At 35.8% G+C, this 104,086-nt stretch overlaps 2 protein-coding genes and 1 non-coding gene across 6 annotated transcripts; 1 reads left to right on the forward strand and 2 right to left on the reverse strand.

Moving 5' to 3' along the window:
* Positions 1-27,328: 27,328 nt before the first annotated feature.
* On the reverse strand, positions 27,329-44,902 carry LOC114362394 (neurobeachin-like). The gene is made up of 5 exons (XM_028317783.1): positions 44,870-44,902; positions 43,915-44,036; positions 41,586-41,711; positions 40,097-40,217; positions 27,329-27,556 (listed from the first exon to the last, which is right to left on the reverse strand). Exons 1-5 carry the CDS (start codon positions 44,900-44,902, stop codon positions 27,329-27,331), a joined length of 630 nt encoding a protein of 209 aa, XP_028173584.1.
* A 3,725-nt stretch (positions 44,903-48,627) lies between these two features.
* Positions 48,628-48,746, reverse strand: LOC114362398 (5S ribosomal RNA). The gene has a single exon (XR_003656670.1). It is a non-coding gene; the product is annotated as a 5S ribosomal RNA (ribosomal RNA).
* A 2,959-nt stretch (positions 48,747-51,705) lies between these two features.
* On the forward strand, positions 51,706-90,093 carry SLO2 (slowpoke 2). Of its 4 annotated transcripts, none has more exons than XM_028317785.1 (24): positions 51,706-51,833; positions 52,349-52,508; positions 60,659-60,738; positions 64,742-64,841; positions 67,625-67,823; positions 67,899-67,973; positions 68,278-68,361; positions 68,746-68,840; positions 70,166-70,349; positions 70,609-70,836; positions 73,214-73,371; positions 74,661-74,858; positions 76,643-76,792; positions 76,863-77,275; positions 79,642-79,791; positions 80,040-80,199; positions 81,885-82,235; positions 82,364-82,498; positions 82,766-82,877; positions 82,956-83,159; positions 83,358-83,567; positions 84,620-84,718; positions 88,639-88,844; positions 88,914-90,093. In XM_028317785.1, exons 2-24 carry the CDS (start codon positions 52,438-52,440, stop codon positions 89,530-89,532), a joined length of 4,281 nt encoding a protein of 1,426 aa, XP_028173586.1. In that variant the 5' UTR covers positions 51,706-51,833; positions 52,349-52,437; the 3' UTR covers positions 89,533-90,093. The 4 variants fall into 4 exon arrangements, with proteins under 4 accessions (XP_028173586.1, XP_028173587.1, XP_028173589.1 ...); XM_028317786.1 differs by having other exon boundaries at positions 51,707-51,833; positions 82,974-83,159; XM_028317788.1 differs by lacking the exon at positions 84,620-84,718 and having other exon boundaries at positions 51,708-51,833; positions 82,974-83,159; positions 83,358-83,492.
* The last annotated feature ends 13,993 nt before the right edge of the window (positions 90,094-104,086 follow it).

Consider the following 104,086-nt stretch of genomic DNA (forward strand, 5'->3'; position numbering starts at 1 on the left):
GGACAGCACTTGGTCCAACTTCCATACATGGGATTATATTGGCACTGTCCTTAAAAGCATTTAGAAAAAAATTAAAGAAATCCAAACAAGAAAGGCATATAATTGTTGGTGCTTTTCTTAATATGAAAAACAATTAAGACATAAAGAAATTAAGTATTCTTTACGCAGTGGGACCTATATGATGAATGACACCGCACATAACGTCGTAGATAGAAAGTTGGGATTCACAATTAATAAGAAGATAAGCAATTAATTTGTTAAAACCATTTAGTTGATAGAGAAAAATAGGCTTTAAATTAAAAGAAAGACGACGAGAATTAGTGAAGCGGAATGATCTCATATGTGGCGGACAGCCGCTCGGGCGTGCGGAAATAAGAAAAACCTTCGGTTAAAATGAAGATGTATTCCTGCAAGTAAATGCCCACAACGGCTATCAAAAAAAAACATAAACTTCAAGACACTAAACAAAAGGTATCAAAAGTAATAAAAAAAGTATAAAAAACATAGACAATATAAAAAAGAGGTTGGTCCACCAATCGGTTCCCAACATCATATTCAATTATCAACCACAGCTGATCCACGGAGACATTTCGGTGGTTGGCAGATTCTTTCTAGAATATTTGCATGTGATTATCTTCCTACGCAGTATAGCTTTTGTACCTACCATCAATTGAAATGTGAAATTTTTATACAAATCATGTTTATGTTATGTGTATTACTTTTGTTTTAAACAGTTGACAATTTAACGCGCAACAGACTGTGATTTTACAGTTTTCCTTACATCGATAATAGATTACAATCTACCGAAAAATAGTGCGTTAATATGTAAACGCTTCATAAAAGTGATGGAACTACTAAAACAATTCTCCCTCGAGAATCCTGGGCCCACGTAAAAAAATAGCTAGCACCCCGTTTGGATGTAATACGTCACAGGCGAACAAAAAATTCTGGAAATTTTCACGTCCTGTTGTACATGGATCATCAAATCAAATTCCAATTATTTATTGAACTTTTTACATGAAAAACATTAGAACAAAACAAAACGTTAGTACATGACATATCAATTTTGAATCAGTTTTTTAATCTCGATAATAAACCAAAGCCAAAAATTTAGGAGCTAAATAAACTTAGATCAGCCAACCATTGAAAGTTGAAACAAGACATGGAAGGAAAGGACGAGCTGTCTTGGGTCGATTATTTTAATTATTGATTCGCCCCTTGACCGACGCCGACCGCCGCTGGACGAGACCAACGTTAATGACTTGTCTGCGTTCATGATCGATTTATATTACAAGCAATATAAATCGATCATGAATATCATGTAGTTAATTTATATCTTGAATAAAATATAAATGCATCACAGCGGACCAAGGAACGCAAATCTTGTGGAAAGACTGCTAAATAGCCAAAAATCTACAGAGACTTCTACGTTATTGTACAATTATAAAGAAACCAAAATTATTGAGACGTCACGAAAGAAGGTCAAACTTGATGGATATGAGAAAATCCTCCTCTAGATCAATTATTCTAGATATATTTAGAGGAAAACTAACAAAGATGAATTAGAATACAATATAACGGCCCTTTGCCGTTTTCTGCGGTAAATGATACTGTCTCAGACCTACTTAGTCGGTACCTAAAAATATATTGTTTTTCCTACATTAGAGAACATTTTGCTCGGTTTATTAGGTAGTCATGAATGGGTAATGGTAAGTTATTTACCACCCAAAAAACTACCCTATTCCCTATTTTTTTATAAATGATCAAAAATATGAAAATAAGTGACCCACGATTACTGAAAATCCAATGAACTTTGTTAAAAATTCATACCTACCAGCTCGCATTTGTTTAAGAGTAGGCGCACACCGCTGATTTTTCGTCGGCCGATAGTTTAGTCGGTAATAGTTGATCAGTATGGGCATATATGGGAGTGCGCACACTACGCCGATTCGATTTGGCCGATTCTTCATGCAAATTAAAATCGGGCACAACTATTGGCCAACTAAAAATCAACGGTGTGCGCCTACTCTAAGGGTTAAGCTTTGCCAATAAACTGAAAATTCAATGTTTTAATATAGTACGCTCAGAGCTGCTTTTAAAATAGAATCCCAAACAAGTGAATACGCTCGTATGAACTAGACGAGGAAGAAACCAAATCTACTCCTGTCTCACTATCAAGGAAGGAAGCTACATTCCAAAGCATATCGTCTTGCTATTGAGAAGGAAAGGTGTCGGACAAGGATATTATATTCAATGATACAACGACCATCAGACACAACGAACCGTCTACGAATATATACATTTATGGCACATAAAGCAAATCAAATACTAAGTAGGTAGGTACATAGGCGTACATTCTATGGACCAAAGAAAATCACGGGCATGCCTTACACAATAACAACGCAGAAAATAACCAATCAATGGACATAATTAAACAAAGTACAAAATATCACTAGTTTCCAACGACCTAAATTAAGGAGTATTGATGTTTTTAAACATTTTCTTACATAATGTGAGCTGTCACTGATTGACAAGTATTCAGTCAGATTTCTTTGACAACTAGTAAAAAAGTATAAAACTGTTTTTGAGTAACCAAAAAGGTTTTATTGATGCGACCAGTATCTTCGAGCCTTATTTAAAAATAGCTTCACCGGCTTTTTAGTTTTGGCTAAATTTTAATCCCATTCAGTGAAATCTAATGTTTTGCCGTTTCTTTAAGCTTTAAAAGCTTCTAATGTTTTGCCGTTTCTTTAAGCTATAAAATAATCCATCAAGAAATGGAATTCAAAAATAACTTCACCGGCAATGAAATCCTGTCAAAAAATTTTTAAGAAATAAAAATGCCTAATTTAATAAAATTACAAACAAAAGATATAATTATCAACATCAAACATTTTTTTCATAGAGAAAATCTTCTAAGCGCCCCTTTAAGTCCATTAGAAAAAGTCAATGAGCGAGTTGCCACCGCCACAGGTCAGTGATAACATCAATCAAATTATTTTCCCTAAAAAATGTGAATAATCCAAAATTTGTAGGCATAAATGCACGTACCATATCAAGAATTTTAAAAGAGAAAAATTCACAACAAAAGAACAAAACGAGAAGTGATAAAATAGTACGACAGCTACGATATCGGTGTTTTAAGGAGAAAACTCATTGACAGGGAGGGGCCACCATCGTTGAACTATACAATGTGTCCGGGCTTGTAGTGATCAAACAGTAAAGGCGAAATCTAGGGACAATTTTATCGATGAAAATACTTCAAATTTGGGGCTTAACCCATTTATCGCAAAATTACAAGGATTTAAGTTTATAATTTTTAGTTTTCACCTCTTCCTTCAAAAACAAGCGAAAGTTCTACTACTACTAGTACATAATTTTATTGGCTATCGCATGATATAAAATATTTGCTTATTAGTGTTAAGTTACCCACGCTTTCACTTGTTTTTGAAGGAAGAGGTGAAAACTAAAAATTGAAAAGTTAAATCCTTGTAATTTTGGGATAAATGGGTCAAGACCCAAAATTGAAGTATTTTCAGTCCAGGATGTTCGCCTACCGATTTGAAGATGATAGTTAATTGATTTAATTTATATTATTATTACAAATTCATTTCTATTTTAGAAAATAAACTGTTAAACTGTACTTCCCGCCTTCACTCTTTATTATTTTGTTATCTTTACTGTGTACAGTTTAGGAAATTTAGGAAATTTTCCTCACTGACCCTGTAGGGTCAGTGAGGAAAATTTCCTTTAATATACTGTTCATATTCATATTATATGGGGTCTATACCACACATACTCGTACATATGTATTATGTATGTGCCCTTTGTGTCCATCCGATAGCCCATCTACACTTGCTATTACACGTACTTTTACAAAAATACCTTTGCACCTTTCACAGTTTCACTGTTTATTTATGTATTCGATTCTTGGAGCATCGTCTGTCACACGATGCCCTTTAACGTTTTATTCAGTAAAGATGAAGAACTGTTAAAACAACAGACGAAGGATAATTCGTAGTAAAATTATTTAATTTTTAAATTTTACTACCTTTTTTATTGCGAAATAAGCAAACATTAGACCAAATAATTGTTTTATCTAAATTCTCAATTAATCATTATCTGTGCTCTGAACAAAGTGGACTTTATGGTCAATTGGACATTAAAATTTATCACTAGTCTATCAGAGTAATCGTCTAAATTGCGTTCAATTCTCTAATGTATTCATTATCATATTTGAATTTGTTTGACATACTTTTTATACCTAAGTAACTCACTTTATAAATCAATAGCTGTCCGAGGGTATGCCGAGTTAGGCAAAGAACAAAACGCCAGTTCCAGAGTTTCGTTTCGTTTCAGCCAAATGACGTCCACTGCTGGACAAAGGCCTCCCCCAAGGTTTTCCACAATGAACGGGCTGGAAGACGTAGCGTGGGCAGGCCTCCTACCAGGTGGACCGACGATCTGGTAAAGTTCCAGAGTATAGACAATTTATTAAAAAATCAGACTGAAGTACTTATAAGCCGGAAAAAATATTTTGATATCGCGATCTAAGTAAGAACAATGCCATCTAGTATCTAAAAACGAGGTTAACATTTAACACTAAAAGCATATTCAAGACGGTACCTCGAACATACCGCCCACTAACCGACTTATTAGTCCTTAAATAAATAATAACTCATAAAGTAACTTATGCTGAATAATAACATAAAATAACATTAATATACTAAAGACGGTGGTCGAAAGAATATCTAACAAATTGTTGAGAACTAAGGAAAGAAATAAATCTTTTAATGATGACCAATCAGAATAATTACCATTAAAAACTGGTATAGATATTTTAGGCAGCTTGACATTGTTGTCTCTCATTTTGGAATTAAAAAGGAATCCTGGGACATTATCATTATATGTATTGTCAGTTTGTAGTTGGACACTGAAAGTAGAAAGCAATGGGAATTGCACGTGGGTGGTGGACAGAGATCTTGTTCATGTTCCCAACGCAGTCAATCTCTACAACGCAATGCAAAGAAGGAAAGCCGAAGAAATAGCTCCTGCGTTGAGAGCATTCGCCGATGTGGTTCTGATAGCTGGAGCAAGGAATGCACAGAGAGCCTTCTTTCCTCTTTGCTTCCTCATCTACTCAAANAAAATACTCACTGGCTTCTGTAGATGAACTCAAGAAGTGTGGGCTGACAAGGTTCTCTTCTCCCATAGAACCATACGAAATTGATTTTTCAGGAAAAGGAATGTGGAGGGTGTATGCATGCTGTTCATCAGTGGGGTGGAATATAGAGACTGTTATGGATGACATTTCCGCTTTTCAGGTTCTAAATTTGGGACCCAGAATGAAGACCTTGGAATTTTGCAGTGCATAACTGATATGAAGACACCCTGGAGGCTAAGATCAGAAATAGCTGACAAGTTTAGGAGTGTTGGCAAAACTATCAAAGAAATAAGACTCCCCAAGCAAAGGCTATACTCCAAGCTTGCTCAGGCAAACATGACTGGGATGCTCACTGAGTAAGCCTTCCAGGTAAGGTGCAAGCAAGTTTTTGCTGGGAAGAGGACAGTGAACTACATTGAGGCTTTTTATAAACACATGACTGCTGAGGCGCCACAGTCAATACAAGGAGTTCTGACTCTCCACGCACTCGCAGAATTTTATCGAAGCCTGACGGTGGAACTCATGACAAAGAAAGATGATCATCCCGTGCATGGGACTGTTGAGTGGAGACAAATATCAGGGCTGACCAACACATCCCATGGACCTCTGAGCACTGAGAGTGGTAGGTACTTCTGTGGAAGGTCTTAAGCAACCAATTCTTTTCCGTTTTTGAAAAAGGTGTTTCTAGGACCTGTCTACACAAAGGAACGTACATCGGAATAATCATTTTATTTTCATACCTTTTTTGCCTTTTTTAAAAAATGATCCGGCTCGAAGGTCCCTGTCCGAGGGTATGCCGAGTTAGGCAAAGAACTAGCATTTAAAAACGAGGTTAACATTTATCACTAAAAGCATATTCAAGACGCTAACTCGAACAATAGCTTTTTCACTACATATTAATTCAAAGCCACGTCCTTACGGTTACATAGCTATTCAGATGAGAGTGTACTTGCGTTATCTGGTAATACATCCAAAATCTACTTAATTCCATTAAATAAATTGCTACATGTAAACCAAATAGGATTTGGAAATACCTACCTATTTATTAAGTATTAACGTCACTGAAAATAAAAATGCTGTTTTTCGTCTCATGAGTACGAGAACATTTAATTAAAAAAAATAACACTGTACATAAAAGCCTTTTAAAACGTACGTCACAACTCTGGTAAACGATAATGATCTTTAGCATAGTGCAGGCTCAAATGGGATTATCGATTGCAAAAATTGCATATGCGAGACTCCGTTGGGAGACCGGTATCATGCATAATGTAATTTGACGGTCGCCTGGCCTGGTGGTTCCCGTGCCGGACTACGCGATCTGCGGTTTCCAGTTTCAATCCCACAGGAAGCTTCCCACACGAAAATATTAATGATGTACCTATAAGAACATTATTATTAATAAGTCGTGGATGTAAATAATGGGCATCTTATTTTTCCTTTTATTTTCTTTTTTTTATTTAGTTTATTAAGTTTTTATGTTTATAGCTAGCTTTACGCCCGCGGCTTCGCCCGCGTGGAATTTTGTTTCTGTCACAGAAAAACATAATGGCGCGCGTCCCTGTTTCAAAAACTGGGATAAAAACTATCCTATGTCCTTTCCCTGGACTCAAACTATCTCTATGCCAAATTTCATCAAAATCGGTTCAGTGATTTAGGCGTGAAAGCAAGACAGACAGACAGACAGACGGACAGACAGAGTTACTTTCGCATTTATTTATGTTATTGATAAAACCTCTCGAGTACTCAGAATTGTTTCAGTTCACAGGTTTTACGACAGATGGCAGTAACAAGTGTCAAAATAATTTTGCCGGATTGGTCAAGTGCTTTTTTACAATATTGGCAATTGGCATTGTGGTGAATGTTATTTCGACTGTTTGATGAGTTGTAACGACGACTTATTACAAAATTACAAATAGCATATTATTATTTTAATCTGTTCAATTATGCGATTAAAAAAGTCTATTATTGGACAGTGTCCGATAATAGAGTTCCAGTTCCGGAGATTTAAGTTTCTACGATTTTTGAACTTTAGTTGTAGGTAGGTAAGTATTTAAAGTTAAAAAGGACAGTGCCAATCCATGTATGGAAGTTGGACCAAGTGCTGCCCAGAATGAAACTATAGTGCATTATGTTCCTCAGGCCAATACTAATTTGAAAACCGGAGCGCACTGAAATCTATCCCTGGAGTTAAGAGAAAAAAAGAGTTATGTTTGGAATTATTTACATACAAAATATCATCGATGTATACCTACTACGCATAAGATTTCACGATTGTGGCATTAAATAACACTCGTTATGTTGAAATTAACCATACTGCATCCGTACACCTTACTCTAGTACGACTTCGACATTATTTATAAGCGATCAAGCGCTGTTGCAGTAGTTTGGTTAGTTGACCGAAATTAATTATTTCCAAAATAGAGCAAGAAGTTTTAGCTTACAATAACTTCAATAATCGATTGTAATACACCAATAAATTGTTTTTTCGCAAGGATAGAGAACTAAAGCTTCTTGATTCATTTTGGAAATCATGATTTCTGTCAAGTAACCAAACTATTGCAACAGCGCTAGATCGCTTATAAAGAATGTCTAAGTCGCACTAAAGTAAGGTGTACGGATGCAGTATGGTTAAGTTCAACATAGCGAGTGTTATTTAATGCCAAAATCGCGAAATCTTATGCGTAGTACGTATACATCGATGATATTTTGTATGTAAATATTTCAAAACAAAAATCTTTTTTTCTCTTAACTCCAGGGATAAATTGCAGTGCGCTTCGGTTTACACATTAGTATTGGTCTGAGGAACAAAATGCACTATGGGTTGATTCTGGGCAGCACTTGGTCCAGACCCTGGCACTATCCTTTGTTATCCTACTTTCAATCTCAGACATCACGGACCACTCTGTCAGAGTCTAACCAGTCACTTCTTTTTTAATGTCAGTGATAAATTTGACAGACCCCTAAAAGTTTATGTTCGATGACAAAGTAATAATCCTATTCACTTTCAATAAGACGTCACCAATCGGCACTTCAGATACATATTTTTAAATAAAAAATTGAAAAAAAAAACTTTATTTTTAAATTTCTAGTATTTTATAACATGTATCCTAATTATGTAGATCAAAACATTTTCAATTCGCTCGTCCTTTTTCGTAACAAATAACCCACTGTGTTTTCCTTTTCCAAAGCTAAATCTCAAAAGCAGGAATAACTGCCAAATGATAGGCGCTATAAAATCAAAGTACCAATGATGTTTGATTTACAAATGTACACTCGAGTAGTATTGGCAGGCGTCACTCGGCAGGAGAGCGTTCAGGATGCGGGAGGGCGGGCGGGGGCAGAAGAGCCGAGGGCGGCCGGCTGGCGGAGGGCAGTATCTCGTGGCGACGCCGCTCAAATCACATTTAGTCTTACAGCCGGTTTTGGCGCACGCCGGATACGCTACGCACGCCGACGCCGCGTGCTCGCGCCCTCGCGCCGCGTAAACACACGCTTAAGTGACTACCATTTAAATCTGTGCAAACACAAACAAATACGAATCAAAAATCACACGTGATCTAGATCTCTTCAACCTAATTACCTACTTCCCTTTCAAAAATCATTATTAATAATTCATTCGATCATTTAATTCAAGTCAAACTTGTTGGATGGCGAGTAGCTGTTATGGAATTAGGAGACGATATCTTTTTCATATATGGACGCAGCGGGTTTGTATTTGCCATGTAAATAAATACGTATCAAATATAAAAATTATACACTTACTTGTAATTGAATTAACTCAACCATCAAATGGGTACTAAAAGCTTGACTTGTACAAATGTTTACTTTAAATCAAATAAAATGAAAACAATTCATATAAGCTTCTTTTTTTCCTTGTTATAAACGTAATTTTTTAATCTCTCTTATAATTTGAGAAGAAAAAGTTTAGAAAGCTATTAGATGAACAAATACACAATGAAACAAGGTGTGTTTCTTTTAATATCATATAGTTTGTAAGCAACAAAGTTATATTTTTAAAATTTTCCTGAACATACATTCAAATGTTGGATTATTTTATCGCTACTCTCTCAATCAGTTTTTCAGTAGGTATTTTACTAGATTTATGTTTTTATGTGAAATGGACAAACTTTATTTTAGGTATGTATTACTTTTCAAACACCTTTTTAAAAGATACAACGTAACCTTGAGGGTTGAGTTGATTTGGTTGTTCGCAAGTGTATTATTTGGTGGTAGTATTTTTTGCACTGTACCGCATCATGCAATCATTGAATTTAGTTTTAATTAGTTTTTATAAAAACTTTTATTAAGTCGCCTAAAACTTATGGGGGTGGCCTGGAGATTTTTTAATTGTTGTATAAATACAATCCCTTTTAAGCATGCTAATGCCAGTGCTCGCCGTAATTTATGTCCTAGCATGCATGTGATACGATTTAATATCGTTTGTCTTTTGAGGTCAAGTAGAATAAGACACAATTCACCGACGCCGGTGAAAATAAACTATTGTGCAGCGACACACTTCTCGAGGCACTCGCACTCGTCTGTTCTTCGTCCCTTCACTTCGCTTACTAAAAATGTCTTCATTTTGTGCAAATTAACGTAAACAAAGACTATTTTAATGAACTTCCAAGTTCAATCCCAGAAACGGATTATAGAGAAATGTTTCTTCATTTATTTTCATAAACATATTGATGGAAATTATGAAATAAGTCAAATCCGAACGAACTAAACAAATAGCTAATTTACCAAATGTATTAATACACACTTGATTTGTTATGTACGACCTTTTATTGTTTTACCGGTTAAAAGTAATAAAAAATTCACCGAAGTAAGCTCGGAATGGGATTAAATTGGGAAAGGCTGGCTGTATCCATTCATACAAAGTCAAAGGCATGTATAGGCATAGGCAGGTAACCAGCCGTTACCTTTTCCTTTGTCGAAGCAATGCTATTCGTTTTCACATTTTGATACGGAAACACGATAACAGATTTCAAACAGGACCAAATCTGACATTAGACTAATGAGTTAATTAACTTACAAATCGAAAAGCGGAATTCAAATGTACGAGTAAATAAACCTAAAATTCCAGATTTATATTTTAAGGAAGTAACCTAATATAGAAAAAAAAAACATTTTGTATTCTTCGAATAAAGGATCTGATTACTAAGATTATTTTAAAACAAAATAGTCCCCAAACTAATACGAGGGCTGCACTAAAAGTATCGGGAATGGAATATTTCCACTGTTCCAGTCATATTAAAATCTATTTAATTGCAAACTCCAGGGTTTTAAAAATCGTATACCATTTATTTATCTAAAAAAAGATTCTCGGTCGTATCACAAGGTCTTGTCAAACTTGTTTAGTCGTTGAGAAAATGGAATTGACTCGAGAAAATTCAAGAGCGATGATTTATTATGACNGACACTTTACCTGGGATTCTACACCTTCAGAAGCAGCACAAATTGTTGCACTATTGCAAGAAGGGCTCAGCCAGCGGGCTGTCGCACGTCAGCTCCACATAAGCCAGTCCTGGGTTTCGAAAGTTTTAAGACGCTTTTGGGAGACTGGTGGCTTTATCCCGAGACCAAGTTCTGAACAGCGCCGGTACATATCGCAGAGGGATGACCGTTTTTTCATGTCAACCTCTCTATGAATTCATCATTTGAGTGGTATCGACGTCCAGCAAGAGCTCAGAAATGTTCGTTGGATAGCTGTTAGCGTGTGGACAGATCGTCTAAGATATAAACAATAGAATTTGACTCCAAAAAGGCCTGCCACAGGCTCGAAACTGACGGCAGGTCACCGACAAGCACGCTTTCAATTAACTCGCACTTATTTTGATGGGAAGGCGAGTAATGGAGGTGAGTTTTGTTCTCCGATGAATGCAGACTGTGTTTGCAGTGTAGCAGTCGAAGAGGTCGGGTCTATAGGCGGCCTGGGGAGCGATTTGTGCAGTGCTGGTTCGCTGAAACAGTGGCTTATGGGGGTGGCTTGCTCGACTTCCCATCGAGATGTGTACGAGCAAATTGAAAGCGTGCTTATCGGTGACCTGCCGTCAGTTTCGAGCCTGTGGCAGGCCTTTTTGGAGTCAAATTCTATTGCTTATATCTTAGAGAAACTGTTCACACGCTAACAGCTATCTTACGAACATTTCTGAGCTCTTGCTGGACGTCGATACCAATCAAATGACGATTTCATAGAGAGGTTGACATGAAATAACGGTCATCCTTCTGCGATGTGCACTGGCGCTGTTCAGAACTTGGTCTCGGGATAAAGCCACTAGTCTCCCGAAAGCGTCTTAAAACTTTCGAAACCCAGGACTGGCTTATGTGGAGCTGACATGCGACAGCCCGCTGGCTGAGCCCTGCTTGCAATAGTGCAAGGATTTTTGCTGCTTCTGAAGGTGTAGAATTCCAGGTAAAGTGTCAAAAGAAGCTGAGATGTGTATGGATCAACGTGTGAAAGCAAAAATTCGAAAACACGTGCTTTTCTAGGGGCTAAATGGGCCGCAACTCGCGACGTATCAAACAGTTGATACATGTCTTTTTCCGTACTTCTTCACATCAGCCGCGATATCTTTTTAAATACTGGTGTGATTTAAATGAATTTAGTATCAATTTAAAGGTAAAAGTTTAATCTTTAAAATGGTGCCACTTTTTTGTTACTAACAAATTCGTTAGTACACAAGATCGCGTGGAAACAACTTCATGTAAGTGATTCCATAGTTTTGCTCGCGAGTGTAGTACGGACGAAAAATTACTGAAGCAAAACCCACACAGTCGAATTAGGCCGCAGTGAGAAGTCCAGACAAAGTTAAAATTAAGCGCGTCTTGTGTTCTTTTAATAAAATAAGCCTTGATCACCTAGGTGATTTTATTCTTGGGTGATCAAAGAGGACACCTAAGTGTCGCCTGGAGTTCACTTTGACGACCTGGGTGATCAAATCCAGGTGATCAAAGGTACTTGTGCCGTAAAATACTTGTTACTAACAATTACCTATATGGAGATACGGAATAAGCCACTGCAGTAGACATGGACGGGATAAAAGTACAACTTTGTACAAACTCAAACTTGTTATTTACGAGTATGACCCCATACATATGTTGATCATTACCTACTTATGCACCCCCTACCATGACACCATTGTTATACCCACGGATTAGAGGAAAAGAAAGGATTGGTACGGGTTTACGACTGATCTCCAAATCTCTTCACTTCTACACTGCCATATATCATTGAGGAGCTATATGACCGACGAGCTTTTAAATAAGGAAAAATAACTAAGGTTTTGCAGTTATTTTCCGAAAGAATTCGTACTAACAAACATACCAAACCAACCAAACAAAGCTGGCAATGTGCACTCGTCCAAAGAACTTACTCATAAAGAACCAACTACTTGGAATAAAATAAGAGTTCCAGACGACCACAAAAAGTTGCAGATCAAAGTTAGTAGTAAACACTTACATATGCACCACATTACCTAGGACTCCTTTTGAAAGAAAAGATACAAAGCGTACTTTTGTATATCTTTCTAGGTTTACGCCACGTGTAATGCGATTTGTCACAAACTCTTTATCGCTCGCTATATAAAAGCTGTAGCCCTTTCAGAGCTTAAATCTTAGAAAATCCTTTCTTAGTGCTCACCTGCTTTAGAAAAGGAAATTGAGTGCAAAATTTTAAGTTTCTAAACCCAGTCCAATCCATTAGTTTGGTTTTCGAGATATGATGGGTCACTGTATATCCTTTTATAAGTTTCGATTGCTGTTTTAAAGTAATAATAAAATGACGATTGATCTTTCATTTAATTCAAAGTGATTTCTAAAAGGCAAAATGTTAGCCTAGAAAGTAAATACACACTAGCTATTAAAGCAATAATGCGATTAATAAGGATAACTTAAAAAACGCAATGCGTTACAGTTTTTATAGGCGTTGCGTGCAATATGAAATTCAATACGTAATATTTGCTTTGTGTAACGCTGCGTTAATAAAGTTAAAACAATCAGATGTTTGCTCTCAGGAGCTTTACTGTTTCCCCATCCGTCCGGTTCGGCGTTTTCATTTGTCCATCTTTTGACTGTGTTGGATTGGAGCAAAAAAAACGACAGTACCTGTGTAAAAAACACAATCCACCTAGAAACACTAGTCAACTATAGCATTTTTAATAAAAGTGCAACAAAATGAAACAATACGAATATCATCAATGTTAGCAGCCGCTTTTAATGGAACTGCACATTGAAGCTATGTTTACAGATCGAAAATACTTACGAAGACATTATTCGACACTTATAAAATAAATAGCTGCAATAGTGTTTCGACCATTGAACTGCCAAAAAGAATTCGATTTGTGTTTAGTACGAAAACTTCTGCAAGTAAATAGGATTTGTAACAACCCGTTGCCCAACTAAGGGGAGGATTTTCACGAAGTCGTCTCCACTAATGACGTCATCAATAAGATTAATGACCGCATTATTAGTAGAATTTGTAGACTTCCATCACGTTGACATAGTCACGGCCTACCTGAACTGTTCACTAGACACGGAACTAGTATGTATAAAATAATAATATTAGAGGTTTTAAATACAAATTCACATCTGGAGAATAGATAGGTACAAGTTGGAATGCCAAAAGGCCAAAAATTCCCGAAAGTGCTTGAACGAATGAATTTCATAGTCATTTTCGAACATGCTAATCTGCTTTTTTGATTGACTGCAAAATTTTCTACGTACTTACTACTTACTAGTTATACTGAAGAATGATATTATCAATAACACTCTTAAGTCGATTGCGAACTAACGTTAGGAGCAGATGTGCCGCAAGGCCGAGAAAGTTGTAGACAACAAACTGACGCTTCTATAGTTTAAAATAATTTTACTGAGAAAAATTGACAAGAAAATTAATTGTTAGTGTCATTTGGTGCTTCTATGAGCAATTGGTAGAGCTAGAAAAAGGTAGCATTGAAACAAGAAAATTGATGTCACGTAATGTTGTTTTGTAAACATATCTATGCTTAAGAAAAACTGGATAATTAACTGCTAATTTCTAAACTGTGTTTGCTTCCTATTGAAACGATAAAATGTTGGAACAACTTTTTGTTTACGTTATTTTAAGTAACCAGCTCACGCTCGCGCTGTGACACAATTTTTATTCTGTACAGCTCGTAGCGGTTGGGCTTTGAGTGTGAAACAATACTGAATAATTATTAGAAACGAACTAAGCTTAAACAGATATAAGTCACTACTTTATTTATCGAGATACGACGAACATGATGTGGTTGATTTGAAATACTTATAACCAGACTAAAGGGTTTGACTGTGTAAGTAGAAGCATCAGGGATGTATGGGTAATTTAGGAATGATGGATGTATGTTACAGCGCGCAGATTGCTGACGAATCCGAGGGGAGGTGTTAAGGAATACTAAAGTGATGTGAGCGGAGCTAGCTGTACATAGCTATACCTACATACAGATACTTCTACCTTTGTGCTGAACTAACTATGAGAAAGTTCATCGCAAGCTGTTTTCGGTGCATCTGCGGATTTGTATTCAAACATCAGAATACCTACGTTGAGGTTCTGTTATAAACTAACCCTACGACTTTTACACACAACAAGCACCTTGAAAAAAACTAAATTCACTTCGTAAAAGTCAAAGACTTTCACATTAAATACGTTTTTATTTATGTAATTGCCGAATACAGCTACTCAGGAGAAACGAAAGTTTCACTAACAATATCAGGAGGGCGAACTTACACACGCGAATAAGACGTAAATTGAAGTAGAAGCGTAAAGGTACGGAACTTATATGTGTACCTATATCCAATAGGTTCAGAGCACTCACCTCACGCTCTAGTAAAGTAATTTATGCAGGTTGGTACAAGTAAATCTTTCACAGTATCTAGTCAAAGGTCACCCTTTGCGTAGACAGTTAACATGTTCAGAAGCACAGTAAAGTTACAAGAATATTACAAAAGTACGGTTCGTACTTTTAACTTTTGCAACTTTTCAGGACAATATTCATTTTTTATTCAACATCGTGAATAATGCACAAGTAGGTATTTGGAAGTTTGTCTTTATGACGGAACTTTTGTACTTTTAACTAAGCGCAATTTAGTTTGTACCTATTTTAAAATATCGCAATTTCGTATCTTACGTTTTAAATTATAATTTAATGAAACGTTACTGAACAATGGATAGCTATTTGGATAATAATGATTCAATCACAAATAAAACACGTTTCATCAAACCACCACCAAACGTGGATTAAAATAATTTTGCGAAGTAGAGAACATAGCAACAAAATAAACCTTTGTATCAAAAAATCCCCTCTGGTAATTGATATCACGGTATCGCTTTCAATGTCGAAAGCTATTGCCATTTATATTGCCCGTCCTTGTCCTTTAAAATTAGAAAGAACTTGAACCTCTTTTACGTGCTCGAGCGAGACTGGCTGGATACTTCAATATAAATTGATGGGAGAACGTCAGAAAGTACACTAGAAGTACAAATGAAGTAACCAATAATCTTGATCTTGAAAAAATTAAATAGGGATACCTGCAATAAGAGCGATAAAAATAACAAATGCAGTCTAGAAGAAAAACAAAACGTAATAAAAAGAACAGCGATTTAGAATGGCACAGAATTAACCCAGTTTTGAATGCTTGGCCATTGATTTATTAAGAAAAGGCCTTACCCCTACCTCGTATACCAACAAACGTTGCCTCTTTACAAAAGGCATCATAATCAATAATAGGATCCTATAGTTACTTACTCGTAGATAGATAGTTCCTAGGATGTTTCTGTGGACATTTTAATGTGTGGGTAAAGGAAGATGCAGATGTTCGCAGGAGGCAGGATTATGCTTTATGCAAATACTTAAATTATTTATTTTTGTCCCACTATTGAACATCTAATACTATGGAGTGATTGTTGCGGAGGACAAAAGAAAACATGAAGAATGGAAGAAGATAAAATTTTCAAAAAAGGCACTTGGCAAAGGTATTAAGTATTAGGTAAAGGATTAGACATTAAATGCAGAGCATTACGTACCCTTTTGGTTCGACTGGGAGCTTACTCACTCACTTTACATAACAATGATTAGTCATTAATAGTGAAGACGAAGGCAGTGATGATTTTACCTCGGATGATGATGAAAATGATTATTTAAGATCATTATAGTTTAATGCGCATTACATAATACTTAATAATACAGATAATATCTGTAGCATCATTAAAGTGTATAAATAAAGAAATATACACTTTGGAAAACACGATATGTTTCGACTTAAAGTAGGTGCGGACAGCATCACATCAAGCTAAACTGGCGTAGTAGTGGTGATAGGGGCTATTTTGCAATGTAATCTGAAGTCTGATAGTTACATGCGGAATTATTCGGTGGCCTGATTTTTGTGGCTACCGGTGGTTCTACTGTCTCCCAGGTAACAACGAAAGTAACCCCCTTAGTCGTTTCCGTGTTGCTATCGCTGTCACTCATGCAGACATCTTCTCTAAATGTAAGAGAGACAAATACAGAAAATACTAAAACAACACGATTCAGGAATGAAATAACGTTTCCTTGAACAAAAAAAGCAGAAATTCAATTACATTTCAGGGACTACAAGCATATGGCCTTTTGTTTGATGAATTTTACTTAATAAAGGTCATTACCTTTATTAATTATAACTAAATATCAAGGATGATCCCAGTCATAAGTCCTTTTAGATTACAATGTGGCTCATAGAGAGATATTTAAGTACGATGTGCCTTTAGTATAGCATTAGTCAGTAATCCCGAAAATCATTGGTATAAATAGTAAATAGCAGAATTAATAGATCAACATACATAGCATTTGGATTTAACACGTATTTAGGTGTTTTACATAAAACAAGTCTGTTTGTTCGTTGTCAAATTATTATTAACCACTATTACCTAAATAAGAATTAAACACAAGATATGTAGATATCTAGAACAAAACTAAAATAGTCGAGGATGCAAAACATGGCTCCGTACTTGTCGCTAATGAGAAATAGGGCTGAGAGGCGAACTCTTCCGTGAAAGAGGTGGACAACAACACAGAGAATGGGAAAAAGCAAGTATTTTCATGTCACTGTAATGTAATATTTTTCTAATCTAGTTAATTACATCCTACCCTCCATCCAACCAGATTGACCTTTGTTAATTACGACAGAATAGCTAAATTACTTGACGCTAGATACTAAGATGCATCTTAAAATGTGCTCTGGCACTAGCAGATATTGTCATATTTATTTATTGTTAATTATTTTTATGTGATACTAGCTGACCCGGCGAACTTTGTTCCGCCTTAATGTCAATAAATAAGCAGACTTTTTTTATTTCGAACGGGATAAAAAGTATCCTATGTCCTTCTCCTGGCTCTAAACTACCTCCCTGACAATTTTCAGCTAAATCGGTTCAGCCGTTCTTGAGTTATAAGCGAAGTAACTAACACGACTTTCTTTTATATACAGTGTGAGTCACGTTAAAGTGTACATATGAAAATAGATGAAATTAGACCTATTTTTATCGACAAAAAAGAGGTCAAAAAATTTTTGAGATTTTTTTTTAATTTTTTATAGAATTCTTTTTCTTCAAATTACTTATTGTAAAGAAAACGTAATAACTTTTAAACTAAGCGGTATATCCTGATAAAATAAAAACAGTAATAATGCTAAATAACAGGCGATACTAAAAAAATACATAAAATACACAAAAAATGCCAACAAATAATAAAAAATGATACTTTTTGAAAAAAATCTGCTTAAAAATTCGTGTTTTTTTGGTTATTTTATAAATTTCTCCAAAAAATGCCCCTATAACCGGTGGTTTTTATTACTTTGTATTATTTTCTATCGTATTATCTTTGTAAAACCAAAAATCGCATGTCTCTATCCCTATCACAACATTTGCTATGATCGTTTGAACAAAGGCCTGCCACAACATTATTCTCCGCTACAGGTAGAGACAATTTTAATTTTAACTAAAATGCTTATTTTACTTCGAAATCTTTTGTTTTTATTTGAAATCTAACTTGTCTTTATCAAAATTACAAATCTAGAGCCATTTTCAGTTTTGTTGTTAACGAAGCGTTGAATGGCGCGCCCGGAGAGGCTTAGTTCAAACGATCATTGCAAACGTTGTGATAGGGATAGAGACATGCGATTTTTCGTTTTACGAAGGTAATATGACAGAGAATAATACAAAGTAATAAAAACTACAGGTTATAGGGGCATTTTTTGGAGAAATTTATCAAATAACCAAAAAAACACGAATTTTTAAGCGGATTTTTTTCAAAAAGTAAAATTTTTTATTATTTGTTGGCCTTTTTTGTGTATTTTATGTATTTTTTTAGTATTGCCTGTTATTTAGCATTGTTACTGTTTTTATTGTATCAAGATATATCGCTTAGTTTAAAAGTTATTATGTTTTCTTTACAATAAGTAATTGGAAGAAAAAAAATCCTATAAAAATTTTTAAAAAAATCTCAAAAAATTTTTGACCTCTTTTTTGTCGATGAAAATAGGTCTAGTTTCATCTATTTTGATATGTACACTTTAACGTGACTCACACTGTATATAGATGATGGTTATGTGATAATATGTTATGATTAACAACAACAAATGCATTGAAATTCTAAATTAACAAAATTTTATTTAGCGCCACCGAAAGTTAAGGTGCAATGTGATCGTGGTTTTAGACGGGCATAATAGACTCTTAAACCGATGGACAATTTTAACAAAATTTTACACAATTGGTAGAATAAATAATTATGTATAATGTATAAATTAACACAGACGGCTAAATACATGAACAAATTACCGCTTTCAAATATTTATGTAGGTCATGAATGAATATTTCGTTTTTTATGTCCAGATAACAAAAGTTAAAAGACATTAAAATGCATTTATTCGTTAGTTTTTATGTGATTTTCATATTTATATCCAGTTTTAATAGACTTCTATGGATCAAAGTATTGGAATTTCATCTATCCTGCACAGGCTATATTCAACTAAATCTCTGTAATCCTAACGACCGTGGTGCAACTAAGTGAAATGTTAGACTGATGAATCAAGTGAAACAATCAGCGTTGGGCGTTACAATTCTGTTTCAAGCCGGGAAATAGACAGTCAAAGTGTCTCCAAACGGAATATAATGTCGATGTTCTTCTTCCGATTTCACAATCTGCAACGTGCTGAAGAGAAGCGGAAAAAGTGCCACAGAAACACGAAAAACAGACGGAACATGAGTTCTGACACGCTCACGGCGCCGTCGCGCCTGCTCGAGCGGCCGCTCAGCGCGCCCGTCGACAGCCTGGACGAAATCGCTCTGCAAATACCCAGGTTCATTAAAATTGTTATCATTACGCTTTAGCTTTGTGCCTGAGCATCTGAGCCTTTCTCTCTGTGTCCACTCTCCCGGTTTATTTAAATAGCATTATAATTTATGCTATTAATCCCAAATTATTATACTGCGGTTCGTTTCTTTTCTGCAGTCATCATTGTTTATAGTCAACGTTTGCGTTTTGCTGTCGTAAAGAACATCATATACTAGTCAATACAAGTGTGGGTACTTGACTGTTCCCTTTAATTCTAAGTTAAGAATAAATTTCACCAAACTCAGTATTAAAAGGAAAATTAAACTGGGAGCTCTCTTCAACTATCCTCACTTATATTGTTTTAATTTCCTGAATCATTCTTAGATGCATGTTTGAGTTGTAATAGATCTTAATATTTCAGTTAGATGACTGTTGTGAATATTTTATGTCTATTAATGTTTAACATGTCATAGTTTTACACATAAAAAATGGGTAGATTATTACATAAATTATAAATGTTGTTTTATACCAATAATCCACGTATTTCAATAAACATTTTAATGAGTTCACAAATTTATAAAAGCCCTGTGTAATAAGTACAAATACCTACCCACCACTTAAAGAGGGATTTCTCGTTAAAGTCATTTAGATAATGACGCTTCTGGCCTCTAAAACAAAATACTTAATGAAATAAGGTTCAACACAGAACCCTTAGATAATATTCATTTCGTTTATAAACTTATATTGAACTGTTACCTTGATATTTACCTTTTAATTTATTGAATTACCGAAATTTTCCTCCATTATTATTTTGTTTGAATGTCAACGACTATTTAAAAGTGCTAATCCACGGTAACGAACGTTACATAATTTCCAGCTGAACATTTCTTGGCAAAATATTGAATAGGTACCCAAAGCATGATTAATTGGCATGATTATTCCCAAAGGGAAAAATGTCTATTGTATTCTACTTTACATAAAACGGTAATTTCAAAATAATTCTCAAAGATTAGTTAACCCATTTTACGTCAAGTTACATGTTAGCAAACTTATTAGTTATTAGCATAATGCTTCAGTGTTTGTAAGGGCTTCATTTCGTTGTAGAGCAGAACAAAAGTACTTTCATGGGAGCTTGTAAAGAAAGCGTTGCGTTGGTTTTCGCTGCTTTATGGAGTGTATTATACATTCTGCGGGGAGCGCGATATTACCTAAAGGGACCGGCGCTTCGTGCCCGGAAAGGAGATAAGTCGCTCGCTTACGTCGATTTAATCTCATTCTAGAGATACACAATAGCTACAATACAATACGTTTTCAGATTTGTTTCATACAGTGTCTCGTAGGCACATATCCTTCTTAAATAGGCCAGTTCATTAATTTCATTGCGCCGTCCATTCTTCAATGTCACCATAAAATAGCCGTTAAGTCCCTAAATGAAAGCAAATATACGCATTCAGCAGTGTCAATTTATCAACATGTAAAGGGCTTGTTTAAGGTTGATTCGCAAATGTAACGGATCAACATTCATTGTCTATTAGGATTTCTAGAGTAAAAAACTAAGTTTTCAGTGCCTGTAAAATTTGGCGCTAGCAAAAGCTTAATTAACAATGGATTATTAATGAAGATAAACTAATATTAGTTTACCTTCATGTTGAACACAATAAATAATTTTATATTTTTATGTTAACTTTAATAGTTACTTGTATTACATTAAAAACAATTCACTCGAAGTATTATTTAACATTTTAGGACGCGACGCGTTTTTCTTAACAAAAAGAATTTCACCAGGAACAAAGGTAATCTTGTTTTCTTATTTCCGCCAACGAACTAATTCAACGAAATTATATTGTTACCATACCGCTCCGACAAGTACTAACATAAAAAATTAACTCTTGTAACCAAAAGTTTATAATTTTATGTTGGTGTATTATCTGTGTTGTTTTGTATACAAATTATAATTAATTATACCTACATAATGCAGGGCTGCATTTTTAACATGTTATTTAATACATGACATTACTGACTTGTTACCGTATCGTTATGGTAATTGGGTCAACGAGAAAATGCCTACTACAAACCTACTACTAACAATTTCTGTTAACTCCGAATTGGGGCCGTGAGCCACGTTTACCGCGAAATAATTTAATGGGATTTATTTATAGCCCACATTTTTTGTGAAATTATTTTTAGATTACGAATCACCCGAGTTACGAGTAGCTACGAGAATACTTTTATAACAGGGCCATTAAACAAAATGTCCTAGTGTAGTGGCGCTCGCAACCAATTCTATCTATGGCCTATTTATAAAAATGCTTTCATAAGAAAGTATAACGATACTGTAAGAAGTATCGAAGAAGGTCAACATGAATATTTGTATAAACTTATTTTGAATTTCAACTGTGAAAATTTTCTTTGCCTTTGAAAAAAAACACTGTTAATTAATACAAGTATTTGAACATTGGTAGAGTAGGTAGGTTGATGGACTTACCCACCCTAAGTTTTGATTGTTTGTGTGTGTGTGTGTATTTTCAAGTTTTCCACTCATTAGGCTTAAATTTTGCATTTACGTCAAAAAGGTTGAAAATCTTCATAATTATGAATCATTTTGGTTTTTCATCAAGCATAACCACGGTTTTATTACCACAAGTACCTACTTTTAAGAAAACATTAGATCTGGATAGTGTAGAAATGTAAACTAGCTTAGCGATAAGAAGTGGTGTAAAAATACGCCAAAAAGCTTCTAGAAAGGGTATTAAGGCAGTTTACTTTCCACTCGACATAGCGGTGCACTGCCATGTTCCCAGATAAACATACATTACATTGTCACTTACCCTGATCCGCTAAATAGCTTTTTATTAAAACAAAGAGTTCAAATCCTTAAGTGGAAAGAAAAGGTGTCATGACGTGACTAGCGTGAAGCACTTTCAGCTGAACTAGTTAATGTGACACTATTAATTTAAGGTGTTCCGAGCGAAGTAGGTTGACCTAAAACCGAGGGTAATAGGGTTCACTTCATTTGCCATTGCATCAAATTGAGCAAAGTACCTACAGAGTACCTACAAAATTATGGTTCAGTTCGGGCGTTGGGGTTAGTGGTTTGTCTATGCCGAGGTCGCGAGTTCGATTCCCGCACAGTACAAACATTTGTGTGCATGAACATTATTTGTGTTTATATTGGCCCGAGTGTTTTCTATATAGATTTACAAAAAGTTCTTAAGTACATTTATAACCGTTGTACTGGACCCATAGTACAAGCTTTGCTTAGTTTGGGACTAGAGGCGCAGTGTAAAATGGCCAAGGATAATAAAATTTATTATAATTCTTTTATTTAGTTAGTTTTTGTTGCACAGAACTGAAATTTATCGAGCATTACATCAATTTCAGGAGTGTAATTTGCTATCAAATCCATCATTAATGTGTGCCACATTTTCATTATGACGTAATGGAGATCGAGCTGATTCCTGAGTTCATGTTTAATTTATTTGTCACTATTGAAATCAGATGTCGATAAGTACGATAATAGTTTCATGAATAATATGGTAAATTCATATCAATAATATGAATTTACCATTAAATTGTATTAATCACTACAATTTTTAACGTTTTATTTATGACAAAACTATAGATGCTGAGTGTTCAGTCAAAACTGAATTTATTAAAATTAAACATTATTTTCAGGACATCTACTAAATAACAAGACATCTATTAAAGAAAAAGTAAAAAAAAATGCGTAGCAGGAACATCCAATTAAATTGGAATCATTACGAAATAAGTAGGATGTTTTGGTTCTTTCTACATTGCATTAAAATAAATCAACAACCGAATTAATTTTTAAAAGGGCGCAGTTCACATCACAAGTATCAGGATAACGAAGGTCCTTCAGTCTGTAGTCTTCTTAATGTATTCCGTGTGATCTTGCCGAGGCTTGTTTGTAAGTACATAAATATTTGTATATTTGTTTTTAGCTTAATTAAAGAATTTATTTCTTATACGTATCTACTACTAAATTAGTATTTAACAGTTTTTATTTAACGATTAGTATTTAAGTTTGTTAAAGTAAAAGAGATAGAAATATTAGACTTGGGTTTTATTGAGAGGTAGAGACTAAGAAACAAGTTAAGCGGCATTAGTGAAGTTTTAGCCAGGTTTTGTTACCGTGATTACTAGTTGATTTAAGTAATTTTAACCATTATTTTGAGTTCTGAAATACCTCAGACACCGTGTCTACTAATTGCTAAATAAATACTGATTTGTTATTCTGACTCCTTCACATCTGGATTACTACGCCAAAGGCAACTATGAGAATCCTTTCAAACTTCACAACATCACGAATTTGTACAAAGAAATACTCCGGTTGTATTAACACATTTTACACAGTGAACAACGTTTTGAGCATTTTATCAATTTGCACAACAACAACTGCACAACTGGTTTATACGAATGCTTCAATGTTTTAAACAAACTCCATTAACTCTAACGAAAACTACATTGATACAATACATTTAAGGTTTTCTCCTTCATGTTTCTTCATCTCTCTAGTCTCCTACATCGTTTTCACATTTGGAGTCCAAAAAGATATGGCTTAATCAAAATAATTTTGTCGAATTCAAAAACAAACTTAACAGTGTAGTTGAAATAAACGTTCTTCCTTATAATCTTACTGATGTATGTCGTTTGTAATAAAAAAAAGTATGACATTTTCTTAGTATTTACTGTTAATTTCACCTCTTCATTCGTGCTTTAAGAAAAGGGTTTTGTGAAATCCCATTTTCTTATAAGCTACACAACCTTATTACTCATATTAAAATGTTAGCACATCTTCCGTAAAAATCCTCAATAGGGATTTGAAAATGTGAAACTCAAAGCAGACAACCAACTTAAAAATTTACGATGAGCTTGTAGCCTAACGGAATTGGTAACGCTCTAGACCAGTAAGCCTTTGTTAAAACTTAAGAGTAGGTTTTAACAGCAACATTCTGAATTTTGTTTTCAAATTACTGCTTGCTGCTTGTCGGAGAAATGTTTTCTACAGAAATAAGAATGCAGAACTAAATTTTATAAAATTTAACGAATAAACCGCTTCGACGAGTGACTTGTTTATCTTATTTATTCCTCATTTCTAGTTATTTCCCAGCCTATTCCAAATGCCTGCACATCCAATGGGCCAACTCCTGAAGCTTGTATGCATATTTCGCAATAGTCTAGGAAATGAGGTTGAAATTGGTCTCTAAACGAGTTTTGCAATGATAAAGTTTTGCGACAGTTCTCCAACGTCAACGAAACTAGAAGCTACAGTAAGGCTACTTAAATAATGTATTTGTCTTTGAATGGTGATTTTAAAATATTATATAAGTTATTTCAAACTTAGTGCCTTGATGAGGATTGATAATAAACATTATTTTTATTTCTTCAATGATTTATCATTTCCTTTGATGAAATTATTCCAAATAGTACACAGTCATAAGAAAGCGGCAGACTTGTTCCACCTTGAACAAATAAAAAAGTTTACCAACGTTAAAATTTTGATGACCTATTTTGCTCCGAAGCTCATTAGATTGTTATAAAAAAAGAAGTCGTTTTGTATGATGTTGGTAGTAATAAGGTAACAAAAAAAAGTACTAGCATTAACTAGTAGCTATCTAAGTACTTTAGAAGTGATTATTATTATGTATGTAACATACTGTTGTAGTTTCAAGCTGAGGTGAGCTAAGACATTCGCAGAGCCTAAGGCGAAACTCGAACCATTAATAATACAAAGGGATTATTAATGTTTCATAGAAATGGAACGGTGGGGCGGAGCAAGGTGGAATGAACAGGACCAGTTAAAAGTAAACAGATTTATTGATTTAGGTCAATTACGCAAATGGCTCTACCTAACATACATTTATATTATATGGAATTAAAATGTTTGAACGATAGCTTATAAAGTTACCTTCAGACCTCAGGGAAATGTAAATATCTGAAATTTCAACGTAAAAACATTTTGCTCCCACACGACCAAAGAGTTGATGTGGAACTTGCTACAAACGCGTAGTGGCCTGTTTGACTTTCAAAATTGTGTACTGTTTATGAATTGTATTTATGTGTCTACTGTGTACATATCACACATTTGCTTGCTTGTTCTAATGTGGGCTAAAGCTGCAGGAAACTTTTGTAAAAAAAATAGCTTTTTGTACTGTGCTGTGGTGAATGCGAATGCAATAATGGTAGAGAAGCAGCCCGACTGTATAGAGAAAGATATCCTGATCGACGACACCCTGATCATCATCGGGTGTTTATTAGAGTGCATCAGGCATACCTTGAGGGGAGGATACCAGGTACAGACGTCAGAGGCGCAAGGGAAGGACGCCCAAATTTTAGAATTGGTACATGAAGACCCTACCACTTCAGTTCGTGCCATAGCAAGGAGGACCGGCATTTCTACCAGGACGGTGCATCTGGTGTTAAAAAGGCATGAACTATACCCGTATCATTATCAAAGAGTACAAAGTTTACTGCCCCGTGATCAGCCACTCCGGGTTGGGTTTTGCCAAGAAATGTTACTCATGCGAGACGACTCTACTCTCTACAATAAAATATTATGGACAGACGAATCATCGTGTAAAAAAGACGGATACTTTAACATGCATAATTTACACAGTTGGCAACTCGAAAACCCCAACCTCATAAGACAAGACAGATCTCAGTATCGATTTAAGATCAATTTATGGACTGGGTGAGGAAATAATTATCCCATTTGAGTTACCTGAAACTCTAAATGGTGAAAGATGCTTTAACTTTTTAAGTAACGAACTTCCCGAACTACTCTGAAGCATGGACCCGGAAGTAAGATCAGCAATGTGGCTGCAAAATGACAGATGTCCAGCCCATTACGCTGTCATCGTTGGAGAATTTTTAAATACAAATTATCCTCAACGATGGATTGGCCGACTAGGGCCTATAACATGGCCACCTCGGTCCCCTGACTTAAACCCCTTTGACTTCTTTTACTGGGAATGTCTTAAAGAAAAGGTGTATCATGAAGAAATAACATCAATCAACCAACTAAGAGAGAGAATCAGAAGAGCAGCCGAAGAAATAAATGCTAGCGGGTATGCACGCAGAATAAAACGATCTTTTATTAGACGGTGCAGAGTGTGCATAACGGTGGTCATTTTGAACATTTACTATAGGGCCTAAACTAAATGTTCACAATGACAACCTTTTGCTGAAACTTTAGGCAAATAAGTTAATTTTGTTCGATTAAGGGCTGATTTTTCAATCGTCAGATAACTTTTAACTAAAGAACAAACTTGTCATTTTGACATATTTCCCATATTGAAACTGTCAATGTGCCAAATTATTCTTCAGTTAAAAGTTATCCGACGATTGAAAAATCAGCTCTTAGTTTATGATTTGAGTTATGACTTTTGTTTTTTAATAAAGATAATTTCAGTAGATTGTTTTTCTGTCATAAGAAAGAACTAAATGACTGATATAAAAATTACAACACTTGTAATGTACCTGAATTGAAAAATTATTTTTGTTATGGATAGTCCATTTATCGGAGCACCACCACCCATGGTTCTTCCTGCCTCACGGCGTACGAACCGAATCTCGGGAGAGCGCGCGGGTACTTGCTCTGGGCTCTTTTCCCCGGGCGCTTTGCTTGACTCCCTACAAATTTATCTGATCCATGTCCCTTCTCATAGTTAATTATCCCCCTTCTGGGGCTTGACACCACAAATACGGTACTTCGCGCCGGGCTGCTATCGTTGATAAATGTTATCACTTCTTCTCATAACTTCGCCTGATTGTGTGCCAGGAGTGCGCGAACTCGCGCAGCGCGATCCAGTTACTGCGACTACTCGTGAGGTCCTGGTGATAAACAGGTCCTTGCTCGGCTCTCCGTATCGCATCCAGCATCTTCTCGCTCGCAGCATTTATCGGAGCAGACGAGTTCCCTGTACTCACACGCCAAGATCTGTATTGATTGCGCTTGGGACTTATCAAGTAAAACTTGCGCGTAGCTACTTATGCCGAACATATCCGTAATGGTGTATATCACATAGAAGTAGCAAGAGACGGAGTTCTAGATAATGTTGTAGATTTTGGCATAGAACCTCAACATACTATAAAAATTATAAAATTCATTTATTTTTGCAAATAGGCTTTAAAAAAGCGCTTTTATGTTGCTGCGCGCAAAGATCCAATCCAGGAACGCTTAAGATTGTATTACACCTTATAATGATTCATAGCCGAGAAACAATTTCCAACTATTATTGTTCATATTTATCTGGCATGCGAACTGTGGGTTGCCGTGCTCATGTAATGGTAATTGTATGGTACTTTGGATGGGCGAGACACCAACCCACATTTAGGCTTCTAGCTGCAAATCTAGACAAATTATTGTTAATGTACATAAATAATGGTATTTTTTAACCAAACCCATACATTGTTGGTTATTGTTTTTTCTTTTTACAATAAATAACCGGAAAATTGTAGGTCTATTCTAAGGTAAAAAAGTGTCGACAAATCGTCGCTATTATAAACCAAGTTGTAGCTGTGACACATGCAGCTGGGCATAAATATGAAATGAACTTACGTGCGTCAGTTGACGAGTGAAATATCATATTACTTAAGAGACGATTCGAGCACGTAGGTACCTACTTCCGTTCTCATGCAAAGTAATTCATACCTTATGAGGTATAAAATCGGTGCTCTTTATGAAGTGCACCGATTTTACACGAGTGAGAATGAATTCTCAAAAGTAATTATGTATTTTAACATTTTGTTTTCTTCGAACGTTTACTTAACACATTTAGTTCAAATCCCGTTAAGAAGCTCTGAACTAAACCCAATTGAAAAATTATGGGCTCTAACTCCACGCGAGTCAGATCGGTAACCAATTTAAGGGCCCAAGTACAAGAGAAGGTTTAAAAATAGCGACACCTGCTCAAATACATATAATAGCATCAACGCGTGAATGGTTCAAAAATTTTATTGATGCCAAAGGTACTACACCCACCAGATTCTAAATGTATTGAAATCACGAGAATTTAGATACTTTTGTTCAAAAAAATATTGTACATCATTTTATCACATACTCGTACAATGGCACTCACAATTTTTTTTCTCGGCTGTACCTTGACAATGGAAGCCCTTACCGGTGTACCAAATACTTTTTAAGACGATCCTGTCTTTCATCCATAATTAATAATTTCAAAATGTGTGGCTAAGCTTTGCCAAATATGAACTTTTTATTCTTCGAAATTGCGTGAATTCATCAGAATTCAATCAATCAATATGCGGCTAATATTAAATTATTTATCATAATATCGTCACTTCGCCTTCTCGGCTCCCCGAACCAATGAACCATATTCGGATTTCATTGATGAACTAATGAATGAATTTTATAAAAGAACATTCTGAACTATCTAATATCTGATTATGGGATGATATCATTATAGTACATTGCAATTGCAATATTTTGACTAGGATTAAGAATTATGAGAAGTCCAGAATTTGCCACTTTATCACCTTTTTATCGGTTCTCTGTTCTCATAGTTAGAACCTTTAAAAAGAAATTAAATACTTGTTGCTGTCATACATTTTATAAAGTAGCTACTTTTGTGTAACGGTACTTTTCAACGGTTTGATTTTATTTGACGCCTTTGTCGCGCCCAAGTAACAGGATTTTATTACAGTTCCAGCCGTCAGCGGACAATGGCGTACCGTTTATACGTTTCATCGAGATAGGTCACTGAAATCTTACGGTAACAAGCTTTTTTTCGGCCTTGGAGTCTACGTTCACTTTTTATTGATCGAAAAACTCACGTGCTACCTACTTAGATGTAGGCAGACGTTGTTAGTTGTCACCTCGAGTGGTTAGTGATCCTCATCGTCACATTGTTTCGTATACCGTTTCTGATGAGTTTGTCATTCACTTTTGGATTGATCAGGATTCAGTTTAGTTGGGCGTATTTATCATAGGTATTTAATCTAAATCACATGTCAAAATATTCTTTAGATTCACGATCTAGGTTTACTTAAACCTGTCCAATTTTCCCAAAGTCTACTGCAAACATTGAACTTTGCATATTATGATATAGTCCGCGTCAATATTAGACTTAGATACTAGCAATTTTGCAAACAAAATGTCGACTAACATTGACATAGAATTGTATAAGCCCCTTGTGGCATGCATAAATTATATCTTTATTACTTTGTAAAGTGCAATAATAATACGATCTCTGAGATAATTCAGTATTTTATTCAATCTTTTTTTATTATTGTGTTAGGATACTTCGTACACATACAAAATTGCTCATTTTGCTGAAACTATTGGAGTGGAATATGTATACACCTGGACCTTGCCCAAACAACAACTTTGTGACCTACAAAATGGGTAAGCCAAAGAAAAATGGAGTGTACCTTACGCGGGATGTCCCTGTGGATTCGGAATTTCGGGTCCCTAATAAGGAGATACGCAAGCGAAAAAAGATCTCGACGCGGTTGGCCTCGACCAAAAAAATGTCGATGGGCTCACGAATCCCGCAAGTGTCGATCGGTAGAGAACAAAAACTGTATGATTATCAAGAACATAACCCAACAAAACTAAAAAAAACCGTCAAGTGCGAGTCGGACTCGCGCACCGAGGGTTCCTGTAGGTACATTATAACTTTTATTTTGTTACAGCTTAAAGGTATTATAGACTTGAGTATTTAATATGAAATTCAATTTAATACCTTTAGGCGTTCATGAGGAAAGAGTAGTAAGTTTAAAATTATTAAAAATACAGTGTGAGTCACGTTAAAGTGTACATATGAAAATAGATGAAACTAGAACTATTTTTATCGACAAAAAAGAGGTCAAAAAATATTTGAGATTTTTTTTCAATTTTTTATACATTTTTTTTCTTCCAATTACTTATTGTAAAGAAAACGTAATAACTTTTAAACTAAGCGGTATATCCTGATAAAATAAAAACAGTAACAATGCTAAATAATAGGCAATACTAAAAAAATACATAAAATACACAAAAAAGGCCAACAAATAATAAAAAATGATACTTTTTGAAAAAAATCTGCTTTAAAATTCGTGTTTTTTTGGTTATTTGATAAATTTCTCCAAAAAATGCCCCTATAACAGGTGGTTTTTATTACTTTGTATTATTCTCTATCGTATTATCTTTGTAAAACCAAAAATCGCATGTCTCTATCCCTATTACAACATTTGCTATGATCGTTTGAACATAGGCCTGCCACAACATTTTTCTCCGCTACAGTTAGATACAATTTTAATTTTAACTAAAATGCTTATTTTACTATATTTTTTTGAAATCTTTTGTTTTTATTTGAAATCTAACTTGTCTTTATCAAAATAACAAATCTAGAGCCATTTTCAGTTTCGTTGTTAACGAAGCGTTGAATGGCGCGCCCGGAGAGGCTTAGTTCAAACGATCATTGCAAACGTTGTGATAGGGATAGAGNGACAACTGGTGACATATTGTATCTGGATAACAACGATAGGAGGACTTCATGGTCAACTGTGTTAAAGGCATTGGAGAAATCAATGAGTACAAGCAATGTAAGTTGGCCATGTTCCATTCCCATTCTGATGTCTTCCGTCACCTTGAGCAGTGCAGTGCTGGTGCTGTGGCCAGGACGGAAACCGGATTGGAAAGGACTGAGGAGGTTGTTTGTGAATATGAGTTTGGACAGTTGGGAGTGAACAACCGCCTCTAGGGTTTTTGAGAGGAATGGTAATATGGATATGGGCCTAAAATTATTTAAGGTGGANTTCTCCGCTACAGTTAGATACAATTTTAATTTTAACTAAAATGCTTATTTTACTATATTTTTTTGAAATCTTTTGTTTTTATTTGAAATCTAACTTGTCTTTATCAAAATAACAAATCTAGAGCCATTTTCAGTTTCGTTGTTAACGAAGCGTTGAATGGCGCGCCCGGAGAGGCTTAGTTCAAACGATCATTGCAAACGTTGTGATAGGGATAGAGGCATGCGATTTTTGGTTTTACGAAGGTAATACGATAGAGAATAATACAAAGTAATAAAAACTGCCGGTTATAGGGGCATTTTTTGGAGAAATTTATCAAATAACCAAAAAAACACGAATTTTAAAGCATTTTTTTTCAAAAAGTATCATTTTTTATTATTTGTTGGCCTTTTTTGTGTATTTTATGTATTTTTTTAGTATTGCCTGTTATTTAGAATTGTTACTGTTTTTATTTTATTAGGATATACCGCTTAGTTTAAAAGTTATTACGTTTTCTTTACAATAAGTAATTGGAAGAAAAAAAATTCTATAAAAAATTTAAAAAAAATCTCATAAATTTTTTGATCTCTTTTTTGTCGATAAAAATAGGTCTAGTTTCATCTATTTTCATATGTACACTTTAACGTGACTCACACTGTATATTTATTATATGATATAGCTAAAAATTACGGTTTTCGCAATTTTTCCTTAATCTGTGCTATAAGACGCTGTTTTCTGCCAAATTTCAATATTCTGAGTTCACGGGAAGTACCCTGTAGGTTTTGATTCCCTTACGAGTGTCGAAAATGGCGAAAATTTGCGGCATAACGGCTGCATCTTTTGATTGCGTTGGCTTAGAAGTTTGATTTTTTCACATCTCCAAGGGACAGTAGATAGACCTGAGTATTTGGTACAAATTTTAACTTGATACCTCCACGCGTTCTTGATAAAAAGGATGGTGACAGAGGGACGGACGGACGAACAACAAAGTGATCCTATAAGGGTTCCGTTTTTTTCTTTTGAGGTACGGAACCCTAAATAACAGTTTACGAGACAGATGATATTTTATTAAAATGTTTGTTAAGATTCCAAAATGTATTTGAATACTCTGTAGGTGGGGTAGAAGGAAGATACACACATACCAAGACAACTGCCTAAGTAAATAGTAACTTTAACAAACATTTCCAATATATTGTTTCAAATATTGAACAAGCATAGCGCCCATTCACATTTCAGAACACTAAAACAATTTGAAGGCTCACTTTTGTGGTCAAAACCAAAATATATTTATTTTGTACAACATTTTGTAACAATGTGGCGCTGTGTGACGCATGACTGAATATTGAACTACATTGTGCAACAAAACCATTGTTAAATATTTTAACACCGTTGTTCTGTTGTTGCAAAAACATTTTAATCCTTGTCATTTTCGATACTCCTGATAATCCTGTTATTCGTACATGCATTGCAGAGAAACACCGGTAATCCATATTTCCCATAATTAATTTAACAATATCACAGATTGATAAATTGATAAATTACTTTTTGTGCGGAACAAATACGAGTATTAATGTTATGAATAACTAAGCTGGTATTAATATTGTTCAATGATATGCATATGCTTTTAATTTATTAGATACACTGTGTTGACTTTGCACAGTGTTTTTTTTACCCGAAAAAGTGACATTCTGTTTTTATCACTAAGTAATATCCAAAGTTTAACTTATTATTAATGTTAGACTAAACACCTAGGTGACCAATAGCTATAGATTATTATTTTTTAAATATTTTACAGAATTTATTTTGTACTGGGTCAAACTACAATTTTATTATTATTTAAAGAAACGTACACACTAGCTTATCTTTGCATTGCAGGTAGGTAGGTTGGTGTATGGCGAATATTCGTTCGTTTGTTCGTTTCAGCCGAAAGCGAATATTATTGCACCTATAATTATTTAATAGTAGTTATAGGAACGACAGTATGATTATTTTTTAAATTTAAGAAATTATTATTTTTCTCTTTTTCTACGCCGAAGTAGAATCTCTGCTTAGGTCAGATAAATTTCTTAAAATAAGCTCTATCACCTAAAATTTTTCTATATTCTAAGTCGGCCGCAATTTCGAGAAAAAATATTTTTTCCAAAATGTTAGGACTGTCACAAAAAATGACTTTACGTAGTTCCACTTTCTTTAGGGTTCCGTGGCCAAAGGATGCTAATCGGTCCTAATTATGTGTTTAATTTGTCTTAGGTAGGTTATCAGTTAAATTACTATCAGTGCTCAAGAATACTGGTTCTTCATCATCTTTTAAGATTTATGAAGACTCTTGATCATCAGGAGTGGTATTTATATTTGCATAATATTAATTATGTCCCGTTAGCACCCTTTGGCCTAGTTCTTTACTACTTTAGCACGTTTGATATAGTTTAAGTAGAGCCAACAAAGAAGACGATATCTAAACACTTAAGAGTGGTTTCAGTTCAATGAAGCTAATTTGCATCAAAGTGAAATGAAAACCATGCGAGCGAGAAAGAGTTAACTAAGTGAGGTCTCCCAAGATAGTAGGTGTGACACATGGGGATGGGTTGTAACAGGACAAAATAGATATGTTGTGTTCTATCTGTTACTGTTATCTAAAAATAACATATCCTTATACCTGTTATTTCACTATTTAAATATACACAATAAAAATGTATTGCGGTAAGAAAATCGATTGAAGGAGGCAGTACGACGAAGCTCACTTGTCAGCTAGTTATATTATAAATATAATATAAATATAAAATATAAAATGGTATTTATTTTTCACCACAAATAAGTGGTACAAAGTTACTTACTTGCTATCAAAAACTTCCCTTCATGCTTAAAACAGGCTTAGGACTGCAAGACCTTTGTAAAAACAATTCTTAATATCCCTCCCTATTCAAGAGGTTTCGCAAATTGGCGCATTTAAAAGTTTTGATTGTACCTACATATGTACATACATAATGTTGGATATTTACAAGTAGTTTTTTTTACAATTTGTGGACACCAAGCCGCATTCTCCTCTCGTTTAAATGGATAACGAATTCCGCCATTTTATGATCTAGCTAGGTCGATGTAACTGAATTTTGGCGTGTCGTCGGTTAAAGATTAGGCAAGTGCTTAATCAGTGATGCATCGCACTGATTGATTACTGGCCGTTATTAAATGGATAAACGATATGCTGTTATCGAATACCGCCATTTTATGATCTAGGCCGGTGTGAATTTCCGATGTCACATGTATTTCCAGCTGCGGCATTATTTTTTACTATTTGAAAGATATGTATTTTGAATGCTTGTCTTGAAAAGTTAGTAGTGTCACAGAATATTTACTAGGTAGTAATAATTAGAGATGAAACGGATAGTTGTTAGGCCGGATAGCCGGATATCCGGCGGCCGGATAGTTGGCTCATTGTCTCGTTGCATGTCGTGACGAATTTAGCGCCGCGCCGCACAGATGCTTCAAACGCGATCAGTGATAAAAGGGTCCCAGAAATGTATGGCCAAAGGGCTTAATTGAAGAGGTGTGTCCGGGCAAAGATGGGCGAGTCAGGGTGGTCAAGATAAGGACGGCATCTGGGCTGCTTGTACGCGTTCTGCTACATGCGTCGCTTGAATTCCTCTGAGCAGAGAGTGCTGCAAGCTGCACTGGGGTGGGGTGTGTTAGCGACGCGATTAGCAAATAACCTTTATTGGTGTTGGCAACGCGACTAACGAAAACCTTTTTGTGACTCCTGGATATGGCCATTTTATGAAATAATTAAAAAAAAACATTCATTGTCTTTGAGCTTTCATAATTTTATTGAACTCATTCCTTGTTTTTTTCACATAAAATCGCTGTTGTAAATTCAGTTTAAAGATACAGTCCATTTTAAGAAAACAACTTCACTGTTGTCACCTTTTTCTAACACTATTATTTATTTATTATTAAGTTTTCTTTTATATGATTTGACACATCACATTCTATTCATAAATACTCCCTGCCTGCTGACAACTGATTAATGCGAGAAAAAGTTGCTGAGCACTTTGTTATTTAGCTTTACATAATCTTTATACGTCCCGTTGGCGACAGACCTTTGTTTTAGATTAATTTCTTTTCATTATTTTTTACTTTTCTATTATTTTTGGAATTTTAGATTTTTCTATTGTTTTGTTTTTATATTGTTTCTTTGAAATATATTATTTTTTTAAGTTTTATTTGTGCAATACAAAAGTTGCGTGTGAAGTGATGTGAGTTTCATTGCAATAGTAGCCCTGCCCTGCTTCCTGATAGTCCACATCCATCGTTTTCACGTACCATATAAAAATATGATCACAACCAACATTAGTCAGCCGTGCAGTTTTAAATTATAACAGATTGGTCACCATTCGCTAAACGGCCTAGTCTATTAATTAAAAGTCTAATTCAGATAGTTGTCTGCAGCAAATATATGGCTGTGGACTTCAGAACGGCATAATCAATTGATTCATAAGTGACTTATCTAACTATTTGATCAGTGCAATAGGTACGCTAATGGTTTATATTTAAACCAATTGAATTGTACAAGAAAAAGGATTCGTAACATCAGTCATTCGAACTCATTAAATTAGGTACTTGATGGATATAGGTAGACATGATAATTATGATGATGATGATAATGAAAGAAAAGTAATTAAGGCACCGCAGTATAATTTTAAAAGAAATACCCGTCTATTTTTACTTACTCAATGTTTACAGGAAAACTATGGCAAAACTTGTTTACCTACAGGAAAATACTACGAAATTTATCGATAGCTACAAAGCCTTTTTTCTTTCAAAATGTTACTTTCAGTGGCATCGGCGGCATGGCGGCCTTTATTTATTTAAAATCTTTATTGCACTCACTTAATATAATTATAGCGTTACAACATGCGAGCTTACTGCCATGTGGCATTCTCTTCCAGCTAACCAAAAAGTTAGGCAAAACAGAGAATTAGAGTAGGTAATGCAAAATAGTACAAATACATAAAATATATACTTATAAGTATAATACATAAAATATAATAGTATAAGTATATGAATAAATAAAAAATATATATATATATATTTTTAAAAGATTATTAGCAATTCGTATTGCTCAAATTACTAATAGTCCCATTCGCCTCTCGTGTTAAGCTAAATAAGCTTGTGTTACGAGTGGTCTCACCACAATAGGATCAAGACGACGGGATACTTTCAAGGAAATGCTTGCGCACAGAGTATTTGAAATTTGCCTGCCTAATGTTCTCGGAAAGAGCGTTCCAAAGGCGAATAGAATATTAAGGAATGAGTTAGAGAGGAAACCAGTGCGGTGGGATGGAGTAGCAAGAAGAAGTTTGTTGGAGGAACGAAGTTGCCGTACGTGAGTTGAAGTTGAGTATACTGAGATTTCAGATAGGAAGGAGCATTAGGGTCGTTTAAGATAGTAAAAAGTGTAGTGAGAATTCTGGCATTACGCCTTAAAGGAACAAGTAGCCATTTGAGCTTAGACCGGTAGGAGGAGTTGAAGGAGGAGAACTTGGTTAAGGTCCGGATAACACACCTCAGCATAATATATGAGCAGGAAAATTAGGGCGTGGACAAGTAAAACCTTAGTTTTGTCAGGAAGGAAATATTTTAATCTGCAAAGAGAACGCAATGTAGCAGTGACCCTACGACTAATCTCCGAGACCTGATTCGTCCAGCCAAGAGTAGAGTCAAGGTATAGGTCAAGAAGTTGAAGATCGTCAACAAACAGATGGTGAGATGAGTCAATACCGAAGGTGATGGAATTGATGAAATTAGAGAAAAGGAGAGGGGAAAGTATACCACCCTGCGGAACACCAGTAACGAGGTCACGCCAGTGGGAAATATTTTCATCTATGCGTACGGCCTGTTGGCGACCGCAGAGGTAGGAAGCGAACCAATCCATGACAACTGGTGACATTATTGTATCTGGATAACAACGATAGGAGGACTTCATGGTCAACTGTGTTAAAAGCATTGGAGAAATCAATGAGTGAGTACATACAAGCAATGTTAGTTGGCCATGTTCATTCCCATTTTGATGTCTTGCTAATATTCAATTAAGAAATCCAGAGTGAATTATATTCGGAAATTGAGTGATGCAATGAAAGAAATGTACGGATGTACGGTTATTTTATGATAGGCTAAGTATCGAAGTACATAAGCATGTAAACTATTGTTATGAGATCTTGGCATCGAGAAACGTGGCCAAGGTTATCGATCTAATTAGCTTCAATCTTCAGACAAGTAGAGAACATCAAAATCAAAGCACTTTCGCTCTACATGGATTCGCTTTATCTGAACAATCCTGTGCCGCCGCCTAGTAGATGACGAACCATTAATTACTACAACCTAAAAATCCATTGAGCCAGAACGTAGTGTAAATTTAAATCAATCGGATATTGATGCAAATCACTTTACACCACAAATATACAAAATTGATAGAGATTCTTCTAAATAGCAGACCTGCTTAAGCACAATTTTACCTCTCTAACTTAAAGTATGAATGCTTCTCGTAACTCGAGATGGTTGTTCTTAAAGTAGACAATAATTACGTGAAACCGGTTTCTGGGCATTTTACTTTAATTTTCATCTTTTATGTTTAAGTGTTTTTTAATATTGTTATAAAAAGCTATAGAAAACATTAAATTTTTTTTAAAATTGGTATCTGTAAAAATATTGTTATTTTTGTAACGAAAACGGACGACCTTTAGGACGAGCTGTCTTTGAAGATTAAATTCTAATTGAATAAGTAAAAACTAATTAAACATTTCATACGTAAAAGTAAGTCCTTGAAATCAAATTTCAAATAAAAAAGAATGATGAACAACACAGCTGTTATATGAATGAAAGTATATGCTATTGAATATTGAACAAAAAACTCTAAGGATAAAAAAGATAATAATATGATTGTTAAAAAATAAATAAACTAAGTATCTTAAAGTTGGTGTATTTAAATCAGTTTCAGCTAGGAATGACAACTTCTCAAAATGACAACCGGGGCGCAAAATGTCCACTTCTCGTAATGACAACTTCTTAAAATGTCAACTTCGCTAAAAGACAACTTCTCATAATGTCTATTTCTCACAATGACAAATTCGCATTTGGTCTACTTTGCATAATGTCAACTACTTGTTGATATTTTATTTTCATTATTTCTAGAGTTCTAGTTCTTCTAGAGTTGTCATTATGTGAAGTTGACCAAATGCGAATTTGTCATTGTGAGAAATAGACATTATGAGAAGTTGTCTTTTAGCGAAGTTGACATTTTAAGAAGTTGTCATTTCGAGAAGTGGACATTTTGCGCCTCGGTTGTCATTTTGAGAAGTTGTCATTCCGAGCTGAAACGTTTAAATCTAACTCAAACATCTAATCTCTTTATTCAACATCAGTAATTTTGTAACGTATGTACCATTTCCCCGGTGAATTATCAGTATAAAAAATTCAACAAATTACTCTATCATGCGTCGATCACACTCCACGGGGTGATATATCGACGGTCACTACGTATATAAACGTATCTGAAAACAGTCAATTTTACAGGAGAGCGGTTTGAAGGTTTAAACATGTGTAGCTCGCGTTCTATTTATCATACATTGATGAAATTTGGTATGATAGTTTTATATGAGGTATATTTTATAAAACATGAAGAATTATCAAAAAATAATCACAATAAGTGTATTATTTGTCATTTACTCACTTATACAACGGAAAGTTTCTAATTAAAAATTACGTAAGTGGTACTTACTAACTTTTACGTCGGAGTAATATATTTGTTTAAATTATTAACTGCCACATAAGTAGTTGTACACGGAAACAAAGTTCAGCTACTATTGACAGTAACTCTCTGTACGAGTCAACTCGCACATTTTTATTGCTAATTAATTTATTATTAACTTGCATTTTATATATGCACTTTGGCCAGCTATGCCTGACCTACATTTGGGACTTTGGTAGTTCTAACATTTTTATAATCAGTGCAATAAAGCATTCGGCAGCTAATACACGTCTTTCAATAAATCCCATCAGCGGTTGATACGGTGTAGTTGTCTCACATCTTGACATCAGTCTTACTTTGACACCACATCTTACACTCTCACTCTAGGCCCATAGTCCTGCTTGACGAGGCATAACAACGTCCCGCCTCGTTTCCAAGATAGTTGCATTTTGGAGGCACTCCAAGATAATTCTTCCTNTTTGTCTAAACAGTCTACAATAAGTTCCAAAATAGCTTGACCACTTACGTCGTTGGTGGAGACGAACCACTATCTTAGTTCAAGACAGTATGTCTAAAATGCTACTTATGCTACACAGAAGTTTATAATCTAAACAGTCTACAATAAGTTCCAAAATAGCTTGAACACTTACATCGTGTGTGGAGACGAACCACTATCTCAGTTCAAGACAGCATGTCTAAAACGTTACACAGAAGTCTACAATCCAAACAGTTTACAATAAGTTCCACAATAGCTTGACACTTACGTCGTTGGTGGAGATGAACCAGGCCATCTCTGTACTGGAGGCGAGCTGGCCTTACACAGAAGTCTATGATCTAAACAGTCTACAATAAGTTCCAAAATAGCTTGACACTTACGTCGTTGGTGGAGACGAACCACTATCTCAGTTCAAGACAGCATGTCTAAAACGTTACACAGAAGTCTATAATCTAAACAGTCTACAATAAGTTCCAAAATAGCTTGACACTTACGTCGTTGGTGGAGACGAACCACTATCTTAGTTCAAGACAGTATGACTAAAATGCTACTTATGCTACACAGAAGTTTATAATCTAAACAGTTTACAATAAGTTCCAAAATAGCTTGACACTTACGTCGTTCGTTGAGACGAACCAGGCCATCTCTGTACTGGAGGCGAGCTGGCCGTTGACCAGGCACTTGATCTCGCTCTTCGTCCATCTGTTGTAGATGTACACCACCGCGATGGCGTACCACCTGCGAATAAAATTAAAGCGTCAGTAGTTGCAGGAGGTGCTATTTTAGAACAAAAACTTATAATCTAATGTGCTTTCGTCTATACAATCAAAAATAGCGCTACTAGGGTAGGTGTAAACCACAACTTTTAGCAAAGTATGAGACGTAATTTCACGTTAATATTTTGAACATACTCATGGCTCTTATTGTACAGTTTTAGGATTCATAACGTAAAATATCATTTAACCAAATCATTAAACTTACTTTAACAGAATGATAAGTGTATGAACATTTAAAAATATAACACATTATCTGATATTAACTACGGTCACTTGTTGATAAATTATCAATTATAACGGGATTTAGGCACAGCAGCACGTACGATTATCAAGAAAAAACTAAAGTAAATGCAGGTAAGTGTTTATTGGCAAACAAATCGATCTACCCTCTTTCAAATTCGTTTATTACATTCGACATTGGTACCATCATTCACAACTCACTTGTTACTCGCCCCTGTTTTCGACACACAACGCCCAATATAATCGATCGCATTTGGGCAATCTTAACTAACCATCATTCAAAAAATGGTTAACTGAGCTGATTTTATTATTAAATAATCCGTAAATTTTTAATTTTTGAGTGTTTACTCAAGTAAGAAACTATTTGTAGTTATGAGCTCATTTTGTTATTAAAAAATCCGTTAATTTTTAAATTTTTGAGTGTTTACTCAAGTGAGAAACTATTTGTAGTGATTTAAGGTACCAGTTTCAGTAGACAACGTTCGCCGTTCGTTTCGTTAGTCTCAGTGATTTACAAACTTAACTTTTGCAGTAAGCAGTGACTTAAAGTTTTGTGACAGTAACTCCTTAAAATGTTCAGTGTGCTTACCATGAGTTTATGTTAGGTGTGCTCGCAAGCGAGTGCGTCAAAAAAAATCTATGAAGATTTTAGTTCTTGAAAGTAGCCGCTAGGGGCGCTGTACAATCTGTACAAGTCGCTAGTGAGCACACCTAAAGCCGTATCTTCAGCGCGTGTTTTGCCCTACTACACAATCAACAAAAAACATGTCAACATTCAACATTTTTCGTAGTCAATTTTGTTGAATGTTGACATGTTTTTGTTGATTGTGTAGAGCAAAACACGCGCTGGAGATACGGCTTAACGCAAACTCATGGTAAGCACACGGTTCAGTGTGTTTACCATAAGTTTACATTAGGTGTGCTCGCTAGCGACTGCGTAAAAAAATGACATTAAATGTGTGACAGATGATTGTACAGCGCTCCTAGCGGCTACTTGCAAGAACAAAACTCTTCATAGACTTTTTTGACGCCTTCGCTAGCGAGCACACCTGATGTAAACTCATGGTAAGCATACTGTTTAGTGACTGACCTCCTGGGCTGGAACTCGTATTTGACGCAGTGCTGGAAGCCCTTCCCCCGGACCTTCATGGACGTCAGCACCAGGCAGTTGCCCACGAAGTGTGCCGTGTAGCCCACGCCTTTGCTCGTCTTGAAGCTGTGAGAAAAAACATTCTAGTTAGTCGAACAATAAAACGCATCTCATTCGAGAATAGCACAAATCAAAACGGCTTCGACGAGCCAATTACAAACAAGCAAAACCTCGGACAGACAGATAGACATGACGAAACTATACGGGTTCCTTGTCAGGACTCCGGAACCCTAAAAAGAAGACAATAATCAGGAAATAACTGTTGGAGACTTAGGCTGGGTTGCACCATTTTACTTGCACTTTGACAAACGTCAAAAACTGTCAAACTTACATTGGCGGAACAGTGTGCCCCCAGTGGCGAAAAAACACAAGTCCATCGCCATCAGCAAATGAAGACGAAGAAGAAACACATAGTTACTTTTAAAGTTAGGTAGTGCAACTCGGCCTTAAATTCCTAACATAACTAGAACAGTTATTTGTTAATTAATTTTCCATTTGAAAATTCATTCCTCAGTTGGGATTCAAAACAACAACCTTTCGTGGCAAGAGTTCTAATTAAATTAATAATTTCTCCAATAACCTAAATTAAAGGCCTAATATTAACTATTGTAGAAGTTATCTAGGAAATTACTCATCAACCACTAACTTCTTTTCCCATGGGATGGAGAGACTACGAGTGTACTTACGATATTTACGCCCGTATTCACAAACGATGCTTGCTTAAGTGAAGCAGCAAATCGAACGCACAGCGTTGAATACAGCTCTGTTCTGGTTCTTGTGTCAGTCACCCTGTGCGTGCACGCGCACTGTGAGACCTCATAGTAATGATTGTGAATACGGGCGTTAGTCTTTTGGCTGAAGGCTAACAAAGTAACGTAGTATCCCTAGGAACATGATATGACTAACTTTAACACCAATTTTGCATACATTATTGCTGCTCTAATATGTTTTACAAACTGTTTTACAAAATGTATTCTATGCATTTAATGACACGATTATAACTTTAGATATGAAACCGGATTACATTAAACTTTATAACACGTCTGCAGGTCTGAAACATTGTTGTTTAATTACTTCTAAACTTGGAAATGGATCATACAATACATTTTACGTATACTGAAACACGGATTTAATATTGAGATATGACAAGTTTTACCTTTTATCAAAAGTAATGATGACAGTGTTCTGTGCAAGTTGTACAAAATAGGCTATTTCGTGTTTGGTGCATTTTTTTTTATAATTGTGATTCATAATACGTTCGAAAGTTTTATTTTAGAATAGAACTTCCTCAGTTAAAATAGACTAGAATAGACTGATAATCCGTAAAAAAAATGGCAAGCGCAAACTCTATGGAATTCAATTTAAAGCCACAGTGGGCTTTACCGTCGGTATTAATTACCAGGACCGCATAACCGGCAAACATACTTGTGCCCACTCCAATCAATGAAAAGGTATCCATATCGATGCTGCCGAGTACCGATGGACGAGCGATACGAATACGAGTATTCGATTTCGGCTTTAACACACAGATGGATTCGGATACAAAGTGAATTGTTGTCGGAATGTCGGCACATTAGTAAATTGAAACGGGTGGAACGCTTTCGTTGATTTGTGGGTCGTTTTAATTTGCATTGTTGGGGGTAGAAATGAAGTGTGTTTTGATATGTGTTATCGATCGAATGTCAGTGAGATGAGCGTGTTATCTGCCTCGAATGTCAATGACATAAGAGTGTTATCAGCTTTTTGATTTGTTTTATTACATCGTCAATATCTTTATCTTTTGATATTTACATGCCAAGAAGAGGGTTAGAGTGAGACTCGACCCAAGCAGTGCCAAAAATACAATTGTCTTTTTGTTATATCCAGCTACTGCACGCTATCTTCTTCTTTAGGTAGTTGCTCCTTCAAGCCGGTAGATAAGTGTTCTTCTTCTTCTGTACCAGTGGCGTATCGGTAGGGAACTACAATAATCTACTCCTTTGTCAATTAGCACTGTTATTTGTCATCTATAAGATGGGGACCAGTGACTCGGTTGCCCTCAGTGGTTATGGTGCTTCGAGCCCTGATAGGATAGCCCTTGATGAAAGGTGAAGTTTTATCAGTTCTGCAACAGCAAGCTATTTGCCATTTGAGGTAGCTACGGCTTCTCTCGCTTAAATTTGACCGAGTTAAAATCACAGTGGACGTCTTATTGTTTGCCTATGGTCTATTTTACTTCACTTTTAGCTTCTTCTTGTTTAGTTCTTCGTCAGAGAGCTACAAAACTTACCAGTAGAGGTAAGGCTTCTCTCGCTCGATGTTGACCGAGTTGATGGGGTCGAGCCGAAACCACGTGGTGAACGTGAAGCCGTTCTCGTAGGGCCACCGCGCCAGTGGGGGCAGCACCACCGCCTGCAAAAATTGAATAAATTAGTACAACATATATTATGGTATTATGGAAATGAAGATTCATTAGTCTTAGGCCCAGAACACACGGTGAAACGCAATTGCAACGAAACTGCAACTTCTAGTTACTTATGAGTTGCATCTAAGTTTCTGCCATAGATTCCGTTGAGAGACCACACATGACGCAACCAGTTTGAAACCGGTTTGAAATGTGTGTTCTGGTCCTTAGAAGAAATTGTCTTAGCACTAAAAAAGTACACGATTTATCGTTCTATGTAGTTACGTTATAGAATATAAAGGTGCTGTAACAAATTATTTATCAATGCCCTATGCTATGATACGTCAAAAACATTTGATGATTATTTAGCAGTGGGTAATAGAATTTTGACAAACAAAATTTTTAGAAGCCCTTTATTATTTCTTGCCTGTGCATAAAACCTTTGGATGGCGTTATTCATCTACCTATAGATTTAATAGATAAACCGGTCCTACTAAACCGGTAAAACTTTGGAAAAAAATGTTTCGTTAATGCGACGTGCATTAAGGAAAAATTTCGAAATAAATTCTTAATTCTTAAATGAATACCCTGGGGGTGCACTTAGGAAGGATTTTGGAAAATTCTTTCCTAAATAAAAAATAAAGTTTGTTGAAAGAAGTTTTTAACATAAATCCCGTTTTAGAAGGAATTACAAAAACTTCAATTTTGCAACATTTTATTGAGTACTAAACCAATGGGAACATAATTCCCATTTCATACGGCCCATAATTCGTTCCATATCTCAAGCGGGCGACAGTGGCCAGCCTAACATCAGTTTTATTTCGTCGCAAATTTATGTAACCCTGGTGCTCCACTCTTGTTTATCGCCAGCCATTTTGTAAAATGTGACCAAATACATTTTCTTGATCCGTTTAACGGGGCAAAAGTAGAAAACCTCGCAAACGGTTAAATACAAACTTTCCTTCGACTGTTTCTAAATTAGAAAGTAGTTTGCTGAGCGCGCCCGCTTGAGCGAGCTTCAATTACTTATTGCTACTTATTTTAGAAAAGCAGGAGCAATTCAATTGGCTTTAACGAGACAACTTCACTCAAAGAACGTATTAAAACTCTAAAGTAATCTATTGACAGACAAGTCTCTGCTTCTGGCCCCGCCAGCCTTTTAACGAAAATATTTGATCACGCATTATACTCAAGAAAAAGCTGTACAGAAAAACTAATTTTATTTTTTGCAAGTAGGCTTTTAATCCTTCAAGCTCCGCGAATCTACACACAATAGATAATCAATTGTTATGACATTAATTAATGCCCGTCTGGGACTCAATCGGTTAAAAAGCACTTTAGTTTTGTACGCATACTCATACTGTGTAGGCAATGATCTTAGGTAGTATGGAAAGAGAAGATACCTACTCGTTTCTCCAAACAAATTAATTAATTTAGATCGTTGTCCTAACATTAAGGCGATTAGTGTCCTCAATCCGCGCCAAATGGGCATTTTGTAAAGCCTACTCCTCTTTTACTGCTGGACAGAAATAGTTGAAAAAAATATATGTTATACAACAGTTCAAGGACTACATTTGTGACGTTTGAATTTTCGCTAAGTCTCTTTGTTTTGGATTAAAAAAATAAATACGGGACATCGATTTTTTACTTAAATTCCCTACTCCTCCAAAACGGCTATGTTAATTTAAAAGATTTTTGCACGAATAGATTGGGAATTCTTTAATCTTTAAATGACACGTTGCGTTTTTCAATCGAACATTACTTTCATTCATAAATTTTACTTTTGATAAATTCCGAACGTTTTGCTGTTGAGGGGGCCTTCGCGGGGTGCGGGCGGCAGTCGGCCGCTGGCCTTCAGACGGGGAGGTTGTGTCACTCGCTACAAACTGACATTAGCGATCAAAATGAGGTATCCTTCCGTTTGGCCAAATTACTTTTCGCCAAATTTCACTTCGCAAACAACTTATCGCCAAAGTTTCATTTCCCAAATTAACTTTTAGCAACTGTACTTTTCGCAACTAATTCATTTGGTCAAATTATCATTTGGCAAAATTTTACTTGGCAAATGTTTATATAGCAAATGTTTTATTTTGCCAAATATCATATCCCAAATAATTTGTTTGGTCAAATTGACACTTCACATACTTACCCACCGTTACCCACAAATCAAAGCATAAGGTAGATCACGGTTTTCACAATAATTTTATGTAAAACAAAGAGATTGCAGAAAATAGTATGGTTGCAGAAAGTAGGTATTGCAGAAAATAGTAGGTTAGGTTAGGTTAGAACAGTGACCCTTAACGCGCGAAGGCGAGCGAAGCGTGCCGCGGTAGCGGCCGCCGAGCGCTAGAATCACATCTATTGTTAAAGAATCATTTGAAAATTTCGATAAAGTGTGTGCAATAGAGTCTTTAAATAAATAAATAAAAATAATGAAATATGAAAATAAATTTAGAAAAAATTTTATATTAACTACCCACTAAACAAAATAATAACCACAAGCTAATTTGTATTCCATTCTATGCACCAATCAAATTATTTTGTAAATAGTTTATCGTGAAATATTTTTGCCAAATGAAACATTTGGCAAAACATACTTTGCCAAACAATAATTTGCTAAACAATAATATGCCAAAAACGACATTTGCCAATTAAAAGTTTGCAATAAGTTGTAATTGCCAAATGAGAATTTGCCAAATGAAAATTTGCTAAACGTTGTTTGCGATGTGATAATTTGGGAAACGTTTTTTGGCCAAACATTAGTAATCCCAGATTGTTAGTGTTAATCAATATTTTCAACTCAATTAAAAATTGAAATAAAGCGCGAGTCATTTTGTTTTAATAACAAGACAGTGTAGTGCTGCCCCTTGGTGCTAATGATGTGGTAGATAATGCAATTTATTAATTGCTGATCACCCTGTTTAAAATTAATGTTGTTTTAAAAAAAATATGTTAACTTTATTATGTACTTACATGTTAAAGTTTAAATTCCACAGTAACGCACTTAATCATACATCTATTAAAATAGTTTTACTGTTACGCAACGCCATCTATCAGCGAGTAGCGGTACTTAATTGCCGGTCTTATCGAAAGAGGTCGGGTTCTAATCGAGGCGAGCTTTTCGCAACACGCATGAGAATCACGTGCAATTACATACAATTACATCGTTGATAGTAAATCTAGTTGTAAATTGTGTGTTTAGTAAAAACAACATTAGCGCAATTTTTATTTAATTACACTGTACGCTGTAATGAATGATACTTTGCAATCTTTTAGTTTTTCACAATACAAGGGACACAATAATAGTTATCAATTTCTAAATGGCGGGAACAACATCAACATTGCGCATTGGCCCGTTTGTAATCTTTGCAGTCAAAAAAAAGCTGAAAGGAAAAGAAGCTGTGGTTCATTACAAGGAATTAATAAAAAAGTAAGTAATAAAAACTATTTAGGTACCTATCACAATTTAAAATCAATTTGCGTGTCCGACACGGTCAAAAATCCGATGCGCTCGTGAAATATGTGACCGAATTAAGAAACACGGGCACCGAATAGACAAATATCATAATAATAGTGTAAAATCGACGACAACACCTTGAAATGGTCGTGGCGAACCGATTGACTCTACGATTCATGCTTTTTTATAGTTTTGATCTTTATTGCAAACACTCACGACTGTTTTTAGTGATTTGGTTTTATAATTCTGCAATATTGTTGCGAAAAACTCAGCGTGAACTTTCAACTCTTATTGCTCAGTGATAGGGGTCATTTTTAATTGATTTATGGTAATTGCAAGTAGGAAGCAAGTTCTTCCGTTTAGACTATAGCTGGTGGGAACGATGGTATCATTGTATGACGTGACCTTCCTTGGCTCATCAAGCGAAAGGCATGTGTTTATTTTTGTTGTAACGTAGTGGTAGATCCTTTGAACCCCACAGATTTATCTTTTTGAGTCGTATATGATGTAAAAACGGGAAGAAAAGCCCTATTAAGGCCCACCTAAACCATTGACTACCTACCTATTAAATAGGTACCTACTTTGACTATTTCTGCAGAAAAAAAACTCAAATAGGTTATTTTATATCCCCAAAAGGTATAAATAGTTACAAAAATCAGAATGAGAAAAATTATATGACATAGTAACGTACCAATAAATACCTATACCATATTTTATGTAACTTTTACCAATAAAGAAATTCATTTCTATTTTGTGCATAATCTCTGTAGATTTGTAGGGAGGCGTTTTTAATACATTTTAATGCAGTCCATACAGTTTTTCTCTGTTCATTTCGTAAGTTACATCATTATTACAGTTTTTCCATGTCACTGAGCACCGTGAAGGGCTCTAAAAATAAAATGATTACTCCTCTACTAATTGACCAATTTACGATCGAACTCTTTTTCTGACATTTGAGTAAAGGCAAAAAAGTCTATGTTTTTTAGAAAATTCCATTGTAAGTTTTTTACAATGTCATTGCTTGCTTGATCCAAGACTTTCTAAATTGTGTGATTTATTGTTATGGGTACTTGATTAAAATAACCAAACAAAACCGTAACAATTTTAATTAAATATTGTATTTTTTATCAAAAGAAGCAAAAAGCCAACATCACGCGGTGTTCCCAGGCGGTCACCCATCCAAGTACTGACCGCGCCCAACGTTGCTTAACTTCGGTGATCGGACGAGAACCGGTGTTTTCAACGTGGTATGGACGTTGGCGACAGAAGAAGCGAATTTTAACATCATTTACTTTGCTAAACATGACGTTTCACTTTCCCGCCAAGAAGTCTAGCGGTTTTTTCAATGTTGGCAAGCATGTTGGTGACTCCGAAGCAGAAGTTTCGTAAATGTTACCGACTCTCACAAATCCGAAACATCGATTGAGACACTATCGATTTACAATTTGCATGACGCGTAATCGAGTTGGCCAACATCGATTTGGGTTTTAATTACAATTTTCGAGTCACCTACTTTGCTTACAGGTGTGAGAAGTAAAAAATAAAGCCGTGAGAATGAATGGCAGGTGATTTCGCAAATTCAATGGTGAGTGTATAGAAATAGAGGCCATATTAGTGTGATAGAGAGTCAATGTCATTGATAATGATTATTCTACATAATAAATATACTATTACGATTGTGAGTAACGTGAAATAGCAATATTGATTGATGAATTCAGCGCACTATTTCATTGATTTTGAAATTGCATAGTAAGTATTTGGTTGGATATCGTAGGTTATTTGATTAATCATGTCAATTTTATAGTGATTGGGATGAATTAACTCTATCAATTTGTATTGATAACTAATTTAAGTTATAGAAAGAAAGGTATCGACGGTTTATATTCTGCAAGGACCATCGTAATTTGGACTTAACTCAACTTTTTTGGAACTTTTTGTTCTTACTGCAAAAAAAACACTTCGACTGCCTCAATTTGCTCAATGCGGTTGGCAGACAATAGGTAAGTTAGTTTATAGCTTCCCATAGACAGTTTCCCATAGTTATCCCAAGACTGCAAAGTGCAAGCAAACTGCAAAGAAACTGCGTCAGTCAGCTGTGAGAGCTAAGTTTAAACTAACTTAGTAACTTTTGTTAATGGCATAATACCTAGACTAAGAGCTGGTGAACGCCAGACCTATCTGACGAACTTCAGAACTAATTTCCTCATCAGCCAGATAGTTTTGACAGTTCTAACTCCTTGCCAGACAATATGTTTAAGGCCAAAGCCACGATGACCCAAACTTCATGATGCACCAACATTCGAATCTATACTGGGAGAATCCACTGACAAACTTTCAGCTTTTATAAAAATGACGTAGGTCTGGCGTTCCCTAGCTTAGTCTAATAAGCCTCATGCATAAAAAGTACAAGAGCCATTTCACAAAAATATTCCGCGCGAATTTAGGTAAAAGCTGTCAACGCAACGTCAAAAGAGTAAAAAGAACGCTGAAATGGACAAAAAAATCTTGAGCCGTGACCGTATTAAGAGTTGATTTAAGTTATTAATTTTAAGTTAGAATGAGGTATTCAAACTTGATTAATTAATTTAAATTTTTAATAGAGTTTATTAAGTCTTTTATATTTCGATTCATAATGAAACACGAATAGGTATAATATGTAAAATATATATTAAGTACAAAACAAAGACAGTCACACAGTGAAAAATAAATCTGCCCCCTTACAGCTCCATCATCGGACCCTGGATACAAAAAATGAAACACGAATAGGTATAATATGTAAAATATATTAAGTACAAAATAAAGACAGTCACATAGTGAAAAAAAATAATCTGCCCCCTTACAACTCCANCCCGAATTTTCAGTGCCGCCCTCGTAAATAAAATAAATTTTACGATTTTTTACTTACATCATGTATTATAAAGTAGCATAGGAGAAGAACTTGGTTGCGTTGAGTCTAATAAATGACCCTAGATACTTCAGTCGTATTGTATATCATATTTTATATTGTTTTGTCTTCACTTTTGTGTCCACCAAATATTGCTAAAATACAATTTCTCAGCGTAAAACACCGTTACTGGCACTAACTTATAGACATAAAACAAACTTTTCCAAAGTAAAACATTTTTAGTGGCAGTTACGGCTAGAATATTCTTGAATTTTCCGACGTAAAAATAAGTAAGTGCCACATACTTATAATAGTAACTTTAATTTTCCCGAGTAAAGCAACGCAACTATGTTATGCCTACAGTTAACCGATTAATTTACCGTTGGTTTAATGTTGACTGAAATAAATTAAGACAGAAATCATAATAATACCTATTTCCTTCATAAATTACGTATCAATTTACTCGATCTGCGCGGATGAAAGTGACAGTTGCGGGGCTGGGCGCGCGGACTAAGGCGTGCGGTCCAACGTAAAATTTCTTAACTCCCACTAATGCAATTTTACTGCGGAAATCGTTCTAATTTTGCAGTTGCGGGATTTGTTTTTTGACGTTTTAAGGTTCAATTTGAATAAAAACTGTATGTTTTTTTAACTGAGCCGAAACTGTTGGGTGCTCTGAAGGTTTTGCAAACAAAAACGGCAAATCACGGAACTGGTAGATACTGAACTATACGTAGGGACCGTCGATATTATCGTGTGTGCGTGTTGCGTGAAACCACTTTCTTTACAAATTTTCCTTGAAGACTTTAATTAAGAAATTAACGGCCTTTTTGTTTTGAATTCATTTCAACGAACGCCAACCAAAGCTATTTCCAATATTCTGTGGCTATCTCAATAAAAGTTTTGATTGAAAAACTGGTCCCACGCCATAAATCCTACGCTGAATTGACAGCAATTGCAGTAGCTTTTAAATTTTTATTGTTATTGATATTGAGAGGCGAAAGATATGCTAAAGACTGTTATGCGCTACTTGTTAATTGTGGGTTCTCATGCTGCAACTGAAAGGTCTAACCACGTCCCTAGACGGTACGAATAGCGAGTGCAGAACGTAATTAGTCTAACCAAGTCATTTAACTGATGCGTAAGTGTAATTAGTTGATGATGAAATCGCTATTAGTTCGGCGTGTGTTCAAACAGCGTTTGAGGTGTATGGAAGGCGGACGAGCGCTAGGGCGGACGGTAGGGCGCGGGCGAGGGCGGGCGCGGGCGACTGCCACCCGGCCCGCCGCCAGTCGACCGTAGGCGCGCGAACCGGAGACCGCTCCGACGCGCCCTCGCGATTTCACACACCGCAATTTAAAACATACCCTCTACATTACACACTCACATATTCACCACCAACAAATGAACATCACCATGAACACCCTATGAACTTTACGAGAGACGAACGATTCTAATCACCGGGTAAATGTATAAAACACCTGTTACTACACCGTATTTACCAACAAAATGTGCTACGAAGTTAAACTTGCTTAGCAACTGTTTAGTTATCGGTTGTTAATTTATTAAAGTACTCGTATTAAGTGATAATTTGAACTGCTTATGAGAGCAATGAAAAAAGTTAGTCGGTTTCTAAATGTCATAATTAAACTTCTATCGAATAAGCTTTTAAGTTATTGTGTAATATTACTATAAATTAAGAGATTAATAATAACATAAATTAATTACTCGTACTTCATACAAAAAGTACAAATTAATGTTTCAAACTGATTTTGTATACGTTATTTGAAATTGCGATCAAAGACTAACTTTAATTGAAAGGAACCGTCAAATTGCCTGCTAAACTGAATGTCACAGATTGTTAACGGTAAACAAGTACGTACTACAAACAAAGCCACAAACGTGAAGACATTCCAAATGAAGTTTTCATTCGGATTGCCCTCGTTGGTCGTTACACGTAAATAACTCAAGTTCAACAGCCACCTACCAACTAAGACGACCACTAAACAACAACTGCTTAATTATTAACACGACTCTGTGAAGATTGCGAACCGAAGACAAACACAGCATGGCTGCAGTCAGTAGATACAGTTCCTACAACTGCCTAACGGGCTGGGACAGTTACGATAAGATACCCAGGTAACAAACATTTTATTTATTTAAATGCCAGAATATTTAAATTGGAATTACTACATTTAATCGTAGAAAGCCGCCCGACTAAACGGCTTACGTTGGGAACACCACGAGAGACAATAATTAGGACTGACGGTCGATCTGACGAGCCCACCGAGGCGGCAACAGTTAAAATAATTTAAATTATTACGTGGTAAATTCTAAATCTAAATTCGTACTGAATTTCAACAAAATCAATAAGCACAGCTTGTTGCTACTTCGTGTACTCATCATAAATTAACATCCGCTTGTTTTATTTACGTTGTCGTATCTTATTCCGTTTCAGAGGATTTTAAAATTTATATTAACGAATATGGAGTAGGTTAGAGGTTTCCACTTATTAAACAGAGATTTTTTAAAATAAATCTGCTGGAATTTATATATTCCTTGACTTTGAACTTTATTTAAATAAAAAGCAATTGAAACAAGGTGAAACTGCAGCTCGTCGTTAATTGTTAATGCTCGTATAATATGCATTGTGCATTCGCTTCATTGCTGCAGATGCTAACTCGCGTTCTCGAGAAACGTGCAACCTTGCAGTCATGTCTTGGACGCCAATGACATTCTTATCTTGTGTATTGTGCAGGTTGCTTCTAGCTAGATGATAAGAAAACGTGATTTCAGTCTAATCCGATGTTAGAATTTGCCTTTTAAATCCGTACAAAATTATAGATATTATAAAATCCTTTTACAGAAATCTTCAGCAATCTTTCGCGTTTTAGTTATGTTAAAAGTATATTAGCAGTCAAGATTGTCATTTGTTTTTCTCAAATTGACAGCATTTTCAGTCGTAGTCTCGGGACTGCACAGTTTAAAAGATAAAACAGAAAAATGACCTTTTAATAATGAGATAGGTATTTATTTACTCGTATTTAGGGATAACACAATAACTTATGTTGGAACTCATATTTCCAATAATATCAATGACCCATCATGTTAATTTCGTGCATATTAGTTTTTGTGTGGTGTTTTATTACAAATAGATAAATAAACAACAAAATTCAAACAGGACAAGGACAGTCTATTAAGACTAATCAGGAAGCAACTACATACATAAAATAATTCAGGATTGTTGTTAACGTTTTTAACATAGTACGAGTAGGTACTCGTAGCTTACATAAGTCTGTATCTTTGCAGTCTTGTGCCAAAATAGTATTGTCTTTAAGTGTAGCTAAACTATTAACGTTTGTTTGTAAATCTGTGCCAAGCTCTAGTAAGAAACTCTCAGACTAGATTTACCTGCTAGCTCTTAACTTTGTTATTAAGATCTTTGTATCGCTTTTACCGGTCACTTGACAGACATCGTATTACTGAGCACGATTTACTTCGTATAAAGTGCTTCTTTTACTTCGTCTAACTTTGAGTAAGTATTCCAATCCAACACAGACGAGCCGGATCGTTTTTGCTTTGATACGCTGCGAGCTCCATAAGCCAATCCAATCTCATAAGCTGATCCCATTGAAATGTGATTGGTCAAACACAAAGAAACATCTATCATGTTTCTCATTGTGAGAGTATTTTTAAGAATTACACTTTTGACGTACTTATAGTACCTACCGAACACATTATCAACCGTACATACATTAACTATTGTCACTACGACTGTTTAGCAGCTAAACTATTTGAATTGAAGTTGAACTGATTCCATAAAATTGAAGAGGATAATTTTTCTATTTAACTAAAGGTGAAACTAAAATATATTACAGCGGCACAATCTCCCACAGTCGTTCATTACGTACTGAAAGAACAAACAAAACTATAAGCCATTGTTTTTCCCTCTTGTTTAATATTACAGCACGGATTCTGCGGTAGGACAAAGGTAATCCATTATAATTAAAAATTAAGTTGTGGATTGCATTTACGTGAAACGTCTTTGGTTGCTAATTAATTAGGTTTCTGTGGGTACAATGTAGGGGCGATCTGGGAGCGCTGTAACAGAGGACAGTCGTCACGTTGTTGTCAACTTCATGAAACTTAAGGACTTTACAGAGCTGGAGGCAAAATTTCGTCCAAATTTATCCCTTTCTCCTGCAACTTACGGGGATAATGTAATGAGGGTATGACTAATTACTTAAACTGAAGACTCACGGTCAGTTTAACTCAGTTGTTTGAGTGTTCGGCTTTACTTTCATTATGCCAATTATATCGAATTGAGGCTTATCTTTCAGGCCGAAATCGAACTCTCGAAATTTACTTAGTTAAAACCAATTATTTTAGAATGGATAAAGTTCAGTTGTATTTTTTGTTGAATAATGCATTTCAGGCTACTTTTATCTTAATGTATAGTAATTGTAAATTTAGACCAAATAGCTTTTACTAAAATTGATTTACACTGAAGAAAACACTCTTGACTATATTCATAACTATTTTTAAATCCGTATGATAGGACATCTAAGGACATTAATTACAATAAAATAACAGCCTATTCTTAAAACGTAATTTTGTGAATATTTGTACAAACATGCTATGTGTATGAACAGATTCAATGTCCTTGTTTGAGTTAGAAATGTACGCACTCCCGGATTTTGGTAATACGCCAATGTAAAATACGCAACACGGAGTTATATACGATCGATCCCGCGCCATTGCAGATTTAAAAGTAAGGCCCACCAGAGAATTTAGCTTCCATTTCAGATTTTTCAGTGGCTGTAATGCGGCGATCTAAAACGGTCCATTTCATTCGTGCTTGCGTTTGCCTTCTCTACTTGTCTGTCTCATATCTCTACTAAAATATTAATGTGAATGTTGTGACGCTTGGGGAATCCATGTTATTTCGTGATATTGGAAAAATCCGAACAGTGAAATAATTAATTATGCCTATCTATTTTTAAAATATAACGAAAATAGCAATAACTACCAACCTTGTACAGGAAAGGTGTAAGAAGGGCTAGTCCATACATTTGTCGATATACCTACATAATGTATGTACAAGTGTATATTGGTGATTGTATTAATTAAAAAAGCATATTCTCTTACATTTCTATCGTCATAATGAAAACAGTTTCCCCATGGGTGTGTAGGTACACTTTTGCCGAAGCACGCAAGCACCGTTAAGGCCACTTTAATGTCGACACTTAGCCAGTACAATGCTATAAAATAAATGTTTTAACTTTTATCGCTAGACTTCTATATTAGTAGGATAAATATATCATCATTTTTCTTATAAATGTGATGATACAAAAATGCATTACACAAAGTTTTGTGATATATCAGCACACGAGCACTTTGCAATTGCCATTTCCTACTACGCACACATTTACCGCGTTCTCATAATTAATTGTAGAACACATTATTTAATTAAGCTCGGAAATTGATTGTGGCTTGCTCGTACGAACCTGTGCCTTTTTGTAGAGCTATTGTGAAGTCAAAGGTCTATGCCAGAAAACCACAATTAATTTACGAGCTCAAGGCCCAGTGTGAAAGGGTTGTCTCTGTATGATGAAGCCGTTTAATGTACGGAACATTAAAAGGAAATATGGAATTTAATATGAATCGTAGTCGTTCTATTAATTTATTTTATAAAAGAGACATTTTAATCTTAAGAAGTTCGTATATTAAGTCCAGTTTTTGACAAAAAAGGAGAATAAGTAGGTACACAAAAGAGTCTTGTTTCGAATCGTTCCTGCTGTCCCTACCCTTAGCCTAGGACCTGACCTATTTGATGTTAAGTAATGTGATATACCTACACCAGAAATGTCTGAAACTTTAGTATAATATAATTTCGAAGTTCCGCTACAAAAATGAGATGTAAAAAAATATAACTAAAGATAAAACAATTAAAATGTAAATAACTCAAGACGATTTTTCAGTAACAAAGTGGGACACATTTTTAATCAATGTTTTTTTTTTTTTCTTACAAAAAACAAATCACTACCGATTCATATCATTTACAAACGCTACGAGTAACTGAACAAACACAGGGATGTGTATTAAAACTGTTTCGCATCATGGGTCCGCGGAAGATGTGTTCTACAGAAGAACAAAGTATACAATTTGTACTTTTCTGGAATTGTTCATATAAAAAACAAATGAGCAGTATACAACTAAAGGTATTTTTTAACCGCAAAAACTTTTCATAGTACTCAGAATTGGCCAGAAAATTAAAACCGGTAGAGTCTCTTACGCAGAACTTTGAATGTAAATTAATATTTCATAATTACAAAAATTAAAATAATCTTTTATAATATTATGGATGCAATAAATTATTGAGTATTAACCTACTAGGTAGCTCTAATAACAAACTGGGAATTTCCAAACGTTATTTTACGGAAATGTATCAAAACATTTTAAAAAATACGCAGATTTTACCGTACCTGCCTGCAGGTCATGTAGGGCGAACTAGGCGGACCAGTAACTAGATTAAGTTCATTAAAAACATTTTAGTAAAAACGAGCTCCGTAAACTGTTTACCTGCTGGATCGCATGTTTCACTCGCGGACCAAATTATTGAAGTATCTAGTGACCTGAAAATTCTGTGATCAAACCCGGTACGGGCGCATATCGAATTATCGGCTTCGCAGCTGTATGCTTTGGCTTGGCCGCTTTTAAAGTTGAATATTTTCTACTTATTTTTACCCGACATGTAATCTTATTCCTACCATCCGCCTATTACGTTTTTCTCCTTGGCATAAAACTCGACTCCGAGGGAATGCTCATTGCTCAGTGGTATTTAGTTCGCCTTTGTACTGCTGTTTTACTAGTGAAATAGGTTTTTAATTTAGTTCTTTACGGTATTTGTAAGGAAACGTAATAGCCTTGTTTACTTCTTAATTCTCTGTTTCTTGGATTTATTCTTCAAAGGACATTTTTTTAAAGAAATGCGTAATTGTCAGGCTGTTTTCAACAGGTTGGATTTGATTAATAATTTTGAAGTATGAGCTGCTGGCGGCTAGAGACCACGGACGGACTTTGTATGCCTCCACGGACGCAAATGTTGAGTGTAATGACTTACGAAACTACACCCTTGTTAAAACTAAAACAGACCTCTATCAACGTTTTAACTAAAACACTGTTTTCTCTCTTTTCTCCACAGTGAAAATCACACATGACAAAAAAAGACAAAGCATTCATTAGCCAGGACAGAGTTATAGCACTGTTATATTCCTTTTTATGAATAAAGAGGTTAATATTTACATGTGAGGTGTTTAGAGGCTAAATAAGTCTTTTGAGGGCTCGTTTCCTTGTAAGTTATACAGTAAATTTAATACTGTACTGGTATATAGTGTCAAGGAAGGTCATAAAATATACACACGTCGGCAAAATGATGAAGCACTTTTTAATGTAATAAAGGCAAACTAAATAATTGAGGGCACTAACCCCTACTGTTATGATGCATGATATAATTAGCTAAAAAGTATTTTGATAAATGAAAATACTTGGTAACAGTAGTACGTTGCAGAATTAACATTATTTATTAAAGGTCAACGAAACTGAAAGGGTTGAACATACATAGAAACGTTATAATGATATAAATGCACTTTTTTCTTAATAAGTAAGCTTTAGTTAGTTACTTTTGTATGCCTTTATTTTAGATTTTTTTACCTATAATAATAAACCCCTCTAGAAGCTTATTTTATAAGAAAAACTTAAATTATTTAGTCTTACTTCCCTGTAGTACCTACTCTTATAAATTGGTATATTCAATAGAGCGCAGAGCATCCATCAATGCCCATTCAAAGATGAATTGAGATCAAAAGTTAAATTAATGTTACTGTATTAATCAACTTTGTTTGACTCCACTTGGCAGAGGAACTACCTCCCCAGATATAGGTACCATAAAAAATTAAAGTCACTTTTCATATTTTTTTCTATGGAATTTTTACTGGTTATGATATTTTATAATACATGAGTCATTCTTAAACTAACTAATGTATCTTAACCGTTATAGTTTTCTTTGAAATTTCATGAAAAGCAGTATTATTATGATTTTTTCCAGATTTTTCAAGCTAACAGTTTAGTTTTTAGAGAGAGGGGACGCCCTACTCGAACAAAAATTGTCACTTTAAACTTTTAATAATTTGCAAACAGATCCCTAAATGGAAAAATAGTCTTAAAAACCCCTAAGCCATTTTAAAAGACCTATCCAACGATACCCCACACAATGGGGCAGAAGATGAAAAAAAAACATCCCCACTTTACTTATTGGGGAACTACCCTAAAATTTTTTTTTTTCAAAATTTTATTTTACCGTTTTGTTGGCGTGATTAATATACCTAAATACCTCCACAACAAACAACAAATTACAGCTCCCTAGTGCCAATAGTTTCCAAGAAACACCTCGCACAGTCTTTTATTTTCCCTTAGAAGCGGACATCCCTGTTTTATTAATTCAATCGTTTGATATTACTATTATGTATAAAATTGATGAAGGAACTAGTAGTTGTATTTGCTTAGTTTCGAAGAAATATTCGATATTGTGATTTTATAAAAAAAAAACAGTTTTAGAAGCATATTTTCTAAAAAAATTACATTAAGGCAGAATTTTGTTAAATAAATTTACCTATCACTATAACGTCTATATTATTTAATAATTTATGAATTTCAGAAAACATTTTTTTCTCCGTTACACTAGAAAATTGGCAGCTATATTTACTTTATATTGATGCATGATATAATTATCTATAATACCTTAATGTTTAAATAAGATATTGTTCTGCCGCAGCTTTTATGGACATAAAGAATAAATGTTTTGCTTTTGATTAAAATATTTCTAGTAATAAGGATTCGCTAACACAGTCACCGTCTCACTCTTCACTCGTTGGGCGGAGAACACTAGGCTTTGTTTGTCCAAGGTCTCTGGGCAGATTTAAATAGATTTACCTAGCTATCGCTTGACCATTGTATTTTAGTTTAACCTTAGAATAACTGTGACGTCAAACTAAACTTTCAATTGGGTCATTCATGCTTGGAATAGTCCATGCCATGACTAAATTGGAACAGTCAGTCTTATTTATTTGCATTCATTCAAACATTATTAAGTTTCCCTTATAGGACAATGTAAACATATTTTTTAACAAACATTATTTATTCAAACCTCCAGAGTCCTTATAACATTGGAAACAACGTCACAAAGTGAAACTTCGTGTGGTCAGATAATTAATATCTGACCGGGAATCAAAACCAGACACAAGTAGACAAGCGAGAGACCAGCAACGAACGAAATTTCGTAATCTACCGAGACTAACATTTGGTGGGAAAAACGCAGTGAACATGAGTAAATGTAAATTAAGACTTACCTGAGCAGCGAAACAGTATTATTACATATTTTATAAATTAAAGTTCAGTATTTGAGAATGCTTAAAAGACAATACCATTTATCATGTAATACGAGTACAACTCAAGCCATAACTAGAACTGTTTGTCCTTGGCACGATATTAACATACGAGTATACGTAAGTGCCTATGAATCGATAAAATTGAATTGAATAGATAGCTGCAATATTAAGCAATCGTATATACATCTACTGCAAGACAACTAATCCCTGTAGCTTCAACATTATTTCATTTGCAACAAAACAGGATTTACCTACATCTCTAGGGGCATCGACAATCCGGCATCATTGTTAGGCTGTCTATTTGTTTGCAAGATTGCCAATCTAATAAACTACAACACTATCAAGTGATACAGTGTCTATTGCCACTGTTCTGTCTTCAGCCAACGTGCAAAGCACTTGGCTTACTGGAGGATGACGCACACTGGGAATGACATGACATGACACAAACGTAATTTACAGAGAGGTTTTGAAAAAATTATATTCGTCGACTTCATACAAAACAGTTAGCAGAGTTGGTAAATGCCCAGATGCGTTTAAAACTTACACAAGATTATTTGCTAAAATAAAATATTACAACTCTACATAATAATATTTAAAGTAAACTACTTAATTAACCTAATTTTAAAAAAATACAAGGCTTATAAACGACTTCATTGAATCTAGACATTCGTCTAGATATTGATTGTTTTTATATATTATTTTATTTTTTCCCACATTCGGTATTTAGCTTTTTCGGATACAATTAAAAATTATGTGCAAATAACTCCAAGCGTACGAAGTCACGGGCGGCCGCTAGTTGTTAATAATATGCAAATATTGTAAATTATATTTTTATTGTTACAGAGTCCGTGTGGAATACTACGTGAACGAGAATACTTTCAAAGAAAGACTGCAACTTTATTTTATAAAAAATCAACGATCGAGTAAGTAACCATTTTTCAGAACATACTACATAAGCCAGTAATATCAATATAAACACAAAAAAGGCAAACAAGGCAAACGCGGATGTAGCTTCCATTGTTTTATTTGTCGTTAGGTCCCTTGAGAGTTGCAACCCTGAAAACCCGAAAGCAAAATTTCAGGAACTTGTTTCAGTTTTTTCGTTATACTTTAATAAAGCTAACTAACAAGCTAACTCGAGCACTAGGTATAGAGCCATTATTGGTTGCGGTTGCGGAGATACTTACGCCTAATCAAAGACTGGAACTTTTTCAAAAAATTGTTATGGCCGCATCCGCATTTTCTATGGCTAATGTACTTTAAATACCACAACATGAACTGTTTATGTAGATCAAAATAAACACTTTTTATTTATTTATTTAAATGGGATGGGAAACCAGCGAACAAGGTCTTATGCCTGTCACTCAAAAACCGCTTAAAAATGCAAAAAAGTCAACTCCCCCTCAACTACAAAAGCTGCTAAATATCATTCTTGGAGGACCACCAATCATAAGAATGGTGAAGGGTTGACAAACACCCGTGTGACTGACGATGGGCGACCAGCAAACAAGGTCTTATGTCTGTCACAAGGTACGCAGAGCCCGATCCTCAGGATCTGCTTAAAATAGTGCTGTGCACTTGCAGAAAGGCCGGGCTCAAGTGGCAATAGAATATGAAATGAAAATTTTGTGGTAGTCGCATTTTTTAAGACCCGGTTGAATTATTACTCCTAGGAGTAGAATTCACTATCAGTCATGGGAAACCTTGTTTGCCTCCCCCCAACTACAGAAGCTGCAAAATATAATTTTTTGAAGGACCTAACATCAAGTAAAAAAATGGTTAGAGGTTGAAAAAATCTGTAACAAATGTGCGCAGAACCCGATCCTCAAACCCTGCTTATAATGGTGGCTTGCAAATGCAAAAAAGGTTGCTTAAGGTCGTGCACTTACAGAAAAGCTGGGCTCTATCCTATGTTCTTCTATTTGAGTAACTGTATCTCCGCAACCATTGGACGCAAAGTGCTCGGGTTAGGCTTAATTTGTAGCAAAAGTTGGGTATTTTAAGGTATGACACTTATTTAGATTCCTGCACGGTTTTTGTATTTTAATAAATAATTCTTACGTCCGTATTCACAAACGATGCTTGCTTAAGTGAAGCAGCAAATCGAATGCACAGCGTTGAATAGAGCTCTGTGATTGGGTCGCACTGTGAGACCTCATAGCAATGTTTATGAATACGGGCATTAGTGCGAGACATTAATTCCCAATGAAATTGTTGAAAGATATTTTTATAATGTCGACAGAATACCTCTTTAAAACTCATAATAGAGCAGTTTAATTCCGTATGAAATTATAATCGATGAAGCACATACCGTACGGAGAGATACTCGTAGACATGATCAGACACTTGGCACCTCACTCCCAGTGAAACCCTACTCAAAGTGCCTCACAAATGTCGGGTTGTCGATTACGAGCACAACCCTCGCTGTTGGACCACTCTGACCCCTGTTCTTTAAAAAAATTCACCAGCAAAATCCATTAGGTCACTTTAAAATTGGTACATTATCTAGTATGCCTAATACCTATAGTATATCAATTTAACCAATTATGAATGATAGATGAAACCGCATACCTAAATACACTCGGCATCAAATAAATCGCACCTCCCGCGACAAGCACTTATCAAACGTATGCATCCCCACTTCCCACCAACATTGGTACCGTTTGAAAGCCTAGTAGTTCTAAACTTAATTTCATTAAAGGAAAGGTTTTTACCCCAAAAATGTGTCTTTACAAGGATCCAGAATCACTTCTTCAAAAAATAGGTAGTTACGCTATAGCCATTTTTATGACTATAAAACTGTTAAGTTGGGATTAATCGCTATCCATCTGTTAAAGAGGACACGTGAGATCTTTATTTGGTTTCATAACCATAACAATTGGTCTAATTGATCCCAGAGGTGAGCCTAAAGTGAGGTCTATTTTCAAGTCACATTTATGGTATATGTTGATCATTTATTTAGAAATGAAATGTATTTTTCTTTAAGGATATTTATTGGGCTTTCAAATAACACCAATATTGTTGGGGTACCATGATTGTGTCAGAAGAAAATCTTAAAAGTTCGCGTCGCGGAAGGTGCGGTTTATTTGATGTTGAGTGTAGTTGATTCAGGACCGGATTCAGGTCAGTCTTTAATTTTAGAAATGCGGCTGATAATTCAAATGAAAATTTCACCAAGGCTGTTGTGCAAGACCTTTCTTTGACGTTAAGCGTTAGCGGTATGTTTACCTTCTTTTATTGACAGACGCTATCAAATTAAAACTTATTGTCGCTACTTCTTACTTACGCCAACTTGGAGAAAGTTCTTCTGAAGATTGATTTGATACTGAAGAGTATGTGACGACTGTACAATCCATTCTGCTACAATGACTACAGTTTGCGTTGCTAGGCCAGTAGAATTAAACACAAAAATTGATTAAATCGGAAATAATTCCTACAAAAGATTTTTTTGCTTTAATGGCTTCATTGGTTGCCCATTAAGACTCTCCTAAGTTTTCGACTTCGACGGAGTTGTGCTTAAGTGGTGGGGGCCCCCGAAAGGGGCGTTTTTTCGGTTTTCCGGTTATACCGCGTAAAGGACTTACCCTATCGAAAAGTGGTCTTCATGACGGTTAAAGGGCACTTAATCCTGCATTGAATAAGACCAAATTCATATGTTTTGGACAAACCGTTCTCGCGCTAAAGTTCGGCAAAGTAGAAAATATACGTATAATTAATGACCCTCTCCACGTCTAATGGCTTGTTACCCACATGCTTCCAAGCCTTGTAAAGGGTCGCCTTAACCAGTGTAACCCTAACAAGGCTCACGAGTTTGATTCGCTTATCCTTGTTCGTCCCAGCCGTTCCTTAACTGCGGTTGCTGCACCTCTTCCTGGCACTCTCCTGAACGACTCTGTGTTACCTAATGTGGCTGCCCCTCTTCCTTGTACCCTCCTGTACGATTTCATTGCTTAGCCATATGCCTGGTCCAAGGTTCGACGCCACAAAATCAACTTCGTACGAGTGAAAATAGTTTAAATACTATTTCCCGTGCTTGCAACATTTTTCTTTACTGCTTCGCCTCTATTAGTCGTAGAGTGATTGTATATATCCTATAGCCTTCCTCAATGTATGAGCTATTCAACACAAAAATAATGATTTCAATCAAACTAGTAATTCTTAAGATTAGCGCGTTCAAACAAACAAACAAAAAACTCTTCAGCGTTTTAATATGAACTTGTTGTTGTTGATTTTTGGCGTCGAACCTTAGACCAGGCATACGGCTAGGCAACGTAGTCATGCAGGAGGATACAAGGAAGAGGGGCAGCCACAGTAGGTAACACAGAGTCGTTCAGGTGAGTGCCAGGAAGAGGTGCAGCAACCGCAGTTAAGGAACGGCTGGGACGAACAAGGATAGGCGCATCAAGCTCGTAAGCCTTGATAGGGTTACACTGGTTGAGGTGGCCCTTTTCAAGACTTGGAAGCCTGTGGGTAACAAACCATTGGACATGGAGAGGGTCATTAATTATACGTATATTTTCTACTTTGCCGAACTTTAGCGCGAGAACGGTTTGTCCAAAACATATGAATTTGGTCTTATTCAATGCAGGATTAAGTGCCCTTCAACCGTCATGAAGACCACTTTTTGATAGGGTAAGTCCTTTACGCGGTATAACCGGAAAACCGAAAAAATGCCCCTTTCGGGGGCCCCCACCACTTAAGCACAACTCCGTCGAAGTCGAAAACTTAGGAGAGTCTTGATGGGCAACCAATGAAGCCATTAAAACAATAAAATCTTTTGTAGGAATTATTTCCGATTTAAAAGCTAATTCTACTGGACTATGCTGTTATTTTAAAATTTGGACGTTTACTTTAATCAGCAGTAGGTGCAACCGTAGGTACTTTAACGTCACTTGTGATCTTTACCAGGTGTTTAATTTGTTTCAGGTTTACGCATTAGAATAGCGAACTTATTTTTCAAACTATTGGCCTGCGTGCTATACATATGTCGTGTATGTGCTGATGGAGATCCTATTTCTGCATCATGGTGAGACACATTGATATAATACGATTTTTAGTACTGCGGAACTATTTGACTCACTTTAAAATGAGAATACCATTAAAATAACAACAGAATTTCTCGCTCTGGGCAACTTAACAATGGCTACCACTTGTTTCTCTCAAGTAATACTGTACAATGCTTTGCATTTTGTGATACTTCTAGCAGCCACCAGCAGTAACAAGTTAACGATGTACTTGCTTATAGTACTAGAATGAAGTCTCAAAGATATTTTATTTCGTTAATTTTCGTCTTTTGTAGTCTTTTTCATCCTAAAGAGCATAAAACAGATCCGAGTAGATACTAATACATGCCAGTCAATTCATAATTTGTTCATGTAGTTTTAATTTCTTAGCTAACATCAATTAATTACATTGTTTCATGACAGATCATTGATTTACAACGTACGCCTATAAAAAATGTACTTCATTATTATAAACTTCTTTCTTGTCTATCTTGCCTCATGCAGCAAGCCTCTGAGTTTTTTGGAAAGCCTTGTTGTTTTGTCCATTCCGTTCGACTGATTTAATATTTAATGTTGCTTTGCTTTGCTTGCCGGTATTCAACCAACTTAATTTGAATCAAATAGTGCTGTAAAGATGTATTTGTTTTTTTTTCAGTCGTTCTCTTCTTCGCCCTACTTTTTCCCCTAAAAACAATAGTTATAAACAACAAATAGATTTTATTAACCACTTCTAATATTCGATTTCAATGAAGTTGAACCGTAAACAAATATTACGTTACGCTACAACATACCTACTTCTGTTTATTTAATAGCGGTCCTGATGTATGTGTCAATGAGTCCTTCTGTGTAAACATTTACTCGCCGAGCTTGACTTCTTTATTTGAATCAAATCATGTTTTGAAGACATAATCTATCAAAAATTTAGAGACAACGAACTACATAGTTCAGTATATACTTTTTGACTTTTCCACAACTTTGTATGCAACAAAACAATACGCGATTCAAGAACCTGTTTGAATTAAGGTTGAGTTGTATCAGCTTAAAATTTATTATGCAGTTAGATTGATAAATGGTTGTCATTATTTCGACAAACAAGAAGCTTGCTTGTTATTTCATTGAGAACTTGCAAAAGAATATTAAATCACATTGTAATAATACCCTACTTCAGTTCTAACTCTAAGTTTCATGTCGATATTTCCTACTTATCTTCAGCCTTCAGGGTAGGAATCAAAGTTATCAAGGACTTAACCTCGTTTAGTGCAATATGGGTACTCGTATTCGTAAAAAATAGTTTTAGGCATTCTGGGACTGGGTAGTCAATCCGAAAAAACGCTCAACGGTTGGAATGTGTAGGTGTCAAAATGTCCATACGGCGGCTGTCAGTGTAGCAAAAAGTATGAACGTCAAAAAGTCCCATTGTCAAAATGTACATTATTTTATTACCATGGTTACAATGGTTTAGTGACAAATGTTACACATCACAAAATACAAGTACAACAAAAGGTGTGATAGATAAAATGATCAACTGATATATTGTGCTCATGATTTAATTAATAAAATTAAATGTCAAAATGTTCAATGTTCTTGTAGGCCAGCCATTAAAGATTTTTTGGACATTTTTACCTTGATGCATTTAAACAAGTGTTCACGTTAGCTATTATACAATAAGACGCTTGTTCGAATAAACCCGAAGACATTTTAACTTCAGATCATTTTAACCATTGCTCATTTCGACGTTCATACTTTTTGCCACACTAGCAGCCGGTCCGTATGGACATTTTGACACCTGCACATTCCAACCGTTGAGCGTTTTTTCGCATTGACTACCCACTCCCAGAATGGTTTTAGGAATGTCATGTGTCTACTTATAAATCTCTTTTTGTCTTACAAACTTAGTAATTCTAATTGCATTTTTCATCACTACATATTATAAAAGAAAGTAGTTTTCCTGTCTGTCCCTATGTATGCTTAAATCTTTAAAACTACGCAAGGGATTTTGATCCAGTTTTTTATAATAGATAGAGTCACATGAGAAAGGATTTTAAGTATAATACATTGTACCTGTGCGAAGCAGGGGTGGGTCACTAGTTAATCAATAGTTTGGTATGTATTTCATTTATAGATGTCCATGACACACATTAATCTGACCTCTGTCAATTTATAATCGGTTTATCATTTTGCCCTACTTTACGACTATTAACAGTGGTATTGATAAGTGCAGTACAGGTGTCCGATTTTCCATGCAAAACAAACAACCTTGCATATACGATCAACTTGAAAAAAAAAAAAACTTAAAAGTAAAGACTCATACTGGACGGAATGTTTCAGGGCTTCATCTTAAGTCCTTTACTTTTCCTTATTTACATAATTGATTTTGAAAAAGTAACTAAAAAAACTGATGCAGTTCAATAACGTGACGAGGTTAAAATTATCTTCTCCATCTAAAAATAACGACAGAACGATTACTGCAAGTCCGGTGCACATGTGTTAACCGCAAATTATATCAGGTGTTAACCGCAAATAATGTTACTTTATTAATTATTTTACCGGTATATAATTTCAGAAGACTAGAAATGTAGGAAGCTCCCGTGGCAGTAAAATTACCCATCATAATTTAATTTGTATCAAGTTACGCAGAAAACCCTGAGATTTAAATGAAGGCGTATTAAGTTTATAAAGTATATTTAACTCCCTGAAACAAAGTGTATTTATTAAGCCATTTTAAGATGATACATAATTTTAACTGACATTGACTCAGACAAAACCTGTAAGAAAATGTTTTAAAATAAATTAATTACCTTTCCAGTTATGGATGTAGACCGGGAAATAAGACTGAATTTGAATATTCGGCAAACTTGACGGAGGAGGAATTTCAAGAGCATCCAATAATCAACTGGGACGGAATAATATGGGTCAACAGGCCGCTGTACTTGTGGATAGTGCAAGTCATCTTAGCCATGATATCGTTCACAGAAGCTATACTTCTTGCTTATTTAGGATACAAGGTGCATATTCGATATTTTATTTTATATAATTTTCTAAAATTCCGTAATCAACTAAAGTTTTCTTTAAAATTTAAGGGAAATATCTGGCAGCAAGTGTTATCATTTCACTTTATCTTGGAAATGGTGAATACTATCCCATTCGCATTGACTGTAAGTAACTAGCATAATTTTATTACTGAAATAACAAAAATGTAGTGTTAGCAAATAGATATGATATTTACCCGGGCTAATATAATACCTGTAATTTTTTTCTGATTTATAAATTTAAGCCACAATGGAAGCTTGTGTAAATATTTTTAAAAGCAGATTGCGCCTCGACTCTCTTATTGTGATTTGTTATTGATTTTGATGCAATTTTACAAACAGCTCACGTTTTATGCCACTTGTACACTACATTGTAACAGATCTAGGACAAGGTTTACGATAATAATTTATTTTAATGTTTTGATTACAGCTGCCCTTTCCACCGCTACGAAATCTGTTCATACCGGTATTCTTAAACTGCTGGCTAGCAAAAAGATCACTGGAAAATATGTTTGTAAGTATTTTTCCAAATCGAGAAATCCTTTGTATAGGTAATTGTCTCCAGTTTGGTTAGAATAATGCAGGCTTGACTCAACTTCATTTTCCGTAGAGATAACTATTTCTCGACATATGGTCTCAATTGAGCCACATCAAACGCCGCATGGTCCATAAAGGCTAATGTCTGACCACAATTGTAGCCTTAGTAGTAACCCTCGAAGAAGCAGAATTATCTTCCTTTGTATTGTTTATTACTGACTTCAATATCAAAAGAGAAGATCGTACTTATAAGTTGAGATAGTTATAGCTCTAAACTAGTTTTTTTCTATCATACATCACTTTATCGATTACAATATGTTTCTTTGAAATAATTCTCACATTACTTATTCATGTTTTCCAGAATGACCTTCACCGCGCCATGCAAAAGTCGCAATCAGCGTTATCACAACAATTAATGATACTGTGTGTTACATTGCTATGCCTCGTTTTCACAAGGTAAGCTCTAGGAATATTTTATTATTAAATACATTTTATAATTAAAATTATATTATTTATAATAGAAAATTATATTTAAGAAGTAATAATACACCAGGTGGGGGTTATTAAGATTTAATTTAAGGTACACTTAAGATTCGGGTACTTATATCATGTATGGCATAGCTGCTATATCTTTTTTGACCGTATACTATCAGTTCGGTTGTGGCCATAAAACAATTTGATAATACTATGTAACTAATATCAAGAACTTTTTGACTCTTTACGTTATTTGTTTTATATTTATATTTGTTTACTCCCTTTGTCGAACTTGAATGCTGTCGAAGGTAGCGTCAAAGAATAGTCTATATTTAGCCTTAATCGGAATTTAATGACCATGCTAACGCTGATTCATTAAAAAACAGGAATTTATGCGAAAGAATGCACTCTTTTATTCCTGTAATTTTAATAATCAGCTCTCATTAACCAACTGCCAATGACCCAATTGGTAAACAGTGAAAGGTGTACCATCTTGAATTGATGTTTGGGTTATGTTGCACTTTGTATCCAGTTTCAATACAAAAATGTAGTTAGGCTTTAATAAAAGGATATGAATTAGTTCTTTGGATGCTATGCTACATCAAGTCTGGTGGAGTTGACTCAAAGCAAGAAGCAATTAGTATTTTTTGAAGCTCATAAGTAACATCCTACCTACACAATAAAAGAAGAACAACACCAATTAATGTATTTTTTATTACAAAACTAGGTATATTAATTACTGCCCCAGTATTCCACATTAGTTAACTTTAAATTACAGACATGCTTTTACTCTCCAACCAAATATAAATCAATATTATGCAAAGCACCTCATAATTATTCATAGGCGGTCAAATGCCCAAATCTTTACAACTTGGCTGGCATGCAAAAATTCTTCTTTATTAGAAAAAGTTCTTATCAATTCATTCATTCATCAACAGCCCTTTACAGTCCACTGCTGGACTATGAGCCTCCTCCACTATAGTGGAGGGTTTTGCCATAATCTCCACGCTTGGCAGGCGGGTTGGAGATCGCAGTTTAAAAGATGTTTTTCAGAGAGCGCTGCTGCCCATTCTCTGTTTGATGTGTAGTCCCTAAGTCGCCTCTTACCAATTAAACAGACAAAAAATAAGTCAGAAGTGGAAGATAATTTGGAAATACAAATAAGTACATCACCTCAGACAAACACTGCTCTTTATATTGCTGTTACACAAAAAGTTGTTGCTACATAAATGTCGATATCTCAATAGATTCATATTTTCAATTACTACCAAAAAAACTCACACAACCAATTATGAAATTTTTTACAGTGTTTGCGGCATTCAGCACTTCCAGAGAGCCGGCCACCGACACCTAAATCTATTTCAAGCTACATATTTCGTCGTGGTCACATTTTCAACCGTGGGCTATGGAGACTTCGTGCCGGATATTTGGCCCTCGCAACTTTTCATGGTGATAATGATTGGCGTCGCGCTAGTCGTTTTACCGACACAGGTACGGAATACGGGCACTAGCCACTATAAACATCAATTAAGTTATTAACGTCCATACCTAACCCAAGGACAAAGCCACGCCAGACGTAATTAACGTCCAGTGCGATAGAGTTCATATGTTTTTTGCCAAGATAAACACTATTCTGCCGTGGTATCACATCGAAAACCTCTACTATGAAACTGGTTTTAGCATAATTTACTTTGCATCTATGTATAATTTCAATTAAATAATGTTTATAAGAAATATCTCTGGTTTCCAGTTCGAGCAATTAGCATTCACGTGGATGGAAAGACAGAAATTGGGAGGATCGTACTCATCGCACCGAGCCCAGTCGGAGAAGCACGTGGTTGTATGCTCTACTACTCTGCACGCTGACACTATCATGGATTTCCTTAACGAATTTTACGCTCACCCATTGCTGCAAGACTACTACGTGGTCCTTCTATCGCCAATGGAACTTGATACTACCATGCGAATGATATTGCAGGTAAAAACTACTTCGTAGCTTTGCACCGAGTGTAGTCATGCAACACTTGAAAGTAAGAATACTGTGCCGACCTTAGCTTTACCAAGTGGGTGGATGGACTCATAAGTTTATGGCGGATTTACACTATGCGACTTGACTTGGCTAATTTCCGTGCAGTGTAAACGCAGCATTACACTTAATAATTCTAAGTGAGACCAAAGTAGGAATCACATAGTGGGTTTAATTTTCAGTTTGATCAAATTAACCTGAAGTAAATATAATTCTATATACAGTGTGTCCGGTCACCGGTGTCCGACCCGTTATGACACAGTAATATGAACAGTTTTCCGTGAACACTTGGGCAGGAATGATTGATCACATATTGATTGGACCCCTGATTTTACCAGCCACAATGAATGGTCCGAGATATTTAGAATTCCTGCTGACACAATTTTTGATGCATTGATGGAGCTGCCATTGTCACACCGGACGCGGATGATTTTACAGTTAGATGGTGCACCGGCACACTTCGCCACAATCGTAAGAAACCATTTGGATGAAAATTATTCGCCGTGGATCTGACGTGCATCGCTGACTGACTGACTTAGTGCATCTAAAAAGTGGAAAAGAAAGTATATTCATGGTCTAGTTTTTTTGTAACATTGAAAAATTTGAAAAAATACATCATTTTTTATTGTTTTTTTTACGTTTCAAGTGTTTTTTAAAGATTTAAATGGGAGCTTTTGGTAAACTTTTTGAAGTCAACTTATTGCTTACTTTTTTAGCTGTCGAACGAAATCACTTTTATACTAATAGGTCCTGAACATCGGTAGATTTTGCTAAATAAATGAATCCACCCGGACTCAGAAACTAAAAAAATTAAAATAGCTGTAATTTTTTAATAGTAGGGATAAAAAAAAATATTCCAGTGGATTTGTCGATAAAATTGATCATATTACTGCGTCCTAACGGGTCGGATACCGGTGACCGGGCACACTGTATACTACGGTTACCAGTCATCTGTTCGAATGAGCGATATCAATCAAATAGGTGATCCTTCATAGGACGGCTTATAAAGTCAGACAGGTTCTGCATTGAAGACTAAATAAATGTTAATATACAACGTGTCCCAAAATTCAAGGATAAGCCGGCGCCGCAGGATGGACATAGTCATGACTACTTTAGGAAAAATAAGAAAATAAATCTATCTCAATTATTTTTTAAGTTACACAATACATTATGAAATTCGTCGAAAATTGACACCCCTTATGATATTTTACATTACCACGACTACAATTTTTCAAATACTTCTGTTTTTTTGTTTGTATCGGCAACTTAAGTAGTGCTGCTGTCCACTCCAATTCTTAAAACCCCCAGAATCCTTGCAGTTTTTACACAAAAGTTAATCAAAATATGATATTTCCTTAAAATTTTAAACGATTTTTACTTTCACTCCACTTTGACTCGTCGTTTTGTAAAAAAATAGTATGAACACTACTGCGGCAAGTTTATTATAAAGTTGACGCAACTATCCAAGATTCCAAAATGGTATAATACTCTAAGAAAACTAGTCGCAAAAAAGATATGCGTACCATTTTTACAAGCACTTCGCTTGTTAGTAGTATGGGATAAATCTTGCAACTAAATTTAAAACCAGTTCTCCTCAACCAATTGAGCTGAAATTTGGTATACTTATGTAAGTACGATGACAATGCAATATTATGGTATCATTGAGCTGGATGGAGTCTGGAGGTGGCCATAGGAACTTCTAAATGAAACGGCGGAATTGCATCTAGTTTAGGTTCGTTAGATTTGTCTTTTCAAGCACTTTGGTGCTAGATGATGTCCAGGATCCTGATGATGAAGTCAAGAGGTGGCCAGCTGGCCATAGGAACTCCTAAACGAAATAGTGTAAGTTTATCGAGTTTGGGTTCGTTGGGTTTGTCTTCTCGGGCACTTGGGCCATGAGATTGAGAAACAACTAAAAATTTTTTAAATAAAGTTATAATCGCGCATGGAGTTTATTCCTCTTTTTTTCTGTTTGCGCTACAAACTTTTGTGTAAAAACTGCAAGGATTCTGAGGGTTTTAAGAATTGAAGAGGACAGCAGCACTACTTAAGTTGCCGATACAAACAAAAAAACAGAAGTATTTGAAAAATTGTGGTCGTGGTAATGTAAAATATCATAAGGGGTGTCAATTTTCGACGAATTTCATAATTTATTGTGTAACTTAAAAAATAATTGAGATAGATTTTTTTTCTTATTTTTCCTAAAGTAGTCATTACTATGTCCATCCTGCGGCGCCGGCTTATCCTTGAATTTTGGGACACGTTGTATATGATAATATAAATGATAATTTTTGAGCCTTATAAACAAAGTTTATTTCTACGTTTCCAGGTGCCTATTTGGGCGCAGAGGGTCATCTACATTCAAGGATCGTGCCTAAAGGATACAGATTTGATCCGAGCACGCATGAATGAAGCCGAAGCATGCTTTGTTTTGGCGGCTAGGAACTACGCGGATAAGACGGCAGCTGATGAACACACTATCCTAAGGTAAGCATATCATGTTACCATAGATTCCGGAATTATCATGAATGATCGGTTATTATCCTGCTTTCGCCTCCGAGATTTATTTTACCATGTAGTAGTACCCCTGTACGACAACCCAATCCGCACACAATATTCAGCGTAGTAGTATTAAAAAACAAAAGAGCGGGCAACCCCACCCCTACCACGCTGTGGGCTCGGTGTCCGAGCGGTCTCATTCCTTTGTGCGCACGCGCAACGACCGCACGCAGTATAAGAAAAATGCTTAAGTGACGTCACCAGGACGTTTTTACCGACAAAAAACGTAATTATTTTAAGTTGTGCAGTGTAGTGACGAGAATTAGACCCAACAAAAGGTTGGTTGTAACAACTATTTTGTGCAAGTGCTCGTACATTTTTATTATAAGCGTTGTGACACGACGCGTAACTTTGACCCATTTTTAGCTCCAAGTTAACGCGCGATGTTAACCAGTAGCCATTTTTTTGCTCCGAGGTAATGCGAGATGTTACCCAGTAGCCATTCTTTTAATTGAATGATCAAACGAACTTACCAAGTGAAGTTCGATCTAAATTATCCTGTTTTCGCCGAAGAGATTTAAGGTCCCTCCCAACCCGAAGATTTCTATATCTTCTTCCCTGGAGGTAAACGTCAATGTCATCTCTTCTCTAAATATAATGAGACCGCTCGGACACCGAGCCCACAGCGTGGTAGGGGTGGGGTTGCCCGCTCTTTTGTTTTTTAATACTACTACGCTGAATATTGTGTGCGGATTGGGTTGTCGTACAGGGGTACTACTACATGGTAAAATAAATCTCTTCGGCGAAAACAGGATAATTTAGATCGAACTTCACTTGGTAAGTTCGTTTGATCATTCAAGAATTATGTAAAAAACTAAGACTTATTAATTCAGTGGGGTTTGAAGCAGACCGTCTCATTCGCATTTCGTAATGGCATGGTATATTATGCATGTCCAGCAATAGACTCTCTGTACCGAGGCAAGTGATGATGAAAACTATACCGAAGAAAAAGCGTTGTTAAAGCATTTGCCAATTTATGTTCATACTCAAATAACTTGACTAGTTGTTGAATCAACCGGCTTCAAAGTGAAGAAGGGTAAAAACCTAGTTTCCAGACACGTGCTTTAAGTTAATTGGAATAAATGTAGCGTTTTTAGGCCTCTCAACATTGGCCTTCATTGAAGAACATAAGTAAACGAATACGTGCGCGTGTGAGACACTATCAATGTATTTAGCCAAAGTAAGAACTACTTTCACTTTTAATCTCTATGTTTCAGATCATGGGCTGTGAAGGATTTCGCACCCGATGTACCCCAGTACGTGCAGATATTTAGACCTGAAAACAAATTGCATGTCAAATTCGCCGAGTTCGTGGTCTGTGAAGATGAGTTCAAGTATGCGTTGCTTGCGAACAATTGCACATGCCCTGGCGCCTCTACCTTGGTAACGCTGCTTCTACACACTAGCAGAGGACAGTGAGTAAGAATTAATCTTTCGATAGAGCGTAATTTCGCTGAATTTTGGATATAAATACCTGTTTAGATAGGAATGTATAACTGAAAGATTGTGATGGCGCTTGACGTAATTGGCAAGTGAGAATACTGTGAGCTACAAGATGTAGATGACGGGAAAGGCGACGACGACGTCGCGAGGTAGCAACGGGAGCATCATCGTGCAATAGAAAATTTGTTCCCCGCAGGAAGGTAACGAGAAAAAATATCGTGTAAAAGAAAATTTCTTGCCACCATTTTATGGTAACTAATAACCAATAATGAACTTTTTTTTTAAATAAAACCGACTTCAAATGCGTGAACACAAAAAAAAACTAAAAATTAAAAAAATTTGATAATACCTATTCAACAAAAAAATAATCGTTCAAATTGGTTCATAATCGGCGGAGATATTGCGTATAAAAAAGTTCATCCCCAATTTTCCACCCTTGGGGGTGAAAAATTTTCCTCAAATTCTCATGAAACCACCCTTTTGATAATACCTATTCAACAAAAAAATAATCGTTCAAATTGATTTATAATCGGCGGAATATTGCGTATAAAAAAGTTCATCCCCAATTTTCCACCCTTGGGGGTTGTTTTTTCTATTATTAAATTTAAATGGGACCGCCCTTAAGGTATTACCTATACGCCGAAAAAAGATTTGTTCAAATCGGTTCAAAATTGGCGGAGTTATCGCGTAACAAACATAGAAAAAAAAAACATACGGGTCGAATTGAGAACCTCCTCCTTTTTTGAAGTCGGTTGAAAAAGGTAAACGTTGATTTCGAGGAAGAAGCCACTATTTATTTTGTCATTGCTCGACTATCATGTAGGCGTAAGGGCTTCCTAAATCTCCGTCTGTCTCCGTGAATTGAACAAACAATTTATGCCACTCTACATAGACTCACCAAATAATTAAGTTTGAAGAAATTTCATAAAGCAAGTACGTATATAGATATACTAATATGTATATTGTTTGTCCATCGCTTTTTTATTAATAACCATAAGCAATTAAGCCTAAAGCTCCACATGGTTCGCACATTGTATACAATCGAACCGCAAAAGTAAGATGAAAAATGTTCACTAGTTCCAATAAAAATCGCAAGGAACTAATGACAAGTTTCACTAGTTTTACCGGGACTACTTCCACCGGAACTGGTGAGAACAAAGGGAAAGAAAGACACAGGAGCCGGCACGAAGAGTCAATGCGGATTGCAAGATGGCAAACAAAAAACAGCAACCTATAAGATTCCTCAATTCAAATGTAGGACAAGACCTAGTCTGTCAGCAGATAAATTCAATATGTGGCAGAAAATTCTCGTCACACAGCGTTTATCATTTGATCTTGGTACCTAGTAATAAATAAAGCAAAACAGCATGCTATAGTCTTTCAGTGATCGAAATCCACGCGAGCAAACTTGCCGGCAATTGCTAGTAAAATATAAGATCATTATGTCTACAACACACGACTTCGAGCATTTGCACTGCATCTCTGATCCGACCGTCATAATGTAACCCTTTTGGTACGAGTAGCACGTACAACACGTACGTTAGGAAAAATATCTTTGCGATTTACAATACGTAGATCTACATAATTCCGTAGCGTTAGAGTAAATCTGATAGTCTTATGATACCTGTGTGTTATGAATTCTAAAGTTTCAGAGAAAGATTTCGTGATTCTTGTAATTTTAAGTCAAGGATACCTAACTAATCATTACATCAATCACCTGCTAATCCAATCATGTTAATTTGGTAATGATTTTCAGAGAAGGCCAACAATCGCCGGAGGAGTGGCATCGGCTTTACGGAAAATGCTCCGGAAATGAGATATATCACATCGTTTTAGGGGACAGTCGATTCTTTGGAGAATACGAAGGAAAAAGCTTCACTTACGCTAGTTTTCATTCCCACAGGAAGTAAGTCATTAAAACATAATAGTTCTATTAATATCATCTCTATTTCTATTAACTTAATATCTTTATAAAGGTATGGCGTGGCGTTAGTTGGTGTACGCCCAGCTGAATTGCCAGAATTTTACGAGGACACAATATTACTGAACCCTGGACCTCGACACATCATGAAAAGTAGCGACACCTGCTACTACATGAGTATAACAAAAGAGGAAAACTCAGCTTTTGTTGTTTCCGAGAAACAAACGGAAAACAGACCGACTATTCCCAAAGATCAAACGACATGTAGCCTTCTTTCGAACGAGAAGAAGCCAGTCGATGAAGAGGAGGGCTCTGGCCAGCAGAAAAAACCAGACGGTAGTAGCGTCGCTCAATACGAACTCCCACAAGTGATTCTCCAAGCTCCCGCGAGTTCCACACCAAACGCATCGCCATCACGCATCAATCAAGCTAATACCGTATCATCCGCTAATTTTACTGTCGCTAGCTGTGAGTGTCACAGTTGGTTAATTGCCTCAAGCAGTTCGAATACATATCCAATATTTCCAAGTGATAATGTCTTCGAGCTGTTTTTTACTGTATTTATTATTTGCTTAACGTGCTCCATTTCGAAAAGAGATCCATTTTAGTAATGAACTATTAAATTTGAAAGGATAATGGAGCAATGCACTCACTTCCTCTGTTTAAAAGATACACACGACAGCGAAGATGTATTTATCTCCTTGATAACTATTCATAATACTTAATTAACATAAAGTATCTTAACAGTCACATACGTTTTTCACAAATGCAGATAAGTCTGTCTTCGCTTCAGTTTATATTAGACTAGGTTTATCAATAAGTAATTCAATAAACTATTGAAAGTCCAGATGGCAGCCTCCACAGGTCAGGTCAAAACTATGGGCGGTGAGTGCGCTTTGTGTTGGTTGAGACAAAATAATGTCGTTTTCCGTATTTCACATTCGAAATTCAATTTAACATTATCGATTCAATTTATGCATGTTTTGATGTTCAATAAAACCATGCAATTCAGTACAATTAAGGGATTTTTTTCACCTTTAATATTCGTATCAATTACGTCGACTATCATCAAGCCACTTAGCTTCCTTGTACATTCACAGAGTGTCTTGCACTAAGATTTGTTTTAATGATAGGTAGTGAATTGGTTGTCTTCAGCAGTTTAAGTCTTAGCGTGAATGAGTACTACACTCGACAGCAAATAAATCGCACCACCCGCGACGCGAACTTTAAAGATTTTCTTTTGACACAATAATGGTGCCCCAACAATATTGGTGTTATTTGAAAGCCCAATAAATATCCTTAAAGAAAAACACATTAATTTCTTAATAAATGATTAACATATACCATAAATGTGACTTGAAAAAAGACCTCACTTTGGGCTAGGGTTGCCAACTATACTGTTTTTAACAGTATTATACTGTTTTTCACTAAATTATACTTTTTACTGTTGAACAAAAATAAAGTATACAAAATACTGTTTTCAGCTAGCATCACTAGAATCCATAGATATTTTTAAAAGTAAATGCCCAACACCACATTTAAGTACGCGTTGTAGAGCTATACTGTTTGTTTTTTTTAATACTGTCTGTTTTCCTTCTCCGACCTCTAATATACTTTATATTTTGAAAGAAAAGTTGGCAACCCTACTTTGGGCTCACCTCTGGGATCAATTAGACCAAATTTTATGGTTATAAAACCAAATAATGATCACACGTGTCCTCTTTAACAGATGGATAGCGATTAATCCCAACTTAACAGTTTTATAGCCATAAAAGTTGGCTATCTATTTTTTGAAGAAGTGACTCTGGATCCTTCTAAAGAAACATTTTTGAGGTAAAAACCTTTCCTATAATGAAATGAAGTTTAGAACTAGGCTTTTGAATGGTACCAATATTGGTGTGAAGTGGGGATGCATACGTTTGAAAGTGCTTGTCGCGGGTGGTGCGATTTATTTGCTGTCGAGTGTATATCGCATACACCGAACACGATGGAATCACCATGTAGGTTTTCTCCCTTATTTATTGTTTTTATCGTAATACTTTTTTTCCTAGTTTAATGTTATTCGTTTTACCTTAAATTTTCTTTATTTGTGGTTATTCTGAGAAGTGGTAATTGTTTTTGATTTTAGAAACTATCCTAAACGATATGACTCTCTGCAGACAGACTGACTACACAGTTAAATACCTAAAATATAATACGTTTATATTAGGTTTTGAAAACGTTTGTGGAAAAACAAAGTTTTTGAATCTTACATCTACTCGTAGTTCGGAAATCGGAAGAAAATGGCCTAGTGGTCCATTATAAGATTGTCAATGTTGTTCTATCACTGACTTTGCTGTAAATAATGAGCGTTTTGTAGAAAATGTATCTCAATTTGGTAGTTATAAAAATCACTTTTTTCTCTCTTTTCACTACACAACAGACGGCTAAGTGGCTAGATGTTACTTACGATCACCCACCACGCGCAAAGTTACTCATAACTTACACCCAACATAAATATGTACTTACAAAGTTATACTTATTCCAACTTTGCGTCTGGTTATTTTTAGATCTGTGTCGTTATTGTACTCGTATTATTTATAAAACAATTTTCATTATGCTGGTTTTACAATTGGTTTGTAAATGTTTTGCAACAATATCGTAGTTATGCAGTTTGAAATTCATTTATTATACTCGCTAACATCACAACATGGCATTATACATATTCGAGTTTCATTTGGTTAATTCAATGAAAACCCTCTTAATTAATTTATAAAATAACTCAAAATGATTTATATTTTGAACTTATACAATGAAGAAAACGTGTTAATGATATATTTGTTTTATTTATACAGCTAAACTTGGCGAAGGCACTTCCACGTCAGACTCTAGGACTTGTTTGAAGGATTCGCCGGGCACTGACAGTGCCACTGACAGCCATTTGTTGTTGCCAAAGCCTGACAATTCCAATTTTCTGAGTCCAGACGCTTTGAACTTCAGGAGAGGTAACTTAGTTTAGTTGGGTACACTCGTAGGTACTTGCAGAAATAATCATAAAAATTCAGGCCATGAAATTGACGAAGCCTTAATTAAGAAAATGAGATCCTATAATTGATTTCAAAGATCTATAACTAAAAATTGTTTTTACATTACTTTCAAATAGAAATAACCTGAAATTATCACAACCAATATTCCCAGATATCGTCCATTTCCATGATGCACTAAATCGTTTTGTGAATTTCTTATACAACAGGTAGCAGGAGGCCGTCAATTTTGCCAGTTCCTGACATGGTGACGAGCAGTCTCAATAACATCCCCTCTGACAATCAAGATGAGGGTGCGGATCACGAAGACGAAAGCGAGGACGAACTGGAGGACGATGTCCCATGGAGGTCTCCCTCAGAGAAAATTGCGTAAGCACAAACTTTAGCTATGCTTTAGATGCATCCCATATGCACGCCGAAATCTTTCTTACATACTCTATTGTTTATTTAATTAGTTTAAGCCCGTCTCCGTTCAATCTCAACGTAGTATTAGAAATTTTTGAGTTACGTTTAAGGTAGGACTTTTAATATTCACATGAAGCCGATATCATTTTTATTATTGATTTCAGCATTATTATTTAGTACTGACTCGATTTTAGTTAAAGATTCATTGATAATTTCACGAATTATTCCACAATTTAGTGGAAAATTCATTTTTGTTCTTTTTATATCACCCTCTTTAGCCTTTATTCACTCTTATATAGATAGCAGTCCAGGATCACGCAAGCTGCATGAAAACTGCACACACATCATTGTTTCATGTAAGTGTTTGCTTTGTCTTTGATTTCTTTGCAACGCTTTATTCATGTTTATTTCCTTTTGAAAATACGTAAGTAGTCAGTGGAGTAGTATTTACCTACATTAAAACATTTCAAAGAAATTCCAATAACTTACTTTACTTTTATATCATTATGTAAGTAAGCGTTTCTTTTAGGTATTAGCTTTTTCTTAATAATTAATCAGCCTTAATAACTCTACTGTTGCTACTTTTCATGCCTCTATAATTTTATAAGCTTTAAGATTTAAACTGACCAGTATTACAAAAAGATGTTCGAGAAGGTCTGAATATTTCCGCTCTCTTTAAGTGGAATAGACATCACAATAGCTGACTTATGTACTATAGAATTTAATTTAAAATCAGAGGATTCAGAAGTTGACATAGCTATTAGTTTTCGTTGGCCAGTTTAATGCAACATGTAAGATAATTATGTTTTTTGTTTGATGCATTTTTGTCTGCACTAAAGCCACGTTATTCCATAGTTAAATACACTATCTTCTGATGCAGATACTTGATTAAGTTTTCTAAGCAATTGTGTGCATTGTGTATCTGTAACCCCCTGAGCGTAATTCCCAACTGCACGGCCCGTCCCTGCTCCAGCGATGACATCACCACCAGCAGTTTCTCGTCTCTGGCCGGCAGTGACGTCGCGCACAGCGCCTGGCGAAACGACTTCACTAGGTAAGCCTCAAAAGGAAAATAAATTCATCTACCCACAAAACGCATCGTTGTTGGTATAATCCATTGACTGAACTTTTTTCGAAGATCATGGACAAAAAAGTTATCCATTTTCAAAATATCATTATACTGTTCGTAGATACTTGTGACTATTACTTGATGACATTGATTTGTAAGGTAAAGTAACTACTCGTAAATATTGTATAAATTAGACCCTTTAAATACCTTATTATTCACAGTGGTAAACTTATGTTTATCTCTGCACATGTCCTTAATATTATCAAGCATGTGACGTCCGTTTTGATGTTGAATGTTAGATTTATCAGCACTAAATTTAGAAATATTCACAGACCCTTTCACCTGTATGTCGTATGTTATTTCCTTATCGGATGTTAGTTGTAAGTGTCCAATAGCAACCCTCAGTAAGTATTTATTGAGGTTTTCTGATTATTTCTTATTTTGAATTTTATTATCTAATCCAACGTTATTTTATTCTCGCTTTGCTTCGATGCCTTTAAGATGTTATTTTCTTTAATAAATCAATGTTTTCTTTCGCGGTCGTTAGCTGTTTAACGATATAACTATGAGAATTTTCCAGGATCGTGAAAGGATTTCCGCCAGTATCACCATTTATTGGAGTGAGTCCGACGCTGTGCTACCTGTTGAAGGAGAAGAAACCGCTTTGCTGCTTGCAGCTGGCTCAAGTTTGTGAGCACTGTGCATACCGAAACGCAAAAGAGTACCAATGGCAAAACAAAACGATTATACTCGCAGCGGACTACGCTTCCAATGGGATTTACAACTTTATAATTCCACTGCGAGCGCACTTTCGCTCCAAGACTTCGTTAAATCCTATCATTCTATTATTGGAAAGGCGGCCCGATATAGCATTCTTGGACGCCATTTCTTACTTCCCTCTGGTATATTGGATGTTGGGATCTATTGATTGGTAAGTATACTGATATGTATCATTATTTATACTATTGGCAGTAAGTAGCTATTAAATTAGCTTTTTCCATTAATCAGAATGTTAATACAAATTAAATAAGTGTTGTTAAAAGGATAACATTGTTACAGCTTAGACGACCTATTACGTGCCGGCATCACCTTGGCTGAGAACGTCGTTGTGGTGAATAAGGAACTATCGAACTCCGCCGAAGAAGACAGCCTCGCTGATTGCAACACCATCGTAGCTGTTCAGACCATGTTCAAGTAAAGAGTTCTGATCCAAATGATAGCATTCTATATACTTAAGCTCATGCGAATATATAATTTTGATAATGTTACGCTAGCGAATTCCTATTGTTACCTACTATGTATTTTTTTTTAATTTTTGAGATTTCCCTCTGGCTAACGATAGTATTATCATACAAAGTAACGCCTGCTATACACTCCAAAGGCAGGCATAAACGTAATTTTTGGAGCTAGTGCGAATATATCTCTTTTATAGTTTTTACACGTTACACCTTTTTATTTCAGATTCTTCCCATCGATCAAATCCATAACAGAATTGTCACAATCATCAAACATGCGATTTATGCAATTTCGGGCTCACGACAAATACGCGTTACACCTCTCAAAAATGGAAAAGGTCTTTTTCGTAGACTAAAATAATTTTCTTGTATATAATTATTATTTGTTATTTTCATCGACTGAGTAACCAACATAGAACATTTATATTTTACAGCGTGAAAAAGAACGAGGATCACATATCTCTTACATGTTTCGACTGCCGTTCGCGGCCGGCTCGGTCTTTTCTGCCTCAATGTTGGACACGTTGCTGTACCAAGCATTTGTAAAGGATTATGTCATAACATTCGTTCGACTCTTGCTGGGAGTAGACCAAGCGCCGGGATCAGGGTTTCTTACTTCGGTAAGTTATGATATGAAATAATCACAGATGCAAAGTTTAACCTACTGCGTCGTTAATTTTAAATATGCTGGCGAATCGTGCGATATCACTACCACCGCCATCATCACTCACATCTTCTAGCGAATTGATATTAAACTTTGCGAATGCCATGTTAATGAATTTACAATGCGTATACATAATCAATTGAAATTGTAACAGATGAAAATTACGAAGGAAGACATGTGGATCCGTACATACGGTCGGCTGTATCAAAAATTGTGTTCTACGACCTGCGAAATCCCAATAGGGATCTATCGTACTCAGGACACTAGTCTCACTGATCCCTCTCACCACGTGAGTATGTCGCCACGGACCCCATCAAACTGGTTTTGGTCACGCCTCGCGAGAATGCGACCATCGCGTGCCTCGGTGAGTTGGTTCACTCCTACTCTCAGATACTTCTCTCCTTAAATACAGTCCTTTACCTCCTGCCATCTATCTCTGACCGCTATTCAAATATTACACCAATTTTAAACTTCGTACCTAAAACCATTGTGATAAAGTGTAGTAGTCCGAGTCTTTGGACTGTATTTCGGGTTAAAGTTTTGATTCTTTTTTATCTTTATTCCGCGTCAGCGTCACACTTTTTCCATTTTATTGATCTATTTACATAATATACATCTGAGCCTAACACTTGTGGCGTGTCTGTAATTTAGTATAGTGTTTACAAACTTTATATTTCTCACGCGAAACTTTGTTTTGTCTTATAAAGTACACGTGCTTTAACTTTATGATTTATCGCAAACTGCTAATAGCCAACGAGGTTGAAATAATTGAATTGCTTTAGCGCGGACACATTTAAATCAAAACAGTACATCCATACAAAATCAAGATCGCTCTACGGCTGGGAAAATTGGCATAAAATGATTGTGAGAGTGAATATCACGCACATCTCCGTCTGTTCCAACTCGATGATCGCAGTCCCGCCTCTGTGTTGTGTTCGTAGTGTGTGTTCTGCATGTTTTGTTATAGAAACAACTCAGTAATAGTCTCACAACTAGAACATCTGAAAATTTGAATATTCCATTGAATTTGACTTAAGATGATGAATTATAATTCCAAACAATCAGCATGAAAAGACAGTCGTTCCTTCAAATGACAAGAATTTTAATTCAGCGTCACAAAGGAAAATGGTTCAAGTATAGTTAAGTGGAAATTGATAATAGAAATCCGAAAAATGCTTTTGCTTATTGCATGCTTTCTCTAATGCAGTTGAAACCCACACGTACTGAAACCTCATTCTTCATAAGATTCAATCCTTCATAGTTCAGAACAGTTAAATTTGGATGAACGATTTATGTGATTTTTATACGTTTAAAACAGTAATTGGCACCAAAATTGTTGAATATGGGTGTGATTGGTAATATTGGTATTGATTGCGAGTAATATAGGAAACATTGGAAAAAACTATGACGCGATAGTTGCAGCAGGAGGATGGCGAGGGCGGAGGTTTGGGGGCGTGCGGGCGCCGGGAGGCCACTAGCTGCCTCGGCGGCTGCTACGGGGAACGCACGCCGGCGGTAAGGTCTCTAGCTCTACCAAACAGTGTCACAATCCATTCGAAGAAAACTCCGCTTAGTACTCCTGTAAAGGTACAGTGCGTATAAACCCGCGATTTGTTCGTAAACAGACGATCACGAATCTTTCGAAATCTTTGGATTTAAACGTAAATTGCCTTTGAAAATCGCTGAATAGTGATTTAAATTAAAAGTGATTCCCTATGCTACTACAAAAAGTAAGTAGGTATTTATTACAGTAAAACGTCAAATAATGCAAGGACGTTAAAAAATTGTGTGATGTATGAGTCCTCAGTAAGCAAACCTGCGAATTATACCGCAAACTAATGTGAAACAAGATATAGTCAAATATTATTCAGATAATCATAATAAATATAAACTGCTCTAGCTGTGTTTGTTGGTAAAAATTTCAGGTGTGGAGCGAAATTAGCAATTTTTAATGCAACTTGTATGTACCTGCAGGAAAACTAAGTGGACCATGTAAGGATCAGGACCGTGTGTATATTGTTTAGATATAAATATCACTTCAAAACGTAATAAAGTTAATTACTTATAAGTATAATTATTAGCTCAGATGGAAGAACAGTCGCCCGGCAAGGGAATCGTCGTGGGTTCGATCCGCCTTAGGCAGTTCGAGATTTTTCAAGTTATTTATAATTTAGTTTGAGATTCACCTCTTAACGGAAAAAATTAATAACTATCGTTATTATTTGTCCAGTTTATTTATTGATTTAAGCTTTGTGCACATAAAAGTGATGTACATTGGCAGACTTAATGTCCGGTGGCATTCTCTACCAGTAAACAGTTTATGTAAGCGTTAAGGCTTTAATTGAGTAAAAATAAATTTAAGCAACAAAAAAGTGATGTCCAGCTTCCATTTCCGAATAGTTGCATTGCTTTATTCTCCACGATGCCTATTTTAAAGATTTGTCAATTTAACTATACCTATCTGAAACTATACACGTGGTCCTGAAACTTGCCGTACTTTCAATCGTGAATGGATTCTTACGCTCATGGTTAACTTTTGGGACTTACAATCAAAATTTCTATTAAAACAATGAAAATTCTTTGTTTATATGTACTTTTATTTTTAAATAATCTGAGCTCATACGGTTATCTAATAAATCTATTGGGGATGACAACGACTACAGATCTAATGGATTAGGTGTTTTTTGAGCACAACGGTAATGACATAGACCAAATGATGTTATCGGAAGATGAATTGACTGACCCTTACTCATATTTCCCATATCATGTAGATCTCGGATTATGTAGTTGCAAAGTCTGCATTCTCGGACACAGATAACCCACACTTTTTTGAGTGGGTATGTAACCGGCATCATCATAGATCTCAAAGGTCAATGAATGCAAGACACATCAGTGATCATCAAGGGCTGTTGATATGCTTGCGTATGCTGCCTGCTTGGCATATGCATATGCAAACACATTCAGCTTCACTAAAGTGTACACTTCTGATGGAGCACCACTTGAATTGGTGGAAGACAATGAGGATGAAGAAGTAGACCCTCAGGGCGCCGGACTTAAATCAAAGGATCCCTCAGACTGGTGCCTCCTGATTAAGTCAAATAGAGAAGTGATTCCTCCTGAGGTCAAGAAATACGTACTTAAATTGACATAGGGATCCAAGATGCCAGAGAAGGTACCATTGACCATCACCTGTCACGTGTCTGCAGGTGCATTTATTTGATCTCTAAAGTAGCTTTATGAAAAAAATACAGCTAACTAATACCTATTTGAAATTAAAAATCATTCGACGTTTTTTATCCAGCGGTAAATAGGCAAAATGAAATCATGTATAGGTACTGTCAATTCAAATTTAGGGCACATAATTGAAGGGTGGGAGAAGCCACAAACACGTCTATTGCCTCGCTATCCGCATCCAAAATTACCCACAATTTTTTCTAAAGAATTACCTACTTCATTGATTCATTATTTGTAAAAACAGATGAAATTTTCAAAAATTGTAGCTTGAAATAAAGTAAAAAGAAGCAGTGTTCACACTATGTCGGGCTGTCAGATTTAAGGTGAAGATAAATGTGTCTTACTTAATTGCCTTCATGGTGTGTTTCTATATCTCTGGTTACAACAAGGACATCCGATAGACTATTGGAGACGACACATTTATTGGGCTTTTTGTTAGAGCTTTGCATTTCGCGGTTCACACATACTTAATGTCGGATAGTCATGCACTCCCACATGCGCATTGCCCTCGACCATGTAAGCAGCTGCTTTGAGACAAGCCGGCACTATCAACCATTGTAAGCAGCTGCTTTGAGACAAGCCGGCACTATCAGAGTGTAGGCACGACAGTGTGAACAGCAAATTCGACTGCCAAGTGACGAGGAAACTGCCGGCTTGACAAAGTGTGAAGTTACATAGATATAATAGGAGGAGGGTCTTTAATCGTGGAATTATTAATGTAACCTTCTATCTTTGATTCTTAAATAACTAAATTATGGTAACGCCGAATTTTAATAAGTGAAGAGACAGTTTGACACCATACCCCAATAATTCGAAACCACAACTGTTTTAAAAAGACCCTTCATTCTGGTCTTAAAAACTTAATTTATTTTAAATTACCTGTAAATTACGATTTTTGTTCGCATTGTAATTGAAAAAAGTTGTTTAATTGAGTTGACAAAATAGTGACGTCACTTGCTTGTAGTGCCATACAAAATGTATGGGAGAGTTTCGTTTTGACAGTTTTAAAATGTACGTCAATTGACTGTGGTGCCAACATGTCTATTGACTAGAGGTGGGCGNCCACCGACAGTCAGCTAATCCAACATTAATTATGTGCCTCCAAAGAGCTCAAAAATACATGTTAAAGGTACTTTTATCGGCACATTGTTACGCTCGCCTTTAGGAAGTACACGAGAACCTGATCTCAGTCAAACCCGCTATCCAAATATCAAAGTACCTATATGATCAAGAGAGCTAATTTACTAGGGTAAACCATTGCTCTAGTGGCTCAAACTGCAAATCACCTGATTAGTCTTGACGACAGATATTAAAAAAAAACAGATTTAAAAAAATACCTCCTAATGAACAAAGGTCAAACAAGGTCACGCCGCCGACGCCGCCGCCGCCGAGGTCAAAAAGTCGGCGCGCCGCCGCCGGCCAATTTTATATCGGCGCCCACCTCTACTATTGAGGTGAGAGATTCCATCCCACTGTAATACAGAGATAAAATATTTTGCAAAATTGTAAATTGTTCCTAAAACATTTTTCAGCTCCCCGCACTTCTTTTATGCAGCTGTAATAGTGATCAATGGTGTAATGTATCGATTTAGTACCTTATTTCAACATTAGGTAGCGCCAAATACCCCCTCCCCTGAGTAACTATACTTAGCCAACTGCCTCACCAAAATCTTGAAAATTTCATCTTTTTACTTAGAAACATCGCTCCGTCTATTTCCATCATTTTCCAGTCACATCATTAGTGACATTCGAGCAGTGGAGAGAGTTTATGCACCCAACGAAGTATGACAAAAACATTGGGTTCAAAAATAATGTTGTATTCATACCTACCCTTAGATGGAATGGACATACCTTACTATGTTCATTAATTTAGCTGTAGAATAGTACTTAGCCAAGTTTATGTGGTAGTTCTGTCTGTGTTCTTCGCACGAACACATTCAAAAATTTAGCTTTAGTATTTGTATTACCTACACAACACAATCAATAAAGCTAGTTCATCCATAGGATTTTATGCCTGTTGAAAATTAAGCAATCTTGCATGTTTGGTATAGGCATCAACAATATGTAAATATTGCACTTGATATGGTTAGTGTCCACCAATATGAAGGTCTGTACTAGATGAATCAATATTGTTAATGCGTATACTAAATGTTTCTAAGTTTTATTCTAAGGACGACTTTGAGTTTATTTCTACTTCACAGTATTCTACTAGTCTCGCCGACGAAGCTAGAGATAACCATGCTCAGCAGATTGAAAGGGCAGAAATAGCAAACTTAGTCCGATCAAGGATGGAGTCATTGAATCTAACTGGAATAGATTATGATGACGTAAGCGAAAAACGAAACAGTCTTTCGTACGTCATAATAAACCCTAGCTGCGATTTGAATTTGCAAGAAGGCGATATAATGTATGTATTGAAATAATGGTTATGGTTAATTTTGTGAAATTTCGTGTTATACAGACGCTTACGTTTCAGATACTTGGTCCGGCCGTCCCCGTTCTCAGCGCAAAAAACCTTCGAGCGACACAACAGCAGGCGCAAGTCAAACATCAGCTTCTGTTCCCAAGCTCTGATACAAGCGCAAGGAGTGGCCAGCAGGAGGGGCTCCGGGATGGGCGCGAGCTTCAACCAACCTCGTGCTCCGCCCTTGTCCACTCAAAAGGCAAACTCTTTGTCTCTCCCTGATAGTCCAACAATCATTACCGACTTTCGCGGACGTTCAAATTCGCTGCGTGTAGTTGATGACATTCTTCTCCGCCGCTCCAATTCCTTGCGTCAAGGACTGAGCGGGGCTGGCTCGCGACGCAGGAAAAGCAGCCTTGAGGAAATTGGAATTTCACATTTTAACTCACTTTTACAACATCAACAACAGCAGCAGCAACAGAATGCAAATGCCATAAAAATTGCACTGAACGGCAGTATTGGCTTGGAAGTGACGCCGCCAGAGGAGATGCCGGAGCGCCTGCCAGGCCCCAGCATGCCTCTCGGCGGCTACCAGGAGATGGCCGCCGCGCTGCCGTCGACGTCTGTCGGCCCGTCCCTGCCGCCAGCTGCGACCCCCGACCCCCAGCATCTGCAGGGGACTATTGTATGATACCACCTTATGTGGGGACGTCGACTTAGCTCCGTGGTGAGGAACAAATGGACGTAGATTTAAACCCATGCTCGTTTATGTCGATCTCGATCTCCTCTGTATCCGTTAGTAGGTACACTCGTCCATTGATCTTCGGAGTATATCAAACTCGTAGCGTCTCTACGTTTAGAAGTAGTATAAGTAGATATTATTGTACATTTTCTTAAATTAATATGTAAATTAATACCTTTTAAACATGATTAGTGGTGTAGACTGGTGGTAAAGGAGCTGTGTAATGTAAGCGGGATCAACTAGTTTCTACTTAAAGGGGATAATTGTCAGCAGAAAGCTGATTGTAAATATTAAAGCTTTATTTCCTATATGAATACATGAATTGTATTGTATATAATGGAATGGTTTTAACAAAATTAAATGTAAGTATACATATTAATAGAAACTTAACGCCAGAGATGCAATTTTCTAAAGTTGTTGACCAAACGGACAGAACTACATGTAATCACGTTATCAATTGATTCCAGTATAGATTCTACTACAGACATTCTTACGTATATCATTAGATTTGTTGTCTAAATCAAATATTTATTCACATAGCGTCAGATCCAGATGATATAATAAAGTAATACTATATCTTAAAATGCGTTTTAATGACCTACCTATTCACATTTATGTTTTTCACATGACGAAGGCAGAAAATAAAGATCTGGATGCCGTGGAATTCGTTCAAAACACTTAGGAAAGTTTTAATAGACTTGACAGTTAAAAATAATGAAGAATACTCGTATGTTAATGATAATTACACCGCCAATCTTTATAAGTGAATACAATTATTTTCTTTTGAGAGATAGTGTGATTGCAGGCTGCGTTGCAATTATTCGCAGTTAAACCGCGAAATTACTATTTAGTATTTAGCAATCTGAACAAAATTACATTTAATCAGATACTATGGTGCAATAGATTACATCGGACAGGAAATCCCCAAAGTAATAATGTTCTTTCATAAAAATAGATGTGCATTGTATATCATATCAATTATCGTAAATATATTTTTATAGAATGGGATTAAACATTATTGACAATACTTAATTTATTGTTAGCTTTTCAATTCTAAAGTAATAAAAATCTTCCAGATTCCAATATCAATATTAAGTGAAGAAATGCATCAAGAACCAAACTATGTAAGTTCTAGATTAACAATATCACAGACACAATATGGCATCGTGTGGAATATTGGTTGCGTCTTGCGAGTATCATCTATGTTTTTACGACAGCGAAAAATAAATGTTCATAAGAGCTATGACAGTTGAATAGTTTATAGTCATCACGTCGAGCGGCTACCGACGGTTCGTGGACACCGGTAAGTATTTATTTATTTGATGGTGCCCATTAGAGCAGATAGAGAAGAATACTCCATGAATTGATACCAGAAAATGGCCAATAAGTATATACCTGAAAATGAAGACAAATGTTCAAACTAGGTCTCGTAGTAATACACCAAGTATAACTACTCCTTACAATGTTTGAAAATTAATTGAAACCATAGAGCACCGCTTCGAACGTGGGATAAGCAGAAAATACAACACGAAATACCTGTAAGATTGCCTGTTTATTGACAAAGCTCACAAGTTCTTTGCAGCTAATCGTAATCTTGAAAGTTGAAACGTAATTGAAAGTAATTAAAAGAGATGTAATTTAAATTACCATTTGCAAAAAGTAATAGGAATATCAACACAGTCGGAAAAAATCTAAACTGTTACCGTTGTATATCAGTATTATTAGTTGTTCGCGCTATAATGGCTAATTATTGAAGAAGCGCCCTACAATTAACTTACATCCTACAAGTCAAATGCAGCCTACATAAAAAACCTAGCCGTCCTGAAATACATAGTAGGCACTCTCAGTTAGGTATTTCAATTAAGTTCCACCTAAATTTTTGCCGATGTTTAGAAATACTGGTTTAACAATTGACCCCATAAAGTTGCTTTTTCAAAGGTCATGCTGACAATAGTGCGGTACTACGAGGGCTGCACTAAAAGTATCGGGAATGGAATATTTCCACTGTTCCAGTCATATTAAAATCTATTTCATTGCAAACTCCAGGGTTTTAAAAATCGTATACCATTTATTTATTTTAAAAAAGATTCTCGGTCGTATCACAAGATCTTGTCAAACTTGTTTAGTCGTTGAGAAAATGGAATTGACTTAAGAAAATTCAAGAGCGATGATTTATTATGACTTTTGAAGTGGTTTAACACAAAAACAGTGTGTTGACCGGATGATTTCTGCATTTGGTAATGAAGCCCCATCCAAAACCACAATTTATCGCTGGTTTCCTGAATTTCAACGTGGACGTGTCAAGCTCAGTAATGATCCCCGTCAAGGTCGTCCAAAAACTGCAGTCACCTAAGAAAACGTTGATGCTGTGCGTAAGCTGATTGAAGAAGATCGACATGTGATATACCGCGAAATTCAGGCAACTTTAGACATTGGCATGAGTCAAATACAAATAATCTTGCATGAACAATTAGGTGTAAAAAAGTTGTTTTCCCGATGGATACCGCATTCGCTCTGTGAAGAGCAAAAAGCGGCTCGCGTTACTTGGTGCGTCAGAACTCTCGGGAGATTACATGCAGGATCCTCAAATGCTGTATACAACATCGTATCAGGTGACGAATCATGGATATACGCGTACGAACCCGAAACAAAAAACCAGTCACGAGTTTGGGTGTTCGAAAATGAATTAAAGCCAACAAAAATTGTTCGTTCACGGAGTGTTGCAAAAAAAATGGTGGCCACGTTTGTCTCCAAAACCGGCCATGTTGCGACTATTCCTCTTGGGGGACAAAGAACTGTTAATGCAGATTAGTATGCTAGCATTTGTTTGCCACAGGTCGTTTCTGAACTCCGTAAAGAGAACTGCAACCGCCGCATCATCCTCCATCACGACAATGCGAGTTCTCACACCGCGCACAGAACAAAAGAGTTTTTAGAGCAAGAAAACATAGAATTATTAGTCCATCCGCCGTACAGCCCCGACCTAAGCCCTAATGATTTCTATACTTTCCCTAAAATAAAGAATAAATTGCGTGGTCAGAGATTTTCATCACCTGAAGAAGCTGTGGAAGCCTATAAAACGGCCATTTTGGAGACCCAAACTTCCGAATGCAATGGTTGCTTCAATGATTGGTTTCGTGTATAGAAAAATGTGTCAAAGTTCGCGGAGAATACTTAAAAAAGCAATAAATACATTTTTAAATAGTAATGTTGTTTCACTTCCTTGATTCCCGAAATTTTCAGTGCCGCCCTCGTAACTACCTGTTTACTGGAATATTTTTATTTAATTGAACGAAACGACTGCAGGCTCAGGGATACAATAATGGGAAATGGCTAGGGCAAAGAAGAAGAACGACTCCAGGGTTACGGCTTTACTAAGTTTTCCGGTTTGTTTTCAGGCTGGAGCGACAAGAACCTGTTCTGCCAAAGTACGAAATGATATTTAATTTTTATTGTTGTCATTTACATATTATTATGTCGCAAATTTGAAGACACCGAGCACAAATAAATACCGTTCTCTTTGTGGTATGGTAATCGTTTTTTGCATGAAAAACGAAACAGCGCAGCTACAATTGTTTAATTAATACGATAAGGTTAGAGTTATTCGTGCTCAGGTTGTAAAAGTTATTCGATGATTGAAGAAAAAACAACAAACTACTGAAAAACAAAACAAAACCTTACACAATTCGTTTTCTTTTCTCTATTTCAAGTTATAATATTCTGAAAAACAACTTCTCAACATAAATCTACATTATTCCTTGGTTTCAGTGTAAAGGAAGTGACTGTGCGGCCAATGTAAGACTATTATAATTGATTTACTTAATTATAAAAACTGGTGGTTACGGCAAAGAAATATGTAAAAACAGAAACTTATTAGTAGGATACATTATGAAGACTTTAGTAAATTGTACCTAATAAGTATTTATATTTATTAGGTTGGTAATGTTGACATTGACAGAACTGTGTAATTTATTGGTGTAACCCACTAATATACTCTTATTTATTAGTGTACGGGCACTATGGCCGATGCAGAGGTAAGATTGTTAACTTCATCATACATTATATTGACATAATATATTATTGGTTACTTGTCAAATATTTATGCATGCGTTTAGAAAGGACAATGGACCTTAAATTTAAAAACCCCAACATGAAAATATTCGTTTGAAGTAAAATTATCTTTAAAAATATGTACACCATTTATAACAAATTATTGTCCATGAATAATTTCGTGGCTTTAGAAATCAGAAATATCTATACTAATATTATAAAGCTGAAGAGTTTGTTTGTTTGTTTGTTGTCTTGAACGCGCTAATCTCAGGAACTACTGGTCCGATTTGAAATATTATTTCAGTTTTAAAAAGCCTATTTGACGAGGAAGGGTATAGGCTATATATCATAACGCTAAGACTAATAGGAGCGGAGCACCAATGAAGAATGTTTCAAAATCTGAGGATTTTTTTCCTTTTGAGAGCTGCCGCTGCGTATGCTGCGTAAACGGTTAAAGTTTCACAAAAATCATGTATGACAGTATTATTCCCCTTTAAAAGTCCTAAAAAAAAGTCAGCGATAGCATATGTCTATCTTTTAAGGTTGGCTCACAATAACCTTTTTTATGCTAACCAAATCTGTATTAAAATAATGCATTATTTGTGAAGGTGTTTTCATAAACATGATATTAAAGGATTAATATACCAAATAAATAAGTTATTAATCACAAGTATTTAATTTTAAACATACTTGCCCTTTACATCATTCGATTTAAATAAATTTCTTAGAAGATCTCGCAGTTTCAAAATAACATCGCAGTAAAATAATGATTCCGTACTACGCCCGCATTGATGTGTAAAGCCGGCGTGCTGACACGAGGGGGAAAGGGGGGTTAGCTCTGCGAGATACCATGCCCGCAGCGTTGCCAGAATGTTACTTCCATGTTACACCACACTCAATGTTACTTTTATGTTACTTTTGATAATTTCGAACAAAATCGTGTATCGGAACTAGAGATGTGCCGCTGAGAAAGTTCTCGTTCCCGGCAATACTCCCAGTGAGAATATTCTCGAGAACCGAAAACGCTCCCGGGAATATTCTCAGTGTTCTCGACAGAATACTTTTAGTTTTAATTTTAATTTTGTCTTTTATATGTGATATTATTTGTGATGTTTCGATGTTTTATTAACTGGGCGTTAAGACTAGTCGTTATAAACAAGGCATGAAACTTGTGAGTGAGATATTGCTGTCTTGCTCACTCTTTTCGTGGCGAGCGCGTACCGCGGCTTTAGGACTCGGCTACGGTATTTGAACATCAGTGTGCCTCTGAGTTTATGGCCCTTGCCACCCTTGCGGATTGCAAGCGGATTCAAAGCGGATTCAAAGTGGATTTAAAGTGGAGTGGCGACGCGACGGAGAAGCCGCGTCAAAATATCGTAAAGCTTCCGAAAGGCTGCCCAGCCGAGCTGGATTCGATGATTGACTTTTTTTTCAAAGTTGGACCTACCTAACTGGACTGTTTGTCCCAGGTATATTGTCAACAACCTCGAGTGTAGTCTCCAACTTTTAGAGGAGTGGGTGCAACACGGTCTTTAGACATCATTTTTAAATCTTGTCCATGTTCATTTTGAGACCCACTTGTTGAGAGACTCTATTGAGGCCATCGAGCATTGTGGGTGATGTACTCGCCGTTGATATTTATGTTGAATCCGCTCCAGCCCAGAAGCTTGAAAACATCTTCCAGGGCGGTGGTGATGACGTCTCCCTGTCTCACCCCTCGCTGTAACTGGATAGGTTTCGGGTCGTGATCTTAAAACGGACTGTCACTGTGGCGTGTTTGTACAAGCCTTTCAACACTTTAATGTATCAATAGTTAATTTGGCACAGTTGAAGAGACTGAAGCACTGCCCATGTTTCAAACGAATCGAAGGCTTTCTCATAGTTCACAAACGCAAAGTGGTTGATCATACTCCTTGATCTTCCGTATAATCTGCCGTTGCGTATATTATTATGGTATATGGTACTAAAGCCTTTTCGGAAACCGGCTTGTTCAGGGGGCTGAAAGTCGTCGAGCCTGCTAGCGTGACAATTCGTAATGACTATCGAAAACAGCTTGTAGACATGGCTCAGAAGCGAAATGGGTCTATAATTCTTCAACAAGGTTTTGTCACCTTTTTTGAAGAGGAGTATTACCATTCTTCTAAGTGTCGGATCAATCTAGCTAGCACGTATTTTCTATAAAAATGTGTCAAATGATCCGTCAGACAGGCTATCCACAACTTATCCAGAAGTGGCGAAACAGGCCCTTACTAAGCGATTGTGAAATATGCCCTTAATGTCAAATAAGAATAGTTTAAAAAACTAAAAACACGCTTTTAATTACTAACAGCACTAAAAAGCCAAAAATCATCAGGACCCTGGACATCATCTAGCATTAAAGTGCTCGAAAAGACAAATCCAACGAACCCAATCTCGATGAGTTTCCGCCGTTTCGTTTAGGAGTTCCTATGGCTACCTCCTGACTCCATCATTAGGACCCTGGACATTATCTAGCACTTAAAGATCTCGAAAAGACATCCAATGAACCCAAACTCGATGTGATACCGCCGTTTCGTTTAGGAGTTCTTTTGGCCACCTTCCAGTCCCATCATCAGACCAGCTGGTACCACAATATTGTATTGCCATTTCTAATCTACATATTATAATTGCCAAGTTTTATGATGATACAAGACTTAGAAGTGCGTGTAATTCCGATTCTAAGATTCCATTACATAGTTAGTTACATACACGACGACCTAATAAGAGCGTGTTAAAAACGAAAAAATGGACAGTTACATTATTTAATTACGTGTAAAAATAAATTTCTGTCATCTTACATATCATTAAAACGACATTTCACGACGAAAAAAATAAAATATAATAAAGGTGCAGTTGCAAAGAATATTGCCGAGAAAGTTCCCGAGAATATTCTCGGGAACACTGAGAATATAGCCTTTCACTGCATATAGAGTGTATTATTTAATATACACTTATCTGTTGACTTAATTTAATACTATTTTACTTAAGAAAGTTTATTTATTTCCATTAGATAAACATGATTCTCAACCTTTCTCACTTAGGAGAACGCTCCCGGGAACGCTCCCGAGAATATTCTCAGCTGAGAGAGCGTTCTCGGGAACGGCACATCAATAATCGGAACGCACTCATGAATATAATTTTAAGTCATGTTGGCACGCTTGATAGAAAACAACATGGTGTTGTTGGACAGACTGACCCTGAGTTTGTTTTTGTTAATCGTCCCCGCTAATGGACAACACGCATAAGTTGTAATATTAAGTTAAATTATGACTTAATTTAAAGTTTAGATCACACACATTACACTAGTTTATTTCACCTCAATCCATCCAGTATTACCGAAGATAGAGTCTCGAGAAGTATACGGACATTTTAAAATTTTCAAAAATTTTCAATATTCGCGCGTGACGTCACAACATGATTTTGCAGCCCCCGCACGTTAACCCATTTACCACTTTTTGTCTTTTTCCAACTAAAATAAAAATTTACCTAACTGACAACTGTTGTTAGTTGTCATCGTTCAATCACATTTCAAACTTGGCGCTAAAAAGTAACCATTATTATGCCACCTATTGCCAATTTTCTGCACTATGAAGCCATTTTTACATTTATGCACTTAAAAAAAATTCTCGAAAAATAACCAAGTTTGTGTCTGTGCTCAATAACGATTAAGTAGTCCAGTTATTTGTTAGTTTTACTTGGAAAGTTTTCCGGATTTTTTTTAAATTGGTGAATAAACAGATTTCGCTATGTTCTCCGAATTTTGTGACCTCGTTTATAGCCGTGAGGGCGCCCGCCTTATTGAAATAAATCCGCCTTAAAAAAGGCTTTTGACAACTGCTTTTTTCATTTTATAATTTTTGGGACATAGACAAGCTAAGAAGCTTTGATAAATGTGATAAATTTCATGTAATGTAAGTTAAATAAATTTAGAGTTGTGTAACAGTCAAATTAATGTACCTGCTAAATTGAGAGTTCTTTTTTCTTTGATCATGGCAGGACACGCTGCCGGTTGTCCTAAATATGCTGAAGTATGAAAAAATCGCGTTGCTGAAGTATACATTTTTTTTGTCTTGTTTGTTTCTACATTACATAATTGTATCCTACTAATATTATAAATGCGAAAGTTTGCATGTCTGGATGTCTGGAAGTTTAAAATAAAGTAAAGTAATGTTTATTTCTCACCAACATAACCGATAACATTATGGTAACAAACAATCAGGAAAAACAAAAAGTAAGAATGTTGGTGGGTTGATACCTGAACTAGGAAGATTCCTGTGTCTCAGCCTCTCAGGTTTGTTACTCTTTCACGCAAAAAGTACTCAACGGATTTTGTTGAAACTGTATACTGTAACATTATAGGCTATAATTTATGCCGATCTGTGACACTAAATTTTACGCGGGTGAAGCCGCAGGCAAAAGCTAGTCGTGAAATAAAAAGGAAAGTTTAAGGATCTGAAACGTGGTCGCTTACTATGGGCCTCATAAGAAGGCTCAAGGTCACCCAAAGGGTGATGAAACGGTCTATGCTCGGGGTTTCCCTGCGTGATCGAAATCAGAAATGAGGAGATCCGCAGGAGAAGCAAAGTGACCGACATAGCACGCAGAATTGCTAAAATCAAGTGGCAGTGGGCGGGACACATAGCTCGTAGAGACGATGGCCATTGGGGCAGAAAATTTCTTGAGTAGCGACAACGGGCTGGAAGACGTAGCGTGGGCAGGCCTCCTACTAGGTGGACCGACGATCTGGTAAAGGTCGCGGGAAGAACCTGAATGCGGGCAGCGCAGGACTGTTCATTATGAAAAACCTATGGAAAACCCAAAGGCCTCTCGCCTTTGTCCAGGAGTGGACGTCATTTGGCTGTAACAACGAAATAGGAAAGAATGTAACTATCAAAAGTCTTCTCTAAGGCAGCATTTTTCCAATTTCGCAACGAGCGCGACAATCACACTTAACTAACAGACTAACAGAGAGCATAGCGAAATCTATTTTAATCATCAATTTTCAAAACTCCCGGAACACTTTCCAGGTAACCACGTTAATTTGTACCAAACGACTGGACTATAATTTAATTGATATAAAAATTTGGGTACATCTTCTCAAAAACAAAAGAACTGGTGCTAAAAGGGTTAAGTGACATTTTGACATTTGTAGAGGGCCTTGTAGAAGGGGAGGCTATGGTGCTGAATGTGGATTTACTCGAGTGTCATAGTAACTTATTAGGCTGCTAAGCTTGATGATAAAAAGAAAAATATTTTATTTAATGTACATAGTCTGGTCATAAGTTCTGTCATATGATAATAACTTTTGAATTTTGAATGAAGGTTTCAAAAACATTTTTACTGAATTAGAATTAAAAAGAAAAATGTGCGATAGTTCGAATTTTATTGTATGTGTAGTGGACGCATAAAGAAGTCCGAACTGCAGTGGTCACGTTGTATTGCTACGCGCCAAAGCATATTTTCGTTGTTCTGAAAAAAATTAGTTTATCTTTTCATTAAATGATAGGTATAGGTGTACCAGACCAGAACCTCATGGTAAACAAAAATATTGGAAAAGTGTGTCTTTTATATGGCAAATTTCATAGGCTTTATTGTCACCTGTCAAAGTAAATCAAGTGAACTGTCAGTCGCTGCAGAAATTTTGTAATCTCTTCATGTCTATTTGCTTTTTTTTGTGTAAAAGTCGAAAAGCTCAAGTAAGTTATATTGTTTGCAATGTGTATTGTAAAATAAGGCATAATTCAAAGTCAATCTTTGATTTTAAAGCGCGACGTTGAGTTGACAGTAAGTTGGAGTGCAATTTGATACATTTAGTTTATTACCTAACTGCGTCAGAAGGAAGTTTTTTTTAAATATTATTCTTATAATAGCTGCTTTATCGGGGGTTTCAGGTGTACCTCACAAATTGGTGCAGAGGAATGGTGAAAAGGTTATGACCATGTAAATAAAATTGAAAAAGATTTAATCAAGCAAGATAGGATAATAAATTGAAATGCTGGAAGAGCAATTTATAATAAATACCTCTTTATCTTGATCATCTATTCAAGAAAAGTGGAATCCTTGAAATCGTTTTCTAGTTCTAAATGAAGTGATTAGTTATAAGTATGATACATAATAATATTAGTTACATAAAGTAATATACGATTTACTTATTTTTCAAGACATTTATTACTGACGGGATTGCTACCATGTACCTTAGTTTTGAGTTTCCAATATTTCGGCACTGTTGCAAGCGCCATGGTCACGGAGTAACTGAAGAAATTAAAACCAGACATCGTTCAGATGTGCGTTAAAAGACCTGAGATTTTAAAAAATCCCACGTTTTGTTTAAACAGTAAGCGAAAGTATGGTAAATGATAAGTCTTTATCAAAGAGGAAGCAGAAGTTCAATTTCATGTGTCCTCCATCTAGGCTAGTTTCCATCGTCACTCAAAGTTTGGCTGTGGTCTCAAATTTGGGCTTAATTGAGGTATTTTTTGGGTGAGAGGCATAAGAACTAATGCCATTTTATATCAAAAAATCATACTTAGAGGTACTCAACTAGTTACAAAGTATTTCCTTATATGTTAGTCTGCCACTCTTTAGTAAGTCCCGAAATCCCCGCTTCGGCTCCCCTACTAACCATTCTAACCATTGTGCACAGATAATTATGCCAAGCAAAAAAATGGAAGGCTGAAGCTCCTGGTCTGTGTTGTAGTAGTGGAAAAATAAATATACCTAAAATTCCCGCACCAACATCAGTTTTAAAAGAACTGATATCAGGAGCACATCCATCATCAAATCATTTCTTGAACCATTCAAGGCAATATAATACACTTTTTCAGATGACTTCATTTGGTGCCAAAGAAATTCGAGAGGGGAACTTTATGCCCACATTTAAAGTGCAGGGGCAAGTTTATCATTTGATCGGTAATTTACTTCCGGCTGCAGTGGCGGCGTAGCATGGGTTGGCACCCGGAGAATTAAATAGAACATATGACATTGCAATTTAATGATAACACAGCTCAACAAAAAAAAATTTTTTTTTGTTGCCCTGGTTTTTTCTTCGGATTTATATACTTTGAAGCATACAATTTACGAATATATTAACGAAAGTACTGAATTGGCTCTAGTTTTTATGATATTAATGTTTAAGTGATAAACAATTTATATGGGCTCTTTGAAACATGCGTTGTTAATAAGTGACCAGGAACCTGGACTAAATTAGTTTTTCTGCACAATTTTAAACGTAATGGGAGCAGATACTATCAGTAACAATGATATTACGATAAAATAATGTCATTATACCACTGACAATGTGGTGGCTGGAATCAAGGAATGGCGGTTATAGTGCGACAAGGCTATTTGTATGTTGGGAGATTTAGAATGTCATTACCGAAGGAAGTAATGACAGTAATATTGATGTCATTACTTGTCATATTGTCTGGACGCCTTAGATTTTTACTTCGCCTTACACTTAAGTATACGTCTAATACCCATTTTGTATGTATATGGAACTATAGGGCAAAGTAAATTCACTGGGAACAAGATGTGTGGGCAAATTCGAATATACATGCACAAACTTATTAAAAGCTATTACTTATTCTGTGTGTGAAGCTTGGAGAGGTTTAGTGTTGATTTTAATATTTTTTAGGTAACTAGAAAGCACTAAATTACACAGTTTAATGGGCAAAATAAGTCGAAGCAAATATGGGCATAATAAGCTGCACTTTCTTCGCAGTCACGTGGGTAGATGTTTATTTATTTTTATGAAATTGCAGTGACGAGCAGGTATAATGATTCTATCAAAACGTAAGAGTGATGGAATAAAGATATCAAGGTAGATACGATCGTTTCCTGACTGATTAAGTAGTGTTGGTCACAACATTTAATTTTAAAAAATCTACAAAAGATGTTTCTCTGAAATCTAACAATATTTATGTATTTTTTAAATCTTTTTACTTCTCTGTAAATTAATTAAAATAATTTTGAAAATTATAAATAACTTGAAAAAATCGAACTTAAAATCATTCAGAATAAAATTTGAGGTTCTTTTTAGATAAAATTTGATTTTATAAAATGTACTTGCTTAATTTTCTACTATTTATAGTGTAATCAGAAAAAGACGATTTAAAAAAAAAACTAGAGCCAATCTATTAAAAGTAATAATAGTTTCGTAAATTGTGGGTCTTAATTGACACAAAATCATTTAAATATCAAGGGCAACAAAAACACTGTTGACCAGTGTAATATATACAATGAAGGACTTATAATGATTGAAGATAAGATTCATGAGATGTGTGATAAATCTTTAACTGATTTTGGACTTCCAGCATCGAATAGGAATAATGCAAATACATAGTAATTTGGATCCGTTGGAAGAAGCATTGCGAAACGAACCTAAGTTAGTGGATGACCAGCTGACTGCTTATAATTGTGTTTTGAACAGCGTTCGTTTAAATGAAGGGAAGATATTTTTTTGGATGCCCCTGGAGGAGCCGGCAAAACTTTTGTGACCAATTTAATATTAGCTAAAGTTAGGTCTTGCTTAAAAACTTCCCCATTATGGAAGTTCGTTCATACCCTAAAACTATCTACTAATATGAGAGCACATTTGGGTGGAGGTAGTACAAATTTTCCTTCAAAGTTACTTTTAATAGGAGACGGGAGAGTCCCTCATTCCGAAAACAAAATTGATATTAATATAGGTGAGAAAGTTACCAATGTTGAAGACCTAATCCCCAAGGTCTACCCAGATGTAGTCCATATTGAAACAAAAGACTATCAGTGGATGTGTCAAAGGGCAATATTGGCAGCTAGAAATAGTACTGTTGACGACATCAATAACCTAATCTTGGGTAAACTCCCAGGTGACAGCATTGACTTAATGTCCATTGATGGGGTAATGGATCAGAAGGATGCGGTACATTACCCCAGAGAATTTTTTAATTCTTTGCAACCGAGTGGCCTTCCCCCACATTTACTTAAACTAAAAAAATAGGCACTCCTATTGTGTTACTCAAAAACCTCAAACCACCAAAATTATGCAACGGAACCAGACTCCAAGTTATTCGCGATAACTTGATCAGCTGTAGGGCAAAAAGTGCTGATACCTCGCATCTCCATGATACCAACAGATTTGCATTTTACCTTCAAACGAATTCAATTTCCGGTGAAAGTATCGTTTGCGGTAAAAATTAATAAGGCCCAGGGGGCAAACATTTTAACAGGTAGGAATTGATTTACGCCAAGAGTGTTTTTCGCACGAGCAACTATATGTTGCCCTATCGAGATCTGGTTCTGGTGAAAATCAATACCTACTTCTGCCGAGGGAAAAGAAACTAGTAAGTAGTAAACTAAAACTGGGAAAAGGGACTAAAAATATAGTTTACGCAGAAGTACTTTAAAATAACATTACTTTAAAATTTTTTGTGAGTTTTTTGGGAAAATCTACATGATACCCCACTTCATAACTCTGTAAAAACCACTGAACCGATTTTGAGGAAATTTGGCATAGAAATTGGAGAGGTGTGAGTTCCGAGAAAAGGACATAGGATAGTTTTTATCCCGGTTTATGAAACAGGGACGCGCTCGATAGAGTTTTCCTGTGACACACAAAATTTCACGCGGGCGAAGCCGCGGGCGGCCACTAGGCTACCTATAAAACCATTTGTACGTTTTGTAACTACAATTTCATAAGACTGGGAGAGAAATTGGATAAATAGAAGAGCCACTTTATAGCTAAATAGTAAATCTTATACGGGATATGCTTTTAAGTATGCTGGTAATATGCACTTTCTTCTACCGAGGCGGAGTACATTAATCTTAATGAAGCCTGCAATACAGCCTGTATTCCTCAAGGCGATGCTAGGTGAAATCGGTTTTGTTAAAAATTATGTATATCTTTATTTTGCGACAATCAATCGGCAATAAAATTGGCTGAGAACAGTTCATCATAAACGCACCAAATACATAAATGTGAGGTAGATCTTAATTGTTTGTCTACAGATAAAATGTTGGCTAATGTTTTTAAGAAACCAGTAGGTCGTATGAAACATTTTATACTCACAGAGCAATTGGGTGTTCTGTAAGATGTCCTGGTTTTGGGAGAGTGTTGATAGAACCTCTTTTCTCCTAACCACTGACAATGTTGTGTTTGTACATTTAAATACGTTTTACATTTCTGAGCAATAAAATAGGTGAAGTTGAAAAACTCTGATTTTATTAAATAGAATAAATAATATTCTAAAAAGTACCTCTTGTTTTTGCGTTTACCGGAATGCGACCTAGAAAAGTCACCATTGATTTTAAACAGGCCGTAATAAAAGCACTGTATGAAGCATTGGATGAAGGATGACGGTGTTTGAAGGTGGTTGAACTTGAAGGCACTACAATAACAAAACAAAAAACGAAACAAACTACACTCGAAAAAGAATAGCCTATCCTGTCGTCACTG

Source organism: Ostrinia furnacalis, unplaced genomic scaffold (genome assembly GCF_004193835.3).
Source record: "Ostrinia furnacalis isolate ACB-3 unplaced genomic scaffold, ASM419383v2 OfSCF6453, whole genome shotgun sequence".
Classification (NCBI taxonomy): Eukaryota; Metazoa; Arthropoda; class Insecta; order Lepidoptera; family Crambidae; genus Ostrinia; species Ostrinia furnacalis.

Bases quoted from the DNA above. Each gene is read 5' to 3' on its own strand.
- SLO2 (XM_028317785.1), top strand. From the start codon at position 52,438: ATGGCTGCAGTCAGTAGATACAGTTCCTACAACTGCCTAACGGGCTGG. The intron at 52,509-60,658 runs GTAACAAACATT...TTATTGTTACAG, and splicing joins AGTTACGATAAGATACCCAG to AGTCCGTGTGGAATACTACG. The intron at 74,859-76,642 runs GTGAGTAAGAAT...AATGATTTTCAG, and splicing joins CTACACACTAGCAGAGGACA to AGAAGGCCAACAATCGCCGG.
- LOC114362394 (XM_028317783.1), bottom strand. From the start codon at position 44,902: ATGGCTGGCGATAAACAAGAGTGGAGCACCAGG. The intron at 44,037-44,869 runs GTTACATAAATT...CAATTTTTGCAG, and splicing joins AACAAGAGTGGAGCACCAGG to GCGGTGGTGCTGCCCCCACT. The intron at 40,218-41,585 runs GTCAGTCACTAA...TTTTATTCGCAG, and splicing joins TACGAGTTCCAGCCCAGGAG to GTGGTACGCCATCGCGGTGG.